The sequence below is a fragment of the Psittacula echo genome (assembly GCF_963264785.1).
Source record: "Psittacula echo genome assembly, chromosome: 4".
Taxonomy (NCBI): Eukaryota; Metazoa; Chordata; class Aves; order Psittaciformes; family Psittacidae; genus Psittacula; species Psittacula echo.
This window is the reverse complement of record NC_137738.1, coordinates 75268010-75412188: the sequence shown is the minus strand read 5'-3', so window position 1 is coordinate 75412188 and position 144179 is coordinate 75268010. Positions and strand designations below refer to the sequence as shown.

Genomic DNA, 144179 nt, shown 5'->3' with positions numbered 1-144179 from the left:
CAGCAAGATAAGAAGGAGCTGGAATTTACTGAGTTGCTAAATTGAGGACTGTTGGAAAACTTTGAAGGTCAGGTTCTCACACCTGTGCTTAACCAATTATATGTTAGTTGTTAAAGGCCTCACAGATATGTACCCAATCACAATGTGCCAAGTTAGTGAAAACAACTTTAAGAAATAGTATATAAAGAGTTAGTTTTCTAGAATAAATGGCTTTGTCTGACCACATTGATCTCCGACTGAGTCCATTCCGCGACAAAAGGGTCTAGAGAGCAAGTCTTATGAGGAGTAACTGAGGGAACTGGGGTTGTTTAGTCTGAAGAAAAAGAGGACCAGAGGGGATCTTACCACTCTCTAAAACTACCTGAAAGGAGGATCGAGCAAGGTGGGTGTCAGTCTCTTCTCCTGTGTAACAGCTGATAGGACAAGAGGAAACAGCACAAAAACAACTTCATGAGAACAAGGGGAAAATGGTGCCTCAAAGGCTTTCGAAAGACATTGCCACAGAGCTTAAGTGAGAAGTTACAAAGCTGCCAGGTAAAGGCAGGCCAGAGCCTTGCAAATGGAAGACCCTAAGCATTGCAAAAGCTAAGGGACAGTGCAACACCACTTATCTCGCATACTGGAGTACTTGTGGTGCTCTACTACTTTTTGAAAAATGAAAGCTGAATCTAACTTCAAAAGCCGAATCTAACTTCGAAAGCCGATTTTGTAAAGCTACTGTCTAACCAAGGGAATGATAGTGCATAATAGCAGAGCGGCTTCTCTACAAGACCTTAACTGTGTCCTTTGCTTTTCTGGTACAGGATTTGTCAACTGAGGACATGATTTATGTAAAATGTATCTGTAATTAAAGGTCCACATTGACCAGTCTTTGGCAGCTCCTCAGTCTAAAGATGTTCAAAGCACATCTGATGTTCCTCTGGTTGCCCTGAATATCCTGTAAGTACTTGAGGCACATACTTGAGAAATGCTGGATTCAGTAGCAGCTCTCCAGGAAAGAGCTGGAAGTTTTGGTAGTTCCTAAGCTGAAAGGATCAACTATGCTCTGTTGTTGAAGAAAATAAACCAATCCCATTCAGATGGAGAAACAGGAACCTTATCTGCAAAAGACATAAAAAATAAATCCTTTTCATATGCTTAGGATGACAAGAGTTTAACTGGAATATTTTGTCCAGTTTAAAGTGTTGCACTTCGAGAAACCTGTGGATCAATTAAGGAGAGTCCAGATGAGAACAGAGGAAGTCTAGAAAAGGATAACCTGCAGAGAAAAATAATTGTGCCATACACAAGAGACCAGATAGAAATAAGGCCCTTTCTTCAGAACAATTTATGTTCATCTGCTTGTCCTACCTATAAAAGTCCTAAAGTTGCCCAGGGCAGGCTGCTTATTTTAAAATGTTTCCACAATGGACTGGGTTCCTAAATACTTTAGAACAAATTATAGGATGTAAGAATTCAGCTTACTTTCTTACTTTATGCTCTTCCTAGTAAAATCTAGTAATCCCTAGTTACATCTGACTTTAAAAATTACAATATCCTTCAGCTTCTGCTCTAGATTAAAGGATGATGACCTCAAGAATCAATCTTCCACTGATGCTCTGTTTCTTTGTAAATAGAATAATTTGCCAACTCCTACATTTGCATTCATTGACAAGTGAAGAAGATGTCACTGTTCAAATATGTTGTTGCTTATTGCTTGGCTTTTGATGGCTTTATCAATAGCCAGTTAGCATGTGAGTTTTTTCCAGTTATATTGTTCTCATCAAAGCGGTAAGAAATAGCCATAGTGCTCAGCATAGATGCTGAGCTTATGGAAGCCACAATAATGTGGTTTGGTTTTTTTTTTTTTACTCCTGGAATCTTATTTAGGGAGGATTTTGGATATTTTTCCAAGGTCAGTAGGTCTGTGTGAATACAGAGGGAAGAAAGAGGCGTTTCTAAACATATTGTTTCCCAAAAATGCCTCCAAGCTAGTAGGTGCTCCAAAATCTCCAGACTGTTGCAATATCAAAACTTTTATTCTAGGCTTTAAATACATTGTCAGCCTGATCCCACATAATATATGGGCACTAATTACATAGATTTCAAATCAGGGGATTCATTTGATCACAGGCATTTCTAGGTTAGGTAAGCATCTTGCATGACTGAGACTCCATGTCTCAGATTGTTTTACATTGAGCTCTCAGATTGTTTTACATTGAGCTCTTACTGGAGCAGGCACGCTGCAGAATGAATTACACCTCACTGCATCTTTGAGAGGTTATTATCCTGATTAATGAAGTGTTTAACTACACCACAAATTCTCATCCCTAACACTATTCCCATGTATGCTATACAGTCTTTCTTCCATTTCCTAAGTTTCAATTCTACCTGTATAAGAACATGAGCTATAGATTTAATTTGTGTGAACAGTTTCTATTATGGTCAGAATAATTATAAAGAAAAATCCTTCCATGAGTGGCTATTCAGAACATACAGTGAATCTGAATATAAACCTAAAGGTATGTGAAGTTCAATTTTTGACTGAAATGTCAATGAAAATTTATGGGGTTGGAAAAAGGAGGAAAAAGCTAAGTGCTACAAAATATCACAAACGCACCACAATTAAAAAGAAAAAACCTCTAGGATATTTCACTTCTTTTGTGATCTAAGCTGATGATAGAGAAGTTTGTAAGGAAAATATCTTTTAACAATTCAGTTCCTAGGAAAAGTACAGTATCTTACCTGTCTGTAAGCCAAAAATTCAGAGTAGGTTTCACCTTAACCAAGGTATTAATGTAGTTCTGTCTTTGTAGAATTTTTATTTATCAAGTGGGAAATAATACTGTTGTGGATAGTAGTAATTTTGGCAGTGTAAGCAGCTATTTGGGAAATGGTAAAAATTATCCTAAAAGCTAACAACTAAAAAATTTTTCAACAGCCATTCTGGTCTGAAGTCTGTATTCAGCTTTTCTAGTCTCTGCTAATCACCCCACTAGTCTTTCTTGCTTTACACTCAGCCAAGCACACCCAAAAAATCTCATGTTAAAAGGAGATTAAACGAATTCAAGGATAGCAGATCCATGAACATGTATTTTTGGACTATAAATTGTTCTCAAGAGTAGGAAGTGGTTGTTTCTTTACTCTTCTGTATGGTATTCAGCATTTTGTAGCTGATTAAAACTCATTCAAATAAAATTTTCCTTTAATTGCACAGTTAAATAACTTGCAGACCTCCCTATAATTACATGAGTTCACTTCTGTCTTACCTCAAGTCCCATTATTTCAGACACCAGGTCTTGACAAATCTTAAGAAAGGAGAAGCATTGACTTAATATACAGATGGAAAGCCAAAGCCTGGAGATATTGCATGACTTGCTCAAAGTTACTCAGGAAGCAGTAGAGGAGCTAAATTAGTACTAGATCTCTTGGGTCTGGAACCACAGCCACAGCATTGCCTTCCCTCATCTCACCACTTCTATTTAAGCCAAAGCTTCCTATATTAATCTTCTACAATTACATTCCTGGGGAAACCCAAGGGAATCTATCTTTTTTGGGCCTTCCTTCTGTGTGTAGGCATGCGGGCAGACGAGTGGGCAGGCTGCAGATGCCGTACATCTGACTGGGTAAGACTGTGCGGTTGCCAGAGAGCAAGGCTGCCAAGCCGCTCCCTACGGACAAGGGTCAGAGCTTGCACGTATCTAGTGAATGTCCAAATGAGGATGTTAACAGACAAACTTCTGTAGCAAGAGGAATGTGTTTTGGCTCTTCCTTAAGCCACCACGATGACTCGTCATGGTAAACCAAACTTGGAAAAGGGCAGAAACACTGGACACATGTGAAAATACAGTTTTATCCAAAAGAGTGTTTTCCAGATTTCCTATGAGGTCAATGCAATGTTTTCTTGCTTTGAACAATATTGCTCCTAACAATACAGGCATTATTTGAACAATACAGATGCAGACTGAACAATTGCTCTTAACAATGCAAGCAATTAAGCTTGTCAGTTGGAGAGGTTAGCAGAGTGAATGAAAGTGGAAAACTGCCATTTCTGACTATTTGCTTTGAAGTGAAATGAGGTGCCAAAAGAAGTACTCCCAAAAGCATAATTTTCAACCAGGAACCCCAAGACCCTTCTGTAAGGAAAGAAGCGGCTGAGTAACCTGAAATGCAACGAATAGGTCACTGGAGAATAATATCTCCTATCTTTATTTGAAGAGATGACCATCTGGGGAAAGCAGCTTCCCAACAATCTCAGAACTTCAGGCCTTTGTGAAGGAACTGTACAAACTTCAGAGGGACCCTGAGTCTACACAGAGAAGGGGTTAACTAACCACCCTTGCAGGAGATACAGGGAACCACCTCTTTCTCTGATACAGGGACTTGAACTTTTTTCCCTGCTCACATGGTGCTTTCAAGTCCACTATTTTTCCATGCCAGGGCACATCCTGTGAGATATATTAGCTATTGACTAACTGTATGTCATATATTCTTTGTGCCTAATCCTAGATCATATAGCTAATTGCAAGTCCAGATAATGTGCCATTAGGTGCAAAAACAGTACTCATAGTAAATGTAATAGCTCCAATGTACCTTATGGTTTGCAAAGAAACCTGGAAAATCTGAGCCAGGACAGGGAGACCCATTTATCAATTCTTCTCTCGTGACTGCCTGTCTATTGAGCTTATGGATCTTCATCGGGTAATTCTCAGAACTAGATTACACATTTCCAAAGGGCACACAGCTTTCACTTAGATTTTAATTGTGACAGCTTACACAGCCTTAGTTACGGCGTTTTAATAGTTACCACACAGTCAACAGCATCACCTGTGTTTTTTGGTTTTCATTTCCAACTGCTGAACCTTTTGTGTTCTTTTTTAAGCTGCTTTTTTTTGTTTGTTTGTTTTTTTAAGAAAAAAAAGCAAATGAAAGTTATCTGTCCATGGATAAATCTGGGGAAGTATTTCAACAAGTGCTGGGACATGAACATATGTTAGTTACTGAATGATACTGGGATCTGCTTCTAAGTTTCAATCTACATAATTACGAAAACAGCAGTGTTGGGTAGTGATAACATGGCAGTTTATGTAGATTTATGTTGCTTTTGAGGTGAACATTAGTTCAGAAACTCAGGGAGACAAGATTACTTTTTAAAAGTAGAATGCAAAGTACCGTGCAGATATGCAGATGGAGAACCATAGCTCAGGACAGTCAAACTTTATCTTTCACTGCCTTGTGAAAACCACATCCTGTGATAATATTGTATTTGAACAATAACAGTGCTTTTACAAGCATTCCTTAGCTCATCGGCTCAAAGCTTTTGTTAATGATCTGTTGTTAGTCATAAGAGGTTATTTCAGTGTACGTATATGCACATACAGATTTGTATAAAAAAAATAGTGTGCATGTGAGTGTACATATATTTCTGTGTAGAGATAGAACATGATAGCTTTTTAAGACATAAGACTGTAAGTTTAATTTAAAAGATGTCTATCCAATTCCACAAAGCCCCAAAACACCTCAAGGGGCCTGTTTCATACCTGTTTACATTAAACAGAAACACATCTCACCTGCTAGATTTACACATCACTTTTATCTCATCTTTCCCAAAGAACTTTTCTCTATTTGCCACATCCTGCTTAAATAGGTTTTAAATCCATGTTAAATCCATCTCCCTTTCCCACAGAAATGATCACTTTTCTGTCCTGCATGGGGCCCAGGATGGGTTACACACCTCATGCCCTGGCACTGGAGAATTGTCTTGGGCTCACGGAATAGGCCCAATTGTCACTATTGATCTCTGCTGATTATTTGCTTTGCAGTGATGCTTCTTATGTGCCAGTCATGGTGCAGGACTGCACAATCACAAAATGGAAAATTGATCCAATTTGTGTAGAAGAGACAATAGTTCTGCACAGATGAACATTACTTAATCTGATTGATAGGCAACTCTTTCAACGTATCACCAATTAGTGTTGAGTCTCTCACATACTCTCAAAAAGGCATATGCTAAAATGTGTGTATTTGTTGCATTTATTTATGTGTATGAGGAGGTTCCTCTCATTAGAAGAGCAAATTGGGAAAATGCATGAAGATGCTTCTCAGAAATTTGTAATAGGAGTACTTTGATAATTTTTACTGTATTTTTTAGAACTGACTCTGGCAATAAATGTAATGGATGATAGAATGATTGTTGTGGTTTAAGCCCAGCCAGCAACCCAGAACCACGCAGCCACTCACTCACTCCCTCCTTTCCTCCCCCCACTCCCAGAGGGATGGGGAGGAGAATCAAAAGAATGTAACTCCCAAGGGGTTGAGATAAGAACAGTCCAGTAACTAAGGTATAACACAAACCACTGCTGCTTCCACCAATAATAATGATGATAAGAGAAACAACAAGGGAAGAGAACACAACCGCTCACCACCTGTTGACTGATACCCAGCCCAACTCCAACAGTGATCTAGCCCTTCCAAGTGACTGCCCTCAGTTTTACATCCTGGGCATGACGTGCTGTGGTATGGAATACCTCTTTGTCTAGTTGGGGTCAGGTGTCCTGTCTCTGCTTCCTCCTGGCTTCCCCTCCTCCCTGGCAGAGCATGAGACTCAGAAAGTCCTTGGTCAGAGCAAACATTACTGACCAGCAACTGAAAACATCGGTGTTACCAGCTCTGTTCCCAGGCTGAAAGTCAAAAACACAGCACTGCACCAGCTACTAAGAAGGAGAAAAATGACTGCTACTGCTGAACCCAGGACAATGATACAACTGCATCTTAGTGCAATTAGGGATGAAAAGGTAAATAACACTTGAAGAAGCATTCTAAACTAAAAGCCAGTGTATTTGACATGCCATTTTTAAGTCAGATGCTAAAATACTGTGGTATGCTTATACGAAGGCAAGCTGAAACCATAAAGGAAGAAATCTAACCCTTTTGTTTACTCCATGAACTACCCTGAATAATGTCTCTGTATGTCTTAAATTTCTGTTAAGAAAAAGGCTTAGTCAGTGGATCCTTTCTTCCAACTCTCGTGACTTCCCAGCTACACATTCTCCCCCTAAGGGCTAACAGGCTTTGCCTGTAGGCAGTTTAGAGATGAGAGGTAGCAGAAGCTGAGGAGGAGAGACTGCTGCGCCTTTCTACTCAGAAGGACACCAGGAAATTGCTTAGTTGCACCTGGGGAAGCAGTTCCTCAAAAATGTTTACCCCATCTGAAGAGTTGGAGGATGTCTGTAGCAGACGGGACTGCCAAAAATACAGTGGGGAAAACAGTGGAGTGAATGGAGCCTAGGCTGACGGCTGAACCCTGGCTCACCCCCTGCAGAGAGGCAGTCTTGTTGCAAGCAAAGGAGGAACCTCTGATGAGGTCTTACAAACCAGTGCAACAAACTTCAAAGTAGCCCCATGGAAGTCATAGGCTGCAGCAGTCAGCAGAATTAACCAATCTTTAAAAAGTACTAATGTGCTACCCAAAGCAGAATTTTGAATACACAAAAGTAAGCCTCAGGGTCCTTACTCAGTGCTCTCAATTGAGGCTTTTATTAAAAAATGGGGAGTAAAAAACCCAGAACCCTGCACTATGCTTTGTCTTGACTCTTAAAATCTAAAAGTAGCCATAAGGTTGTGTTTGATATGATCCAAATTTGCCAAGAATAGCAGCCCTATCTTCTCCTTCATTTTTAGGTAGCAAAAAAAGAGGCACCACAGGAAACTATCAAATAGTAAGCACCTGCCCTGCATGCATTAGCGTTCTGGCATATACAATAAAATGGTGCCAAAACAGAGATGTGCTAACCTTAGAATTGCTGGTTTTGGTACACACATCCTAGTAGAACTCATTATGACTGGTTGGTCCTGACAGTGCTTCCAGTTACTGGCAAGAACAAAGGGCAGTGGAAATCCTTAAATTGCCTACATGACAGATTAAACAGTCTGGTTTCGCAGTAGCATTGAGAAATGTTCTTTGCTTGAGATCACAAGGCTGATCAAATAAGCAGGATTCTGCTTGCATCATATCATCATTAAATACATACTGTGGTATTGACAAAAACCAGACATTCAAAGATTGCCTACATTTCCTTCAGGCAATCCACTCCAGATGTTGTCAAGTGACTTCTAGCAGTGCCCTGCTTGGAAATAAGGACTAACTGGATGATCCCTGCAAGGGCCCCAACTCATTCCAACATAAAAAATGTCACAAGGACAATATACAATAATTATTTCCATTTTAAACATATTTTAAGGTACATGATTTCAGGAACTAAGAAACATAGCTGGGAAAGCCCCGGCAGTGATGACATGATTTGATCAGAACAATAATATGATGTATAGCAGGAAAGAATTACTGAAAATGTTGCCATGCACAAAAATCTTCGCTTCTACTGGCTAATTGCATCTTTCTTGTTGGCATATCTCCAGAAAGCTTCGAAAAATATTCAGTTAGGTTTAAAAAAGATACATTTTGAATTATACTTCTGTAACTGAAATGTTTTGGAAGTGGTATGTCTAGAACAGGAAATTCAAAATCTGAGTATTGTTTAATAATCCTGTTTAGGACAGATTTTTGCAAGGAATTTATAGTCCACATTTACTTAAATGTAGATTTAGGAGCCAAATGCCCTTTATTTCAAAATATCATTGTGATTTTAGGGAATTCCAATTGCAAAAACATGAACAATTACATGCCTGGTCATAGTAAAATAAAAGCCTTCCCAAGGCTTGGGGGTGGTTTAAACTAATGCTCCAGACCTCCTTGTCTTCCTTCTGTTTAGGTACTCCCACAATTAGTACCTATGGGGCATAAATGTATTAAGGATTGGATAATGCTGCATATAATGAGGAAAAATGGTTTTTTCCCCAAATGGGCATCTATTTGTCTGTGGCTTCTGCCAGTGAAGAAGTGGAAGGGCAGCTCATGGCAAGAGGAGGTGCTGGTACTTATGGAGAAACCAAATGAAGTGAGATAACTACTGACAGGAGTAAGTCAGTGTGTGCCTTTTCTCTGTCCCATACTCAGTGCCTCATGCATCAGCTGCACTGTTCTCTTTTCTCCCCACACTCAACTCTGGCTAAAACAAACACTTCTTTCACAAAAGCTAGAAAACAGGAGTGCAGCGATCAGATAAATTAGGAACTTCCTCCACTGTTTAAAGCTGTGGAGAAATTCAGGTTAGATCCACACAGAAAAGGAAAAGGGGAAAAAGCAATAGCCCCAACAAGAAAATCTGTTGTGGGGAATAGAATCAAGTCAGGAGGTGTACCAAGACATGTGCGAGAAAGGTAAAATAGGACAGCCTTATCATGAAGCAGGTTTTTTTCTGTAGATCCAATGGCAGAACACACAGAGCACAGGACCAGGAAAACCACAGCGGGGGATACAAGCAAGTCTGATATTTTCTCCCAGGAATGCCAACATGTGCCAGGCCTAGCTCCACCATCTGTTTAACCAAGGTCACATATAGAAGGCTGCATCCTCAACATCCATGTCACAAGGCTCCTCTGTCTCTACAGGTTTGATATCTGCCCTGGACAGTGGAAGCAAAGCCCACTTTGATCTGATGATTCTGTAAAAAGGGAGTCACCCTCCAGCAATAAACTCTTCTCAGTGAGAAGGTAAAGGAACCCTGCTAAGGGACTATAGCATGAGTCTGAGGGAAGATCATGATGGGCTGCAGAATGGGTTGGGTTAGAACCTAGCTGACCTCTGCATAGAGGTTTTGGCCCATCCTGATTCCCAGGAGAAGCTCTAAGTTGCACATGCTGCTCCAGCTAGTCACTGTCCAATGAAGGTCTTCTATCTCTTTGTATGACACATGGGAAAAAAATCCTGACCCCAGGGGATTGCTTTGACTAGAAGTCAATGTCCAAGGCTGAGAACACAAGGCTGGGTTTGACTCCAAAATATTGAAAACTATGCCTGTTATGCAGGAAGACTCAAACTACTCCCATATTTCCAGACATTAATTTGTACAGACTCCATCTACCTGGACCGTGTAGTTGTGCCAACTGGCTTAGAGTATACAGGCACAACCTGATCATGGGCAACAGCCTTTCTGATTAAGGGAGAAGAGTAGTTTTTCTACTTCTATTCTCACAGAACTTATGGTGTCCTAAAGTGACTCTGAAAAGGGCACAAACTCCTGTTTCCTGCTTTTTCTGCATACTAAAAAGGTCTCCTACTGCTCAGCCCAGTGCAACTGAGCTTGTTTTGAACTATGGCTTTAAAGCTGATTTAAGATTTATGTGGTTAGTGTTTATATTTGGGAAAAAAGTTGTTTCTCACCCCCACATTCATTCTATGCTCACATATATTCCAAATAATCCATAAAAGGTCTGCAATATAATCATTACACTGGTCAAATATGAAAGGCAGTCTTGCTAAATTTTACTCACCCACACTGCCTATGTGAGTCACCTTTTATTTTAAACAGTAAGTAAAGCACTGTTTGTCTGTTGTTGTCACCACTGATGGAAGAAGGTTTAAATAGATTTTCTGTCACAAAAAGGCATATTCTCCTTCAGTGCTACTTTTCTGATGGCATTTTTGCAAGTCTGAAGTCAAAGTGTTTCATTCTGATCCTATTTCATTGGGTTTTGTCAAAATCGGTGTGCTTGTAGACATGAAGAACACCCAGAGCAAATATGAAACCTCATAATTTAACTGCAATTCTATTTTTTAGGATTTAATGAGATAGCTGGCTACCTTTCTGGAGAATTCTCCATTGCTTCTCCAAATAGTGAATAATTATCAAGTGATATAAATGAATAATTATCAAAGAGTTTGTGGTGTGTCCAACTGCTGACACATGATGTCTAGCACTTTCCTCAGCAGCAATGGACACACTGGAAACAGTCTGAGCATAAAACTCTTCTGTCATAACATGGAAAGTGCAGTAAAGCTGACGATTGTTTCTGTATTCCTGAAGCTGAGATTGATAAATCAGGTCAGATTATAGGACTCCCATTGCAGAAAGTAATTGTTAATCATTTTCAGGGCATTTATAAGCAAAGCACAACAGGTTTTGCATCTTCTCACTCCTGTTCATTATAGACACTACACCTCTTGGCAATAAGTTACAGATGCTGAATGCAGTTTACACTGTGCCATTGATTATGTTCACCTGGAGTTGCAAAGGAATCCTCCTCAGGACTACTCATAGAGAACTATTTTCAAGTATAGTAAACAGCTGTTCTCTAGACCACCATTTTTCAAGAAAAGATCAACAAATTCTTGTTTTGGTTATTTTTTTATTCAATGATTTCAGCAGGCCTTTTTTATTTGTGTGTGTAATTTTTCCCTGCAAATATTTTACCAATAATCTAGTTTGCTCCAGTGACTGGAACTCTTCAGTTTATTTTTTTGTTTGCTTGGTTGGTTGGTTTGGTTTTAGGTTGGTTTGGTTTTGTTTTTTTTTTCTTAAGGGGAAGATAAGGTAATTCAAATTCAAAGCACTCATTATCTCTCAAGTATTGGATGTACAATCATCATAGAATCATAGCATCATAGAATAGTTAGGGTTGGAAATGACCTTAAGATCATCTTGTTCCAACCCATGCTAACCTTTTAGTGTAGTATGACATTGTGTTGCATTCAAACTAATTGTTTCAATAGCTCACTCAGTGTATACAGAAATCTATCCTGTGTGGTTTTGCTGTTACCTCAGTACCTGCATACTTTGTAGTCTTCACTATATTTATCATAATATATATATTCATTAAGCCTAATCCCTACAGTGGCAGACATTGTACCCTCTAATCCCTTCCTAAATCACTCTTTGGCTACTGACTTTGCCAGGATCGGAATGCTCCCATAAGTTTCCCCTACCTACACTTACCTATCTTCATCTCAAAAGTCAATGCTTCTGTAGGTTTATATCAGAGGTCTGGTTCGGGAAGTCACTATACCCTTAATTTGCAGCCCAACTATATTTGTGACCATTTTCAGAATGACTCTTTCCCTTTGCTAAGATTTACCAGTTTGTGCCTAATATACTTCTAACTAAAAAGTTTTTGTTACTTTTTAATAACTGAGGAAACTCAGCACTCTGGAGGAATGCAGCAGGTTTGGTAATGGCATCTTTATTTTTGTCTGTGTGACTTGGATTTGAAAAAGCTGAAGCTTTGAACTCTGGCCTGTTCTCTGCGTTTCCTGGTAACTACAACAGACATGGACCATTTGTGAACAGCTCAGACCTTTGGACGCCACTTACGTACACAAGACTTGATCCAAAATCCAGTGCACTGAATGGAAAGACTTCTGGTTGACTTCCATTCTCTCCGGACCACAAATACTTCATGGGTCTAGAACATACATGCTGTCTTTTACTGCTTTTTCTCCACGTAGTAGCACACATATACTGTCTCTGCAAATCTTTTCCAATTAATGGTCCAAAATAAAGACCCAAGTGCTTTAGCACAAAGCTTCCTTCTTCATAGCAAACTTCCAAAGAAGCATAGACAGTCACTGTGAGACACCACACCCCAAACTACAAATGAATAAGCAGCAAATGTTCAGTAAATATAACACAGTATCTATAATGTGCAGCAAAACAAACAGAAAAGCTTTGAAGCGCAATTCCCGCTATGAAGATATTCGTATAAATGCTGAGCCTTTTATGAAACTTTGAAGCAATCACAATAGCCAGGGAAATAATTATGACAATTATGTGGGACTTAAACCCCCAGGTTTTTTGATTGTGTGTATATTTATATATATTTATATAAGTTACTTATGCCAATCTGTAGTGGGAGTCATTGATTGTTTTCACTGACAAAAATTCTTGTTAAATTGCCAAAATCGCAAAATAATCATGGGATGTTTCATTAAATATAATAATTGAACTGAGCTGTTATAAGAATGGGAAAACTTGGCAGACTGCAAACTTTTGGCTCTTTGCACAGCCTGTGAGCAAAAAGAGATTTTCCCTGAGAGTTGTTAGGAAAGGATCTCAATGTGTTTGACAGCAAAGAGAACACAGAAACTTCTGTGCCTGGAGGAGCTCAACTAGCACCTTTTGGAGAGTGGCAGTCCTGGGGCTTCTTCGCCACACACGGGCTAATTTGCATTAGTACGGTGTTAGTGCTGTGAACACATCAGTGGCATAAGTTAAAATTAGAGGGTTTAATAGTAATAGAACAGCTTATCCAGACATAATGTCCACATAGCACTCCAGGACACCAGGATCATAGGGGATGAACCCCCTTCCTTGCGTGCCTATGTGGACACTTGGCAGCCCTGGGAGCCAGCCACTGGATGGGCAGCTGCTTGTACCATTTCGCCCCATTATTGCTCCCCGCTGAGAAAGACCTGGCTGTCACTGCAGGAATTGGGCATGAGGCTCAGGCCATGTCAGCAATTACTCAGAGCCAGGGTGAGTCTCTCAGTTAGTCAGCCTAGGTAAGACAAAAACTGAGCAGATCCTACTGTGAAACAATCATCTCTGTGAGTGCGCGCTAGTTCTTTAGGTTTGCGATGTGCTGTTCCCACCAGCATGGCATTGCTTTGGTTATGCTTGACTTGGCCAAGCTCTGGCTAACTTTACCATGCTTCACAAACAGCTTGTATCCCACATTTATTTCCACAGTATTAAAGTGTATGTCTTTCAGCAACACAGGTCATAACATAGATGTGATTTACTACAGTGCCTTTGTGCAAATAAGGCCAAGGCATTCTTCAAGCAGGCTCAGAGACACAAATTCACCTCACCTAACCAGATTAGGGAAAAGATACAGTGAGGAGTAACAGCTGAGCTGCAAATCAGTATCCACACATGTCAAAATCCTCCCTTGGTAAGAATGGTCTAAGTCCTCCAGCCCAAGGTGGTGTCATGAAAATGATCTATTTACTGTGTCCTTGCTCTAATGAGGGTGCTACTGGGTTTGAAGGTAGGGCAACGTCTTTCAGTTCATGAATTTCCAAAACCTGTGATCTAAAGTAACACCACAAAATAACATTTTTTAAAAGATACAAATTTGTGATCGAAGTGTTCATCATAAATCTGAACACACCCAAAACAAAGTTTCTGAGCTCTTCAAGGATGCAAAAATAAGAACAGGATAGGAAAATGTAAGAATCAACCTGGTTTCCCAGTTCTAGTTACACCATTGAGCAATCCAGGCCACTGACCAATCCAGAGCAATACTGGATGAGTGCCAAGGAGGATTATGATATCATGACAGAAAGGTTAAGATGACAAATAAAAGATCAAAAGAGAAGATGTCAATAGATATAAAAGATAATTATTGTTTTTCTTTCAGAAGTATTTCTTGGGAACCAAACACTGCAAGAACAGAGTGTACTGCGCAAACAAAAGCAATGGGAAAACCCAGTAAGTTCACTTTCAATCACATCAACAAACTTGTCTCTAGGCATGACATCACAGCCCATAAAAGCCTTCAGTGCTAGGCTTTCATTCTGCTTTAAGAGCATCACGAGCATTAATTTTAGACTTGGCATGTTGAATAACCCCAGGGGGAAAAATGAAAACAAGTGATCAAGACTTTCCTCTATTCATCCAAGGTCTGAAGGCGGTGTTTCCCACCAGCTGACACAACATATTTCAGCCTTGTTCCTGAAGAGCAGCATAGCTAGAAAGAACGATGGGGCACGGATAGTCCTCCTGGCAGCGATGGGAACTGCTAGCTTATCTTCTAAATGATCAGATCCTCTTTTTGTCATTACATTTTTGTCATACATTGAATGCAGCAGAACCAAGGGGGTCCATTTAGATAAAGACATATAATTCATCCCTCCCTGAAGCTTTGTGGCTGTGTTTCTGATAAATCCTGGCAATAAACCAAGTTCTGATTGGAAGGCCTGAACCTACTTCTCCAGAAAGAACAATTCAGAGATAATGTCAAAATAGTATGCTGTATCTGAACAATAATTGCTACAGTGACAAACCACTGAAAGATAGCTGTCCATGATCTTCCCTGGATCATTGCCATTAGGAAGATACTACTCTAACAAACACCTCTTCTAACGGCTAAGAAGGTTTCCCCTTAGGTCAGTCACTGGTGTTCCAGTTAGCCCTGGGGTCCATGCCCAAAGCTTTCACTGGGTGGCAGCTAGTGATTAATTTAAAGGCAGAGCATTTCAGCCACAGAGGGGGTTGATCCTCCATTGCTTTTAGTCCCTTATGATGAGGGAGGAGAACACAATGTGTCAGAAAGAACTGACTTCGTTATTGCCTCACTTTTTTAATCTAAAAAAAGAAGTCTTGCAGAAATCTTGCCCCCCATGCTGACTAGAGTCTCTTATTTTACAAGGTGCCATGAAAATGTTAAGAGCAGGAACTGAATGAGCACAGTCAAAAATCAAATGTTTTATGACCTCCCCATTCCATTGCCCTTCATCTGTTCTAGGATGGCTCTTTCCCTAAAAGCTTTTCAGTAGGATTAAATGCCTTAATTTTCAATTCTATACACGAACCAAATGACTGTTCTGATCCAAATTCAGAGCTGCCTGAAAGCAGCTCAAAACCAGTTTTTCAAACCATGGCAGAACCTGTCCCCTGAGACAAAGCACATAGTTCTGGTGTGTGTGGGATCAGAGCTATGAAGTGCCATATGACCTGGGATGGGGAATTATGCTGGCCCTGGAATACCACTATGTCATAGAGGACCCAGCAGAGATGCTCAGAAGCCACCTCTGCACACATCAGGCTCCCATCCTCTTCCAAAACTGCAGTCACTACTTAGTGCTTTGTCATTTGTTTACATTAAAATGTTGACCTCTCTAAGGGTTCATTTCTGAAAATAAGCCTTTATTTTAAATGCTTTGACAGTGACTGCATGAATTTACATGACTCATGTCACAGTGCTTGGAAACTTGCTATGTTAATGATGGATACTCAACATTTCTTTGAGATAAGTTTGCAGTGGGAGCTGCGGGGGAAGGCTAGACTGGGAAGACCTCAAAATCTGAGGAGATCATAAAACACTGTTAAGAACATGTGCATGCTTTATCTCAACAAATATTTTTACAGCATGAGAAATTGCGCCAGAAATTCAAATTAAATTCATTTTATTATACTTGCCCAAGTGTTTTGCATGCAGGTATGATCCACTTTGCATTGCAGGAATTAAGAACCAATTGCTGAATAACAGAACAACAGAACTGTTGAGGCTGGAAGACGACGTCTGGAGGTCATCTTGTTCAATCTTCCTGTTCAGTCAGGGCCACTTGGAGCTAGTTGCCCAAGCTTATATCCAAAGAGTTTCTGAATGTATCTCCAAGGATGTATCTCCAAGGATGGAGACTGCATAGCCTCTCAGGACAACCTGTACCAGTGCTCAGTCACTCTAACAGTGAAAAAGATTTTTCCTGATGCTCAGACAAAGTCTCCTGTGTTTCAGTTTGTGCCCAGTGCCTCTGGTCCTGATACCGCTACTGGATACCACTGAGTGATCTTTTCTCTCCTCATCAGGCATATATACATATTGACGAGATCTGTCCTGAGCCTTCTCTTCCCCAGGCTAACAGTCCCAACTCTCTCAGCCTCCTCTCACAAGAGAGAGGCTCCTGTAATATCTTGGTCACCTAGTGGCCCTCCAGTGGACTTTCCCCAGTCTGTGCGTATCTGTCTTATAGTCAAGAGCCAAGATCCAGACACAGTATTCCAGGTGTGGCCTCACCTCCCTCACCCTACTGGCAACACTCTTTCCAGTGCAGCCCAGGATACCATTAGCCTTTGCTGCTGACTCATGTTCAACTTGATGTCCACCAGGATACCCAGCTCCTTTTCTGCAGAGCTTCTTTCTATTTGAGTGGCCCCAGCATGTACTGGTGCATGAGGTTGTTCCTCTCCAGGACTTCACTTCTTCTTGAACTTCATCAGTTTCCTGTCAGCCCATTTCTTCAGCCTCTTGCAGTCCCTGTGAATGGCAGCACAGCCCTCTGGTGTATCAGCCACTCCTCTCAGTTTTGCATCAGCAGCAAACTTGCAAGGAGTACACTGCCCCATCGTCCAGGCCGTTAATGAAGATATTGAACAGGATTGACCCATTATTGACCCTTGGGGTACACCACTGCTACCTCCAACTAGACTTTGCATCACTCACTGATCACAATTCTTTGGACTCAGACATTCAGCCAGTTTTTCAGTCCACATCACTGTCTCCTTATCTGTACACCATCAACTTCTCCATGTCAAAAGCCTTCCTGAAGTCCAGATAGACAACAGCTATCACTTTCCCTTAACCTTAGCCAAGACACTTAACAGTTTTTTCGCTGAGTTTTCTCTGACACTAACCTCTATATTCATGTTCATTGAAGCAAGACAATGAGTTCTTACATGCTAGGCATTCTTGAAAAGAGAACCATTTCATTTAGATTAAGGCTACATAATCACTTCAAGAGAGGCACACATAAACCGTCCCTGCATTTGAAAATGGGTTTTTACAAGCCACCTCCAACTTAGAACCTAAGTAGATATGCTAGTTTTTGAACATTGGCAAAAATTGCGTCCTTTCAGCAGACCTAGCTAGCCATGACTGCAGGGCTAACCAGCTTACTTTAAAAAGCTGTTTAAAATCTAGACCCACAGTATAACTAGACTCAGTGCCGAAACAGAAGCTGAACTTTCTGGGAAGAAAAACTAAACTCAGGGAACGGAGACCTATTGAAAATTGTAGAATAGTTAGGGTTGGAAAGAACCTTAAGATCATCTAGTTCCAATTCCCCTGCCAGGGGCAGGGACTCCTCACACTAGACCATGTTGCCACCCAAGGCTCTGTCCAACCTGGCCTTGAACACTGCCATAATTCATGAAATTCCATACTGATCCATTTCCAAAGAGTTTATTAAAGGCAAAACCCAATTGGTTTGGAAGGAACCAGTTCTTCCTCTAATGGAATTTCCACCAGACTGGGATGTGGCTTTTCCCACAGTACAATGCACAATGCTGCCAAAGTTATAGGATAACCATAGTCTAACGTGATGTGCCAAAACCTACATAATAAGAAAGTGAGAAAAGTTGGTTATAAATTTTGACTGCCAAAGCTGAATTTAGACATATGTGTAATTTTGCAGCATTTTGTGTAGCTGGTGATCCCGTGGAAAGAATAACAACAAAATCAGATGTAGCAGATAAAGCTGGGTGAACTTTAAACTGGAACAAAATGTCATACACTGTTAGTATTTCGGTAAGAACTTCCCAGCTGTTGTATCTGGAGCCATTCTTGAAGCTGCAAAAGATTAAGTGTATGAAATATGTATCACATCAAATGATGAGAGTGAATATGCATCTTATGAATCACAAAAGACATTTTTTCATCACGTATCTCGTATTCACTCTGTTTACACAGAATTAGAAAAGAAAGAAAAGGAAAGAAGACATTCAACATGGGAAATACAAGCTATTCTGATCTTTTGGGGTTCTGAAAGCACAGTTGACCACATAGTACAGTATCTAAGTATCCCAGAAGCATTATTTCATATTGAAAAATATTTTCATGTAATTTTTGGTGTTATAAGTTACCATAAAACCAACGTGTTATGTTCTCACTTACATACATTTGTGAGGCATTACAATACTTACAGAAAGACTGATAATGACTGTTAGCAGCTAACAAAAATTACGGAGATTTGACTTTTCTGAGCATTTTTGGGTAAGATCTATACCTTGATCTGAAATGAAACTGTTCCTGCACATGCCCATACAGATATTTTTTCCTCTCTATCATCTCTAACTTCAGATTGAAGCTTACCACATTTTATGAGACTATTTTAGAAGTACTTCTAAGAAGGGATACATCATGTGTTTTCTCCTGAGAGATCATGATTTCTTTATTTACTCTAATATGCAAGGTGGATCCATTAAAATGTACAATATTGCCATGCAGAAAATAGGAAACACTGCTTTTTTATATCTAGTCATGTATGGATATAACATTACCCATTCAGCTTTGAATAAGAGACAGAATGATTCATAACACGAAAAGATAATTTTTAAGTTAGGGCAGAAATTTATAAGTTTAAGTATGAATAATGCAGTTAGACTGAAGTTGAGACATATTGCAAATGGACTGAGTCAGTCACACACCTGAATCAATTCTGTCATGAGGGATTGTTGAAGAAAACTTTTATTTCAGGAAATCTATAATATTACTTCAGACATAGCCAATACTCAGCTGAAAGTTTATTGTCTATGTCTCCTTTTAATGTCTTTCCATCTAGAGTTAATTCTGAGGAGAGCTGCCTAAAATATCTATTTATAAATAACTGGCTGTAGCTCTTATTCATTATTCTACATTTCTAGTTACTATTTCTATATACTGGTGCATAAAGCAGGATACAGCAATCATTATTCACATTTCTGAAAGTATGAATTTTGAAGAAACACACCAATCACCTCCTCTTTCAAATGACTGTATTTTTAGAATATGTAGAAATTTTATCTATCTGTACATCTTCTGCCAGAAAGGGATGATGAGTGTGTTTATTTAAAAGTATGTCTCTTACTTTCTGTTTTTATATTTCTGTAGATCATCAGCTATGATATTCATCATTTTTTCCCCAGTCGACCTGAATGAATCACGTAAATAGCATTCCCTTAAAGACAACCATGAAGTTTTGTGCATAGAACTGTGGGTTTTCTTAAATTTTACATCTTTTCCTGTGTCTGTAATCCAGGTATTATATGTATAATATCTTAATGTACAGTATCTTAATTTATTCCACTTCTCTGTTTTCAGCAGGGCCCTCATTGTCTTTATTTAGTGACAACACTACCTTTATTACATTTTTTCAGTAAGGCCATGCTGCATTGAGTCATCTTGCAGTGTCAACAGCCATTGCCCCTCACAGCACACCTCCAGCCTTAGGAGGAACAGCCCAGATATTCCTAGTAAGGGACACATTTGTACAATTTTACCATCCAGCCTGGTGAAGGAGTAGCCCTGACGATAACCATTAAAACATGCTTTTGTTCAAGAGCAGTGGTGGTCCTCATGAAAATGAGCAAATTACCTTCATTTCTGGAATTGCTACAAGTAAGTGGAGTCTGAATGAGGACACCTACTATGCAAGAGCTTCTTACAACATTCCCTATCAAAGGTAGAACAGCAAGTTCTACTTCTCCATTCTCTTTTCCTTGTCAATAAAAAGTAAGCTTTCTTCCATCCTTGAAAACTAGCCTTTCCTCACAGCCTACTCTAGGAGAAAATGCAGCCACCAAACTACACCAGCTGGTGACTGCAATTGGGTGTTCCCCTGTGCACTTTCCCCTTTGCTCTGTCACATTTGATCTTCACTTTAGTTCCTAATTCTGAACCTTTTGGGTTCACAAATGTGCCAGTCCAGCTCAGTAAGAGAATGGTTAGAAATCTGTTGGACCAGGTGCTGAGAATCACAGCTTGATATCCTCTCCATGATATCATTTACCTGAGCAAAAAGTTAGGAACTTTCTCCTACCTCAGCTGGAGGAAGAGGTTGTGTTTTGAAGGAATTAAATAAAGACAATGTCCAGGCAAGATGGATATGACCTTTACAGAATATCTTTCTTTTTTGCCTTATCATTGTGGCTCGCTGATAAAGCTCTCACTGCTCTGGTTATAGCTCAGTGTTTGGGCCTGTGCTAATTAATCTATTACATTGAGGAAACTGTTGGGAATCTCAATGATGCTGTTTTCCACTTCCTGATTTTCTAATAACCTCTAATATTCCAGATTCAGGAAGAAACGGAAACAAGCTGTGACCCTGTGGTAATACATATTTCTTGTGCAAGATGGTGTCTCTACCCAATTTTCTTGACCTATGCATGGAAAATTACATTGGGCCATCACTGTTCTGTATCATGAAACACTTTAATTTCACACTATTGTCTAAAGTAAAGCTTTTCATCTCTACTCTACATTCAAAAGTTTTTCTCTTCAAATTTCTGAAAGCCTCACCCATTTCACTGGCAAATTTCTTGGCTCATTTTTGGGGAAGCGAGTGCTGTAGAGGGAAAACATACCTGTGAGACATGCCTTTGAGAAATGGGACAGACAGATGAAATGTTTGGTGCTGTTTTGACTTTTGTTGCTGCCGAAAAGAGATCTGCTAGTGAGATTGAGAAATATAACCTCAGGATACCACCTTGGAGGATGCACTTACTGGGATTTTACTGCCTACAGGAGTTTTCTGTCAGATATACTGTACACAAGGGCATTGCCAAATAAGAGCAGAGAGTGTTCATGGTGTTCTGAAGAACTGCCAAAAAACCCCAAGTTTGCAGATCATCCTTTTTTTGATGTTATGCTGACATTTATCACATCAATAGAGTTTCTAGAACTAAAAACTTAAAACGTGTACAAAAAAAACACTTGTTTTGTTTCTTGCAATTAGATAGAAGACAGATTTGAGTTAAAAACATGCCTTGAATCATCTCCCTTGGTAATTGATATATGTAGCTACATATAAGAATCATAGAATCATAGAATGGTTTGTGTTGGAAGTGACCTTAAAATCATCTAATTCCAATCCCCTTACCATGGCCAGGGATACCTTCCAGAAGACCAGGTTGCTCAAAGCCCTGCCCAACCTGGCCTTGATCACTTCCAGGGTGAAGGAGAAAATAATAAAATCTACACAAAAGACTTCCTGCTTCTTAATCTATTACAACAGTAGGATAAAAGTAGGAACAAAGGTAACAGTTAAGAAAGATACAGGGAGACTTGAAAAGACCAATACTTCTACAAGTGCAAAAAATAGGAACCCTAAAATTCTGTTTCTATACCACTACATTCAAAACTTCAGTTTTGGGTGCAAGACAGGCAGTAGCAAAATGCAAGTCACATGGAGTGCATGATCCAGGAATCCTGGGAACTTTAATAACCTTTAATTTGTATATTGCCATCAAAATAAAAAGAAAACAAGCTTTTGGAATAGCAGGAGGGCAAAGGAAGTTGAAGGCAGCAGAGAGACCCCTCCTTGTCAGACTTTTCTTTGCCAGGCTAAAGAACCCCAACTCTTGCAATTGCCAGGTGATCCAGCCCCCAGACCACCTTGGTGTTGTTCAATTGAACTTGCTTCAACATATCCTTGTTCTTATCTCCTGGGAGCCTACAGCTGCACAGGCAGGAGGGCTGAATAGAGGGAAATAGCACATAAGCAGGAAAGGGGGCATAGAAGAAGGGAAAGAAGATTGTGCAGGGCATGACACCATGGCGTAACATAAAGAGAAAACTGGTACTGTACAGTGTACAGTAATTTTAATTATTTTTTTCTGTTCATTATCATAAACAGAGCCTGAAGCTGCAAACATTAAATAATGTGTTGCAATTTTCCAGCGATAGTTGCTATGAAACGTAAACAGCATGCCATTATAACTGATAAACATCTCACATTTGCTTCAGTTTGGCAGCTGTAAAACCAGTATTGCTCAAGGTATTTATCAGTTTTATATACTTCTGCTTATCCCAGAAAGGAATATTTTTTTCATGATCAATACCGGAGTTCTGGCAACTTTATTTTTCTCAGAGACCTATAATTCTGGGGAAGTTTATGACAGAAATCTCTGGATAGGTGCCCTCTAATGGAAAAAAACACAGCTTTTGTGTTCTCCTTTCTGGTATTTCCTGAGTATCTGAAGCTTTTCTACTTTAATTATAGTTAAAGGAAGAAAATCCATCTCCTAATATTTTTAACCGAAGAACTTTTCAGGGATAACATGCTATGAAAATGAGAGACAAAAAATCATCTTATTTCTTCTCTTGTATTTTTATTGTTTTGTTCAATATTTAATATTATACAAATAATCTTGGTAGTGACTTGAAAGATAACTCGAGACTGGTTAGAGTGGTTGTTATTACAGGTATACTGTGTTTTGAAACTAAGAGATCAATAAGTGCCTCAAAGTGAGCATCCAGAAATGTCATGATCCCAAAACTTGTAGCAACTCTTGAAAATCCGGTGATTAGCTTGCTCCAGTGAGGGATAAGTATGGGTTGCACAAAGAAAAGATACAGTGGTCATGAACTAAACCATCAAGACATCTTGGACTGTTTATACAGGAATAAAAGACAGTAGAAGTCAAACTGGGCTTTAACCCATTCTGAAAGAACAGTTCAGAAACAAACAGTGGTTTTCAAGGATGAAGAAATTCAGAATAATGCTGGCCCAGAAATGAAACTGGAGCAGCATCCAGGTGACAGCTTCAAATGGTCTTGCTCCATTTCCTCATCCAAAAGCAAGTATCTTATTGTTAAGTGCTTTCGACATCTCTAAGCTTACAGAACAGATTTGCCAAATGAAATCAACATTATAAATTCAGCCTTGCTAAATTCAGTGGCAAAACAGCTGATCCTACAAGAGGCGGGATTTCGGTTTGTATTTCAGAATCACTCTCTGAGGTGCAATTTGTCACAATTAGCTCAATGATCTCACGCATGACAAAAGAACAAACACAATGAGATGGAAACATATTAAACAAACAGCACAGAAAAATAACTCAGTGAAAAGACAACTGAGCAGTTCCTTTCAGAGGCTAACAGTGTATCAGCACTAAAATCACTGTTGGAGTCTATTCTATTTAGCTGAATGTCATCTAAGAAATGTTCAGATGTGGAGAAGCCTTTGAGAAAATTTCCTTTCATTCACACCTCTTTTTCCAGAGCCTGACAGTGATGGCTGCACATCTTTTAACTAGCTGGTCAAGGCAAAAGTTTGAGGTCTTCTGCAGAATACTGAAAGAAGTAAAGCCTTTGTTAGAAGCTGTGTTTTCTTGACAGCTGTAAGGTGGTCTGATCTTTTCAACTTTGAAGACCAGAAATACTACCTTCATGTCAGTATGTTCAATGAGCTAAAGTAAAATCATACAAAAGGTATTCATTCTTATATTAAAAAGATGACGTGGAAATAATTAATGTTTTCACAATGCAGTATCTTCCAAAAATATTTTCCCATTTGTAACTTTAGCCTGAGTTGCTGTCAAAAATATCAACATGTTATTTCATTTATTAAGGGCAGTGGACAACCTCAAGGACTACATGACTTCTTTAATGTGTTATGCAGGGTGGAATTTATTTTGGAAACTTGCTATTATGAATTATTGCCTTCAAGATCTATATAGATTGATCAAGTTACCACTAATACACCTTTTTTACTTTTCTTTTTATACAAAAGGGACCTTCATGGGAACAAAGATCAACTGCATATGCTGTTGGTTGAAACTCTTAATGTCTAGCAAAATCAGTCACTGTGCCTTTACTTTCTTTTACAAGTATCTCTGTGCAGTCAGTGCTACAGCATTGAGAAGACTGTTGCAAAACCATGACAGAAAGAAAATTCAGGGAGACACTCTTTACATGCCTTCCTCCACTCCATTTTTGCCTATTATTGCACAGAGATCTCAGCCATGATGCACTACCATGATATTTAGCCTCATAAATGGGAACACTGTCTGGGTGTTTGTGCAATTTTCCTATCCATACAAACAGGAATGCAAAGAACTTGCTCTCTGAGCAAATATTTGTGGGACGCACAAAGACTGTCTTCATTAAGTTCCTCTCTGCAATGCTCCATCCTAATTTCAAACAAGCAGCAGCCCTTTCCCACCTGCTTGTTCATATCCACAGTTTTTGCCAAAAGGACAGAAAGCATATACAATTAAAACCGAGCTTTTAAACATTTTCCTTCTTTAAAACTGCCAGACTATGTAAACTGCTCAGTTGTGCATGAGATACTCAGGAACCCAAACGTGTTTGAATTTGCATTTCTCCAGGATTTGCTCAGCTCAGCTTTGCAATAGCTTTCCCAGAAGTGTCATCAGCACCCACATCTCTTCAAGAGTCATTTATCTGAGAATTCCTGGAAATAAGTTGTTCTTCCGTGTTGGTCTCCATCAGTAAATACTTGTTTATATGCTGTCCAAACATTTCAAGCATCTTTTCCATATTTTGGATGAGCCAGTGAAACTCTTTTTGACTTCTAAATGCACTATCAAAAGAAGCCTCACTGTCAAACACCACGGCACAGGTGAAGGGAGTGTTAACCAGGCTTCGGGATTATGGGAATACTTTTATGAAATACATCTATCTCAAGTTCAGAGATGGGCACGACTCATACAGCAGCATCTCTGTTAAGATTTATACTAATAAAGAACATAAAGAAGGTGAGGCATGGTTGGCAGGCATTGGGTGTATTTGGGGAAGAAATAGAAAAATAATTTGAAATGAATGTTTTAAATAAAGTAAAAATTTCTGTTTGGAGGAACAGAAGGGAAGCTTTTTTAAGAATATATGGGTATCTGATTAAGCTTGCCTTGGGGACAAAATGGCAGAAAAAAACAGGTGGGAGATCAATGCAAAACATCATTTTTATATACAATTCAGAAAAAAAACCTTTTTAATCACTTCTCCAGATTTTTAGCAGCATCTTTATTTCTGCCAGACACATACATTTCTTTATTACACATGAAGCTGCAGGACATAGTTTTGATACTTAACTCTCTGAAATTAGAACAAAACATAGAGAATAAACGGCTTTAATTCTCTCTTAAATGTTCCTCAGTTCGGAAATTATTCTCTTACAGTCTAAAAGGCATATGGCTGTAATCAGAATCACTCTTTGAAATGCCATTTGTTTGGATTTCATTTCCCTGATGACCAGTCAGGCAGCAATATGGAGTTGTTGTATAATTTCCATTTTTGGTCACTAAAATGTGTCATATAGCTTCCAGTGCAGGGTTAAATTCAATGATCAGGAAGCCAGCCTGCACGTCTAGCTTCCCTTCTGTGACAGATGTCTTGCAGATCTTAAGAAACAGCATTCCAGCTTTCACAATGAAGTCAAAAGGCTTTGCTCCAGCTCTTATGGTGAAAGCCATTTCTACTTTTCTGACAGACCTTGGTTAAGATACCATGGATAGGAAAGATCACCACCAGTCCACTCTCTCCTCCTCAATTAGAAGTCATTCTTCTGGCCCACTGTAGTTTTATCGATTTTTCCAAACCATCCTCGCCACCCTCTCTAAGTAAGATATGTCACAGCCATCACCGGGATCAAATCTTGAGCAGACACAGATGACCTCCTGAGCAGACAGTAGCCAGCTCACATACGGTCCCAGCAGGATGGAGCTCAGCAAACACCAGACGCCCACTTCCTCAAGCAAGCTCTTTGTTTATCCTGGACTCAGCGCTGCCATGGCTGCAATGCTCACAGTATACAAGGAATTAAAAGCTTGTGTAGCTTTAGGTACCCACTCCAGGTCAATAGTTCCTCAGGCGGAAAGTCTGTTTTTCTGCAACAGCCATCCATCCAAAACAAAAAAACAAGAAAGCAACTGCAGCTCAGAGCCCCTCTGTCACTTCCTTCACCAAATGCCTTGCAGACTGAGTTTGTTGTCGTATTCATACCTCAAACAGAGGAAGCCTTTCCTGCTTTCGTCCACCCATCTCTAGACACCAAGCTCAAGTACCTATTGTAAGACTATTCCCATTCTAGTGGATTTTGTCACCTGACATTTCCAAGTGATTAAGCAATACTGACAGAATACACACACATCAGTCTCACATGCCTTTCAAAAAAATGAACAGACATATAAATTTTCAGTAGTTTTATTGAAAAATGCCTCCTCCATTTCAGAAATAAATAATATAAGGCAGTGAAATTCACAATTTGCAGTTAAAATATAAAAGCAGCAATTCTATATCCATAGTCTTGCAAACAATTTCCAACTGCTTTTGATAACTAAGAAACATTGTATTCTGAAAAAAAAAAAAAAATCCATACTAAATATACAACATAAACATGCAATTCCATCTCTGCAGGATTGACTGCAATTTGGCATAAATGTTACTGTGTCTACAACAAGGAGATTTCAGGCATTATTAAACTGTATCCAGTTGATACAATGATTTCAGCTACTTAATGTTTGTGGTGTTTAAAAGAGATGTATAAGAGCAGTACATGCCCTGAAAAGTATAAATAAGCATAGAAAAAAATGAAAATTATATTGGAAGGAGAGAGAATTTTCTGTGTCTTTCTTTTTAACTAGATAATGCGGATCTGTGACCTGACTGAACTGCAACCATGCATTTGAAAAACAATGTAGAGCTATAGCAGACAGTCCTTAGAAAATTTGCAGCAGCTCTGTGGTTATTTTTGTTTTGGTTTTTCTGTTTTCTTTTTTTTTATTTATTCATTTGTTTTTACATTATTTTAATGAAAAGGCAGCACTGGGATAACTGAATGCACATATTAACCTGTAGGCAGCCATTATAAGCAGAAGCATTTTACAAGCATTTCCAGAGCGATATGAAGTCTCCAGGTACACACGTTGCTATCCCCACATAAGCAAGATACTAAACAGGGGTGTGTCTGATATGAAAGACCAGAAAGCTATATTGCAAAAGAAATTATGCACTCTCCCTGTGAGCATCTGCAAATGCAAGAATAGCAAAACCAAAAACCACCAACCAAAAAAACCAAAACAAGACACAGATCTTTTATGGGTTTGTTTGTGCTTTTCTTGACAGTGATCTTTTCCAGCGCATGTGTTCAGGGTATTCTGGTGAATGCATTTCAACTCCATAGTCCTCATACTCGTCCTCTCTCCTGTCTGATTCCATAGGTACTACAAATGGTTCACCTTCAGGTTGATAGGGTCCACTTTCAGGCACGTATGGTTCTGGTTGAAAATAGTTGTCCGATTGAACATAATAGTTATCGCATATCTTTGAATCCACAAATACAATGAAGGTTAGTTTGCCTACATAATATTAGTCCAATCTTACTTCCGTATAATAAATATATAAATTAATAGTTCATCGGGGTATTTTTCACTTTTGTTCATTAATAGTTTTTGGCAGTAAAAAGATAAAATTTTAAAAGGTTTTGTATTTATAATACACAAAACATTGCAGAAAGAGTCTTAAATTACGCAAGGGACCAATTATTGTAGAACTATGAAAAAAAAAGAAAAACACAAAGCAAATCAAATTAAAATATTATTTTACAGCTACTTCAGTAAATACAAGCACTGGAGTTTATTTTAAACTGTGTAATTAGTAGAAGACATGAAGCAGGTAAAATGAACAGGTGGGTTTGGCATATACTAATTTTCTCTGAGAATGGGAAAGTAAGTGTAGACATAACTATCACCAGCGGCAATATACAGTACATGTCATTTTCTCGTGCTGTTCCTCGTAACAAATCGAGTTACAGCTGGTGCTTCAGGAACACCAAAAACTACAGCAAAACAGAAGAAAAATAATTATAAAACTTTGGTATTTATAACTGCAGTTACAGAATCCAACAAGATTACATATGAAAAAAAGGCACATGCCCCGATTCTGACATGTTGGTAGCAAGCAACAGACGGGTAGATTTCATAAGTTGTCAAAGGTGTTATTCCAGCATATAGCAAGCAGCAGCAGGCTTTTATGCAAAAGCATCATGTAGAGTTGTTAACAGATTTTAGTGGATACAGTCCCATACAAATCATTTACAAGCCACAATTAGTTTACTATTTACACAAGTCATTTCTCATTTCCCAGGTTAAGTCTATCTCTTTTAATGGCATTACCTTTGCTGGTTAGTAGTTTTATAAGCCTCCTTCACCACTGAGGCTTTTGATGGTCTGGGTCTTTTTTAAAAAAAAAGAAAGACTGTATATTTTACTATTGAAATGCAACAGGCTTAATGAATTGACATCACTGTCCTTTATCTCATTCACAAGTTGTGTTAGTAAAAAGAATCTCCCCATTCTATGAGGCCAGCATGGTTCAAAAAAACCATATCCGAGGTGAAATATCCATACGGACTCATTTTCTAATAAGCACGTGCGCAAACATCTCAGAAACAGGATTTTCACGTATTCAAACTGTAAGCAGCACTGGCGACTTAGAAAATGTGTTAGCCGAAACCTGAAACAGGTCAAAGATGATGTTAGTCTTTTAAAAAGTCCATCTGATGTGCAAAAACATACTTTCTTCCAATTAAATACATAACAGTTAAGTCATAGGCATATATTTATATATGTATACATAGCTGTTTACTAGAAAACACTGATGAATCACAGCTAGGATTTTCTTTCTTTTTCATTTAAATAAGAATTTTGTGTGAGATCTGTGCAACCACCTGGCTCTTTAACCAGGAGCACTGAGACTGCAAGTGTATACATATATATATATATATGATTTTAATTTTTTTCTTTTCATGGGTACATGCACAATATGCTACAGCAAAACATATCCAATAGTAGTATCACGTACACTAATTTTGAGATGTTGCAATGCATACATATTAATTTGTTAACAATACTGTGGTCCTGCAGGATCCCCATGTTAAAATATAATAGCATCTTTCCAGCCAGAAATTGTCAGCAGCTGTGACCCTTTATTTTGATTCTAGAAGCAGCCTACTGTTTTGAGCTACATCGCAAAGGGGAAGGCTGATATTACTCAGGGCTAATCGGAGACTCCATGGTGCTTAACTTGGTAGAAATTGTAGGACAGTGGTGGTTTTCGGTTGTCTACGCTGTATAAATGAATGCATTTTATTTGTGGAAAAATTTTATTTCAGGTATTAATTTTGCATAAATAATCCTGACATTCCTCAAAAAGAGACACATGGAAATTGCCAACCATAGCATTCTTTTTATTTTTCAAGAGAACATGGAGAATTCAACCTTGTTCTGAAGACGATTGGAAGGGGTGGGGATGAAGGGGAAAAAAGAAGAAGAAGAAAATGGTCACTTAAATCCTATGAGCAATATTATCAACCACTAACCATCAATGTTTAAAAAAAAAATACTAAAATGTCTAGTTACCACTTCCTATTTAAAGCAAACCACACATAAAATCAAGTAAATCAAAGTCCAAATGACTGCTTTATATACCTGCACATTACAATGAGGCAGGCCTGCTCATTGCAACCATTTTCTCCTGATTCAGTAAGTCCACACTAGCAGGACTGTCACATGTAAAGCAGCTCAATATGGACAGTCACATCTGTGAAGGCTATTTAAAGCACGTGAAGTTGTTCATAACCTACCTGGGAATCCTTGGCCATTGTAAGGGATGCTAGCACACTGGGATGAATCACAATATCCTGGTGGTCCTGGAGGACCTCGAATACCCGCATTTCCAGGACGACCTGGTGGCCCTGGTGGCCCTCGTGATCCTGTGGAGCCTGGTGGACCAGTTCTAGATTCTCCTTGTGGACCTAATTTTAGAATCGAAAGGTTGCAAGGTTGTTCTCTTTAAGAGCTAGATTGACAAAACAGCTAACATTACTGCTGTCTAGACTACACAGACTAGGTTATGTCTTTGGTGAGAAAAAACTTGCACTCTGCTGCTATATGGGGGTCAACAGAAAGAAAAACAAAAGAAAACTAGAAATATGACTCATCATTAGTTGTTTCCCTGTGTGTGGCTTATTTAAGGATTTATTCACAGAAACTGATTTAGTAAGGTTTGAGCCAAGTAAGAAACATCAATGAATGCTCCGGTTTATTTCTGCTCCATGTAAGATATGGAGATCTCAAGAGAAACTACTAGATTAGACGAGCACACTGGATTGCAATTAAAATAGAGGAGTACATTAATACTGCTGCCCTGTGGCCCCAGGATAGATGAGGTAATGTTTTTTTTGGAACCAATCTTATTATGGTTAGCAGAAAAAGTAAAGCTCCAAGTAACTGGGGCTACAATTTGCTGCAAGCGTCTTATGGGTCCTGTAACGAAAAACCATTTTAGCCTAGTAAACTGCAAGCAGAAACAAATGATGCAGCTGATTTCTGCCAAGGCATCAGTGAACAATATCACATGATACAAAGACCAAAACCAGTGTTCAAATCATCTGACTCTGTCATCTTATAACTCTGCATGTGGCAGTATTTTCTAGTCAGGGGCAACTTGTAGTTCTGTAATCACATATTAACCTATGAAAAATTGAACTAGATACTTCAAAAGTATCATCTGATAACATTTATGAAAATATCCATCAAATATTTGGACAATCTAATTCCAGGAAATACATTTTCCCACAAGGAAGCATGCCAGATGAATAAATTACATGACAAACACCTATTAGCCACATCCAAAAATCTTTCTTTCTTTTTTCCCAGTAAACTCTAATACATGTCAAAAGCATGTATGTTCACCATATGTAGTCTAGTTCCCTATGAAGAAATTTTGTCTTTTTCTCCTACTTTTCTGTAATCTGACAAACAAAGAATATTTACCAGGTGGCCCTGGCAAACCTCGTGGTCCTTGAGATCCAGTCCCTCTTTCACCTTTCTCTCCAGGAATTCCTACAGAATAAAAAAAAAACCCAAGGACAAACAATTAAAAAAAGCAATTTAAAAAAAAAAACAAAACAAACCAACAAACCCCAAAGGAAGGAAGCCACATCGACAACTACTTCTTCTTGCTCTCTCATTGATATTAATATTTAGTTCCCTTTACTTAATGCAACAAGGCTGGACAAACCTTATTTTTTACAGATGTCCAAATGTGCATTTGGGAAAATAATTTGGATTTAAATATATTAACCTAAAAATAAAGTAGGATGCAGAGGTAATTCAGTGTGAACAAAGTTTCTCAGACCTAGAAAAGTCTTTGAGATACTTAAAAAACCACAGAACATTATTATTTTAAGCTACAAATAGGAAGGTATTTTCAAGCTTGCAAACTTTTGCTACAAAGGATGCTTTATACTTTCTTAGAAACAGTTATGATGAAATAAGTTTAAGAAAGCAGAATTCATAAATTCATTCTTCCTTGATTTTTTTTTCTAGTCTGTTTTAAAGACTATATTAAAATACATGCTAGGTAACACAGCACTGACTTCATGCTACAGTAGAGTAGCTGGAATAAGCGAAGGCCACAACATAGTACAATCCAGACACTGCATGTCATTGCAGTGATCCAAGGTAGCCATAAAATAGGTTTACCCATATGCCAAAACTCAGTTCAGAGTTGCTTCCCTCCTTCAGAGTGCTGTAAAGAGCCAAGGATATAGACCTAATTCTTTCAGCTCCTACTTTTTCTTCTTGGTAATGACTCATTTTCTCTCTTTAATCAGAGTTCTTTTCTGCAAAGAGTTGTGTTACTCCAAACAGCCTTTCAAGATGTAGCTGATAAGTGGCAGAAGAGTTCTGAGAACATTCACTTTCTTGAGATATCCTGTTGAAGCAGCCAAAATGCTATACCACCTTGTGTTTTATGAAACATGAGCAAGGGAGAGACAGAGGAAAGCACTGATGTAATTAACCTTGTCCTCCAGAACATCAGTGTCCCTCATGCAATCCAACTGACCTAACAGGCTACTGCTAAGTGTGGGCTTCCACATCTGACATGGTAAATGGATGAGACTGCTCCTCTGGCAGCCTCTGCACTATGTCCACTGTGAAATATACAGCTGCCTTGGAATCTACCCACCTCTTTCACCGGGTGGTCCTTGGACCCCAGGAGGTCCTGGGAATCCTGGTCTTCCTCCAGGTCCAGGCTCTCCTCTAGTCCCAGCAGCTCCTGGGGGACCAGGTGGTCCTGGTGGCCCTGGCTGGTTACGGTTTGAATAATAATCATTCGGGATTTGATTCAGCATTTGATTGAACCTGCTCATTTGACCTTCAAAAGGAAAGTAAAATGGTTCAATAAGCACTGTGAAATGAGTGAAAGTTTTTATCATAGTGGGAAGAAGTAACAATTAATCTCTCTTCATTAAACTCTATCCTTGTCTCCATTCAATAAATTAGTGGTGAACTAGTAGAGATGAATTAGGTAGACATAATGTGAATGTCTGATAAGAAGTTACGACATAAATGGAGGACGGATGGAAGAAAGGAAAGGGACTTCTGGAAGCCAGTAACATTAATAAAAAATACTTTTAAAGCAATTAAAGTCACAAAATAAGCATTTGTTTACAATACGCTTGCTCTTAGAGTTCTAATTAAAGGTTATTTTTACTCTGAAGAACAGAAAGGACTTGTTACACTTCTAAAAGCTAAGCACCACATTTCTATGTACTTTCATATCTCTGAAGCTACAACACAGTATAAATTATTCAGGTAAGAGACAGCAGCATACAGTCTATAAGGTCGCTTTCTTAAGCATGTAGGATGTATAGGTTTGTACCTATATACCTTCTGCATATAGACAAATTTCATTTCCAAAGAAAGGTGTCTGAATAAAAGCAACAGCATTGTGAAATAATAAAGAAAAAAGCCCTTAATGGGTGGCCTTATCTACCCCGTTAGTGTAATATGCCATTACACGTTAGTATATCCCTGAAAAGATGAGCTGAATACGAAAAAAATAAGGCTGGAATGTTAAAAAAAGAGATGCTAAAAGATCTCAGATATGTCCTTATTCATAAGTCTAAATAATGTATTTTTCTCCCTCTGTGCTCACTAACAGACATGTTTTAAATAGTAGCCATAACAGACATATAAAAAGAACATACTGTCCTCCTCCCTGTGCACAAGCACTCTTAATGATCAAAAAGGTGTATCTGTTTACCTGAGACAGAACTTACCCTTATTATAGAAATAATATTAAGAACAATTTATGGCCACATTTGTCTCTGTCCTTTTTGGAAGATGTACTGATAGCAAAAGCACTGCCTCAGGGACAGAGAAAGACTGTAGAGAATACCTCCATGGGCTGCAGAGCTGCACTGTGTGGCAGTAGAGGACTGAAAATCAATCTGGAGTGCTTCTCCAAATAAATATGATTTTTACTTGCTTAGCACATCTGATACTGTGCACAGTATTTACCCAACACTCATCTGTGTTTTCCTGTTAGGAGTGAGTATCCTTTTTCTCCCCGATCCATTCCTTCTGAAGATAAGACATGTTTAATGAGAAAATGTATGCTGACTTTATACAAAGATGAAGTAATTTTGGACCAGACTGACAAAAGGAAGGTCACCTTCCTTGTACAGAACATTAGACTTTCATGTATATTTCCACAGGTCGCAGATTAGTTCAGGATCACACTAGACATCTTGATCTGGCAAAGATTTAGCACTACATTGTTTTCCACCAAATCATTGGCATCAGACAGCTATCAGATCACTCACGCTCTTGTTATGCGCTGTGGCCAGTATCCCTCACCTTGCATTTAAAACACTGGTTTCTGTTTTTACAAAGTAGTAAATTACTAGGTTGAGAAACAAAGCAAGCAACACGGTTTACCATTTATCAGTTGTTCACAAACTTGTCTTGCAACTGCTCGCATCATGTTCTGAGAAGCGATGTCACCCTAAATAATCAAAACCAAAACAAGTGTTTTATTAGTAAGCATCTATGCTTCTAAAGATATCATTTTTAATTAAAAAATCTGACAAAATCTGACTTTAAAGAAGACTTACCCTGTCACCTTTTTCTCCCTTCATTCCAGGTGCACCCTAAAATAAATACAGTAAAAATAAAGCAACTGAAGGATTATATTATTCCACCCCACCTATAAGTTTGAGATATGCAACTCTAGAGCACACTTTGGCTTCTTCAGGAAAACAGACCTCGGCCTCCTTGAACTTTAGATTTCAAAGATGCCAAAGCAGGTGCCAGAAAAGACTGGACAAGCAGTGATCTTTTGTGCATGAACAAATACACTGACAGATGCAGAAGAAAAAGATCTGAAGGAAATATTCAAACAGGGGACAAAGGAACTGACATATTCTGATACTGGAACCACACTGGCAATTTGAAAGTTGAATTTTCAGCGTTACATTCCTGTAAATGGTGAATGGTCTTGTATGAGTTATATATGACTGTTTAATTTTGAGTCTTAAGTTAACTTATTAAAGAAGGTAAGTTAGGAAGAATAACATATGTCTATGAAGGGTAGCTGTCTCCTTGAACCCACAAGAAACAGACCCTGTGTTAAGAGATGGCACATAAGATGGAGGCTCCATTAAGTACTTATTCTATTCATAACAACAACTTTCCTGCAAATTTTCAACCATTTCTAGTCTTACAAAAGTCTCATAGAAGTCTTAGCTTAAGCTGCTTTATAATTATTGACAACTGCCCAGCGCTAACTTTTGTCTAACAGCAATTCCCATTTGCCTTTGAATGCTCTAGTGGTTGTGAGTTTTTTGATTTTCAAGAATACTACCTAAGAAGTGAAGCAGAAGGACTGATTCTAATTTTTATATATTTATGCATTTATGACTAGAAAAACATCAGGTATACTGTAAAGACGTTTTTAAATGCTGAACTGGAGATAGCATGCACAATCTACTCTGCATACAAAATTCTGTGTGTGCATCTGTCATACAACATTTTGAGATTTTAGCCTTATGTTTGCATTACACTGCTAGCAAAATAAAACACTGAGAAAGAGGAAACCGTACTTTCCAAATAAAATGCAATTACAATGCTTGTTATGATAGATTTTTAAAGTTTTTCAAAATAGAAATGATCTCAGAAGGATGTTTATAATTACTTTGGTCTATTTGACATGATTTTGGCCACAGTAGAAATTGCCAATGCCCATTTAAAATAAGCAGAAGATTAGAATCACAATCATGTGACCCTTTGAAAAATTTGAAAATCTGCAGTATTTTAAAGCTATTTTTTAATTTTGACATCAAAATAAAAAAAAAAACAAACACAAAAAAAACCCACCAAAAAAAAAAAAAAAAAAAAAAACAGAAAAACAAACAAACAAACAAAAAGAAACAAAACCAAACAAAAAACAAAACAACCAAACAAAACCAAACCCCTATATTTACTGCAAAACTTGCTTAGGAAACCATCACAAATAGCATTCCAATGCTCTTGAACACTCGCTGAGACAAATGCCATGTGTGCTAAATTCCAGGACAGTACAAACAAAACTTTGGCCATAACTATGGCTCCTGAAGTGGCCACTGTGAGTTTTACAGGTGACCAGTGAATGCAGAGTTAGGCCACAGATGAGTACTAAAAATCTGTTGTAAATTCACCTGCCAGCAATGTGTCTAAAGAGCACAGGATCTTTGCTATTTAACAAAAAGGGGCTAGCATGAGTTCAAATGGATTTTCACGTGTAGCCTAAATTACTATTTGAACTCTAAGGCATATTTCAGAGGTGAAAGACCAGTATGGGCATCTGCTGTCCTGCACTGCTTTCCACATACTAACACATACATCATAAGTATTACTGCTTTTTTACATGGTGGTACTTCTTTAAGGAGGATTTCTGTTTATCACCATTGGCAAAGCAAAGGCTAAGTGTGGGCTGCAGCTGTTTTTCATAACATTCCTACAGTACCCACAATTTATTTCAACAACACAAGACAACAAATCATTCCACTGAGGTCACAAAAGATACAATTTGAATGCAGTGGCACTGTTTCATAGACTTCTATCGAGGTCTGGAGCAAACAAATTCCTATGGAGTATGTTAGGGTGTGAACCCAGTATGCTCTCTGAGCTTCTTTCCAGCACTGTTGCATACCCCATGACATGCAACAGAAAATATGAGGCAGCTTATCCATCACTGAGTTAAGTAGTTGGCATACAGTACATTTGCATCACATGTAACAGATCTTTCATGCAAAATTAATTGTACAGACCCAAATGAAAGATTTAAAATGATGATGCCATAAGTGTGCCACTGGAATAAATTATGCCACCAAACAATTACTAATATGTACACAATATATCCATCAAAATTACAAATATTCTTTCCTTTCTGAGTACATATTTACAATACCTGCTTATCGTATTTTCATTTTTTTCTAAGGCTTTCATAGTACAACCTCATGTTGTTTTGACAGGAAGCAAATCATACAGTATGTCTTCTTGTTTACACTAGGTAAGTGCCAGCATTAGAAATCAGGTTTCTGGCCTACTATCCTGGCAATATTCTAATAATTACTTAAAATGCCATGTTACAATGAATTCACTTGCTAGCACATCCACACAGCAGAACTACAGAGAAAAGAGAAAAAAATAAGCAAACTTAAAATGTTCAAATCCTAGATAGTGTTTCTAGAAATGTTTTTGCTGACTAGCCCAGTTCTTCAGACTATCTTCAGTCAAAAGTGATGTTGGTAAAACAGGAAAGTGCTCTGGTAATAAAAGCACAACACTGCTCAAAAGTATTGCCAACAAAGGTCCCCAAACTACAAAAATGCTAAGGCCATTCTTTAATTATAATATGAAAATTGTAATAATAATAATAAAATATATGATATACAGTCAATTTTACAATTAATTGAAATCAAATGAGCCTCATTCTTCAATTTATGACCTTGCAAAGATGTATTTAGCTTTATGACTGGAAATCTATAGGTTATTCCAATCTAATTTTAAAATTTGAAGATTAGAGGCTATTTTAACAACAAAGTTAATTTTCCACCACCTGGGTATTTTAGAAATATGATTTACAAAAAAAAAAATTATAACTGCAACTACTGAATTACTATTTGCATCTTCCTCCCACTTGGTTATAATTATTCTTAAGTTTCAGTTTATTTCCTTTTAATAGACAAAAAAGTGCAACTTAGCCAGCTGCTTGCCAGCACTCTGAGAAGCAGCAGCTGCTGCTGACATTCTGTTTTGTTGATATCCTGCAATGAGGGAGTCACTTGAGGTCAGTGTGAGGAAAAGCTAGTTTATGCTGCATGTGGGATTTTTCTGAGCTGTGGGATGAGGGCTGGGGATGCAGCAAAGTTCTATGGCTGAAGGAGGACAAAACAAAGGAAGTTTTGCTATTTTTACTTTAAAAGATAATGCACTCAATTGTTTTCCCCAAAAAGAATATTTGCTCCGCACAAGAACCACCAGTTCGCTGCTCCCAAAGCAGCGTCTTTTTGAAACTTCATCTAGGATGTCTGGATGGATGGATGCAAGGTCAATAAACACATGGTAGCAGAGAACAGAAAATGCCCAAAACCCAATTCAGCTACCAACAAACATCTCCCTTATGTGCTCAGGACTACTCTTTAAAGGTTTTCATATTGAATTTGGTCCTGGAGGCATCAGTCTAATAGCACCTTATATAGAAAACATAAATGCCTTGCACTATGTCCTGGGGATTTTCTCAGTCAACAAAGTCAGACCCTGTTATCACAGAGTCTGTTTTAGAAACAAGACATTTGTACCTTAGGATGACTTAGTCTGTCTACTCATCCACTGCCATTTTCACTCTCACACCTATAAAACAGCAGTACTGGAATTTTCATCTCCGATAGGTTTGTATTTCCTATTACATTCATTCACAGAAAACATACCCATTTCTTCTCGAGCCAATATCCTCTTCTAGCTTAATGACTTTTTCTTACCCTTGCCGGTTGTTACCCTACGAAATGTGTGCAGACTACTACCAAACTCTCACTCTCTGAACAGAGAGAACAGATATTTTAGCCTTCTCTAGAATAGTCAGTGCTCAATTCTCAATAGATTACTGACTCATTTGTATTCTTACTGTTCCTTTTCCAGTCATTTTGTTATTACACTGAAAAAAATGACCTAAGTTTCTCTTGGAAGTACTTATAAGCAGATTAAAAAGTCGAATTTCCTATTTCCATGAAAATTCAGCTAGCAATTCAAGTATCAACTTGTTCTAGTCTAAGTACGCACTGAGGTAGAGGAATGTTTGCAGCCACATTTGTGGTGTGGTTTGCCTCAGCTTAGCACATTAGTGGTACTCAACACATCAGGAAAGAGCTCCCGTTGACTGCAGTCAGTGGGAATGTTTTCACAACACCAAGGCTTGTCATAATTTGCATAACTGTTCATCTTTTGCCTCGGGTGTAACATTCCTTGCTTTGCAGGGCTCCTTTACCTGAAATGTGCTGCAATGTACCAGCAATACAGACTGTTCAGGTAGAAGAAAAAATGGTAGGATCTGGTCAAAAATTCTTATTCCTTGTATTTATCAGAGGCAAGCAAAACCTTATTATCCTTCTCCGGGACAGGCAGGCCTGAACCATGACACTGCAAGTTACATTTGGCTATCAGGCTGCACCTTTGGCAATTCTAATGCTGGACACAAAGGAAAGCGTTGAAATTCTGTTCACCAGGAATCCGATAAAACATCTGTGCAAGGTGCAAGCCAGAATTCCTGCCGGGATCTGTTCTAAAAACATAAGAAATGGTAAGCATGATGCACAGTGTCCCATTACAAGAAAGTGCAACATCGGCGGGGTGGGTAGTGTAGGTAGGGTGGGGAGAATGTATTTCTAACTGAAAGGAACTCTTGAGATTAGAGCGTAGGAGAACTTACAACTTACACATGGTGCTTGGGCAGGAGTTGACTGCTTTTGCTTTGCAAAAGCACTGAAACTGGGCTTACAGCCAAATTTCCTTCTATGCACATTATTTACCTACAGAAGATCTTCACTGCTGAACTCGGTCAGCTATCCAGTGTCCCAGGTGGAGGAAAACTTGGATATACCTGGTAGTTGGAAGCTCACTTGTGAACAAATTGCAGCACCTTGTGCACCGGCTATCTATCAAGCATCTGACCTGGCAGGAATATCACATTAACAATGTATGTCTAAAGCCAGGAAAGCTTCAGTGCTTTCTTAAGACTCTGTGTCCTCTACTGCAAAGAGAAATGGGATTTATAGGCTGGCAAACGCAGACTGAATTCAATGCGTGTATGAGAAAATGATCCAGCTTCCAGGTGCTCCTGGGAACTTCCACTTCGTAACCATCAAGTTGCACAGCCTACTACATATTCTTCCAAATTATCCAGCTGTTGTATACACAATGACATTGAAACAGGATGGAAAATTCTGACTGATTGCCAGACATTAAGTAGAAGTAATGAATTACTTCTCATTTCAATTGCTGTCTCCACTCCTGAGTCAAACATAATTTCTCAGAGATCCTATAAATGAATCAGTTAAAATTTCTCCTGAAACTGTTGGTGGGAGGCAACACCTCCTGTTCTTTCTCCCTATTCAGGATGTACTTTAAAAGTCTGAACTGACCTCACAGAAACAACCATCAAATAATTTTGCAATTATATTGTAAAAGGCACAAAAAATTTGCAAACCAGAAATTATTATGTAATATTATCAAAGATCGTCCACCTTCAGCAGTGTACCCCTCTTTTACTACACATACACACGCACAAATATAAAGACTTTCCAGTCATTTTGCTGACCTAGTTCTTCGTGCTCATGCAGTGTAGGAATATATGTTTTGGCACATGATAGTCTATGATCTTTTTAGTGGAAACCAGAGACCACAATTTCCAGCCTCAGCTATTAAACTCAGCAAAATGGCATACAGTAAAAATAAAATTGTTTGAAAAAAACAGGCTTGCGGTCTTAAGTCAGCTCCACTGTATTAACCACTGTCATAAGTGCAAGACAAGTATTTAAAGCAAGAAGAAGTCTCATATTCATCAAAAAAATGTAATTTTAAATTTGATACTGTAAGTGTATCATTATCTTACTGGTGTCCCACGATCTCCTGGTTTTCCTGGTTTTCCACTTGGGCCAGCAACTCCTGGAACTCCTGGGGCACCCTACAGTGGACAACATGTAAAATGAATTTTGTATATCCACAACTGCCTAAGTGCTAATAAGAAATGTGTTACAGTATTGAGTGCAAAGCAATACTGAAAATGGGTCCTATCAGTCTTGGGTTTTTTTCTATTAGGTACACATCAGGCTTGAAAATTTTCCTTCATAAAAAAATACTTTTTTTCTTCATGGAAATGTGTCCTTTTACATCACACTTTAGATTAACAGGCATTTCTGAATCTAAAGATTCAGAGTTTCTACATGTTTTTGGGATCACTCTTACTGACAGATTCCTAATGGAGTACAAGACAGCTTGGCCTTCTAACTTCATCTAGCAGATCTGTGATCCATGTAAAAGTCCACAACAAGAAATGTATAAAATTCATTCTAGTGATATGTATCTAGTGATATTCTAGATATATAAATATGAAGAAATGAAAGACTAGTGTTAGGTTATGTGATAAAAGCTTATCTGAACACGTACAAAGGAGAACAAGAAAGACAGTTGTGGGAGAGCAGGGGGAGCCCATATAATATCATGTTTGAAAGACTCCTGTCTATAATTTATATACACACCAGTTATATTTAATACCTGGCGTAAATGTGTGCTCTGTGCGTTTGCTTACAAGGAACACATCTTCCATCTTGCTACTGGTTGGACCTGACAACATGGAGCTGGCAGCAACTTGCCTATCTCAGGCTGTCCCATCCAGCATGAGGTTTTCTCGTAACAACCAGCATGTTTTCTAACATGGTCCCACAAAACACAATGAAGTAGATTTTCAAGCAAAAACTAATCCTCAAATATTCTTGTCAAGAAAAACTTGCATGAACAGGGTTTGGTTTTGTTTTTCTTATGAGAATACAAGTAATAAGCTGATCAGTTTTAGCAAATCTAGCTATGCATTTAAAGATCATGGCTAAAGTACCAGGTTAACTGGTTCTTCCCTTATTTACATTGGAAGAGGTCAGTTTCAAAACCACTCTTACGAATGTTTGTGAATACATGCTTTATGCAGCTGTTTGCTCACCTTTTACTAAGAGTTTCCCAGATTTACTTAGGATATTAAAAAAAGGATCCATTTCATATTTGACAGAAACTGAATGTTAATGTGGTTCTCTCTCGGATTAGTTCTCTTAGTGCATAGTATATCAAAGACAAAATTATATTCACCGCTGGTCCTGGTGGGCCTCTGGGACCTGTAGGACCATCTTTTCCTGTGAAACCCTGTTCAAAAACAAAACCATGGTTAGCGATTTATTTAAGACTGTAGCCTGATTAAAATGGCCTTTAAGATTATGTAACTGCAACACTCCTGTAACTGCAACACTCCTGGTTACTACTAGCATGTATTTTCAAACCTATCCATAATGTTATTTATAAAAATAACAATCACAACTAAAGCTGTAGAAGGCTATGGAAGAGAGCTTCAGCCAATTCACAAGATGTTCAGCAGCTGTTGACTAACTGAATATAGAATGAGTCTCTCTCAACATTTTTAAGAAAAGGAATCATTGCTCTGTCCAGAGAAGATCTCTCATTTTGCTGTTCTCTCACTCATAGATTAGCTGGAAAATCTGAGGTTTCTACTTAAATGAAGAACAACCTCCCTCTCAGATACTTCCCCTGCAAGAATAGATGCTGAGAAATCCCATTTCAATAACTAAACATAGCATACACATATTAACACTGGTGGTCCATGGTCCACTAATGACCCACTAATCCAATGGTATGCTTTTTTGGCAAGCAGCTACCACATAGTGGTCTGTTTTCATTCCCAGCTGTTAAATGTCACGAGAAGATAACTATAAATGTGTATCATCTTGGCTACTAATTTTGACTGTAAAGGTAAGTCATTGCTTCAGTCATCTCAAAGGTGATATGCCACTGTGAAGACAGAAGAGATTTGCACAGTTGACCTGAAATTAGAAGAAAGGGATTGCAACACCTCCACAATTAAATATGTCTGTGCATGCCTCATTATGAAGGCATTTCAGAATTCCTCATTCAAAAGAAAGTTCTTAGCTCCAGATAGCCAAAAGTTAAGAAGCAAACATCACCTTCACAATAAGAATGCCACAGCCAGATTCTTCACAGATATGATATCTCCCAGACATTGAGAAAAGCAGAATTTCAAAGGGATTCTGTGCAGCAGCAACAGTATGTGGAAGACAGCAAGGCTAAGTACCTCAGCAGAGCTCTGCTCAGTGGACATAGTGCTCTGTGGGAGCAGACATCTAAGAACCCAGTCAGGAGAGTAAGCATTGCAATTCTTATAGTACATATCTGACTAGCCTATGGCTATCTGGGAAGGTTTTCACTCCTAGATTTTTGCAGTCCTTCCACTTTTACCTCTCAAACTAGATACTGATAAAAGGACTCCTTTTGAAAAAGCATCTGAAAACAGATATGACAAAGAAAGAGGGGTGGGGGAGGGCAATGGACCAAAACAAATTAAAAAAAAAAAAAAAAAAAAAAAAAAAAAAAAAAAAAGACAAACACCACCAAAATCATTACTTGGTCTTTTCAGAGTTAAAAGTTAAAATGAAGAAATCTTACCCTTTCTCCTGGAGGTCCCATTGGTCCAGGTGGACCAGGTAAACCTGGGGTTCCCTAGAGGGTAAAAGAATGATAAACTGCATCCACAACAGAACAAACATCACTGCTATGCTAATCATTCCATTATATATGCACATATTTAAATATTAACTGTCTTTAATTAAATGTTTTTTTGCATTTACAAAAATAAAACAAACCTTTAGGAGAAACCATTTATTTCATATACATGATACAAGTCTTCACCCTCACTCTACTTTTTACTTCCATTTCTTCATCAGCCCATAATTCAACTTCAAAAACAATTTTCAGTACTGTTCACATAAAACAGGTGTATCTGCTTTACTGCCTTTACAAGCATGACTTACAGATGTCATCTAATCCTTTAACACTTGGTGCTAAAGCATAGCTGCAGTCACCGATCAGAATGCATCCAAAGAAACAAAAATTAGACTCTTCCTTTATTATTCTTCCCTTTCCCCCCCTCCCATTGTCCTATTTTTTTAACATTCTGCTGCTTTATTGTGCATATTCTAAATTCTCTGTTTCTCTTCCTTCTAGCTCCTGGGTAAAGAATAACCCCTAAAATTAAATAGGTAGGCTACATTAGAGAACATCTAAGGATAATTTCATTCAGCACTGTGTAGGATCAGATTATTGTAGGAACTGGATATTGAACAGTCTTGTATCATGTTCTCATGTTCTTCCCCCTTTTCTGTCTAATTTCACTGTACGCTAAAATGTAGCACTGCTTTCTACGGGACATTACTACTCAGGGTTATAAGGACTAATAAAACAGGTAAAGAATACAAGGCCCTTGGTCTACAACGTACCTTATCTGATATATAAAACTAAATCCACACGACCATTTAAGTATCTCCCATGTAGTATTTCTATCCCCAGTAAAATCAAGTATAATAAAGTAACCAAGGAATATTAGTTATGTCACCACATGCAGTTCAATGACCTTAGATTATCCACATCTGACTATTTCTTCTTCTCAAAACAGAATCTTAGTTTACAATATAGAAACCTGCAAGTAAATGAAATTTAATATTGTTTTCTTCTTTCAGAAGGCATATAATTAATATCCTAAGACAATTTGACTTCCTAAAGTGGAAAGCAATTAGACAACATTGCTGAAGAGGGGTTCAGGAAAGGTTCTGCAACCTTTATATTAGGAAGACATTCAAATGCAGGTGATCAGAAGTTGAGGGACCTTCCTGGGAGTTATCAGTGTACTTTACCTAATCCAAAGGCTTGTCTCTGTACATTCACTACTGCCCAGGTGGGTATTTGGCTTGATTCAGTACAGCTGTTCTTTCACTCCTGCTGTTTTGAATGGTTTACTATTTCCTACATTTCACATTCCTAAGTATAAGATAATTGTGTTTCCAAAACTATTGCTTAGGAAGGTATGAGAAGAGTCCCCGATTTCTAGTGATGTCAAAGACAGCTGTCCAGCAGCCAACCTGCATCAGGAATACCATGAAACGACATTATCTTGTCTAAGTGTCTACTTACAGATCGCCCTGGTAGTCCAGGCTGGCCAGCATCACCTTTCATTCCTTGACGACCCTATAATTTTCATAAATTATTGTTAGAGATTCTACAGTAGATCAGCAGAATAATTAATTTGTGTAATTGTTGTGGTTTAAGCGTAGGCCATAAATTAGAACCATGTAGACTACTTCCCTCCCCCCCCCCCTTTCTTCCCTCCAGGAGCGGAGGATATTGAACACAAAATATTTATGCAAGATACTTAAATTAAGGAATCCATAAGCCAAATCTGTGTTATGGAATAAGTCAAGATACATATACCTCTTAAAAGAAGCAATACTGATCTTCTTGCAAATATTTGCAAATGCATTTGATAAGGAAGTGACATGTCTTCTCAGTAAGAGAAACTGATATCAATTTCTTTACAGGCAGGAAAGCAGGAAGGGGTTACATGTTTTCTCTCAAACTCCTTTACCTTTCTCTACTGATGAATAGAGCCATCTACACTCATCAAAGTTAAAGGCCTGGAATTTTTAAAGTATCGCTATTTTTCTCTAGCTCATGGTCTAAAAGGCATTACACACTCCCAGGACAGAAACTGAAAGAGCACATAATGAAGCAATGCATTACCTTTCTCAACTAGCTTGTGTTCCACATACCCTAAAGCCCTGTAGTATAAATGTATGGTCTGAAATCACATGAGCTAAATTTGACAATACAATCTTCATTTTTCACAGTGGCTTGTATGATGATCCAACATTAATAATTGTTGATGACACACAAATAATTAAATAATTTGTAAACACAGCCTGCCAATGTGAAGTACAATTTATACGAAAAATGAAATTACAAGACTCAAAAGTGGTGCTCTAATTGTAAACTAATGAGAAGTTCCACCAATGTTGCTATTTTCATTCTTCTGAGGTTTCAAACTGAATATGACAAATACATGTATTTACTATTGTGTTCTGCCATGTGTTCTCAGTGTTGTTTCCAGGCTAAAGTCAAAAACAGCACTGCACCAGCTACTAAGAAGGAGAAAAATGACTGCTACCGCTGAATCCAGGACAGTTGTGTTCCACATGTAAAAGGAATGTGTTTGGCCTTTTTTGCTGTTTGGCACCTCTAGGTCATCTTGAAGTTTCTCCTCACAGTATATAACAAAAAATAAAAATCATCTACACTGGTTAACAAAATCTGTCTACTTAGTCATTACAAAACAGAAGATGCACCTAATCTCTATCTTAAAGCACATTTTGTTTTCTGTTTCCCAAATTACTTTACATACTGAGAAGGTAACCTGGTTTAAAATGTAAAATGAGACAGCATGCAATCGGACACTAATTCTATTTTTTTTCCATAAACTTTATATTTTAATCAAAAACTTCATCAAAAAAGTTCCTGATTATATTAAATTCCAAGCTAAACAGGAAACATCAAAATTATATTCCTGCTTTTGGGATTATTACTTATTAAAATATGGCAAAAGCAGTCAATACATTCAGAATGTAGACAAAGGGTTACCTATGCTATCTGCTATAAAAACCAGAATCTGGGGAAACTTCATCAGTGTTAATAAAGTTGCTCTGGCTTTGAAGGTACATACATGAAATCGGAAGTAGCCTCTCACTAAAACATGCATGCTGTTGCCAAGAAAGCCCCCTAGGAACAAAGGCCTGTTTTGTATGTCTAGATCTAGGTACCCATTGCCTCTCTGAACTTTCAGCTACTGATTTGAGCACCGAAAATAAAAGTTAGACATGTAAACCTCTGAGAAAATTTTCAGAGTAATATTGTGTGCTTAATTGTCCTTCACCATAGTCTTATAGTCAAAAATCCTAGAATTTGAAGGACTAGCAAAACTACAGAAAAGCTGTGAGACTGAAAATGGAGTAGCACAATGCACATTAGAATACAATGTACATTAGAACGCTGTCCCTTCATGGGCATACCACAAGCACATGTAACAATCAGAATAGAAAACGCATCTGCATTGAAAGATACCTGCCTCATAATACTACTGCATTGCAGGCAAAAATAAATGTCAGGGCAAAGCTGCCACTCTCTTCCAAGACTGCCATTCCCCATGGACAGCTCTGACTCCACACACATTACCAGCCACACTCAGAATGGCCACTCACCGGTTCACCTGGGATAGATAGCCCATTGGGGCCCTGTGGACCTGGGGGACCCTGAGGGCCAGGAGGACCCGTCTCACCACGAGGACCAGGCGGCCCCTTGAAGCAGAAAATTAAAGCAAGATTGTAAATGACGACCCCTGCTTAGATCTGTAACTGCAAAATCCTTAGGGTTAGACACTTAAGGTAAATCAGAAGCCTGGAGATACATATAAAACTTCAGAACAACTGTGGAAACACTTGTTCAAGTGGCATATCCTCTCGTAAGCTATTCCCTGATTCATGTTGGCAGCCTCAGGCCAAAACACACCTTCTGGCAGCATTTAATTAGAAGTATACCTGTCCCCTCTGTACAGAAGAAAGGACAACAATCCTGCAGGGTGTTTATTAACACCCTGATGCATGTACTGTAGTTTGCCGATGTGCAGTCAGTGCTTTCAAGGCTGCATATAAGCATAGACTGTGTATATATAGTCTCAACAGGTAGGCTGCACATAAAAAACATACAGACATATTTCCAAATAAACTTTTAATTTCCATTCTTAGCCCAGCATAGAATTAAACATACAAAGTTTCATGCAGGTAAGCATGTAGCAACATTATAGATGCATTCCAGAAAGATACTTACAGATGATCCAGCCAAACCCCTTTCACCTCTGGGACCTTTAGCACCTGGGCCACCCTAAATATTGAATATTTGGAAAGAAAAATTATTCCATTCAGGGAAAGCAAGGGTACATCATACCAGTGTGCATTTTGAATCTTCTTTATCAAACACTTATATGAAAGCCTAAAGTTTTGAAGTGCATAGATCACACTACTAACAAGAATACTAGGACAGAAAATGCACCAGAAACTCAGTTAAACCACATCAGCTTCAACCTTGCCAATTTAGCCCATGAAAAATTATTGTAATTTTTGTATCTGCAGATATAAACTTCTCCAATTTATATTTATCAAAATCTCTGGACACCTCTCTAGTAGACTGGCAGACAACTTAACTGGACTTCAGATTCCCCATGTAGCATTTTTGACAGCTTCAAAGTAGAAGTACTACTGGGGTGAGTATAATTCCTTTATATTCCTACTGGTAGGAGGATATCCAACCCACAGATTGCTATCTCTCCACATAAAAAAAAGAGTAACTAATTTATTTTCCTGACTGAGTAAAGAATCTTTCCTTGGAGTGAAATCCTGATTCTATATTTAGGAAAAATATTTGCAGAGTCCATTAAAAATATCTTGTACATGAAGTGAAAGACAGCTGAGATTGGGCCAGATTCTTTCGACCTATCAAACAATGAGTAGCTTTTTGTAGTGACTTTTTTGGTAGTGATTACATTGGAAATATGGGAAAAGGATTATTACACAAATAAGTAGAGGTGGTAGGAGATGCCCAGCTGTGGTTTAAACCAAGATGAAAGGGGAACAGATTACAATGATGTTATGGACACGTTGATCTCTCTGACTGACCTTTGTTTCACAAAACAACTTCCATAAATCTAAAAATGAGAAAATGTGACCATTGCAAATAGTTACTTACAGCTGGTCCAGGGGGTCCTGGAGGTCCCACACTGTCTTGAGTACAGGTACAAGCATTTGGAAGAGCTGGGCATTTTGCTTCATCTCTCTGAAAATATGATCACAACTGTTACTGTCATTTTAAAGACAAGTACTAGATGGCAGCATACTTTTCTAAAACAGTAACAGCAAGATTTTCTATTATCGTGTTTTCAAGTAAAATACACAGCTAAACAGTGGTTTCCAAAAGTTTTTACAGGACCTTCCATATTTTTAGCCAATTTTCTTTGTGAGCTATACATGACACTAACAACATAGACACAGGTAAAATCAAATTCATATGCAGTTTCCATAGTTCTAATATTTATATCCATTACACAATCAGCTTGCAATGACAAAGAATAAACTAGTTACTTTTGAATGTTACTCTAAGAACAGATTAAATAAAAAAAAATAATAATACAGCTATTCCATTCATAATACCTAAGATCTTAAATATCATTGGAATACAAAATATAACTGACATTTTTTCCATCATTCCTAAGCGACTCAGCTCTAGCACATTATAACATCTCCCTCAGGCACAAAACTTTGAAATCCAGTGTTGTTCACTGGCTGCTCCAACAACTGTGGTTTAGACCTGTTGTCTATAACATGAGATATAATACCAGGGTAATACTAATATTGTCAAATTTGTTATTAATAATGATTTTCTGAATAGCTGCTGGTTCATTTATACTTACCATAGAAGGAAGATCACAACATCTGTCTCTGCTAGTCCAAACTGGACTACATACAATGTCAAAATTCTGGATTTCTAACTGTAAAAGAAAGGCAGACACTTGAAAAACATTAAAGATGTTATTTATGAAATCTAGTGGCATTATCATTAAAAATTACTCCAAAACTAGCTTATTTTTATGTAGTTTACGTTATTCAGACATTCACTTCTTTTTTTGACACTGCCAAAAAAATGGTTTAAAATTAAAAAAATTTATAAATACATAAAAATTTATAAAATAAATAAAAAAAATTTTAACCAAGCTTACATAAGGTTACAAGAACTTCAAGCACTGATGATTGCTCTTGTTCTGGGCTAAATATGTGACTAAAGACATATTCTGCAATACTGAATGAATATTACCGATGAACTTGTGCGTCATCTGAGTTCCTGTGTACTTCAAAATGAAATCTGGCTGAAAAATTTTTGGACCAGCTCTAAGAACTGAAGTCCTTGGGTCATGTATTAATTCAAATTCATTTATGGAACTTTCCATTGAGATTACCGAAGAAAAGTTCTGCTAAAAGGCTGAATTTGGGACCTAGGTAGACTGTACAGTAAAAATGTTCTTTTTTTCACCCCAAGAGCTACAATCCTGTAGTTTGATACATGCAACCAAACATTTGATGGTGAGCACCAAGAGTCTTCTTCTGGTGTTTGGGTTTGCACACATTGGTTAGATTGCAGATTTAAATCTTCTAATATGAAGCCCAGGTGATAGCATTGATAGTATAGTTACTCCGTTTCCATTAAGATAATTGATGTGTCCTTCATAGCAGCAACCACTTTTTCATTATAGGCTTATAGATCATAAAGCCAGTGTGGATTACTCTGATCACTTAGATGAAGACACACCACAGGTCTTGACAGAAATAAAATCTGTTCATTGGAGAATGTCTTTTAGGGAAACAAAACAATATTCATTTAAAGATTTCCAACGACAGGGAATCCACAGTAAATGGTTCCAAAGACTAAATGCTCTCCCTACCAGAAAAAAAACCATTTCTGCTCTTGTTTGGATTTACCTGACTGCAACTTTCAGCTATTAGATTTTTATTCTTGCAATTCTGCTAGAATAAGAAGGTATCAAACCCAAACTCCTCAGCTAAGTAGATTGGGTCTTGAAGTACAGACACTTAAAAGCTGTTAGTGCAATACCAGTTTCTTAGCAATCCTAAATCTTTAATAACTTTCCTCAGAAAATTTCAAGGGTTTGCATTAACGAATGGATTAATATTCATTGCTCACTGTTGCTGATCTCCGGTCGCCTTTTAGAAGTTTCCCAAGTATTTCGTAGCCATCATTTGTGATGTTCCCAGCCTCCTTAATTGGTTTTTCCAGTATTTCACTGCAGTCAATATAAATCTTAACATTTGATGAAGTTACAACAATATGGACCTGAAAAGAAGTTTAATGCAATATTTAGAAAAGGCACATAGGCATATTTGCTTTAATACTTTAATGTAATTTCACTGTTTAGGTAATAGTTTTAAATTTTCTTCCTAGCAATCCTGCTATACTTTCAAATGGTGGAAAAAATTGGACACAAGGAAACGCTATGACGTTAGTAATCTCTTTAAAATTTGTTGGTCAATAAGATGTATATAGAAGTACAGCTAAGAAATATTATTTAATAGTTGAACTGCAATGATCTATTTCATTGCTCTAAGATGGCACAAAAGTGAAAAATAAAAAGAATTTTTGAGAGGAAATGAATATAAGCTCTTCTTGCCCTTTTCTGATGGCTAAGACCACACAAGAGGTTTATGAGTCTGTGACTGCCAGCAGGCTAATAGATTGTCTGTAGTTCAGAGGGTAGATTTAGATCCAAGGATCCAGCGTTCAGTTTCCACAGATGACTCAATCAGAGGCATTAGCTGCATTGAGATACAGAAAGTGAACAGAGAAGCCTGCAGAGAAAAAGACAAACTCATGGAAGAAGCAAGAGAGAAATTTCCATGAGAAAACTGGCTACAAAAACATATGCCAAAATAAGGAGAAACAGGGAAAAAAAGGAAAAGATTCATTATTGGAAAAAAGGGAAACTTAGAAGGGAGAAAAGAATGACTGTAGTAAAGTGAGAGTATGTTTACCAAGAGAATTAAGTGCTTGGGGAAAACACAGTAAACATTTAAACAGAAGAATAAAGAAAACTGAAGAAAAGTTTACTATTCCAAAAATTTATAGTACAGATGGCAAACGCTATGCAAGTGAATTTCCTACATTTCTATGAAAACAAAACACATTCAGGAGTCTCCAAGAAAGAAACAAGGATTGGACATTTTTAAAAATCTAATATGCAGTTGATGGAATAATATCTTAAGGCTATAGAAGGATTTCAGTGGCTTTATATACCTTACATACTGCATATACTTTATGTACAATATTATAACATCTATTTAATTGTTAAAATATCAATACAGTAAGATAAGCAGTAAAGAATCCTTGAAGTATGTATTCATGTTTTAAAGCTTCCATTATCATACCACATAACCCTTTAGAAACATATTGCTATTTGATGACTGCTTAAAAAACTTGGCATGAAGTTGAAATAGAGATTGCCTTAAATGTCCTGAGTCAACAAGTGCCTCAACAATCTCCTGAGAATTTGTTCTTTTTTTCCATATTAAATATTTTCCCATGCAGAATTGTCTCTAAGGCATCAGCATAGTTTATCTAACAGTTTATCTGACACTCTTTAAACGTTATGTGCTTTAGGTAATTGGAATTAAGACTTTTGAAACTGTCCTCACTTTTGTCATCCGAAATTCAGTTGGCATCACAGTTTAATTCTCAGTGCTGTGTATACAAGTGGGTTTTTAATTAGCATTCCCAACAGTGTTTCTAGACCAAATTAAAAAATAATGAAAATATAACTGTGTCCAAAGTATAATTTGGTATTACCTACCAAACTTTCCACAAAATAAAATAAGTACCATGTCAGAACTTCAAATTCATTATCATTTATACATCATATACTCAGTCATTTGATCATATGATTAAATTTTACAGATTAACTAATGTATCAAGCAGTTTAAACTCATCACATAAATAATTTACTAATTCTGCAAGGTATCTAACATGCAATTCCTTCTACTGGACTGTATTTAAATTAAGTAAATGACATCTGTGTAGCAAACGTATTTTCATTTGCAGACATAACTTAGGAGACATGAATCTACATCCAGTGCTGAATTAGAACATCAATTTGGAAACATTCAAACAGCAGTGACTGTCAAGCATTACATATCCATCCAAAGAAGAAGCAATCCCAGCAACCAAAAATAAGCAGAGCTTCCCTAAGTCATTGACTCAGCCAGCTAACTGCTGATTTAACAGCAGCTCTGAATTCCAGCTTGAATCTCATGGTCCAGGTACAAATCTAATAGAAGTAGGCATCTAGTTTTTACTGTAGAAAAAACACCTCTGTATTCAATTCTGCTATAGTTTTTTTTGAAAACAAAATCTTAACAGAAACATTCTCTTCAATTCGGAACATACCAACATAAAGTATCAATTCTGACCATTTTCAGTGCCAGAAGGCACTGAGGTTTTAAGGAAGAAAACATACTTCAATCTTTCTTGCTGGACCCCTTCTAAGATAAGGTTTTATGGTGTTCTGGTCTACTGCAAAATGAATGACATCAATAAGCTAAGCAGACTACTATCCCATATGTACATTAGCAGAAAGACATACACTCATTATCAAATTTCCTGTAACTAACTACTATAAAACTGCAATCTAAAAGGAACTCTAGCATGGTAAGAATAAGAATGTATAAGTTGCCTGTCTCTCCAAAACATTCAGTTATAAATGTAACAACTGTCTCAGGCAGTCAGGATTTTTCCTATGGGATTTGCCAGATTCAGCAGCTTTCACCATAGCTATGCTACACAAAGTGTTCAAGTATGCCAAAGTAAATTTCCCTGCACAGTTAGGTGTAGTTAACTGTGCTTCACTGAATGAGCCAGTAAGTCATCAAATGAAAACCACAAAAATGTGTGATATTTTTGAAAAACATATTCACGCATTCTAAAGATTTGTCATTTCTTTGAAACTGGATGGTAGGAGAAATTGCAAAAATTACCTCTTACTTTCCTTCCTTCACCCAACTGAACCTACTGCTATCCTTTATTTTAGGAGCTAATCAACATGGCTGATACATAGGGCTTTGTCAGCTGTGAGTTGTGAGTTGTGGAATCCCATGGTGGTATCATTAACAACCTGACTCATATAGCACTCAGTAATCATTCCAGAGAGAATCCAGAGTCAGCTCAGTTACATGGCGAAAAGTCCCAAATACAGATCTTTAAATAAAGGCTACTCCTGTTACTTCAGATGCCATCAACACCTTAACTTTTGATTCCTTCCTGGGAAGAAAAATTAAAAAATAAAGAAGGGGAATGACACACTGCACTAAATAACATATATTTTTGCTTAGGAAATAGTCTCACAAGCAAAAATTCATAGTTCCACACCTTTAAGATAATTTGCAAATGGCTGTTACTGCTGTACATCATTTGTCATTTTAGGATTGCTTTCTGTTCATATATATTTAACTACTAAAATAATACAAAATTCTGGATTTTATTTCCCAGCTGTTTTTCCACCAGCAAGTGTAATTAAACAGTTATACATAACTGGTAGTATTGCGAGGGTTGCAGGTTGTTCCCCATTTGCTCTGATAAATGAGCAGTGCTTCACTGTAAGTGCTGTCAGACAATTCTGCTCAGCTCTATCACATTTAGAGGAACTACAAGAAAAAAATTAATGTAATGTCTATGAAATTAGCAGCAGATACTTAAACCAGACTGTTGGCAGTACGGCGTATAGAAAGCTTCACACCAGTGACTTGAAGAAGGGAAGTCTCAGCTCACACTGAATGAGGCATGCTACATGCTGTTCTGTGTCTTCCTTCTTGGTGATGACTCAGCTTTTATACCAAAACAATATCTATGCTAGAGTTTACTGACAGTTTTTTCTCATGCCAGTAGATTAACACATTTCCTTCAAATTCAGTTTTCTTACTCAGATATAAAAAAAGGGGGGGGAGGCAAAAAGCCAAATGCCAAGGACAAAATAGAAGCTGCCTAAAGCAGATACAATCCAAACCTACTCATAAGTATCAAAGTCAGTGACATAAACATTTCTTCATATATGCAAAAACAATTAGCCATTAAATAAATTCTAAACAAGAATAATTGCATATAATAAAGTAATTTGGGAAATTATCCTCTGTCAAATTCTGAGGAAACCAATAGCTTTTATAATACTGTGTGATTTTTGTAGTCATCTGTGTTTTTAACAGATGAAGTCACAATAGCTGGCACCAGCTATCCTTCCTGCTTTCAGCCTAGCAGAGTCAGGTTGACAATGAGGCCCCTAGTACCAGGAAGCTGACAGAGGCAACCTCTTATCAGTATCCTCGAAGGAATGCTCATAGTGACTAGTCATGAAGGAGAGAGTATCATAAAGAAAACAAATGTTATACTCTAGCCATATTTAGTCATCAGAAGAAAACTAAACTAAACAAAAGGGAGATAAATGAAAAGAATGCGCATAAATGAGAATGTGCATTTCAGCTGACCAAAAATGTTGCAACTGCAACTCACTTTATCTTAAATATACATACTTAACACAGCAAGAAAATCTGTTTAAATTGTGTTTTAGATATATATGTAGCCTGAGTCAAACACTTCCTGATAACTAGAGATAAGGAAGGCTGGTAGGATCAAATTTTTATAATTAGGTGCACAAAATGAGAAAAGCAAACACAAAACTATCACAATTGAAGGCAGATGCAGTAATGTGAGGATTTTACTAGCCATTTTACCAATTCAAAAAACGTGAGCTTCATTCTAAATCACAAAGAGATTACACAATCTTTTATGGGCTCTTTCCCATGATGGTTGTTTCGTCGTTAATGTTACTTTGTAATATTTTAGGCCCAGTGAATTTAAGCCAGAAATACACCAATACACATTCATATATACAAAACATCCATATACATGTAAGATGTTTTTTTAACCATATGAATATTATTCAATGTGCTATTCATCTCCAAAAATTGGTTCCCTGCCTTTATAAGTCAACAGCTATGTACTTTCTGTGGCTGCATTTTCCTCTTCTCTTAATGATTTCAAACTACAACACTACCCTCCAATCTTTTCTCACCACAGATTTCTTTCCTGTTCTTTCCAGTTTATCTTTTATTCTTTCTCTTTCATGTCTCAGGAATCAGGCTATGATGTCTTGTTCTGGTATATGCCCCCACTTTCACAACCTTGACAAACCTCTTAATTGGTTCAAAGAAGAGCTGTAACTTCAGAGATCTTGTTTTTTACATGATCTGTAAGTCTCTATGTCAATTTACAGTACTGTATAAGACCAGTCACTGGCAGTGGCTTCTGCTTGTTTGTCTTTTGTTTCACTTTAGAAAGCAAAATTCATAATTTCAATCCTTTACCTTATGGAAACTTCCATAAAAGATTTTCTTTACTTCCTCATTATCAAAAGTTACAGTTTGAACCTCCCCACTTGTATCCTTGTTAAAGAATGACAGGACTTTGCTGGCAGCTGCAATGAATGAAAACAAAATAAATTTCATTTCACATGTACTACTGAAACCACCATCCTAAGATACACTTATAGATAAAACGTAGCATACCATTCAATTGGGTAAACAAGGGTTACAGGTGGTCTTAATGACCCATAAGAACATAGATGTATTTTCTTAGGTTTTAGAGGTAATACCAAAGTTGAAAGGTAGCTTAGGTGAATTATTCTTAGTCAAAAATAAAAAAAGTAATTGATGCACAAAGTAAGAACAAAAATCTCTTAAAACTTTAAGTTAAAAAAAAAAAAAATTAAAAAAAAAAATCCTTTTACCTTGTAAGAATGCTTTGGGTTTGAAAATATTTTAGAAGAATGCATGCAAAGTCATGTAAAGTATTAATTCTATATGCAATAAACATAATCATCCTTACGATCAAGCACAACTCCAACTTGTGGTTTGTAATCTCTGTCTGTAATCTGCCAAATTGCAAAAGGCTCATTAGGGGATTCAGGCAGAAGACGGAATAACAGAATGATAGTATACGCCGGTGGCAATCCCTCTGGGTGAATCTCCCTGTTAAGACAATATGGAGATATTTTGTCACATGGAAACATAAGGAAAAGAAGATCTTCATAATTTTCTCTTTTTCAAAGAAAAGACATGAGAGTAACAGAGAAACCACAGTGTTTAATGGAACTAAGCATTTTAACTACTCTCTCAAAAGAAAGAGTACTTTGTGATAAAAACCACCACATTATTTCTTAAGATGAACTCACAGCCTGTCTTCAGCTGGTCTAGGCACCATAGTTATGAAGGAAACCAGAATATGACCAAGAACTTGTATTCTTGTGGCAAGATTCTGTATGAACTACACATATTTAAAATTCCTTCATGATAAGTAAAGAAAAACCTACTGCTGCATTGCTCTGGCCTGTTTTCGACAGGCAACAGAAAACAGCACATAACTACTGCTCCCCTTGAGGCACAGATACAGTGAAGGAGTTATTTACTGTATTTTCTGCAATTGGTGATGTATTTGGATTCTGCATCAGTGGCAGACCTTTAGATTTGTGATGTTCAGACTGTAAGACATTAAAAAAGCAGAAAGCCAAAAGAAAATAGAAACATGCATTAAATGGCCTCCAGCATTTTCTGAAGGGGAAGGGAGGGAATGCAGGAAGAGGACTGTAGGAAAGGAGGTAGCTTATGCTTCTCCTTAACTACTATAATGGAACTAAGAAGGCAATTTGGCCTCATGAACATAAACACAGAAACCTCAAAATGGAGAAAGAAGCTTCTCTGTATTTTACGCAAAGCTTATGTACCCATACAATTATGGACACTGCAGTAATAACCACATAGTCAACACCACACAGCACAGTGCAAGAATGAAAATACTGAAGTAGATATAACGACACTATTTATAAGTTGCATACCAAGTTATTTCAGATACGGAAACAACTATGGCATCAGGATCAGGATGCTTTTATTACTTTGCTGACTCAGTCCAAAGTGAGTTTTATTTTCTAGAATATGATGAAAAATAAGTGCCCAGAATAGGCTGGTAAGCCTTCTCCACGTCTTACAGCAGACAACAGACTATGTATCACAACATTCTAAAAAAAAATAATAAATAAATAGGAAGTCTGTCTCTTTATTGTTATTTTATCATCTTTCTTACCCTGCTAAATGCAAGGTTTATCTTAATCATAAAATCATAGAATAGTTAGGGTTGGAAAGGACCTTAAGATCATCTAGTTCCAACCCCACTGCCATGGGCAGGGACACCTCACACTAAACCATGCCACCCAAGGCCTCATCCAACCTGGCCTTGAACACCGCCAGGGATGGAGCATTCACAGCCTTCCTGGGCAACCCATTGCAGTGCCTCACCACCCTCTCAGTAAAGAATTTCTTCTTTATATCCAATCTAAACTTCCCCTGTTTAAGTTTGAACCCATTACCCCTTGTCCTGTCACTACAGTCCCTGATGAATAGTCCATCCTCAGCATCCTTGTAGGCCCCCTTCAGATACTGGAAGGCTGCTATGAGGTCTCCACGCAGCCTTCTCTTCTCCAGGCTGAACAGCCCCAACTTTCTCAGCCTCTCTTCATACGGGAGGTGCTCCAGTCCCCTGATCATCCTCGTGGCCCTCCTCTGCACTTGTTCCAACAGTTCCATGTCCTTTTTATGTTGAGGACACCAGAACTGCACACAATACTCCAAGTGAGCTCTCACGAGAGCAGAGTAGGGGGGCAGGATCACCTCCTTTGACCTGCTGGTCACCCTCCTCTTGATGCAGCCCAGGATACGGTTGGCTTTCTGGGCTGCGAGCGCACACTGAAGCCGGCTCATGTTCATTTTCTCATCGACCAACACCCCCAAGTCCTTCTCTGCAGGGCTGCTCTGAATCTCTTCTCTGCCCAACCTGTAGCTGTGCCTGGGATTGCTCCAACCCAGGTGTAGGACCCTGCACTTGGCATGGTTAAACTTCATAAGGTTGTCATCAGCCACGTCACAAGCATGTCGAGGTCCCTCTGGATGGCATCCCTTCCCTCCGGGGTTGCAAAAATGGGATTATCTTTACTTCTCTAGGTCATAAAAATCCAGGGTGTCAGAGACCTATCACTCCCACAGCTATAATGGCATGTCAGTGGACTCAGAAAGTCCACAAGTCCTCCACCTTTAAAGTTGTGAGCTGAGAAGGCTGGCAAAAATAAGTTATTTCTTCATATACTTCAGCTCCCTTGTCTGTGATCTGATCTTTACCCAGTCTTGCAGAACTGCAGATTTCAAAAGTTTGTATGAAAAGAAGATTAAATTTTCTCAAATTTTATAGGAATAATGGGCTATCTTTAGGCATCTCCTCCAACTCAGATTGACTTTTTTTGAAAATTACTCAAATAGATGGAAGAGGAGCAAATGCAAAAAGAAAAGGAGAGAGGTACTGCTCCCCTCTTAATAAAACTGTGCTTTTTGGGGTTTTGTGAAAAAAATGTTGGCAAGAATGACCATATATTTATTACCTCTCCATAACCAAGCTCTAAGACCGCAGGCCCTTGAAAACTCCACTTCCTTAGCCAAATACGGCAACTCAAGTAGAGGAGAAACTACCCAAATGGCATCAATGTGCTACCTACTGCAGTATGGTGGTGCTTCTGCAAAAAGTGGTGCTTATCCCTCCATACTGAAACCATTTCCCTCCAGGAGCACTAAGCTCTTTCTTTGTATGATGGAAGCTGGTGTTCAACTGCCTGAGGACAAACTATGGATTATATGCAACTTAAATGGTTGAGAAGCATAATATCAAAAGAGAAAAACAAGCAACTGGATTAATAGTGAACAGATCACAACTGAAGAAATAGGTTAGCATTTAATGAGAACAATGACATGTTCTTTGGAGTATTTTTCTTGGAGCTCAGAAAAAAGAACATCAAATAAATGCAACTTCCATAACATCATACTAACGCTGTCATCTATAAACTCTGTTAATCCTTCCTCACCTGTTTGCCTTAAATATGAGTCTTTCAAGTTTACCTACCGTATTGGCTGGCTGACAAAGGCATTTTTGTGGAGTCTATATGCTACATAGCTTGGGAAAGAGCCCGATTCCAGTGATACGCCTTGTACAGACGCAAAATGCTTCTCTGTTAGATTATATGATTCCAGCATCTTGAAACCTTTAAATCCAAAGAGAAAATGAAAAATATAAACACTGTAGAGCTGGAAAAGACACAAATGAACCTACACCAAAATATTAGACAGTTACTTACCAGGTGAAGTGTATCCCTCCAAGTAAATGAGAGGACAAGCTAAAAGACATGGAAAAATATATAATTAAAGACTATAAAACCTAACAGGATATGAACGTATATATACTTCATAAAGTTTTATTACCAAAATCTCTGTGCTATTATGCATTATCAGCCAACATTTTACATTTGTCATACTGTGTTCTGCTCTATGTACTCTTAAAATCTTTACTCGTTACTTTTAATATGATATTTCTACTATTCTATGGAATAAATATTTTAAGATCTAATTCATAAGAAGAAAGGAGCACAATGACACAGTCTTTCCATTAATATTTAAAGCATGAGTCAGGCTGTATAATAGATGTCAGATTCACAAGGAAAAACTGCAGATTTATATGGCTGTTCGGGAGCCAGCAGTTGAGGCATTATGCAGTTGCACATGACAGGCCTGAGAATTTCTCATTTTTGCCATAGAAGGATTTGACTTGAGTAAACAACTGAACTTTATTTAGATAATTTTAAAACAGCATCACACACTATAGCTGCACCTCTTTAGCACCCCTAGACTGTGCAGGGGACCCACGCTGGTGCATTCTGTTCCTGAAGGACTGCACCCCGTGGAATGGACCCACGCTGTAGCTGTTCATGAAGAACTGCAGCATGGGAGAAGAACTCACATTGGAGAAGTTCATGGAGAACTGCCTCCCATGAGAGGGACCTCACACTGGAGCAGAGGAAGGGTGTGAGGAGTTTTCCCCTGAGGAGGGAGGAGGGACAGAAACAACATGCAATGAATTGACTACAATCCCAGTTCCCTGGGGAACTGGGAAACTGAGAGCTACTCATGGGGAGGAGGAAGGGAAATTGGGAGCAAAGATAAGCCCAGGAAAAAAGGGAGGGGTGGAGGAAGTTGTTTTTAAGATTTGGTTTTATTTCTCATTACCCTACTCTGATTTGATTAGTAATAAATGAAAAATTTAATTCCCCAAATCAAGTCTGTTTTGCCCATAACAATAATTGGTGAAAAATCTCTCCCTGTCATTATCTCTACACATGAGCCTTTCATTATATTTTTCTCCCCTGTCTAATTGAGGGGTTAGTGATAGGGCGGCTTTGGTGGGCATCTGGCACCCGGCCAGGGTAAGCCCACCGCACAACTGTGGCAGTATATAAGGCTAATAGCAATATATTAATTTGGGAAAGGGAAAATAGTGTCTTCTACTCACTTGAGGTAGCTGTCTCACACACAAAGGTGACAAGGTTATCTTGAATCTTTTCAAAGGCATCAAAGTCATCAACAATAAATACATGGCGCTCACTGGGCTTGCTGGCAATCTTGGCCAGCTCATTGTAATCTACATCAGCCACACCAACCACAAAGATACTGAAGCCTGTAAAAATAACACTTGTTACTTGAAATGTAGTAAATATACATTGCCATTTTTCAGGTCAGTATTTCACAACCCATCTCTATCATTGATTACTCTACCTACTCTTTTATCTGACCTTCATTATGAGCATACATTCTGAAGATCCTTTCACCCTATCTAAGCCCAGGAGGGATTAAACTAATTTTTGAATCTTTCTTTCAAAATTTTCTCCTAATTCTTTCATTGGTTTTTATTGGGCATTATCCAATCTCACACAGCCTTGGCTACATAGTCCCCTCACTTTCATACAAAATGTACAGTCTTCTCAATTCTACAGTTTCTTAAATCTGTCCTGTGTGCAAAATGTCTGTGCTATTAGTTATCCAGTTGTCGGTCTGTTGCCATCTCCTGCATGCTTCTCAATTTCTTTCACTTTTTTAGGGTGGTATTTATCTCACAATTTTTTACTTCCCAAGTTAATAACAAGTCTAAGCTGGTTGTCTAGTTTTCCTCTACAATCAACAGACAGACACGGGCAAATTCAGAATGCAATTCATCTTACCTCCCTAAGATGATAACTTCAAGATAGAAGAAGCCATAGTCTGCAGATGCCTGTCTGTTGCTCTCTTCACTAGCCATAAAAAGACTCTACATTATGACTTTAGATTAGACATTTAGTTATGAGATGGCTTAAGTCAAATGATAAGAACCCAGACCCTAGAATTTAGTCATATCACTAGGTGTATGAGCATAATCTCCTTCTTTGTCAGGGTAATTTTCCTTAAATTAGCATCTTCTTGACTTCTGTATCAAGTTTTTGTTTCCTGCTAGTTTGTAGCTTTCACAGAATTCTGTTGCTGACTCATTTCTTCCTTTCTCTTCTCCCACCTAAGTCTCCATGCAATAATTTGACCCTTCTGCCATATCAGAAAGCAAGGAAGGAAAAAAAAAACCACCCTCATTGAACAATTCAGCACTATATAGAATAAAATCTACAAAATTTCACTGACATTGCACAGACATTGGAAATGCTACTTGGAGGCTGAAAGCAGAATTCACATTTATTGCAAATTAGAAAGCTATCTTTATTTAAGTTTTCAGTATTTCAGAAATATCATAATTATTTCTCTGTAGCAAATTCTGGTAAAGCTTTGGCTGAAATACTCCACCCAGCTTTTGCATTTAAGATGCAAAGAAACCAAAGCAAGTAGAGAGGAGAGCAAAAATGATAAGAGGTTGAGAAAACATGATCAACAGCAGGTTGAAGGAAATGGATTTGTTTAGTCTAGAAAAAAGACAGAAACAGGAAATTACAACAGGCTTCAAATATGAAGGCCCATTATAGTGGAAAGTGATCAGTCGCTTTCCTGGTTAACCACGTAAATTAAAAGAAGACAATAGCTTCATTAGCCTGAACAAACACTTAAGTGAAACATGAGGCAAAGCTTTCCAACTATTAGGCTAGTTAAGTACTGAAGCAGATTATTCAGGGAGACTGTAGAGGTTTTTATGAATAGGGTAGCCAAATATCTTTAGAAAACCTCTAGACAGAGCTGATTCCTTCAGATCATAGAGGCAGAGATGATGACTACTGATAGTTTACATGCCTGTGATTTCTGTAAGGAAGTACATAATTTCCTTACTCAGGGAACAGAACTCCAGGTGGATCAGGCACTGATATGCAGAACTGATGGGTGCAGGGACAGGAATAGATTAGACTCACATAAGCCACATTCAGCAAATCTGAAGAAGAAGTGCAGCGTTTCTCAGCTCAAAAGTCAATGAAGGAGTCAGTTCAGACCCAGCTCCACCAAAAACACATACTTTGAATGGAGATCCACTGGTTTATGCCAGGTAAAACATAAAGCTCAAAAAGCCAGGCCTATTACATCAAAAGCAGTAAAATGGAGCACAGTTCGCAATGATCCTGGAGGTCCACACAGCAAGGAGAGAACAAAATAACCAAAATTCACATATATGAAACAATATGCATGGGAATTACTTGAAAGCTTTGGGAAGCCGCATCCTTCCCCAGACAGAAGGCTAGAGAAAGAAAAAGTAAGTCTGGCCCAGAGACTCTAAATCTTTTAAGTAATTTTGCATTTTTCCCAAATACTCAGAATATGTTTTTGAGTCCATAAATTATGAGTAAAGGATTCCCAGATAACTGAAGCACCACTTATAATTTCATTGCTAAACACATAAGGAACTGAAACAGCCAGGTAGTGTGAATTGCTTACCAGAGTGCTGTATGACTGTTGCTGCTTTCCTCACCTCATCCTGGGACCGGCCATCTGTGACAACAACAAGTACCTTGGGAACACCTCTCCTCATGCCACTCTCCCAAGTCAAAACCTTTTCTTTGATAAATGTTAGGGCTTTGCCTGCAAAGCACACAATGAACAAGGAGTCAGCCATATTATCCACAAGAAAGAATTATTCTGAAAAGGCAAGAGCCACATAGCAAAAACAGAACATAAAAACCTGATTGTTCAGCCATGCAATATTAGGATAATGAGGCAGTTTCTGAAAATATTTCATGTTAAAGAAATATGATTACCGCTCAGAATTACCTGTCCTTGTGTTTCCTCCTCTGTACTGAATATTTTGAAGAGCTCCCAGGGCCTGGGCCTTGTCATCAAATGTATTCAGTTTAAATTCAGATTTTGCCTCATCACTGTACTGCACAAATGAAACCTGAAATGGAAAACATTACAGTGCTGTCTCATACCTCCATGTTCAGACCAACAGCCTCAAATTTAAATATTTATTGTGGTATATTAGTAAGCATTAAATAATTGAATTTTTTTTTCATATATGTATGATTATGCATACACAGACATATCTACATACACTGATATCATCCCAGAAATATGCACACAACACTTCTTTCTTTCTTTCTCTTTCAGAGTATGAAATGTGATGTGATCTTAAATAGATACAATTGAATTATTCCTATTATTGTGATGCAGTATATTATTATATATATTATATATAAGTATATAGCCTATTCTCTGCTTCTGAGCAGACATACAATACCTACAAACCCTCTTCCAGGTTTGTTTAGGAAATAAAAAAATAATTCGGCAATAGAATGTCAATAAAGTTGGATATATTCTAAATTGTATATTCTCTTGCCTTAAATACTGAAATACCATCACTGAATGTTTATGCTGAAATTATCTGTTTAGTGGACCCATGTTATCTATCTTTAGGATGAGATGAACAGACTTCTACAAATGCCTCTCCTGAACAGCTTCTGCCTGCTTAGTGGGGTTCTAGGCAGCTCCGTAAAACAAGGCTTATGGCATGCCAGCTGGACTCTATATATACAAGACTTCTTTCTTGCACTGAGAAATTAAAATGTAACCCTCACTCAACAGTCAGACTAATCCCAAAACAGATTTCTGATATGAAACAGAAAAAACCTAGACAGTGTTCTAGTTGTTGATACCCTATATAAAAAAAATATACAAAATTAACCATACATGGGCCATATATCTACCCAGTTTCTCTGCCTGGAGGATTCACACACACTACAACTTTTGTCTTTCAGAATAGTAACCTCTCAGGATAGACTGGATTCCCTTTGCATTTACAAAATGACCAACACATTTCAGAAATAATTATACATGCATACACGTACACGTGTCATACAATAATCTAATACAAAGAAAAAATGACAGCATTCTGAAAGAAAGGAAAATCACATGCAACTTTAGCAATTCAGCTTCATCTTCAGCTTCTCTCCAAAATTTACCCAATGAAAATAACAAACCTACCTGGATTCCAGCAGGATTAATCAAGTCAAAGGCTCCTACTGTATTAAAAACAAATTTCACTACTTTGTTGAAGTTATCATCACCAATACTCCAGGAAGCATCAGTCAAGAATACTATGTCTGCTTTGGCACCTCTGCATACTGAAAGACCAAGAAAAGGAACACTTAAAACACATCAATCATATCACTGTGAAATAAAGCACATTGCTTCAAAATTTGAAAATTCAAGAATAATAAATATTCAGCAAACTTCCCTTCCCATGCAGCCAACATGGCAGATGGCTAATGCTCAGTACAAAAACAGTTATTAAAATTTTTCAAAGAAAAGTTCAAGAAGTGAGAAAGAGCTCAAGAATCAAATTTCAATGTTTTAAATTACTTTTTTTTTTTTCCTGACCAGCTAACATAAAACATAAATTGTCCTTTGAGGGCAGACAGACTCACAGACTTGCTGCAGAGCTATAGGTTATCGTGCATTTTTCCCCTAAATGTATGCACTTTGCTGTTCTAAACCAGAAAATGTTGAAGTCTAGTAAAGCTCAAGAGCAAACAGATGGCATTAGGAAACCACTGTCAGACTTCATTTTCCTAAAATGCTGAGCTAGTTTTAAATCTATTTAAATTTATGAAAAATAGAATTAAACTCTTAAGCAGCGGAGCAACTACATACAAATAATGAGTAATTCTGCAAACAAACATACCATCCCGAGCTGGAGGAATTGTAGGAGGTGGAGGAGGTGTAGGTGGTGGAGTTGGTGCCTCTGTAGGTTTGAGGACTGAAACGAAACATTTTTTTTATTTCACATAAATTATTTATTTCAAGGAAAAGCTCTAGATTATGTAATATATTGCAATACAGAAAGATTCTAATATTTTCTCATTAATCTAGCCAATGTATCATTGGCAAAGAAAAATTTTATGTAAAGAATAGTGAGAGTATTGCTATTGTTAAAACAAAGGTATATGATTTCATTGTAACAGGAACACTTTTACATGAGCTGAGTATCACAGTATCACAGTATGCTAGAGATTGGAAGGGACCTCAAAAGATCATCTAGTCCAATCCCCCTGCCAGAGCAGGAACACCTAGATGAGGTTACACAGGAATGTGTCCAGGCGGGTTTTGAATGTCTCCAGAGAAGGAGACTCCACAACCCCCCTGGGCAGCCTGTTCCAGTGTTCTGTCACCCTCACTGAGAAGAAGTTTCTTCTCAAGTTTAAGTGGAACCTCTTGTGTTCCAGTTTGTACCCATTACCCCTTGTCCTATCATTGTTTGCCATTGAGAAGAGCCTGGCTCCATCCTCATGGCACTCCCCCTTCATATATTTATATACACTAATAAGGTCTCCCCGCAGTCTCCTCTTCTCCAAACTACAGAGACCCAGCTCCCTCAGTGTTTCCTCATAAGGGAGATGCTCCACTCCCTTAATCACCTTAGTTGCCCTGCGCTGGACTCTCTCCAGCAGGTCCCTGTCCTTCTTGAACTGAGGGGCCCAGAACTGGACACAATATTCCAGATGCGGTCTCACCAGGGCAGAGTACAGGGGAAGGAGGACCGCTCTCGACCTACTGACCACCCCCCTTCTAATACACCCCAGGATGCCATTGGCCTTCCTGGCCACAAGGGCACAGTGCTGGCTCATGGTCATCCTGCCATCCACTAGGACCCCCAGGTCCCTCTCCCCTACACTACTCTCTAATAGGTCGTTCCCCAACCTGTACTGGTACATGGGGTTGCTCCTGCCCAGATGCAGGACTCTACACTTTCCCTTGTTATATTTCATCAAGTTATTCCCTGCCCAACTCTCCAGCCTGTCCAGGTCTCGCTGGATGGCAGCACAGCCTTCTGGCGTGTCAGCCACTCCTCCCAGCTTAGTGTCATCAGCAAACTTGCTGATAGTACGCTCAATTCCCTCATCTAAATCATTGATGAATATATTAAATAATACTGGTCCCAGTACTGACCCTTGAGGCACTCCACAAGATACAGGCCTCCAACTAGACTCCGTCCCATAGACTACAACTCTCTGGCTTCTCTCCTTCAGCCAGTTCACAGTCCACCTCACTACCTGATCATCCAGACCACACTTCCTCAGTTTAGCTATGAGGATGCTGTGGCAGACTGTGTCAAATGTTTTGCTGAAGTCAAGGTAGACCACATCCACCGCTCTGCCATCATCCCTCCACCGTGTTATTTCCTCATAAAAGGCTATGAGGTTGGTCAAGTATGACTTCCCCTTGGTAAAACCATGTTGACTGCCCCTCATAACCCTCTTATCCTTGATATGCCTTAAGATGGCACCAAGGATAAGGTGTTCCATTACTTTCCCAGGGATGGAGGTGAGGCTGACCGGTCTATAGTTACCCGGGTCCTCCTTCTTGCCCTTTTTGAAGACTGGAGTGACATTTGCTTTCCTCCAGTCCTCAGGCACCTCTCCCGTTTCCCAAGACTTGGTAAAGATGATGGAGAGTGGTCTAGCAATGACTTCTGCCAGTTCCCTCAGCACACTATGTACTATGTAACACTGTACTATGATAATGCATCTCCATTTTTCATCCAAGTGCTAGGAAACACTTGGTTTGAAAAAGAGCATAGAATTTTCCTTTCCCTCATAAAGTCCAGTTGACATTACATTGACAGAAACAGGAAAGATAACTTAAAAAAAGGTATTGAAAGCCATTTAGGAGCAAGACAACTTCTACAGACGAAACAAGTTCTACAGTCAAAACTGAAGGTTCACAGCATATCTACCCGTATGCTCCCTCATAGAGACTGGAGGTCCCTCGAGGTTAGGAGTCTGAACAAAGATGGTAGCATTGTATTCTGTGTCTGGCGAGAGGCCAGTAAAACAATAGCTCGTTTCTGATCCACGTACTGTGATTTCCTGTCCTCTAGAACCTGTCAAAAAAAGCCCAATGGAAAGAAAGTTAGAAACCACTATTTCCGTTTTAATATGTGCACACATAAGTGTAAAAATTAGAGACTTTGTTAAAGGAGGTTGGAGCGGATGCGACAAGTCTTATTCTTGTCCTGTAACAGCCTTTCTAGACCAACATTGCAGTGTACTTGTGAAACCCAGATAACTAGCAGATTCCCAGTAACGAAAGATAACTTGACAATAAGCAGCACTCCCTCTTTGCAGAGCTTTCACCACTCTAGAAAAACAGGTTATGTTCAGAGATTTAAAGCTCAACCAGATGTATGATGGCTTCTGGTGGGTGCTTGCCACCATCTCAAATAAATGGTGTTGTCACTGAGATAAGACAATTATGTTTCTGTAAAATGCAAAAAACTAAATGCACTTACCATCAGCTGGGTTTAACTTCAGTCTGTAGGAAGTTGCTGACCGATGGGGTGACCATCGGATACAGAAAGTATCCCAACCCACTTTGTAACTTGTTAGGTCACTGACATTCAAATATACTGTGAACAGAGAAACAAATTATTTTCTGGAAAACAGTATGTAATGGATGAAGTACATAGAAATGAAAACTATATTAGCAGTTCTGGTCTAGAACTTGATCTTTTTTAAATACTCATAGAAGGAAAGAGCAGTTCTAGCCAAATCTCTTCATTTTCTTTTATGCCCCAGAGATCACATCCTAGCTATTTACAAAGGCCCCAAGTCTGATACCTTTCCCATATTGGGTAACAACCCATTTTATGAGTTTTCATATGAAGTCGAGTTCTTTATAAAATAAGAAACTTCTAAAAATGAGAATCTGACACATATATATGGCAGTAAGAAAAGAATGTACCAAGTCAACAAAACTCAGGATGCTTAATTCATCTTAACTGAAGAATTTTTTAAAAGTTTCTTAGCTGAGGCCATCAACAAAATCATCTTCTGAAAAGCTGAAGTTTCAGTCACTGGACATTTCTGTGAGATAAAAGCAGAATGGCAAAAAGCCTAGACCTGCTTAGCATGGTTAGATTTTGTAGTTCCCTGGAGACAGTTAAAGATTGACTCCAGCTATAGCTGAATAAAATTTTAGAAAGCAGACTAGAAAATTTTATATCAGCGAGTCGTTATTTAAGATTTTATTTCCACTGCTGTTCCCATGTCTACATCATAGACAAATGACATATTCTTCACGAGAGGATATTCAGGCTTTCTAACAACCAACCGTAAAAATCCTCTCTTAATCAACATTATCTAAGAGCAATATATGTATCTACCATGACGACAACAAAATTATTTTTACTTACATGTAGTGCCTTGATCTGTCAAAGGTATACTCATTCCAGAATCATACTGGGCATAAACATTCACATCATAAGTAGTACTGGGAGACAGATTATGCAAGGTGTAGGAAGTCACTTCTCCCACAAAAACCTCCATGGGCTCATTTGAACCTTGAATTGAAAGGATGCATTAAGGAAGTACAGAGATGGAGAAACATTCATGATTAGGTGAACTACAGAACTATCTGCCATCTTTTACATGTCATTAACTCCTAATCTCATTTTTTTCTGGAATAAAACATAGTAATTTCTTAAATTGTAGCATATTAGACTGTTGCAAACAGAACATACACATAGCTTTACAGGCTATTGTGCAATGTTTGCGTTTGATTTAACTTACAGAAAGGAATGCATATTGTTGTACTGACACATAAAAACAGATTCTGAAGGACTTCAGTACCTAAATTCCTAAATGTCCAATGCTCATCTCACAGACACCAGTTCATACACTCAGAAAGAGAGGAGATATTAAAGAGATAAAAACCAAGTCTGGTCCAGAATTTTATCTAGTCACCACATTATATTTTAAACATACAATTTCATCTCTGCAATTGAATGTATGAAACACTGTTTGATAGCTTGTGCTTCGTATAAAATACTGATAATAAGACTTAAGCTTCCATCAAAATCAGTAAGCAAAGAAAAGCAAGAAATCCTTTAACACAAACATTTCATGATATGTATGATTTCTATTCAGATCACCCATTAGCCACTCACTGTTCTGAAAGTGATATGTTTGGAATGAACAGGCTTTCTTACCCACAGGTTTGTATACAATTTTATAGCCAAGAACAGGGGATGGTGAAGGATCCCAGGAAACTCTGAATCGTGTATACCATTCATCAGTTATATACATATTTTGAGGAGGAAGCAGGCCAACTAAAAAGAAAGAAAACCGCTCTAATTAGACTAGTGACTGTTTTTCAACCTCTACAAGCTTACATTGTAACTCTATTTAAATCTATTTTATCTCAGGTAATAATCACATCAAAGACATAGTTAACATAATGAAACCTTAACAATGTTGAAGTGCTCAAGGAATATGTGTCTCAAATGAAAAAAAATAATATACCATATTAAAACTAATTACCAGTTCTGCCATTTCCAGTCAGTTGTCCCCCATCTCCATCTTCATACACAGCCACAACAGTAATTTTATATGGTGTATCTGATTGTAGTGGTTGTAGTATCACATTATTTCTTATCCCAGGAACTGTTGTCTAGAACACAAAAGAAACAGAGGTAAACAAACTCACAGTCCTGTAACTGTTCAATAATGACAGCTACTAGAACCAAAAATCTGGTTTGACTCTTGATGCACTTTTTTTTATGTCCACTGTAGCTAAAGTCATTCAGGATATTTTAAGGGTTATAGCCTATAAACAATTATATTTATTACTTTAAATTATAAAACACTGGGGTTAGCAAAAAAGATAAATCAAATTGACTCTTAAGCCCCTGCCCTCACATCAGACGGAGATGCTGCAGTTCGTCACCAAGATTTCATGTTCCCTCATAGAAAAGAAAAAGTCATGATGATGTGCTTGGAGATAGAAAAGACAGAAAAAAAATCCTAAAATGACAATGGCAGTCAAAAGTCTCCCATCATGCTACTCATGAGCTTCGTTTCTACCTTTTCATTACCTTCATCTTAGGATATAATTTTCTTGGCAGACACAAGTTAGTCTGAGAAGGAAGCTCTAAATATTTTTGTATGTAAAAACACGCCTATTTATGCTTCCTTCAATCTCCCCAGCTTCTTGGTGCAGCCATGCACTAGTGCTCTTTTTTAATAAAAACACAGGCATAATACAAAAAGAGATACTGCTCCATAAAGTGGCCATAAAGCACTGAAACTATGGAAAGTAACTCAAGATGTCTATCTGAAAAGCATGTCCCAGTCAACATTTTCCATTATTACTTGATAAAAATTGTTGAGACTTGCTGTTTTTATGAAATGCTAAACATTTTCTGCAAAAAAGATATATGTGTTGAAAAATATGTGTGTCCTGATTAACAGATCCAGCAGGGAGTTTTCAAATTATGATTTTTTAGCATGCCTTATGCAATAACATATAAGCAGTAATAGCATTTTAATAGCTCCATACACATTACATTTTGGCTGGTGGCAGTCAGCAGGAATTCTTCTATTGACCTCTATAGGTTCTGAGTTTGACTTTGCTATAAACACTCAGAGAATTTTATAAGCTTCAGATTTATTTATGCTATCATTAAGCTGCAGGAAATTAAGCACATTTACAATTCATACTGAACCTGACAAAAGCAAGTTAGATGCTGAATCAACATTGCCATTGCTTTCTTATTAAGCTCCACCCACTCTCTTCAGTTTATAAAAAGCAGGCTTGTGTTTATTCTGTATCTTAGCACACTGACTTCTTAACTAGTAGAGCATGAATAGATGGCTATTCACTGTAGCACAATGTTTGAGCTAAATGTCAGAAAGTAAGCTCTGCTCAGAATCTTCTGATTAATGTGTGACTCTTATTCACATTACTTTACACACAAGTTGGTTCATTAAAACATATATATTCTGCAACTTTGTGGAAAAACAAACAAAGAAAACCCCCAAAAACTGATGGATAAACCAACCAGTGTTTCATACAAAGAGCTTCTCAGCATTGACAACAGTGACCAAATAACCTACAGAGCATACAAACTGGACCACAAGTAGAACAGGTAACATTGTTTTTCTGTAGCTTAAAGAATCAACAGAGAACCTCTTGGTGCTCACTAAAGAATTACAGAACTTACATATTCATCAATAGGGTCTCCCACAGTGGGCGAATAAATGATTCTGTACTGCTGGACTGGCCCATCAGCATGGTCCCATTGAACAGAAAGGCTGTTTGTGGTCTCATCGAACACTCTCACATTCCTTGGACCGCTGCGAGGCACTAAAGAAATAAAATATGGAAGGCTGTATGAAGTATGATTCTTCCAGTTCAGTGTCACCCTCAGTGATTCAAATGCTGCCTTGAAACCAAAGCTAAGGGCCCTCCCTGAAACCCCAAATAAACACATACAGGTAAATTTAGTCAATGATAATACAGAAGTGCCTGAAGTTTTGAACAGAAATAGGATCTTAACTGGAAGAATTGGAGCAGTATGGAAAGGAGACAACATCTGAGGGATGCACAAACTAAGCATCTACATCATCTACATACATTCTGCTTCTCAGACTCATGCAAACACACGTATAACTATAGCTTGTCACAGGTTTTAGGTGAATGTGGGGATTTAACAGAAAAAGCACAGAAGTAGCAAAAGAGGGGTGACCTATTATTGCCACAGACAGCTCATTTACATGTTATTTCTAGAATGAATTTTAAAGATGCAAAGCATAAGACAACTAAGATCCCACAAGCTAAATTTTAGCAAGGAAGTTTTGGTGTTTAGGCATCTCCAGCAAAAACCAAACATTCGGGGAAGGCTGACATATATAATTATCATGTAAGACACAGAAAATAAAGCACATTCTTTTCTGTTGACAGCAAATTCGACCCATCTTAATGTGCCTTTTTTTTTTTAAAGACAAACTGCTCTTTGCCTATAATCACATTTCATGCAACAGATTTTACACTCAAACATTCAAATTAAGCTTATTTCACAAGTGAAAATGACATTGACGATTATGCAAGTACAATAGCTGCCAGCCAACATAGCAAAAGACCACTTCCATGGAGGCTTATAATTGCTTCAGCCATAACTCAAATGCATTGATCTCAGAGTTGCACTGAACAGCTCACACTGTTTGTGATTTTAACCAATTTTATAAATTCTTCACACACAAATTTTGACATATATTTCACAAAGCAACTACTGACTGCCTCTTACATGTTCTTCCCTGTGCTTGGCTTGGATTTCCTTCTCCATCTGCATACAGAGCTATAACATTTATTGAGTAAGCAGTGTCAGGAGTCAAGCGCTCTAGCATCACATCACGAGTGTTGCCTGGTACCACAATCTAAAACAGAAACAAAAAACACCTATATAAAATAGGTTTCATTTTATACAATGTCTTGTTAGAATTAGCAGTTTGAATGAAATATAGAAAAATTGGGAACAGGACCATGCTGCACATTTTCCAAGAAAAATAATACAGGCTTAAAATAACCAAATAATATTGATAAAAATTCAAGAGCAGGTGCAAAAAAAAAACCCCAAAAAAACCCCAAACCCACGAATCCATAAGGCACTCTCATTCTGCAAATGGAGTTTTTATTTTTTACATTTTACATTAAAATGGTTCAGAAAAAAACCAACATTCAGGAACAGAAAACAAAAAAGATAAAAATGACATTTTCTAACAGGTACTAATAGACAGATTCCCACTTATGTGTGAAGTAATATGCAGTTTGACTATTATGATCTGGACTAAACAGACAGTTTAGTTGTAAAATCACATAAAAAATGGTGTCTGGAGTCATAATTAAACATTTACTAATAAATATTTGTTGCTTTCTTCTCTCTTCGTAAGGTAAAAAAAAAAAAAAGTTTTATTTTAACTGATCTTTACCTGGTAGTCTTATTTCTTATTTCTTTTATTTCATCAAATTAAACATCTATTTACAATGGACTAACTTCCTGTAGACAAAGCGTTTTCAGCAGGGACACTCCTGGGCACACAGTTGACCTGAGCTTATTACTATTATTCTACACCCATTGAAGGAAGCAATATCCGCTGCACACTTTTAAGGAATAACATAAAAAACAAATTACTCACAGATTCTGATGGCCTTGGCCCAGATAGTGGAGTGTAATTAATTCTGTACTGCTGTACTGGACCTGGGGCAGGTTCCCATCGGACATTCATGCTGTTTGGTGTGGGATTGTAAACTTGAATGTTTCTTGGTGTTCCTCTCTCCACTAGATCAAGGATAATTTAAATTAAGTTTCAGAGACTTGCTTTCTTTAGTTCTAGTTCCACTTGAATTTACAACAGTGCTCAAAGGAGCAAAAAAAGGGAATCAGCCCAAGATAAACATATTACTTTTGTTACCCCAAAATCTACAAATCTTACAGTCTTGGTGATTAGTCTTTACAAACACTCCTGCCAGCCAGCAAAGTACGTATGTTTACACTGCAAATTGAAGGTATAATCATAACACTTTGTAACCCTATTGCTGACCAGGCAGCTATGAAAAGTATCCATAAACTACACATTTTATGTCATGCTGACTTTAGGAGCAGAAGCTCCCTTAAAAATTTTAAGCACGTGGTATGGACGTTACTATGGATTAGCACCAGTATTTTCCATTTGTTCACCAGTATTGCTACTGGCACTACAATTAAAATTTTACTATTTCACTAAAACTGTAAGTTTGCTGCACAAGGTAAGAGCTGAGCTTGCCCAAGATAAATGGACTGAAAGCCTCCACACAAATAAAAGCACAGAAAGTGGAGTAAGTTACAGAGCTGCAACCATACCCAAGCAGGTAAACAGTTTCTTGCATTTATGTTTTAGCTTTGAGAAAAAAAAATTGATGCAAAATCGATTTCTAATTATCTGAGCCACTCACACAAAAAATCCTTACATTTTCTTGAAAACTATGATTTTACTTACAAGTTCTTCCAGTCTCAGAGACACGTCCACCATCCCCCTCTGGGAAAACTGGAACCACAGTTACAGTGTAAGGTGTGTTGGGTTCAAGAGTCCTTAGAATTACATAGTTTGTGTTTCCTGGTACTGTGGTCTACAATTTTAAAAAGAAAGGTAGAGTAATGACATTACATAAATATGCAAAAAGTTTAGGCTTGTTTGTATCTCACTTACTCCTCCACCACATCTCATTTCTAGACTGGATGTACTAAAAAATTCACAAACCCTGAAGCATAAAGCGATATGGTTCATGGTATCTTCTGGAATTACCTTTCAAGAAAGTTCTGTCTTGGACTTAACAAAAATGATTGTTAAATTCTATGCTTCCCCCATACAATCCCTGAAGAGCTATCTTCACTCTGGGGTCCTGATCCTGGTTCTACTAATAACAGAATCTGCAGTGATCTCTTTAATGACTACTATTTAGCAGCTTAGAGGCATTAAAAGGTCACTTTCTAAATAAAAAAATAAACATTACATAAACACTAAAACTAACGACAAGAAGTAATGAGCAGCTCATGTTACAAAGTAAAACTCCACAGCATTTAAGAATATTTATCATTGGTAGCTCTCTAGATGTTATCGAAAGACTGGTAATTCATGTACTCCTCATTTCACAGGCACATGCAATAGCACAGACATGGGAAAAAAACACAAGGAGGAAGGAGTAATATTTTTACAGTCTGAAGCACGGATTCACATGTTCAAGATTGTTTTAGCTCCCTAGCAATTATATAATTTTAGGAGATTAGAATAAAACACCTATGTGGATTTTTCTGCTTTCACATGTATCATCCCAGCTGACTGCCTACAGTCACATGTCATCTGAGCAGTGAAAATGGGTATAAATGAGGTCTGCTAACTTTATAGCCTTTTGTATACCCTGAAGTCAGCTTTACATTCACATGCACTGCCCTAAGAATAAACAAACAAAAAATTTTGTGTGGTATTAAATCCCTGTGCTAAGAACTAATCACTGAAGGTCTACTATAAAATCAAACATCCCTAATACATATGGGGAGTAACTGACTTTCATGAAGATGCTCTCCGTTTTCTCTGAGGTATCTATGAATAGAAAAAAAGCCAGTGCCTAATCAACAAGACCCACTTCACCCAGCAGCATTTCTCCACCTACACCGTGAGCTGCAAATTATCTGAGATAGTGAAATCTACACAAAGTCTTTACCATTTCTTCTGCACCTCCAGCTGTAGGTCTATAAAACACCTTATACTGGCGAGGACTTCCTTCTGCATGATCCCATCGAATGTTCAGAGTACTAGTGGTTGGGTCATAAATTAGCAAGCTCTTCACAGTAGTGAGAGGTTCTGAAATAGGTTAATGAGCTGTCAGAAATGTTGAACCACATGCTTAATAGTTCATGTTAAATATTATCAGAACAAACCACGACACCCATCCAACAGCATAAGGAATGCTAAATGTAGTAAGAAAAAATTCTTTTTGAACACTATTTTAGAATTACACAATGACTTTATTAGGAATGTTTGGTTCCTTCCTCACCAAACACATTGCTATGTCTGACTTTGTATTGCAGGCTCAAAAGTAAACTAAGTACAAATGAACCAATAAACTTATAGTTAAATAATTAATTAATTAAAAATAGTGAATTGGTTTTATGCCTGAAGTGCCTCTGGTAGCAAATCCCTCAATGCTTGCTATAGCATGATCAAAACAACACTATTAATGTAAAATGGTGGAGTCTCAAAGTGTATACTGTAAAGCTTCTGAACTGGAGGTGCTGACAGGAAAATAGTAAGCTTATAATTAGCAACACACATATGAGAGTTACCTGCCTTCAGATGCTTTAAAGATGTTTACTAAATTGTGGCACAAAACAAACAGATTAAGATGAGGAATAAGTTCCATAGTAGCAGTAGAGTTTCTCTCAGTCCTAAAAGCTCAGTGCCCAGTCTAAGGTGGCTGCCCAGGGTTTCTCTACAGCCAGCAGACTTACAGGCCTTCTTACTTTAGATACTTGAAACTCACCAAAGGACAAATGACAGCTACATATGGGATGAATTTCACCACAATATTTTTTGTCAGCCAATTAGAAAAGTAATAAATCAATATTGTTTCACACCTAATACGAAAATTCCAAGAAGTTACTTACTGGTTCTGCCTCGTCCTGTCATTCGTCCCCCTTCCCCATCTGCATACATTGATGACACAGTAATAGCATAGGGTGTGTCAGGCTGCAGCTTCTGTATCACCACACTGTTCTGCCGCCCTCCAACCACAGTCTGCAGTAAAACAAAATGAAAGAATTATAATCCCTTTTATTCTGCCCCTTTTCTGCTTAATGTTATAGTGAAAAATGTAAACATTTGATGCGGAGTGGAAAACCCTATGATATATGCTGCATGCTCTTGTGACTGACAGTGACAGTAGACACTGAACAATAATAATATTTAGTACATATTCATCTTAGCAAGTTTAGACAGTCCAGTGACACAAAGCCAGTATTCTTTAAGACCTCCAAACTTGCATATAACCACAATTATGTATCAACTGCTAGATCTGCACAAATAAAAAACTTTTCTAAATTCTACCTTAAATATTTCAGTGGGGACATCGCTACTGCCTTCCTAGTAACTGCAGTTTAATCGAATATCACAGTAACGAAAAAAGCAGACATGGAATTACTCTCATATGACCAAGAATTATTTGTAGACTGACATTAAAAAGTCATGAACAGAGCACGAGTGTTCTGTGTGCTCTCCTTAAAAACGACTTCCACTTCTGGACTCTATCCTGTTGTGAATAAAGTCTATTAATTCTATTCTTTGCACAAAGTTCAACAGAATGATGGTAATTCTTTTTTTACTCCATTACCAGTAATTCATTACAGATAGTTAACCTTACTGCTGTTCCTCATTCTTCTAGTGATTTCTCACTAAACTTGCATTTAACTATTCAATTCATTCAACAGTTCAACAACCTCAACTGAAACGCATGTTGTTCAGAAGAGAGTAAAAATGGATGTGAAACTGATTCTAAAGTAAACATTCCTAGATGCGCTTCTGAACACGTGTGATCTCCAATTACTGGAATAAGCTAAATGAGTGTGGTTCTCATCTGAGACTGCTTTTCTAAGTCATTTGGCAGTAACCATAATAGCCTCTCACTGCAGAACAGGGCATTTTTAAGTAGCACACATTTCTGATAAACAGGCTGACTGAATTACTATTCCCAGGCTGTGTTGCATAGGCCAGTAGTCAACACAGCTCTTGCTGACGACACAAGGAAAGCTGGCTGATCATAAAGTACTGGCTCTCGCTGTCATCACAGCTGCTTAATCAAAAGACACTAAAAATACCTCAAACACTTATGTTTTGCATGGATTCATTTTTGCAACTGCTGCTTCTGGGTGGTTATTCTGTCCCTACTGTGGTCCACAGTATGTTCCATGGCAAAATCCCTCTGATAGCACACGAACCACACTATGAAAACAGAAAATTCTGGATAATGGAAGTAGCCATGGTAGTTCATATTGTTGTGATAATTATATATCTGTGACTTCTAGCCTCACGTGCTGTTCGACTTGTTCCTCAACACATTTTAACTTTATTCTAGTTATATCTATAGATCCTTTGATTTTCAGGGAAAAAAAGTTGTATCCAAAGTTATTATTCCTCCATAAAAAGCATTCAATATTGGATTTGAAAGTAGAGAAAGAAAAAGATGGGAATATATACCTATTCACTATAAATTTTAATCTTCATCTGAAAGGTGATTAATATATACACCATTGTACTTTGAAAATAAGTTAATTTTAATGGGTTACTTTACAGAACTATCATTTCAGGTTGAGTAACTGAAGCTCTCCACAATTAGTTACCGACTGTTCGGGGCCATCCCCACTGATAGGCTGGTAAAGGATTCTGTATCTCTGCACTCGACCACTAGCAGGATCCCACTTCACAGTCAAACTGTGTGAAGTTGCATTATACACCTGAAGGTTTCGTGGGCCACTCTTTGGGGCTGAGAAAAACAATAAAGAAAAGAACAAATACGTAATTCAAGCAAAAAGCAGGGACAAACACTTCATTCATACTTTCAAGACTGCACGAATGTCTCAGCAAGAGCAAAATGTATTAAGTACAAGACAACAACAACTGTAATGTTTATAAAGTAATAAACATGTTGTAACCTAGTGTTTAGTATTTGTACAAAAACACAATAACATTTACTAAATGATATCAGATTTTCAATGTCAACATCCATCACAGTTTAGAGAAAGGTACTAAAACCATACCTGGAAATTCAGATTCTTACCTTGTGTGGTGATAGGTACCAAAGGTACTAGAAAAAAATAAAAAGTGTTTTCAGGATTCTTGTATGTGTATGCCTTCTGATTTAATAACTATGAATAACAACATGCAGAAACATTTCATTTACTTACATGTTCGTTCACTGCCAATGAGGTCATCACTTTCTGATTCATCAGGATAAATGGCAGTAACAGAGATATCATATAATGTATCTGGATTCAGATTTTCAAAGACCAAACTGTTGTCATCTCCATTTAAAATAGTCTTGTGGAGAAATTAAAATAAATAAATAAATAAATAAAACCCAAACAAACCAAGACACAAAAACAGAGAGTGGGATATAACCGAGTAATTTTTTTACACAGTAACATCACTGCACGTCTGTAACTATGTGTTCTACACTTCCTCACTCAATTTCCATTGAGCTCAACAGGAGAGCTTGCAAGTTATAGACTACTTATTAAATACATTTCTGATTTTAAAAATATACCCTTTGAGAGACTGCCCACAAAATCTTACAATGACTGACTATTCTTACCTCATGTTTTTCCGATCTTCCATAGGGTCCCCAGGTTATTCTATATAAAGATACATCTGGAGCTCCATGATCCCAAGTTCCTCTGAAACTATTTGTGGTTATATCTGTGATTCTGAGATTGACAGGTGCTGGCACAGGCTCTATTATGAGAAAAGGAAAAGTATTTCAGAAAATGTAACTACAAAATAGACACAGTTGAACCACAGAAACACTCAGACAGACAAAGAATTTAGATTATGCAGAAGATTTATCTCTCAGTTACCATACTTCTAATGACTACAACAAAATCCTGTAGTATAACTCACCCCACCTACAATAAGTCCTTCGTAAGTTCACATCGCTAGGTCATCACCTGATAAAACAGATGTAGCTCTAGTAACCTCAGTAGAGGATAAATGTCTCATGCCTAGTCACAACAACTGCAGTCCTAGCTCTTACATTTTGGAGTTAGGAGTGATTATAAACTCACACACACAGAGGTCAAGCTCCTACATGAGTTTTTTCCAGATCTTAAAATTCTTTATATAAGCCAACTGAGTCACGATTGAATTACACCCCTTATTTAGAAAGAATTCATAGGGGTTAACTGCAGGTTAAGGAAGCTAAATTTTATAGTCAACAGGAAGAAATGAGTAAATACGTTTAACCAGAGAATTAAACAAAAATTAATTTCTTTTTCCTTACACACACATTCACACAAACCCGCAGCCATAAAAGAAAGGCTAGAATAAATGCAAGCAAATAAACCATCACAAACATTTTTTAACACACCAGGCTACAAAATTATAAACTGGATAAAAATTAAAAAAAAAAAGAAAAAGAAAGAGAAATAGAGAGAGCATCTGCATGTTTTTTCTCCTTTTTTTTCCACACCAGAGTGAGAGGCATTGATAAGATAACATTGCTCATTTCTACTCTAGCTCTTCTAGTTAGCTATCTTCCTAAATCATACTCCTAGATCAAGATGAGGACTTTCCTGATAACAGCTTTTTCCCTTCAGTCTGTCACTTCCCTTGTAGGGGGATTGGCTCTTACCATTTATGCAACACCATTTTCTTGCCTGTATTTGTTGAGATTACTCAAATGCTGTCTTTATCATTCTATAAAAGCACAGACTGGTTTAGCATTCTATGGTACAAAAAAATCCTTTCAGTCAGAAGCAAAATAATTTCTGTCTAATGCTCTAGCATATGCTCCATCTTCCTACTCACTTTCCTAGATTCCTGCATAGACTTGCTAAACCTTTCCTCTGCCCTCATATTTTCTTACTAATTCTACCCCTACACTCCTCCTTTAGCCTCTAAACAGAAGTAATTTTGCTTCAGTTGCTGGTCTGTCACCTCTCTGCAGACTGCAAGCTCAGTGTTTACTGCAGTAAGATCCTGAACTCATCTAAGATTCCCTGGGATTGATATATTGCAAATAATGCTACAGATGCAAGTAAACTATTTGTCAGACAGATTAAATTATAGTTCCACGTAAACTCAGTAATATATTACAACACACACAACTTAAATAGAACATAAGGCAAAAATAACCACAAGAAAAATTAATAGGAAAACTTACGAGTGACAGCTTCTGCGTTTATCGGTAGGGATTCCCCTTCATCGTACACAGCAACAACTTTTATACTATACAGTGTTTGGGAGGAAAGGTCAGAGAGAGTAGTGCTGGTTTTCAGTCTGTCAATTTCCACCTAAGAATAAAAACAGCAACTTAAGAATTGTAAATTGCTCTATTTCTTACTCCGCGTTTGTCAGAAATTCCTGTCCTGAAAAACAGAAAAGTATTCTGCACTAAATTTTGGCATTAACCCCTAAATTTACACCTGAATAATGAGTGCTACCTACCTACTCCCTTGCAAAGCATATTGTCTCAAATATTAGTACAACTTGCGGATCTTTCACTGCTTCATTCCTTTGGAAATGAGGACACAGACTGCATCTCTAGAAAATTCCCATTCCCTTACAAAAGCACATTTAGTCTTCCAAGAGCTAGCAGTGCAATTATGGAAAGCTTGCAATACTCAAAGACATCTCTAACAATGCTCACACATATTCAGACAGTGGGTGAAAGAGGCTAATATACCTTTATTCCATAATCCTGTCTTCCCACTTGTAAACTGTTCTTAGAGCTTGGCAAGATAACACCTAAGTGTTAAGCAAGTGTTAAGCTCTTGCCAAAGAGTAGCAATGCCTATTTATCAAAGCACAGAAAAATTCTCGAGCTTGAGGAATTTTCCTCTCTGAAGGAAGGAAAAGAGGGGAGTACCAAAAGAATCTCTCTCATACTTATTTAGTTTCCAGTTTACCCTTTACCTGACTGCAGTCATCATGAACTGATATTCTTTATTCTTGATGGTAGATTATAATACTAATTTTGCTATTATCTTAGTAACCTAGCTCCTCAAAATAAAATCATCTTCTAGTACTTTCAGAAACATTCCTGCCATTTACCTCCTTCACATCAGCTTCATCAGCTATTTTGTATCTTAGGATGTATTTTCGAACTTTCCCTGGGGCAGGATCCCAAAGGATATTCATACTGCTGTGAGTAACATCCTGAATTGTTAAGCCTCTGGGTCCAGGTAAAGGTACTGTAAAAATAATTAGTAAGTGAAAATGCTATTCAAGGCAGAGGTATAGGTTTCTCACAGAAGGAAATACATTCTTTTCACGCATTTCATTGAAATGGAGGCAATGACTTTATGGGAAGTTCAATGCTCTGGTCACTATATAAGCCCACTGTCCCAGCAATTAGCATAATAGCTATATACTATGATAGCTTCACCTTTGTAAATTATACACACAATACTTTGAGAAGTATCAGTGATTAAGATCATAACTTTTGGTGACAACAGCCACTTTTTATGTATAGTTGAGGGTTCAACATTTTTTAAGAACATACGAATAAACAGACTGCATGCATTTGGCCCAGAATTATGCCTCTTACAGTAAAAAATGTCTAAGGAAAAGTATAAAAATAAGTCATGTTTAAATCAATTTTTCTTGATATGACATGTTTTCTTATAAATTTCTATACTTAAGAGAATGTCTGAATTTGGGAATAAGGCTTTTAAGTTAATGCAAGAAAAATTTAGACGTTTAAAAACACTATAACCTCAAGATTTGAAAGCCAAATTCCTTCAGTATTCAAGGAGAAAACTCTTTTGTTCCTCTTTTAATAGTTGGTCTTTTTTTCATTGAAATTGACATTAAGATCTTTTGGAAATGTATGAGTACTAGAAAAATGCATGAAACATGGAAAAGATGATCTTCTAAACAAAACAGAATATAATAAAACCTGTTGTATGAAATAAGATCAAAAGTAAATGTTGCTGAAGCACTAACAAAGCAAAAATCAAGATGCCCATACATGTCACTTCCTGGGTGGTGAGCGGGTCACTGGTCATATCACCAAACAATACATAAGCTGTTAAAGTGTACTCAGTATTGGGGATGAGATCTACCAGCTGCACCTCATTGACTGATGGTCCAACACGCATCTGCACATGAAAAGTAACACACCATGTTTAAAAACTGAAGAAAGCAATGGCAGAAATGCAAGCAATGATTTAACTGCACAGGAATTTTGTTTGTGAGATTCACAGTACATTTACAGCTTCCTGACTGATGTCACTGTATAAAATATCCCAGTAAGTTCATAGTGCTTCAAGAAGTACATGCCAGTCTCTCTTGACTACAATGGTAGATCAAGAAAATCTTCAGTTTCTCTTAATTTATTTTTGGTAAAGTGCAGGAAGTAATGACAAATTCTCTCACCTCTTTTTCTGTGGTTGGGACTGTGGCATTCGCAGGTTCATATGTTAACAAATAACCAGTAGCCCCATTGAGAGGTTCCCATCTCACTCGCATGGAAGTTGATCCAATATCATAAACATTCAAGTTTCTAACTGAAGAGATTGGCACTGTCAAATAAAACACATATATTAATTTATTTCCTTCAGCTTTTTCACTTTTCATATTTCACATCAAAGATAGCACCACTGAGAATATTGCACATGGGTATTGGGGTGCTTTGTGGGTAACAGAAAGTGATCTGCAGGTAGTGGTATTTTAAGTGGTGCTTAGTTTAAGAATGAGGTAATGGTCATCATATTTTGAATGTGCCAAAGGTTTGCTATACACACAGTTAAAACTATCTTACAGGACTACACTGGAACACTTGAATATTCTAAAAAGCAATATTAACTCATATGAATGCTCTAATATGAAACAACATGGCTGTTTTGGGATCTGTGCTTCTAAAAGGGTTTTTGTACTTTTTTCTTGTTTTATGTATTTCTCAAATCATTACACATAAAAATGCCACAGAATTCATAAAAATCATGTACATACTTTAAGGGTTTATGACAAGCCTAGTACAAAACAATCAAAGAAGTGAAATGAACACCTAACATTCAATATTCTTAGAGGCAGAAAAGTCACTCTATGATGCATTCAGCATAAATATACCTAAATTCAATCACGTAGACAGCTAACAGAAACATGACTAAGATCTGTCTTGTAGAAAAGATAAAATTATGTTGAACTGCCTTTTTGTTAATTATATAAAATTAGAATGAATTTTTATAGTATTTTGGCTCCTAGTAGCAGGAATTAATTATCTAGCATAAAAATTAAGGAGTACACATTTATATATGGTCAGATTTCATGTCCGCTGCTCTAACCAGGTACAGTAGTGCTTTATGAGTCTGGAAAGAAGCTGGGACAAATGTGTTTTACTACATTGCAGTTTCACTTTGCTAAAGTTTTCCAGCCAAGATCTCAACAACCAGTGAAACATAACACAATCTGCTCATTCAAATTAGAAATTTTGTTTCCTCTAAGAAGAAAGCTCACAGTTCTACTGGACAGTTCCCCAGATGCCAAACTGGCTGTTAACATGCTATACAAGTTCTATTTCTAACTTACAAGTTGTTTCAGTGCCGATTAGAGGTTCACTGCTTTCATCTTCTACCACAGAAAACACGTTAACAACATATTCTGTTTCAGGTTTCAGATCTTTCAGAACTGTCGTGGTTTCCATCCTACTTACATAAAACTACATCAAAGAGAAGCAATGTTAACCACTGTACAACAAATGAACTTGTAATCTTATCTCTAAGATAAAAAAAAAAAAATTATTTGTGAAACTCTTCAGAAATCGTTGGTATGGAACTAAAAATAAGTATGGTCTTAATCTATGTATTTTGGCAGACAAACACTTGTTCTCAACAGAGCTGGATATAGCTAGCAGCACTCATTGTGCATCCTGCTTTTACACATGGTTCACACTTTTGTATTACTCAGCAACACACATAAAGTGACAGGGATACATGTTACATCTTTGGAAAGAAGTTTTAAACCTCTAGGACAATCTAGATGGTTACAGCACATGGCAGTAGCAACACTTTGCAGAACATAAAAGCCAGCATACAAGCTGTAAAGTCATTGTGCAGTGGAATGGCTGCTCTAACCTTAATCAAACCCCAGATCCTGAGATCATAATTTACTAAGACTAATTTACTGTGTCAAATCTGAGTTAAGATTTAAAAGCCACATTCAGAGACTGGAAATTCAGAGTTAGGTACACAGAGGCACCTAACTTCAGTCTTCTAAACACTGTTCTGGCTAGTTAAAGTGAGTGATGAGCAGTTCAGATTGCCTGAACCAGGGCTGCTGGTTATCGGCTCTCAACATACAGAAGTAATGACCACAGGATGAGTTTGACCCTGTGCATTAAGCAGTTTGGAGGATATGCTTAGGCACAGATTCCAAGTGTCATCATATAATATTAAGCAAAGCACTAGCTTAATGTATCACTCACTGGTTTTGGGGGTTTTTTTACTAACAAGAAAATGTACTAAAAGGATGGTAAGCCTACATGAGTATGCTCAGAAAACTTCTGATACAGGCTTATTTAAACCAGTATATGACAGTGGGATATGAACAGAAAGGAACTGCTAGGAATACCAGTCAACTATTTTTAAGAAATACATCTTTCTCCTGAATTCAAGACTTTAAAACAATCAAAGTAATCTTTATGCTTCTACTTTTTGTAATTTTGAGTATCATTTATGAGTCTTGATATTCTTGACCTTGGGAGCCTTCTTTCATTTACTGTTACACCATACACAGCACGAACTTCAGAATGACATTACTGTATTGTGAAGGTCCGAGGTTATCATGGGCAATGTCAGAAACATATAGTACTAACCCGCTGAGGGCTACCTCCAGAGGTAGGGTAATATTCAACTCTGTATCTGTCAACACTCTCAGGAGGTGGACTCCATCTCAGTCTGAAAGAACGAGGTGTCACTTCTGAAATAACTAGGTTAGAGGGAGGTGGCAAATCACCTACAAGTGGAAGCAAATTTCAAAATTATTAATTTATCTTATATCAAAATAAAAACTCTAGACAAAAAATGCTTAGGGAAAAAACTCTTCAGGTACTTGCTTATGTTTCTGTTTCCTCAGGAATTCTTAAAGCAACTGTGTGAAGACAGCTCACATCACACTCAAGACAGGATAAGCTCCCTACCATTCCTACTCTATCTTCAACACCAGTGTTTCACTGGACAACCGTCAGCTAGCATTACTGTTTTTCTATGCTTAGATTTGAGTTTGGGCTGTCAGACATTAATACTGGAAAAGAGCAGGGCTGCCGAAACTTTCCTTACTGGAGAAGTATCATTGAAGAATCTGCAACAATGAGCAAAAAAGTGACACACTGAGCAACATACTTCCTGACTCTGGGAGAAAAGAAGGCACATCCAGCCATGTCGTGCTGTGTTAGGTATAATACAGTCATTGTTGAAAAGAAAGAAAGAACCCCTGCAGGGTAGTCCAGGTGGTCTGCCTAACTTCCTCACACCAGCAGCTGAAAAAACAGCCCAAGGCTACACAGTGTTCCCAGTAAGTAATAAAAAGGAATTTGCAGTGCAAGCACATAAATGGAAAAAGGATGAATTAGACTGAAAAAGTGATGTACCTGGACCTTTCACACTATTACACAGATTCGTGGTTACATCATCAACAATGTTAGCCAGGAAGGAGAAATCTGCAACATTGTAAGCATGGATGTCATCTGGATCTGTTGCAATCTGCTTCAATTCATTTTCATCTGCATTTTTAATACCTTACAGAGAAGACATGAAAACAAAACTTGTTATAAATTCTGGCCATGAAGCATAATGCTACGAATGTAAGCCCCTAAACACATTCTTTGAATACCTTTTTAGGTACTTATGTATGTAGCCACTTCTCTGTGCATTTAGCAGATGGGCAGGAGGGGGCTGGTGCACGCCACCTCTTCACTTACCAATTGCATAAAGTTCCACCCCTTCATCTCTGAGTCTTCTTGAAGGGGTAACTACATCATCTTGTGATTTGCCATCAGTGATGAGAACACCAATTTTGCGAGCTCTGGGCCTTAAGCCTGCGTCTTGTTTGAAGTTGTTTTTTAAGATGAAATCCAAGGCCATTCCTAGCATGATACAAAGAAGGCAACCATCATTATAAATTATTTCCATATGCTACTCATGGTAAAGGAGAGTATTTCATCCTGGTGATTTCACTCCAACATCATCATTCCACAATTTACTTCCTTCTAGAGGCACTTGGAATCTAATTGCAGGCTATCATCTAGACTTACCAGCAACTGATACTATTTCAGCCATGTCAGAGTCTCTAATATCTGACTTTTTATGTATCACCCTCCTATTTGATCTCCTCTAGCCTCCCTTCTAGGTCCTCACCTTGTCTTCATCCCAACCCTGACATGGAACTTCCTTTTCTTGTTCTCATATGCAGAGAGATAATTGGACATTACCCAAGCTGTCCTCCATCAAATTTCTCCAGACTTTCACTGAGTTTATATGTCTCTGCTATGCCTGTTCTTTTCCAAACATACTGAACTGTAAGGCCCTTTCATCATGGACAAATTTAAACTCATTGAACAATACTGGGGTCATCTATTAGAATTATTTTTATTGGAGCTTAAGGAAAATCCTGGCAGTATGACATACCTGTTAGAGTATTGCCTCCTTTGTATGGTAAATTGGCTACAGCCTCTAACAAAGCCTGTTTGGTTCGGTAAGCATTAAGATTCCATTCTGTTCTGGGATCTCCACTATACTGTGCAAGACCTGGTAAAAAAGCCATTATCGCTCAGTTATTATGTGGCTGTGCAGCAGTTACACCTCATTTTCCCTTCAACATAGGAGGACTTACCAATCTGTACTTTGTCAGGACCAATATCAAAAACTTCAACAATACGAGCAATGAAGTTCCTGATAGTTTTAAAATTTGGCCGCCCGATACTCCATGAGCCATCCACCAGCAGCACAATATCAGCTTCTGCTCTGGTTCTACATTCTAAACCTGCCATGTTAACCAGAAAAATATAACCTTAGTATGACAGCTTTCAACCAGAAAAATATATCCTTAGCAAGATAACTTTCTTTCTTTATCCTTTTATATGACATATGTCATGAGTTAGCTTCCAAAGTAGCTCTAGTTTTATTCACTGGCACTCTGTCAAGTATGACCTATTTCTGAACATTATTCATACTAGTCACTAGTTCCATGGCAAAAACTGCATAAATTTCTTCATGTATGTTTCCTTTTATAAATAAGCCTTTGCAAATGCTAGGGCCAGTCTTCTTCTCTTTTGTCCTGTCATTATCTGTTTTGGTCTTTAAAGATGGTTGATAACTTGATTTAAGAAGTTTTGTAAAAGATTACTAAACTGACTACTGCTATGGCGGTGGCCATTATCAAACTATCAGGTTTACAGTACTTTAGACTGTCATGGATAGCTAAACTTTCAACTATGTAATACAGGATTTAATGGCATATATTACAACCACTTTCAAATAAATAACATTTCTGAATTTTCAGGGGAAAAAGACATGGTAATACAAGTGGTATAGAAGTTTGTACATACAGGAAAGAAAGAACACAATTTAGGCAAGATACACAAACACAAACACAAGTCAAAAGATAAAGAGGGGACAAGAACAAACATTTATATAAAGCTGCAATGTTCTGAAAAGGTAGGAAGTTGTTCCAGATATCTTCAGTTTACAATTTACAGAATAAAATACACATCATATTGTTTTCATCACAAGGAAAATCATAAAAAAATTATACAAAACAGAAAGGCACAGTAATTTTATCCATAGCCATTTGCAAAAATAAAAAATAAATCCTTGCTCTCTCTTTTTTCCTGTAGATTGTGTTACCAGCTGCAAATTTTCTGGCTTCCTGCCATCAGAGCTTCTGGTCTTTATATGGAAGAAATCCCATTGAGAAAAATCAGCCACACTCATCACAGTTGAAAGATATTGTGATTTCATATATGTTCCACATAATTGATCCAACACTGTAGACTCATGAATATAACTATTCCATGTACCTGGGAGTTAAAAGTATGATCCTCTTCTGCATAGAAAATATAGATCTAGTCTTTAGTCAGGAAAATAAATTCAGTTGGGAGTATGGTTTAAGTAAAATCATGTTAGTACAAAATCTTGCATGCATAACTTTAATATGGCAGTTACAGTTAGCTTCATGTACAATATAAAAGTTAAACTATTTTGACTTTTATTTTTCTTCCAACTACCATAGTTCCCCAAATGGAAAATTCCAGCAAAGGCACCAGACCTAGAGTGATTTTTTTTCCTCTATCAATAAATAATATGCTATTACATTTACAGGCTCAGATATAAAATTCATTTTTCACATTAACCATGACTCAAATCCATGCATTAGTAAACCTAATTAGCTTAAAGACTATATCAGTAAAGACAGATACGACAGCTGTCATAATAAAAACTAACAAACCACTCTAGGTACAATTATTTTTCTGCCAGACTTGTTACAACTTTACTCTAAAGTCACTGATGGCCTGTTATGTAGTTTTTCTCAATTTTACCCTCTTGTTTAAGACAGAAAGAGGCAGTAATCAAATAAAAAGTTTCTAAAAATTTTGCGAGTAACATTACATGAGGTATTTTTTACACAGTTGGAAAAAGGCACCAGAGTGGTTAAGTGAAAAGAATAGAGGAAACTGTCAGAAACGTTTTTCTTTATTTAACTCTGAAAGGCCTTTATAGTTAGGTTATTTCTCCACACCAAATTCTCTCTGATGGTTATGCAAACCTTGAAAGGGCAGAAAAGTCTTTATTTCTGCATGTATACTTGGCTATTAAAAAGCAAAGATCTGATTCTTTATGCTTTTCATGAAGGACTACTGAGCCCTGAAATTCTCCTTATCCAGTATCAACTGAGAGTATGGTGAACACAACTATGAGTATGCAAAGGCCCATTAACCACTCCAAGACAGCTGCAATCAAAACTATAACCGGAAGGTTTAGCTATGCCAGGAGAAGCTCCCAAACAGATAGCAGAGAGCACCCAGCAATTGTATTTCTGACCCAAATCTCCTCCTGCTATAGTAAGAAAAAAAAAAAAATCCAAAATCACAAACAAATTACTCACTGACAGTTATGTTGAATATAAACATAAATAATATACAATAATACTGGGACATTCCCAACTATCATAGATCTTTGTTCATGACACCTTAGTCTTAAAAGGAAGAGTCACCATATAAGGACAAGCAAACACTACAGATATGCTTAAAATTCCTTCTTCTACTCCTCTGAACACCCCTGTAGGTTAGCCATGCTCCCTGTTCAAGAATTTGACCTTATGTGATTTAACACAGATGTGTATGGCTTGAAAATGCAATGCAGATGGCTTTGAGTAATCAGCAAAGCATGGGTTGTCTGAGTTATCGTCTGTGCAAGATCATCCAAAGGGTGTGAAGCACTAGAATCATGAACTGGGACATACTTAATGGTCATTTTAGACCAGGGATTATGTCATCAGGGTAGGGAGTACACTGAATCCTGTAAATAAATATTTATGTACATTAGAAATACGATAAGGAAATGCTGGTCTTTCTTCAATCATGTTTACCTCTAGATAAGAATGGCTCCGAAGTAGTATCTGAAAGGGTGGTCATCTCTTGTCCAACCAGGGGGCTGCTCTCTCCTCCTTCAAACATTCCAAAAACATTTACCTTATAGGTAGTTCCTGCCCTGCAACAATTAAACAAATGTACTGTAACTAAAATGACTTGGCTAGCTAAACACTGACACTTCACTTCTGAAATCCTCACATTAAAAAGTCCCCCATGGAAAAGAAGGTGCTAAAATGTGAAGCCCAAAGACTACCTTTTCCACAAAACAGTGAAGTTTTGACAATATAAAAGCTGATTCTAGATTCTACACTTAAATTTATAGCCTTCTTCTTTCACGTAATTTAAGACTTAAAGCTCAGGAGCAATGCATCTCAACACAGGAAAAACTACCTAGAGCATGGATAAGCAAGAAGCTCCTGGACAAACTCAAATACAAAAAGGATGCCTACAGAGGGTGAAAAGGGTAGCCTGGGAGGAATACAGAGAAATTTTCTGAGTAGCCAGGGATCAGGTTAGGAAAGCTGAAGTTTGGCCAGAGACATCAAAGGCAACAACAAAAGCTTCTCCAGAAGACAAAAAAGCTAGGGAAAATGTAGGTGCTCTCTGGAACGAAACGAGAGATCCAGTTACTCGGGATACGAAGAAGGCTGAGGTACTCAACAAAATTTTTGTATTAGTCTTCACCAACAAGTGGTCCAGCAACACTGCCCAAGTCACAGAAGGCAAAGGCAAGGACTGGGAGAATAAAGAACCACCTGCTGTAGGAGAAAATCAGGTTTGAGACCATCTAAGGAACTTAAAGGTGCACAAGTCCACGGGACCTGATAAGATGTATCTGAAAGTCCTGAGCTAATAAGCAGATGAAGTGGCCAAGCCACTATTTATCCCGTTTGAGAAGTCATGGCAGGCCAGTAAAATTTCCATTGATTGATAAAGGGGAAAAATAATCCCCATTTAAAAAAAAAGTAAGACACAGAGAACTACTGACCAGTCAGTCTCATCTCAGTGCCCAGCAAGATCACAGAGCAGATCCTCCTGGAAACAATGCTCAGGCACATGGAAAATAAGGGGGTGAATGGTGACAGCCAACATGGTTTCACTAAGGACAAATCATGCCTGACAAATATGGTGGCCTTCTAGAACCAAGTTACAGCATTGACGGATAAGGGAAAAGCAACTGACATCATCTACCTGGACTTGCGCAAAGCCTCTGACACTGTCCACGCAACATCCTTGTCTCTAAACTGGAGAGGAATGGATCTGATGAATAGACCACTCAGTGGATAAGAAATTAGCTGGATGGTTTAATGCAGAGAGTTGAAGTAAATGGCTCAATATCCAAGTAGAAACCAGTGATGACTGGTGTTCCTCAAAGGTCAATATGTGGACTGCCACTGTTTAACATCTTTGGCAGCAACATGAACAGTGGGATTGAGTGTACCCTCAGTAAGTTTTCTGAAACACCAAGCTGCATGATGCAACTGATACACTGGAGGAAAGGGATGACATCCTGGGGGGCCTTGACAGGCTTGAGAGGTGTGCCTGTGTAAACCTCATGAAGTTCAACCAGGCCAAGTGCAAGGTCCTGTGTCCGGGTCATGGCAATCCCAAGCACAGATACAGGCTGGCCAGAGACTGGACTGACAGCAGCCCTGAAGAGAAAGACTCGGTAATGTTGGTTGATCAGTTCAACATGAGCTGGCAGTGTGTGCTCGCAGCCCAGAAAGCTGACTGTTCTGGGCTACATCAAAAGAAACATGACCATAAGGCCAAAGAAGGTGATTCTCCCCCTCTACTCTGCTTTCATGAGACCTCACCTGGAGTACTGCGCTCAGCTCTGGGGCTCCTAGCACAAGGAGGACATGGACTCGTAGCAAGTCCATAGGAGGGACACAAAGATAATCAAAGGGCTGGAGCACCTCTCCTTTGAAGACAGGCTTAGAGAGTTGGTGCTGCTTAGCCTGGAGAAGTCTCTAAGGAGGCCTTATAGTAGCCTTCCAGTACCTAAATGGGGGCTATAAGAGAGCTGGAGAAGGAGTTTTTATAAGGGCATGTAGTGACAGGACAAGAGGGAATGGCTTTAAACTGAAAGAGGGGAGATTAAGATTAGATGTAAGGAAGAAATTCTTTTCCTGTGAGGGTGGTGAGGCACTAGCACAGGTTGCCCAGAAAAGCTTTGGCTGCTCCATCCCTGGCAGTGTTCAAGGCCAGGCTGGATGGTGCTTCGAGCAGCTTGGTCTAGTGGAAGGCATCCCTGCCTATGGCAGGGGGCTTGGAACTAGGATGATTCCAACCCAAGCCATCCTATAATACTAAGACTTTTAATGGTCCAATTTCTAATATATTTAGTATATTTGCATAACAGATTTTGGCATGGTCTGAAGCCTACTTTATAAATCCAGGCCTGATTTATCTGAGAAAATGGATCAAGAACTAAATTAAGGGAGTTTTTTAACAAACAAGGAAATTGGGAGGAAACTTGAGAAAACCCAACTTTTTCCAATATCCCATTAGGTTTCTCATATGCAAAATGCAGAGTACAGGCTCTGCCCCTTCAGTTCCTGTCAGAACACCACAAGTGATGTGAATGAATAATCTTAGAAAGAGCCCTGCCAGGTGCTTTTCAGAGACTGCATAACAAGATCCTCATAGCTTATTGACAAAATTAATTTCTTTCTTAATTTTGCCAGGTGTTTCAATACCAGATCATGATTAAACAAAACTCCAAAATAAAGTTATGAACGAAAAAATAAAAGACATTAATTATTATCCATACCTAAGCTCCTCCAATACGACTGTGCTGTCATATGGCCCCACTATTAATTCTCCAAGACTCCCATTGTCTTCTGTAGGGTGGAAAGTTACTTTGTACCCCTTCACTCGCCCAGGAGCTGGCTCCCATGTTACTCGGAAGCTTGACATAGTTGAATCAGAAGTTCTCAGATTTCGAGGTGGCTTAAAGGGTGAGGCTGCAAGGATGGGAAAAAAGGGTTTAAATCACGTTTGTTTACAGAAAAAAAAAATCAACAGTATGCTCTTATGTAAAAATCCATATGAAAATCCAGTATTAATGGCAGTCCTAAACTCTTTGTACCTTTCCTTTGACGTAAAGTCAAGCATCAAGAGGTAAAAGGTAAGATTTACTTCACTTAATTTCATCTATCTAACCAATAGGTATGAGAGCTAGGTTTGTTATTAAGGCTCCCTCCACAGTCAACAGACTGAGGGATAGATAGCGATTCATCTCACCTATCTTAAACATCCATCTGATCTTCAGCAAGTGTTGAGAACGGGTGGACTAACCACTGTCAGTCTTTCTCTCTATTAATTATGCAGCAACTAGATGAGCAGCTTAAGTTAGCCCTCTCTCTTTTATATGGCAGCAAATAGATGAGGCATATGGACCAAAAGAGAGAAATGGAAGCAGCTTCCCCTCAAACTAACACTGGAAAAAATAGAATTCACTGCAGGCAAAAATCACACCCAGACAGTACTCAGTTGCCAATATCACTTCTCAAGCTGATTCTTCTTCAGAGCTCTTGAGTCCCAAAGATCAGAGTATGGAGAGAGTGGAAGCAAGGACCCTTTCATACAAAAGGTCCTGCCAACAGTCCTGTCTCTTTACAGGCTCAGGGCCTGGCACCTCAAGCAACTTCACCAACCACAGATATGGCAGTATGTCAAAAAATAATTCTTCAGAGGAGTGCAGTCAAACAGCTTGAGTTTTTTAGGTCAAGAGCAGCTTCCTCTGAAGACTAACAGCTACCCAGTGCAGGTCAGTCCTCATAGACAAAGCCTGCTGCAAGCTTCTGTGTCACTTTTGCTTTGTATAAATCTAAAGTGCAGTTGTGGAAAATGCTGCAGCAGTATAATCTTAAGTATAAGTTGCAAAAATGGGAATTAGAGTAAACAGAAAGTCACCACTACCATTTATTTCGGTGTGAAAAAGTGGAGGGAAAAACAAAAAACAGGTTTTTGTACCGTTTTGCCAATGTCATTGTCTAGCTATAGCTGAAAGATCATAAATGTCCATAGATTGTGAATTCCCTGGAATTCCCATTCCCACTCCCACTCACAAGGAAAAGTACAGCCTCTCTGTCTCACCTCCTGTGATACTCCTCCCTGAATTATCATGACAGCTTGAACTAACAAGATTACTTAGGCTCCACTTTCTTCCAAATTGTGATTACCACAATTATTTACACTGAAAGCACAGAGGCATATCCCATATCAAGATGAACAAAAAATCAAAAGCAGCTGGATGATCTGAGATTTATCTGGTTGATTTGATCTGGATACCAAGAGAACATTTCCTTACAAAAATAAAGACCAGCATCAGACACATACTAAAGGCAGAGCAGAAAATTAGTTTTGCTTTTACCACAAAAGTTCCCTCACCAGGACTTAATAAATATTTTAGAGCTTCAGCTTCTGAGAGAAAAGAGCTTGTCCAGTAGACCATAGTCTCTGAGGTCAAGCTTCCAATTATGACTCTTCAAAATCACCTACTCCCCTTTTTTATTAATTCGGCTTTTCCACAAAAAATAAGGTGACCAAAGAAGACAAATCTAAGTAATAAGATGCTGGGTAGCTATTTAATCAATGCCCACAACCAAAAGGCAAATTGTGAAGCAACTGACAACACTTCATTTAGTCTATATAAGGTCTTCCTCTCAGACCTCTCAGAACACCTTGTTTTGACTTCTGATGACAGTTTTTCAAAACAAGTCCAGTATTTTCAATGATATTTTACACCATACTTACATTCCTAATATCAACAGCAAGAACCTGTGCTCAGGCTATGACATAGTGAAGTTCTGAACAATTCAAACTGTCTTCTTAACATCTGACATATTTTTTAGTTTGCCCATTCATTCATGATCTTGGCAGACTCCACCATACATTTCTAAGTATCATGATAATTAATTTTAGGCACAAAACTTTACTTATAAAATCCTGTACACACTTGTGATACATACCTGTTGTTCCTTCTGCTTTTCTCGATTTTCCTTGTCCAAAATCATAAATTGGGACAACACTGAGGTCATATGTAGTCCGCGGCTTAAGTCGCTTTAATATTATGCTTGTAGCAGGAGCATTTACTCTTCCAAACATTTGTCTTCCTCCGCCGCGTGGTCGGTAGTACACACGATATGACAAGACTTTCCCAGGTGAAGGCTGCCATCTAACTCTCATTGTATTTTCTGTTTCGTTGTCTACTGTCACAGTCCTGGCATTTTGTGACACTTTTCAGTGTAAAAATATGGATAAATGTTTACTTTGTCACATAAAGATGTATTTAAATGCATGCCTACAACATTCATTCTGCTGTATTAAAAAAAATAAAATTGCCCTTTTCAAAATTACAGTATTTGATTGTGGGGAATCTCACAGGCCACTGTCAAATTATTTTTTTCAATTGTAATAGACTAAACAAACACAAGCATACTTTCTACTATGACACAGCGTAACTGGAAGTTTTATTTAGTCACACTCTTCAATAATCAATTAATGGATTCAGCACTCTCAAATGAAAGTGATAAACTATAAAGCCACTGCTTTTTTATGAACACACTGTCCTGTAGAGTTAAGATTGTCTAACTTTCGCATTTACAGATCTTATAAGGCACTGGTAAATACCTAAACTGCTGGGTGTTGGGCTCCATAAAAACTATCTTCCAAACAGTGGTGAGTGACTTTCCAAATGCTTGGAAAATCACTCACCACTATGCACATGGACTAATAAAGCATTTTCTCTACAAATTGCAGCATTCAGCTTCTAAGAGATATTTTCCAGACTGTAAAAATTCTACAAATGCTCTGAAACGAACTGAAAGGTATGTAATGCTGGCTGTCAGTCAGAATAAGCCATCTAGGTTTTGGCAAAACAGAACCTTCTTGGCATGCCAGAATCAGTCAATGTTTCATCACATGGTAAGGTAGATTTTGCAGGCTACAGTATCGTCTCCCAGTCCTAGCAGGTGACAGTTTCTGTGTTTATACCAGAAAGATGCGATGTTAGTCTCAGGTCTGGGTCTATTGATAGGCCTGACAGCAGGTTCCCTGGACAGCACACTGAGAGAAGTAACAAATGATCTGGCTAAGCTGCCTACTTAACCAGGAGAAGGCAGGACAGCTATTGCTGCTGTTCATGAAGAAAGAAGGAATATGTGGGACAGCAGTCTGCTTTGACTCTGGGGAGTCACCCCTTACCAATGGCAGCAAACACCACTCTTGTGAGAACTTAAGAACAACTGGGCCAGGGAAAAAGGTTAATGTAGTTCAGCAGTCTGTCTCCAACAGTAGTCAAAACAGATGCTTAAGAAAGAGTACAAGAACATGTAAACACACAATGCTTCCCAAGAGCACTTCCTCAGGCTTTATATTCATATGGCCCCTTTAGACAAACAACAGAAACATGAAGGCTGACACAGGGCATCCCTTCATTCATTCTGGCTTCTCTACTTGCCAGTTCTTGCTATAAGGCCGCAAGCTATGCCTGCCCTCTCAGTGTTTTTTACTTTGCCTACACTGCAGGAGAGGCTTGAGCCTGCTTTGACTAACACTACTTGATGTTCAGCAAATAAGAAAAATGATCTCAGGACAGGTAAGTAACAAACATTAAAATCACTCAGTAAGCGATCACTCAGTTTAAGGACTGTGAAGGTTGGAAAGGGCAATAATTTGGAATGGAAATTCATTGATTCTGTGGGATTTACCCCATCTTTTCTTCTTTCTCTATTCATAGCATTTCTTCCACCTGACTTCCAGCAGTTATACAAAACCTGTGAAAGTCTGGCTTTAGAGTAATTTGCAGACAAAATCATATCTTAAGGTGGAAGTAACTCTTGCTGAATCCAAATCTACGTGACATAGGAGAGATTTTCCTTTTATTTAATGGTCAAACAAAAAAAGCCAGAATGGACTGATCTGATGTGGCATTTTGGTTTGTGGGGAAATTTCAGGAAAAAAAAAAAAAAAAGGTGAAGAAAAATAAGTTCCATTTGCTTTAAAATATCATAATTTCATCAAAAACAGAATGTTACAATAGTGGCAATGGTGCACTACACTCACCATCAGTAAAAGCCTCTCCTTCTACTGGGTCTCCTTCTCCACTGCTGTAGGTTGCATATACTGAAATCCTGTATTTAGTCTCCGGCTCCAAGCCTTCTAGCATGGCATCCACTGTATTTCCAGGCACTCTCTTCTCTCCCATTGTATCATCATAAAGCGATTTCCACACTATCCTATAATTGTTAACTGCTCCTGGAGCTGGTGTCCATGATAACCCAACTGTAGTGTCAGTTATGTCTGTTGTAACCAAATTACGTGGTGAACCACGCTCTACAAGAAAGAAAAGAGCAAATTGTTTTTAATGCAAACAGCAAAAGTTAGCAAAGTACAAATGGAAAAGTAAAAATCATCATAAGAGTAAAAGCAAACATTTTCCATCAATATTAGTTTCAACCACATACATTTGTAGTTCCAAGAGGAAATTGATGGATTTTTCAACAAAATGCTTAAAGCTAACTTTAAACTATGAATGATCCTCTCTCTTACTATGTAAGATACTTGGCAGTTATGCTTTAGCATATGCAAAATAAAAATGGCATTAATCAAATACTTGGAATTAAGCAAGTGCTTAGATGTGCTCTGTGGCTTATTTAGGTAGGCTTTGACTCTTAAATAAAAAAAATTATTTCATTCATTCCTCTTCATGTGTGTAACTTTTTTCGGGGTGGGAAGGTGGTAAATAAAGGAGACTGTTACCTGAGTCAAACAGTCCTTTCTCTGATGACTTTATTTTCTGATTTAATAGTACTAGTCTTATCTTCCAGACTATCACCAGATCTATCAGCTATTTCATTTTATGTTTATAACTTATTTGTAGTGTGTTTACTTCATGCTGCACTTACAGTACTGGCCTGGGCTCAGCAATAGCAGTCATTTTTTCCTTCTTAGTAGCTGGTGCAGTGCTGCAGTTTTGACTTTCAGCCTGAGAAAAATGCTGATAACACCAATGTTTTAAGTTGTTGCTCAGTAATGTTTACTCTGACCAAGGACTTTCTGAGTCTCATGCTCTGCCAGGGAGGAGGGGAAGCCGGGAGGAAGCAGAGACAGGACACATGATCCAAACTAGCCAAAGAGGTATTCCATACCACATCACGTCATGCCCAGTATATGAACTAGGGCAGTTACTTGGAAGGGCTAGATCACTGCTTGGTCGGGCTAGGTATCGGTCAGCGGGTGGTGAGCGGTTGTGTTCTCTTCCCTTGTTATTTCCCTTATCATCATTATTATTGGTGGCAGCAGTAGTGATTTGTGTTATACCTTAGTTACTGGACTGTTCTTATCTCAACCCGTGGGAATTACATGCTTTTGATTCTCCTCCCCATCCCTCTGGGAGTGGGGGGAGGAAGGCAGGGAGTGAGCAAGTGGCTGCATGGTTCTGGGTTGCCAGCTCGGCTTAAACCCCACGACAAGTATAAAACACTCTCCATCTTTCCACTCATAAGACTTGTACCTCTTTCCTCCTTGTAGTTTGTCCCAGCCAGCTTGGAACAAAGGAGACAACTCATTAGTCTGTGAAATACAGCTGACAGCTGTATGCATGAGTCTCACCTAACACATCGGAGTAATTCCACTGCTTAAAAATGGAGCTCATTGGTCTGAGGAGGCACAGTGAAAAGAGTGCTTCTGTTTAATGTTTAACATACATTTATAACATATGTTCAATTTTGCTATTGCAGTGGCTGACTTTGATGGCAGGAAAGGAGCGCTGACTGGTGAGTTTATTGCAACGGCCTCACTGCAGCAAAATCTGCAAAAGGGATCTATGAAACCACATCCACATATACACAGAAGTACTTGATTCCTTGGTGTTTATTCTCGGTGGTCTTTCTCCCTGTACAGACATTCTTGAGAGACTGCTTAGCAAGAGGTCTTAAACACCTGAGGTGGCCTCATGGCATCACGATTAAGCTTCAGTGCACTGATAAAAATATCCTATAACCCTATATTATACCACAGAAGCCACGGGACCAGATTCAAAATCTCTGAACACAAAGAAATTCACTACCTATCCAATTTCCACTGCTTAGACTCATTGCAAGAACAGACCTCACTGTTCTGAGAAGCCTGAAGCAGTTTCAGTCCTAGACTGAGCAACAAGTTGCCCTACGTCATATACTGTGCTGTCACTTTTCGTATTCGTCTTTCACTTCCACTGCAAATATGCAACATTTCCAAACATAATGCCACTGGAGCAAACAGGGCTACCTGTAAAAAGCTTTATTTTGCAATTATTTCATTGCCAGCACAACTTCATTAAAACTGAGCCAATGAATCCCACTTGGTTTAATGGTGAATGGAAATTAATATCAACCTATCTTAAAACAGTGCTTACAGTATAATAAAAATTCAATACCTACAGAGATTACAGAATCAGAAGGTACCTCTCCAATCACAAAGCTGACTCTTAAATATATCCAATAGGGCATGTAATATAATTCCTTTGAGCATGTAATATAATTCCTTTGTGTTGTGGGGTTTTTCTAATTTTAATTCACAGTCTTGGGACATCCCATCATGTTTTTCTGCAGGCAATTCTTTTTTCATCCTAACTCCGCATCAGTTCTTACAATTTTACTCTTCAAACCAGCTTCTAGCTTCACAATATAAATCACCACAAATTATGTCCTCTTCAAAAAATGTTTAAGATACAGAGGGTTTGGTAAAGTTTACTTGGTTTTCATTTCACAACAACAGTCGTTGCATAGAGTGAAAAAGTTATAGTAAAAAAGCTTGATTCAACTCATGCTTCATGAAGTCCCACTGAATTCAGTGACTGCACCAAATGAAAGTCAAGGCAGAATCTAAACTCCAAAGACTGATTTTCCTGGAAGCCTGAAAAAAAGATTCGCCTTCAGAAGTAAATTACACCAATTTTTCTGTCTGCCCTTAAGCTTCTACTCCAAAACCTTGGCTTTTTCATGCAATTAAAAAAAAAAAAAAAAAAAAAAAATTTAAGGCAATCCAAATGGAAAAAATATGGAAAACCTAACTTGATAGAATGCACAGATGTCTCACAATAAAAACCTTTCTTTCCATATTTTAATGTAATACAAATATACAAGTCACTTTATTTTGGCTACTTTAAAACATGGCTCTGCCACAACATGATTTCAGCATTAAAGTATCTGCTACCACAGCACAATTTTTGCAAGTCTACTTCTGGACTTTACAGCTCATGATATATGTTGGAAACACTGCAAAAATAATTGTGCATTTAAAACCGTTATTGATTAAGTCATTATTGAGGTCATTAAATAACAGAAGAAAATAATTTGCTTGGAATGGGCTGTAATGAATACCATTTACTGTTGGTTCTGAAAGAAATAATCTTTGGAACTAAATGTCTTTTTTATAAGGCAAGGTAAGAGAGGGAAAAGCGACTGGGATTCCTACCAAACCACTAGAACTAAATGGAAAATTTTTACTTCAAATAGTTGGAAACTGCTGACAAGACAACTTACCTAGTAAGAGAAATCAGACTTTTTATATGTTTCACTGCAACTGAGAACATTTCTTTAACATAACACACTAACTTGATTTGCACCTTGTATGTGAGGTGGAAGTTCACTGACAGCTTTTTTCTGCTTCACTGAATCTCTCACAACTTCTTTGGTATTAGGAGAACACCTGTGTTTAAGATGCAGTCCAACTGTAAGTCTTAATTTCTTAGGATTCCATTAAATATTATCTAAGCTGCTACACTCACAGTCAAGGAACATATCTGTGCTCCACAATAACACTGGTATCATGTACTCTAGAAAACATAAAATTAGACCTACGAGATATTTTCCCTTGGATTAAAACCAAAATACCTAGTTACCTTGCTTCCATTTCACAAAAAAAGAAAAAAGAAAAAAAAAAAGAAAAAAAAAAGAAAAGAAAAAATCCAGAACTGTGACCACTAAGCAGTCATTCTGTTCTTTGGTCCATGTGTTCAGAAATGCTTGTTGAACATTTGCCTACTTGCTTAAACAGAATTGATAAGGAGCAGAGAAGGACAATGCATACTGTAAGAAAGAAAAGTGCTGGCTGGCTGGCTCACAAGTGGTTATCAAAAGACTCCTGTTTTTGCTGACTTGAAATGGAAGCTAAAGTACACTCATTATTTCATACTGCCTCCAAGCCATCAGCAAGTGAGGAAGCAGTTGGTTTCCGAAAATTATCCCCTAACAGGCATTAGGTCCTATGGTGTTCTGGAGCACCAAACCAGCTGGTGTAAACACAGCTGTAAGCCATGGTGAGTACGTATACAGTAAAACAAAGTGCTTGCGTGGACAGGTCAAACCCTTGCCTAGACAAGCATGCCAGCCACCAGTTTCAGGCTATCAGATTCTCTAAGCAGTCTTTAGCTCAGTGCTGGTCTGCCACAGTCCCCTGAACCTCTACTATCACTCAGTGCAGAAGCACTCTCAAAAATTAACTTAGTAACTTTCAGTCAGGTGCTTTTACACCCAGTTCTAGACTTCTGCAATGCCCAGTTTCCACGTTAGGTTTTTTCACTATAGTATGCCAGAGACACACTATAATATTAAAGCAGTTTCCCTTTGTTCACTTGCCTCACTTCCCATAGCTCTCCAGCAATCGCTGTTGTTACTGAACACTGTGAATCAGCTAAAATTAAAATGTTAACAGTCATAAAAATGAAATGGCGTTATTCAAATGGCCTTTCCCCTCAGAAACATTTACGCAACTTCAGATGATTGCAGTGGGAGTTGTACATGCCGTTTGGACCCAAAGTTTAAACAGTTTCCTGTATGTGCTCTTAAAACCAGCTTTCAAAAATAACCTGAAGCAGTAAATTTCACATACAGCCATGTTTCATTTCAGCTAAACATTGGATTGATGTAAACCAGCATCTGAAAAGGTCAGAATCAACTATATAAGTGAGCCTTCTCTTGCAGAGGCATATACTTGATTCCTGCCTTGTTTACATTAGGAATATCCCATTAAGTAGGCAGGCTAGGTCGCTGCAGCCAATGAAAAGTGCACCCACCAGATGAGATGGTCGCAGGATCGCTTTAATGATCAGACTCTCCTCAACATTGCAGAAGGCAGGCACTTTGGTCAGCTGATACCCTTCCCTCCGAACCACAAAGTAGAGGGTTATTCCTAGAGTAAAAGCCCTCAGGCACATAGAAGGGATGGTGCAGGGGAGAGTCAAGGTTTTGCTACACAAAGGGAATGCTCACTTGACAGTTTTAGAAAAAGTTTCTTGCTCTTCTCTACTGGGAATGCAGAAAGGTGAGAAGATACACACCAGGAAAGTTCTGACCCAAAACAAAGGTACTCTGGCCAGAGCACTTCTGAGTCCCTGCTCTAGGATAAAGCCAACAGGAATTCATACTCAGTCCTTTTAGCATTTTATCTACCTTTTCCAACACTTAAACAGTTAATGCTAATCTCAACTGTCTAGAAATATCTTTTTATTATTCATTCAAACTTCCCCTGTGGTTTGTTTGTTGGGTTTGTTAGGTTTTTCTTTTCCTGATATATATTTTGTTTCCTGTATAAAAGTAAGAAAATTTTCCACAGATTAACAGAAGACAATTTCAAATGTCAGATTCAAAAATCTTGGAATGTATAATATTAGAAATGCATGAAACAGCATTAAATCTCATGAGGACACACTGGGTCTTTGTTTCCATCAGGACGGAAGCAGGACTATGTAGTCTGAACATTATGTAAAGTCCCTGTGATATGCTAAAAACATCATTGTAACAAAATGTCACTTGAATTTGTACAATGATGTCTGTAGGAGGTCATTCATTTCTAAAGCATTCTTATGGTACCATAGAAACAGCAAAACGAAATAATTTCTTTTCCAAATAACTGCTATTTTCTGACAAAAAGGAGGGCCTCTCCCCAAATATAAGCTCTAAGAAATGTATGCAACAGAAAATAACTTGAAACTGAAAAGTGACCTAGTGATGACAAGTTTTTGTACTATACTGATTTAGTACAGCCCAGTTCTCACAGCACATACAGGTACTTATCAAACAGGATGGCAGGACTAGGCCCTATATCACTGAAACATAAAGGTTCTCTTTCTAAAGTGAAAGCTACTGTGATGAAACTAGGTCTCAAACTTATCTCCTGAACTTAATACACCACACCTCTTGTTGTTTATTCTAAAGCTTACAAAGATAAGAATAAAATGGGTTGATATATCTGATTATCTAGACTAGCAGTCTCATTTATTTCAAAAGAACTACATCCATTTACACCAACAGCATTTCTAGCTTAGGAACTTCACTGATGTAAGTGGAAATGCTTTGAAATTTCTCAGCACAAGCAAGACATGAATCTGAACACAATTCTTTCCAGAAAAAAAAGAAAAAAAGACTTTTTTTTTCTAAATTCCTATGAAATTTGTATTACAAATGTAATGACTCCCCCGCTTAGAGTCAGTGACTGAAATATTGTTTGTTCTGAAAAATATATAGCTGCCAGCAAAAGGACACTCATAAAATAGATCTGCAGCTTTTAAACTTTTCAAACATTCATTAGGATTAAATGTTTGTGTAGATTGCTTAATCTAGCAATGATTTTTTTTCTGTAAAACAACTGCAGATTATGAAAGTGAATCTATTTAGCAGCTAATGTACAGTATGTTCTTTTCATCTGACAGCATGCCTTTGGGCAGCAAACCAAATTCTTGCCAGACTTAAAACCACCTCTCTTATTAAAAAATAGATTAGAAAAACAGTAGCTCTCGCAAACCACTTGTCTGTTGCATTTACATTCACTGCCCTTACCATGTTTGTCATTGTTAGTTTTGGTGTACGATGACTTGGGTAAAATCATATGATTCTCCCAAAAAAATGAAGGCAAAATGGGGGGTTTGGGATGTTTGGGAATAAGAGGAAGACTTTTTCCTAAGGCATTCCTGTGGACATTTCTTGCTTATTCTTCAATTTGTATTTATTATATATCATCAAATCTGTATTTATTACGTATCATCAAATAAAACTCAGTGCTAATTTGTTTAGTTCCTCCAGTTGTCACAAGCCTTGCTCTACCACATGGCAAATGGCAGCCTGCACTGCCTTATTTTAGTTTAGCAGTTTCAGTGACACTGAGTGAGCTGACAGGAATCACAGCCAACTAAATACGTCTGAGGAAAATTTTTCCATGGCACTTTTATAGAAGGGCTCCAACCAAAGCTGCCTGGTGATGGATCACCATGCACTTTTGAAAGTGAGAAGATAAAGTGGAGAGTTTTCTACAGCACATATTTTGTATGTGCAGTTGTGTTTAATGCACTATGAAATATAAAGCTCCAGAACTTTCACCTTCGGATGGTACTTCATAACTGCAGAAAAAATCAGCCAGTGACTGAAAAAGGCTGTATAAAAGATCAGAGCATTATACATTTCCTAAAATATAGATTACTGAAAAAGGAAAACATACTCCTGCATCAAAGGGGCAAAAACATTGTTTCCCTTTTTCCAATTCAAAAACACAGAAAAGAAATAACCTATTCTCTTGGAGTAACAATTACCAGTATGGTATGGAAATTTTCTGATTACTCATTTGCTAAACTCTCTATACTGTGTTGTCCATGAACAGTTCCTAAAATTCTGATCCTCTGGCATGTGTTTTATCTTTGAGCTGGGCCAGATAGCTATGCAAACAGCTTATAGAAGAGATTATGCAGTTACTTGGGGGAATGTTTTTTCTCTCTGTTTTATGCAGTGAATCAATAAGGGCATGCATATACTTAGCAAAAAGAAAAACAAATGAAGAAGCAGAGATTAGCCAGCTGGTAAATGATACCAGGTACACAGAATGATTACTGGCTGGGTTTGTGTGGATTAATCTTCCCAAGTATCCTGAAACAAACAAGCCACTTCAAAACACTGAAAAAAAATGCCTTGCAGAGCAAAGCACAGGAAGAGAAGGAACTTCCAATAGAAATTTGTAACTACTAAAAATACTTTGGAGATAACATACGTAACTGAAGGACCTTCAATCCATGCCTGGGCAGACATCTTCTTGCAAATCATGTTTGAGCAGTCTGAAAAATTATCAGTTTTTCTCTCTCTACTGAAGGCTACCCTTGCAACTGAATACAGTACCAGCCCATATGAGTTCTCCTACTACATGTACAGCAAAACAAATCATTACTGAAGGCAGTAAGAATGTTTGTCTACACCCTCAGTCTCAGGGGACCATTTAGTGATTCAGTAAAATTCCATTAACATCTGAGACCTTGGATTTTTCATTTCCTGCCACTTGACTATACAATAGCTGGAGAAGCTACTGTATCCAGCTCCTCTTTTCTCACTTTCCTACTGGTGCTGAAATGTTCGCTGCACCTAAACTGACTTTCCTTAGATGATGTTATCAATACCATAAACCAACAACTGTCACATTTTGAAAGGCAATCTTAAGCCTAGCTCTTGATAATGATAATGAACTGAAGTGGCCAGCAACTATGGCATCACTGACTGAGTAGGTTTGGTGAGAAATCATATGGTGAAGACATCAAGTAAGCCCCACTGGGATTCCTCATAGAGGAAAATACTTAAGTGCTCAGTACTTCAGTGCTGTTGGCAATGAAAAACACACACTGCACTATTTTGTTTCTCAGACACCATGGCTCATGGAAAAACTAACTGAAATACTTAACACTTCTTTATGCTTCCTTTTACAGCTTTTTTGTCATTACTGTTGATAAGTTTATTTCTCCAGGAGTTAAGATCTGTCCCATTCCCAGCCTCGGTCAGACAAGTTATGTCACTCAAGTATTCACTTCACTGACCTGTGTAAATTTTCAGGCAAGACCAACTGTATTTATTTTAGCTTCACAGGCAGCACAACTTCTCTTTTCAAGTAAACTCTATACTAAGCTCTGAAGTTTGAATGTTGGCTTTCAGTTCCAAAATTGCAACACTTTTACTCTTAATTGTCTGGTTTTCCTCAAAGTTTTTGTCTTTTTATCCTTCAATGGGGTAAGAGAGTACCATACAGTAAAATGTCTTATACGTACTTTAACAGATATTCTGAGAACCCTTCGTACCATTAGTCAGAGAGTCTTTTAAAATATGTATGGACTATGTTCAAAGAGTTTTGGTCTAATTTAAGTATTTTTATTACCCCACGAAACTGCTATATGCTGATTGCTAAAATACACAGTGGATGTTCCATGAGAAAACATCATGATTTATGCCCCTGCTGTCATGCAAACAGAACTTTGTATTCTAGTCTTTACCTTTGATCACCCAGTAACGACTGACATCTGTATATACTCTTACTAACATTTTATCTAACCAAGAAAAATTTAATAGACAGCTTCAATACAAAGAGTAATGTTTTCTGGAGTGTACCCTGACAGGATTTTCAAATCCAGCTGAATCTTCAAAGTGTATGCATTTGAGACAAAAAGCTGTACCTGCCAAAATGGTGAAAGTAATTTTTAATTTGATTTTCTCCCAACTCAGGAACTGTATAAAAAGTAATTCAGTTAAGTGACAGGATGTTTATTTATTCATATTGATCCCAAGACAAAATCTGTCCCAGAATTTTTTACATAAGGTTTTAGTTCAATTGCTTAGAGTAAAACCTCCTATAGGAATGCTTCTGTGTCCTTTTTAATGCAACATCCATTTTAAACTCCATCTGGTTGCATATAAACCCATTCCTGAGCTATAATCAACTATCCTTTTAAATTCTTTGACTCTTAAACCAATTTTCCACTGCAGAAAGACCAAATCAGAATCAGAGCCCTCCTAGGGAGGAGGAGGTGGAGTACGGAAAGGACAAATAGTCTCTATCTGAGACTGAATTCTGATTTTCTGATGACTGTATTCTCGATTCTGCTGTATTTCATTCACTGCTCTCTCCATTTAGAATGTGTATTAACTGAAGCTCTAGGCAACACCTTAGAAGACTTTTCTATTGCTCAAGTTTTATGATAGGCTAAAAAGCTAAGCTTATTTTATGAATTTGCAACACACCTGATCACTCCAGAGCTCCATATTAGTAAAGGTTCTCTTCGGTTTACTACAAAGATAATCAGTTAAAATCTTTCCACCAAATGTAAACAGTTAACTTAGTCAACCCTTCAGTAAAATTTGAGGCATCTCCCTAAGGAAGTGGACAACTCAGTCTGTTTAACAGAGAGACAGACGCCTCTCAAGATTTGCAAAGGAAGACCAAGGCATTCATCTCTCCGCTGACAGAGAAAAAAAATGGGGTATTAGGCTCCTCTGTCTACTTGGCATCTATTCTGTTCTTATCTGAGAGTGAAATTTGTATTTCTGGATGTACAGGTTTAACAGAAAGAGTAAAGGAGACTCTCACCCAGCATACACTACAGCTTTGTGAATCCACTGCGATGTGGAGATGTGAACTCAAACTCTCCCAGACAATAAGGGCTACAGCTACATCCCTCCTCTTCCCTTCAAAAATGTGTTAGCTTAGTTAGAATACCACACAAAAGGAAGTGGCAGCATTCCCACCAACAGGGAAGTTCATTAAGTCATTATCACCTCTGGCCTTTCTAGAGGATATGGGAAGAATTCAGCTATCTGTTCTCCTTTACTTGGATTTCAGCAGGGTTATGGGCAGGTGACAGGTTCTTTTCTCTTATAAAAGAGGCATTTTGGATCTTGCATGGGTAGTGAAAGTGAGGGAGTTAGGGAACTTTCAACATAAATCACAAGGTGCCCGATTCTCTGATGGTTGCACCTTGTCTCAGTGCCAAGTCAGTAAATTGGATAGTCATCTGACACTTGGGTAGTGAGCCAGGCAGGAGGTTGGTGCCTAGCTCTCAGTTGGTCCTTCTATAGTCAATGAACAGAGAAATGCTTCGTTGAATTAAAAATGAGACCTCAGGTGGAGTACCTGCCTTCCAGAAGTATATGTCTTCCTTCATCAATCACTGAAGAATCCTAGAGAGTCCATGCTGCAAACCGCAGTGTTCAAATAAGTGCCTAAATATTAGTGGGATGAATTCAGCATATTGGTGAATCATTGGAACTAATTTTTTGTTTGTTTGTTTGTTTTTCCAGGTTCCTATTTAAAATAGATTTTCTGGTTTGTTTTCTAACCTCTGTCATAAACAAAAAGTTAAACTGGAGAAACTGAGGGCCAAGTATATCCCTACTTTAACTCCATTAGCATCAATGAACGAGATTCAATTCCATGTAATTAATCTGAAAGATGTTTTCAAGTGCCTTGCCCACACAGCTGCAGTGCCAGACTTCTGCAATACATACCTGTCCAGCACAGACCACAGTCACACTTCCTTTCAAGGCCTAGAAGGCAGCTTTCCCTATCCTCTGACGTTTAACAGAGGACACAGAGAATGCTCACAGAGAAGTCTGGGAAATTCTCTGCCTGAAGGCAGAGAGCAACCTCCCCTCTTTATGAGAGAGTCTTTGGCTCCAATTTACACTTTTGCTAGCATTCTATTAATGCTCACCTCCAGGTTATTACTCCCATTAATTAAAAGCAGGATATGATTCATTATTCCTATGACTAGACTAGATGTTGCTTCTCTAATGAAAATATGGTCCCTGAACACCGTCCAGTTTCAGTTCAGTACAAACCCCGCAAATTTTCAAATGGATGAGATACTTTAACCCCGCTAATTAATCCTGTTACATTAAGAACAATCTGCCACTAAAATTGAGTAAGGTTGAGAGGTATAAGACAAAGATATTTCAGTAAGGCTGGTATGGAAGTACAGTCAGTTTTTTGGTACTTCTGACAATACTTTTTTCAAGACTCCCAGAGTCCCCTCCACAACCAGTGATTTGACTCCACTGTTTTCTCTAATGGACAGTAAGTTTGGAAAATCCCTGTAAAGTAGAAGAATGTCTGTGTGCCTATTTTTCATTCACATATTTACTTCTACAGAAAACTCAGGAAGACAGTATGCTTTAAGAGACCTTAAATATTAGTCAAATAAATGAATGACTGTACAGAAATAGTAAATAATTACCTTCAAGTGTTTCTCCCTCTCCGGAAAGGGCCTCTCCTGCTCCAGATGCATACAAGGCAGACACAGTCAATGCATACCTAGTGGCTTCATCTAAGCCTTTCAGCACTTTAGAGGTAGTGTCACCTTTCACAGTCACTTCCTTAGTTTCACCTCCTGAGACTGGAGTGTACGTTATAAAGTACTGCTGCACTTTGCCAGGAGCAGCACCCCAAGACAGTTTCATTGTTGATGTTGTAGCATCAGAAACTCTCAAATTTCTTGGATTTCCTCGGACTGCACATGTCAAAAGATGTTGAAAACAAGTTGAAGCAAGCTTCATCTAGTGGTTTGTTTTTTAGGTTAACATAGCTTATTGCTGAAAAAAATTATTCCTGAATAGCCTGCACTAACTCTGCTACTGTAATCAGGATTTTATAATTCTATCCCCACAATCCTCAGGCAAAAATGCCCAGTAAAGTCTTTTTTCTCCTATTTTTTCTGTTAAAACAGACTCAGTCCTGGAACACTTATACATACTAGCACCTGAATATATGTTCAACTTCAGCACACCAAGGTCCGTGCTGAAGTCACTGTCTGCACAATCAAGTCACAGATCACCAGTGAAATGTGAAATTAACACATTATGGTTTCCTACAAGGTTCTTTTTGATGATAGTTTTTCTGTTTTCTAATATTTAAAATCGCATTGAAGTTTCACCAGTGATCAGGACATTTCTACTGTCTCCGTACTTTTTGTATTTTGTTTAATAAAGCATAATACCTGTTAAAGGATCATACATTTTCATACAAGTTAAGGTCACAGTGATAAGTTTACTACATTAAATGTTTCATTTATTCCTTGTTAGCCATTCAGAACAAAGTGCAAACAAGGTCTTTTGCTGAAAAGAAGTGTAATTTATATAATTGATAATATGAAGAATCACAAGGACAATTAATTAAACATACAGGTAGATTCTTCACCAGCTAGGTGCTGCAGGTTCAATGGACTATATTTTAAAATTAAATATTGCAATTTTGGTAAATTATATTGCCTTAAATTACATCTCAACTAGGCTTGAGTAATTTTGTAATTCCCTGTTCATATGGGATAGTACATATGGCCAATATGGGTTATTTTATTCTCAGTATGAATATGTCAAATGCAGGGAGTTCTTCTCAAGCTTGCTACATTAACAGCATTGGTTATGTACCTTCATCAGTTTTTGCATATCCGTTCAGAGAATTCCCAGGCCCAGACTGATATTCAGGAATAACAGATACTTCATATCTTGTATCCTGGATCAAGTTCTGCAGAACAGTTGATTGTTCATTTGCTGAGACAGTCACTTGTTTCCTTTCTTCTCCCGTAAGTGGTCTATATGCAAGCCTGTACCGTAGGACATTTCCTGGCGCTGGAGTCCAGCCAACTACAAAGCTATCAGTAGTTTCATCTGTTATCCTTAAGTTTCGAGGAGCACCTTTAACTACAAAAAAATATAAACATATCATTTGTAAATATTTGCTTTTAATCAAGTAGTATCTGAAATAAAATCAGTCCAATAATTCTGTTAGCTTATCCACTTTATCAAAACAACAGTTTATATTACCATCCCATTGTTTTAGTCATTTCTGAAAATTTATGGGCCAGAGTTACAATCAGCAGTGTAACAAAACTGTCCCCAAAAGTACATTAATCTCAGTTTATACAGGCACTTCTGAAACTTAAGATAGCCTGGCTGTGTTTAGTGGTAACAGTCGAACTGACTGTGTGGGACACTTGGGAATAACTAGTAGGGAAATATATAACACAACAAAATATACAGGTTTCTCTGCTGTGGCCATTTGCTTCTGCATGACCTTCGTTTGCAGAGAGCTGACTACACACAGACAGCTCTCTGATTTTAAAGAAATGACCAAAGGAAATGCAACAGGGAAAAAAACCCCAAAATATCCAAACACAAAAGCAATTCTGTTGCTTTAAATTAAATTCTCACAACAAAAATTATATTCATTGCAATATAAATTGCATCTAGTGTTTAAAAAAGGCTTCTGATTTTAATTACAAACTCAAAGACAAAAAATAGCTTGTTATCCCAGAAATTAAGAAAAAAGGGTAGTGAATCATTTAATCTAGTCTGCTCCTTGACAAAAGATACAGCAGCTCAGGTCATTTCATATGAACTCAGTGGCCACACCAAAGAATAACTTGACCCTTCCAACATCCATTAAGATCTAATGCACTGCAAGTTGCCTATCAGTATGTTGCATTGTCATTTAGGCTTTGGGGTTTTGTTGTTTACTATCTAAATTATAATTCAACTAGAACATTATATGCCAAAAGGATTGCTCTTCCATGTTAAATTACATGCCTGTTAAGAAAGGAGCAATTATTAGTCATAGTTTTAAATAATCAAACTTGTTTTCTACTCATGAGAAACACAATACCAAATTTCAAATTCTTTAAAAGCTTGAAACCAAAATTAGTTACAAACAAAACTGTCTGGCCCAAATTGTTAGCTAGATCTGCACAGACCACCGCTGATGTTTACATGATTGCAAAAGAACTCTTCTCAGACATATTGAGACCTCATCAGATCAAGATGCTGACAATTATTTAAGGCATAATCAGTTACAACATGGGAACACTGATTATTTTTATTAAAGCTATTCCTTCTCCTGTCCCTTATATTCAAAAGCTACATTTTGTATCAGCCAAGATTTTGTTTTCCTAAGGGAAAGTTATGTGTGGCCAAAACATTCTGACTAGTACAGTCATGGAAACATGCACACCAACAGTGAAACCTGTATCTTCCAAATTTAACATCCAAACTAAGCTATTTTATAAGCATGTATTTCTATCAGTCCTAAAATGAAAGAGCAATTAACAAATTTCCCTGCTGTTTCTTTTGCTCCCTTGGAACCATTTACATCACCAAAGGTCACAAATGACAGCATGGAATAATGAAAAAGAGTGGATCAATATTTTAAAAAGCACGATTTAGACTAGACTGAGTATTGTTCTTCTTTAAATGAGTGAAAATGCACCACGGCAACTCTACCAAGAAAAGGTACTGCTACCATTACATTTACAGCCTACCACTTACATTTACAGCCATTAATCACATAAACTCTCAGTGACATCAATGGAAGTTTTGAATCAGTAAGAGTTACAGGATCAGACCCATGAAGTTCTGATGAGAAATAGCTGACCAAAAACTCAGCCCCCTTTTATCCTATGGTATGTAAAACAGAATTTCTATTAATATAAGTTAGGCGTAGACATGGCAAATTTCATAGGTACGTGCTTGACTTTAAATGTATTAAAGTGAGCGTACATTCGTGCATCAGAATCATAACTATTAAATAGAACAGAATAAAGTTGGAAAGGACCTACAATCATCTAGTCCAATTTAAGTGTACATTAAGACTGATACATGACAATGAATATATTATTGACAACATACCAGTTGAAAATAGGCCACTACAGAGAAACACAGGATCCATCCAACTTTCAGGGAAAATAAAATCTAATCTTAAAAAATTAAAGTGGGCCTATTATTGGAATTTTATATCTTTACTAAATGCATTGAGAGACAATTATGTTTATTCTCATCCCACATACCAGTACAGCTCCTCAGGCTTAGCTGGCTGTTCCACATACACCCATTCTCTCAATTAAGCAAATTCTCATTTGAACATATGACTCTTTCATGTCTGAGAATGACGGGAAGCCTACCTTCTAAGGTGGTTTCCTCTCCATCCAAGGGAGGGCCGTCACCATCTTCATATTCAGAAATCACACTGACTGCATAAGTAGTTTCAGGTAGCAAGTTTGTGAGAACTGAGCTAGTACTTGAAGCTGGTACTGAAACAATAAATTCTTCTCCACCAACTGCTACTTTATATTTAATGAGATAGGACAAAACCTCAGATCCAGCTGGAGACCAGCTCACTTTGAAACTGTCAGATGTTACATCAGAAAAGACCATATTCTTCGCAGGTACATAAGCTGTATGGAAATAAAAATGCACAGATGAGGCATACTTGCTACAATATTTTTAACACAAAATCTCTAAAATAAATTTAAAATGTCCCTCAATAATATGATTTATTCTTATTGAACAGATATTTTGTTGCACATGCAACTGTATTTGTTTTCTATACTTGCTTATAGCCATCAAATGTCATTATGATCCTTTTTAGGTTATCTCACATCATACAACATGAGTAAAGGCACCAACTCAGTGATTTCTTGATAAAATGAGAACAGTCCATCTAAAAAAATGTACTTATGAAAACTTAAGTCAGAATCTGATGATCAACTTGGGTTCCCTATGTCCCATGAACAGCAGTAACATTATACCCTCAACAGGAACTTAGAATCCTTAGGGGTTTTTCAGATCTAGATTAGAAATAGGACAAAATAAATCCCGGTATTTTTTTCAGGAATGGAGTCAAAGGGGAAACAAGGAACTTGACATGAGGCACAAACACAAACCTGACATCCTGGGCTTGTTTTGCTTGGCCTAGTCAGACTAACAGTGGGGATGTTAAGACTGCTTGAGCCCTCTAAAACAAAGGCTGCTTTGCTGGTTTGTTCCTCAAAGCTATCCTGAAACAAAAGGCTTATTTTTAAAGAGAGTGGGGTTTATCAATACTGGGGACTATTCAGTGTTATTGTTCTACTAAACGTAAGTAAGTACACCGAGGGTGCAAGTAATCATAAGTAACTTTAGCTGACCAAAAGCGAGTCATTTATAAATTTTGTAAATATTAAACACTACCCAAACTTGACAAATTTGGATGCATGTGAAGACCTTCATTTCAGCCTTTACAGTTAGATTGAGATTAACATCACCTAGCATCTGGTGTCTCAAATTGTCTTGTCTACACCCATTTCTGAGGACTTACCCAAAAACTTATCAAATCACCTCTGGCGGTGTTGGCATTGCTCCATTGCCTTTGAAATTCTAAAAGACAAGCTTACACTAGCTACCTCATTTTGGACAGCTATGAAGAACGGCCCTAGTTAGTAACTGTTTTACTCAAGACCCTGAATGTAAAAGCACAGCACACCCACTAAGGTCATTCCAGATGGACACACACTATAATAGTTTTCTAAGTACCCAGGAGGAGAGGGGGAAAAAAGGTATTTCTCCAATATTTTTTTCATCTCTCCTTTGCAATTAATTTCCTCCATTGCTTTTAATATATTGAAAATGAGAACCAAATCCCCAGTTATTAAAATTATCATTTGTATATGGAGAATTTAATCAATGGCAATTCTTTACATAACTATAAGCACAAAACATTGGTTCAGATCTTTTTTCACTGCATTTTCTACATTTGGCTAAGTAATAGTAGTTACTTACATTTTTTCCTTATAGCAGCCAGTTCCTGCTCAATCCGTAGGCAAACAGACTGCGTAAGTTCAAATGATATTCTTTGAAAAGCATCAAAATCTTCCACTGTGTAAACATGGGTTTCAGCAGGAGGTGATGCAATTGCTTCTAACTCTGTACGTACTGCATCCTTCACACCAACTGCAAATATTTCTACATCTGCATCCCTCAGCTTTATTGCAGGTTCTTTAAAAGCATCTGACGATTTTCCATCAGTAATAAGAATCATGACTCTTGGCACATTTGGTCTTGATCCTTTGCTGGTAACAAATACTTTCTCCCTCACATATGTCATCGCTTTGCCTGTGTTTGTAGATCCACCTCTATAGGGGAAGTTGTTAATAGCCTGAATTATGTCTTCCACTCTGTTGTATCTGTTCAAAGAAAACTCCATATGGGGATCTCTGCTGTACTGGACAAGACTTATCTGTACTTTTCGAGGTGATATCTCAAAGCTTTTAACTAACACTTCCAAAAAGGCTCTTACTTTAACAAAATTGGCGATACCAATGCTGTAGGAACCATCCACTAAAAACACAACATCAGCTTTTACATCCACACCACGTGAGCATTCTGCAAAGAAAAAGAATCACCACTATAAACACATATTCAATAGCCACAGCATTACATAGCTGGTCGCTTATAAAGAAAATAAACCATACTAAGTAAAGCTGGTTTTCATAAATAATAAAGATATGACATTAAAACAAGCATCAGAGGTACAAAAACGTTACTGTGTGAAAATAATGTAGTAGCTTCTTACTTACCCACTTGAACTTTTACTTGCTGCGTTTTTTCCATTATCGTTATTGGCTCACTGGGGGTCAGTCCTTTCATTGCATAAACATTAATTTGATATTCTGTGTCTGGAGAGAGATCTTTAACATTCAGAGCAGTAGTCTGAGGACCCACACTCAGTACATGTTGTTTTCCACCAGATATCATTGGAATGAACTGCAGCCGATAGCCAGTAATTTGGCTTGTTGATGGATCCCAAGTGATCCTAACAGATTTTGAGGAAATCTGAGTGGCCACCAGATTTGAAGGAGGCTCCACCACTGAAAGCAATCAAAATTAAACCCAAAATATTAATTACAATTATAAAAATATTTTCTTCTACATTTTTAGTTCTGGAATAAATGTAGTTATTTTTGCTTAATCTTTACTAAAAATGCCTTTATTTTCTATTTATATTTTTAATCATAACTAAACACAAGTGCATTGCAGGGCAGTCCAAATAAAAGTTTTTTCCCCTTTAGTACATTTTTCCATAGAAGTGATGCCTGTGATCAAATGGGCTGCATGAGACTTCTGATAACTGCACATCATTGTGTTGCCCTTGAAACTATGGAATAATGGAGTTATTCCAAATCTACTACATCATATTCTTCTCTCCTGTATTTAAATGCACAAAGCTGAGACCTGTTTTCCACACTTGCTAAATGAGGCAACGGATCAAACTCCAGAAAGCAAAGGAAGTAGAGATAGCAGTTTAAATGTGCATTAGAATAAACTGAGATTAATAAATACACTTTTATAAAAAATCTCACCTTCTTCTCCACTAACCAGTTCACCTAGTTGTTCATCAACACCAGAGCACACTTGCAAGATAATTTCATTCTGTATATCCGCAATTCCATCAAAATTAGCCACATTGAACACATGCTTCAGTGAAGGCTGAGATGCAATTAGCTTGAGTTCCTTTGCATCTGCTGCTTTGATTCCTAGAAGTTGCAATAGACAGGACTGTGTTAAGTGGCCACAAAATACAGACACCTGTGAATGTATTCATAAAGTACCAGAACATGCTGGAGTAAAGCTGAGTTCAGTTCTGTCTTCTGTCATTATCAATAATAAAACTACAAAATAATGATTAATGCAATGAGGTGACATAATATGCTTTTAAACTGAGAAAATAAAGTGGTATCTTCAATAAGGCCAAGGTTGAAATTATGCTTGCCAGTCATCTTATCTCCATATAGGAGTTACAGAATTACTATAAAATTAACACAACTGTTATTGTGCATGTCTTTAGGGCACGAATGACCAATTTCAAGGCATATACATGGAAAAAGTGGCATAGTGAACTTCTTGAAAAAGAGAATCTGTAAAACATATAACTTATTCTTCAGAAATGTTAATCTCTCAATCAGATCTAAATCAGATCTCAATCAGGAATGCTAATCTCTCAATAGGAAAACTCAACATACCCAAAGAAAAAATTTCAACTCCTATGTTGCGAAGCTCTCTTGCAGGAATTTCAACTTCATCTTGAGCTTTTCCATCCGTAATGACAATTGCTACTTTGGGAAAGCCTTTCCTTGCTCCAGCAGACTCAGTGAAGGTGTTTTGAACCAGGTAATCGATAGCCTCACCTAAAAACACCACCATAGGTTGTGCTTTACTAGGCTTGAATGAACCAGGATTTAAAGCAAATTTGGATTATAAAATGAAATACTCAATAAATATGTATGTGGGAAATCTGTACCTGTCATTGTGTTGCCACCTTTGTAAGGTATCCTTTTAATTGCATCAATAAGATCACTTCTTCTGAAATACTGATTTAAATTGAACTCTGTTCTTGTATCTGAACTGTACTGAACAACTCCAACTCTCGTCTTTTCTTCCCCAATGTCAAAAGCTGATACAAGGGCAACCATGAAGTCCAGAATATATCTGAAGTTATTTCTCCCTACACTCCATGAACCATCTACCAGGAAAACTAAATCTGTCATTGCACTTATGGAGCATTCTGGAACAGAAAAGAAAAAAAAATATCTTTGCAAATTAGCAATTGCATTCTGACAAATCAGTGAGAAATGTCTGACAGAAACATAGTAGGTAAAAGACAAACCAAACAGATTAATAGACTAACATTCTTATCTGGAATATTTTACCTGGGGAAGCATTAGTAACATAAGTGAACACCCATAAAAGCCTTCTACCTGCCATTACCAAAAGGGAACTGTCACCTAGATATTCAGTTTTGAGACACTTCTCAGGCTATTTCACAAGATCTGTTATTCCATGCCAGATGAAAACTCACCTACAAAAATTTTTGCAACACTTTGATGTTACAGGAACATTTCATTTTGTACCACTTCTGTTTTGTATCTTTTTCTCCCCATAAAAGCTGCACAGGTTCCTCTGCAATGTCTTTTATCCACAGCACAATGTCTTTTGTTAGTAGGACTAAGACATTCATAGATTTCCTTAGGTTAGTTGCATAAAATTCCTAGCTTCAGTATCAACTTTGCACCTTCGTCTTTCAAGGCAGCTATAAATTCCTTCCACCCCAGTCCCTTCCCAAGTTTTCTTAGCTCTGGACAATTTTACATGTTAATTTCATCGCCAGGTAACAGAGGAACACAGTTTAACTTTATAGTGCCCTAGAGCTAGACCTTATCTCTAAAGTGTTAGATGAGTTGAAAGACAAAACACCTTACTTTGTAATTGAGCCTCAACCTTCTTTTCCTCTGGTAGCCCTGGACCACCTGTCTGAACTGCACAAAGCACAACATAAAGAGAATTAATGGAGGAAATCAGGTTAAACTTGTAAACATCAAAGAAAAGCATGTAGGGAAATAGAGACACAAATCTGACAAGCCTCACAACATGAAAATATAAATGCAAGTCATGTATACATCACCTGTACTTACAGGTTTGACAACATAGCATTCAGGTCAACAAAAAATACAGAAAATGCAAAAAGAATTAAGAATCCTCTGAATTTGTACATCTCATACAGTAATTTCCTGAAAACTAACTGCAACATGCCTAGATGAAATACCAGTATTACCTCTCTCCAACACATAGAGGAACTCATCATAAGTAGTTCTCCCATGGTTGTTTGGGAAGCCTGGCATATGTGACAAAATGTGTCACAGATGATAGTCCGATGTGCTTAACGTTTTTAATTGAATTGGATTTATTTTATGCTTTATTTATTAAATATAAATTATTAAAAAATGAGTTCCATCTTTTACCACCATATAAATCTACTGAGTCACATTTTACTGTTTGATGAAAGTAGTTAGCCTTTTTTTATCTCACACACAGGAAGCCAGTTGGATTCATTTGTTACTGAGGTCAATAAGAGCCTTCCCCTTGACTTTAGCACACGCAGTTTATAGAAAGTAGGCTTAGCTCAAAAGAGCCAGTGGCCTCCCGCAAAGAATTCTGTCAGGTGGTCAGACATGATATATCCATGTTAGTCTCCTCTTATCACTTGCAAATTCCCTCTGCTTCTACTGGGAATTATTCTTAACTGAAAAAGGCTGTTCAGACAGCTACATCTGATCAGAGTTTAGGTATGTGGCAATTTTGTTGAGGAACTGGAACAAAGCCATATTTTGTGCATGACCGCTCCTTTATATTGCTTGGTATTACATGTACTTACTTGTCAGTTGGCCAAAAACAGGTAGACTCTCCTCTCTTTCATCATATGAAGCTATTGATACAACATACTCTATATCAGGTATGAGATCTGATAAGACAGTTTGGGTAGTGCTAGGTGAAAGAGTAAATTCTTTAGTAGGCCCATCTGCAATAAATATATAAAACAGTTAATGTAGCCTTTAAATCTAGTAATGTCAATGACAGTTGATCATTAGGAAAAAAAATGCAACAGAGAATAATCTCTCTAAAATCCAGTGATAATTTCAGAATGACGCACTTTCTTTTGTCCTGAATTACAAATTTTGAAACATGAAACTTCAAACTAATCTATTTTCAGTAGCGACCAAAATTACTGAAGTCTTTAATAAATTACAGGAAATTTGAAACTTAAAAAGCACATAAAAAATGTACTATTATCTAACAAGTCACGGTCCAGTTCTGATTCAAGATCACATTTACACTGATTATTTCTCAAAGCGAAATAGAATAATGGGTGTCTTACACAGAATTATCAGGAAGTTATATGATATCACTGCATCGTTACCTGACACATGCAATACTTCCCCCAGGAGAAGCATTTGAAAGAAGTACAATACAATTCTCTAGCTAAGGTAAAAGCATAGAAGAGTAGCAGAATGATAACTCTACCTTATTTTTGCTCCTCACAAAGGAAAGGCATCCAAAACTTACTACCTGCAGTCTCAAAGGGTAAACGCTATGATAAGAAAAACTCTAACTTGGAAAAATAATTGCTTCTTCCTGTATGCCCTTTGCTGTTACCCAGTCTTGATCAGAAACTTCACAAAGACATTAATAGCCACTAAGTTAGATGATAAGTGAAAATAAGCCCAAGTTTTCAAAAAATGTAATGACATAATAAAATTTTACAGAACTCACCATTTGTTGGAACCACAGTTATCCTGTAACCCACTATTGCATCTGGTGGCCTTTTCCATGACATTTGAACATTACGTTCATCTATAATTGTAAAATTCAAGTCTGATGGTGGATTAACTGCAAAAGATTTATACCAGGTGGATGTTTAACAGTTTGAACAAGCTTTGGCAAATGAATAAATAAAATAATCTTAGCAAAGCTTACTAAAATTGTCTTTGCATAAATTTGTTTCCAACAAATATAAAGATATGTTGTTGGAAAAAGAGTAAAATTAAAAGCTGACAAGATATGACAAAACATCAAAGAGTATACGCATTACAGAGGACAGCACAGAACATGTTTCTTGAGTTGCCAAGACATTCAAGAATGGCCAGCAAAATCAAGCACAATAGAAAACACATTTGGATACATGTACAATGAGTTCACAGATAATCACCACATATGCAAACATTTCACATAACAATTAAAGGAAATTTTTTTACATGCTGGGTGCAATCCGTACAAGCATGCCAAATTATAACCTGCTTACAATATCATGAGATCATTTAGGACATTGAGAACACAGTACTCTTCTTAATTAGACATCAAAGAATTGATCAGCTTTTTAATATACTCTCTGCATAGTTGTATTTCTTATCAATTTCACTGAATCTAGAAACTTGGCAGAGAAAAAAAGTATTTCTAAGAATACAGGAAAATATTACGCATTTAATATTCAGTAAAACAATTTCTATTAGGGTCTAGATCGAATATACATCTAAAATGTATATCAGTAATAACAATATACTGATGTGTCATTTTATTCCAAATATGGAGAGCTCCACCCCTGTGTTCCTAGAAGCCACTATACTTTGCATATGGCTGCAAAGGATTCAGGAACTAAGGGGATAATAAATGAGACTTGTATTGGTTGCAATTTGCTGAAATATTTGAGCTGATGTGAAAGTTCACAAAAATAAGATTCTACCTGTTTACACCAGACTGATGTACAATTTCAAAGGTGTAAACTGTTGTTTTCATGTTCCCTTTGCAGCAGGTGCACCCATACTAGTAGTGGCATTTTAACATAAAATGCCAGTATGGTTCCAAACAACACAATGGTTAATTATGAAAAGACAACATCAAAGTATATTTATGGACATTTATTTTACAGAATTTATAGAAAACAGCAAAAAGGGCACCAATGATCTGAACAAATGACTGCAAATAAAACTTGAAGGAGCTGATGACAGAAGTAACTAAACAGTAACAGAAAGAAACAGTTTTCATACGCTATTTTGCAGCACCATGCATATGTAAATGAAATGTTGATTATTATTTTTTTAGCTTCCTACGATGGACAAAAGCCTCCATGTACAAGGTTCATTACACAAAGACGTTTCATAAATATTTTATAATGATATTCTCTTTGTAAATTTGGCATGCTTATTCATGCAGTATTTTACTGACTCACTGTCAGTGCATGGCAGGTGTACTACATATTATTGTTTAAATAGGTCTACAAAGATTAGATTCAGCCATACTTTCCTTAACTACTTGTGAGACCATTTTGCAGGCATTTTTAATAGACAGATCTTCTCTGTTTCATGGAAGATCTCCATCATGTGCCAGATTTTGTTTCAGTTTTGAATATAAAGAGCAGATAAAGAAATAAATGCTAGAATGTATACTTATGAAAAGACACTGTCCAATTGCAATACGTAATACTGAGCTCAAAAAAACTGGCAACCAATTGTGTAGGCATCTTTTTTCCTTTTAATTTGCTGTCATTTCCAACCATAGGATAATATGGCTTTGTAATACTGATACAATAGATAAGCTAGTACTGAAGTAAATGTTATTTTTCCTATTGTCCATACACAGGCAGTGAGATTAGACCATTAACCTGCATGCATAATTTATTCATCATTCGGTTTATGAGTATCACAATGCTAGAGACAGCAGGACAGTTACCTAGTATGAAAATCATGCAACACATGTTAATAGTAAAATACACTTAGGTGATAAGAATATCATTATAAAATATTGTTTCAGCAGCAATGGCTCAGGACAAATTTAATGCAAAGGCAGAGACAACTGACCTGAGCATGCTTTTAAAAAAAATTCAGTACATGGAAAAAATAGTGCCACCAACCTTGTAAGTAAATTGGCATGTTGCAGCAGAGACTTTAGGCTTTAACTGCTGAAGGACAGCAGCAGCCCAACTTGTTGATATCCAAATGACCGATTCCAGATAAACTGAAAAAATTGACTGCGAGGAAAAGTCTTTAACATTTGATAGGAATTCAATCCATTTTATGAAAATTCAGATGTGGATCTTGGAACGTAACAGGAGAAGTACATTGATACAGAAGCGATGTATCCATTCATCCAGGTGTTCACAGCCTTTTAGAACAACGGCATTGCAGGGGACCTCAGAAAGTCCCCTCATCCATCCCACAGCCAAGATATGATCAGCCACCTCATGTCATTACTGACATGTTGACTCAGATCATTCTTAAAGAAATTACTCCACAGAAATTACTCCAATGCCTCACTGCCTTTCTCATCATAAAGTTATTCCCAACACCTAACCCCGGTCTTCTTCGCTGCAGTTTAAATGCATTCATTCTCAATCTGTGACTGACTTATGAAACTCAATCATTGAACACTTCTCCCTTTGAAATCCAGAAAGGAACTCTGCCTGAGTTAAAAAAAGCCAGTCTGGATCCAACGTCGTCAAAATGTCTTCCAGATGGCCTGTGAGCTTTTGATACTCAAACAACCTTGAGAACATCACATGGGTCAGATTTCACCCACATGAAACCAGCTGCGGGGTGAAGACCAAACCATGGTCATATGATTGAAAGCAGTAAGTCAATCTAAAGTACAGCAAAATGTTTAGATGATAAAAACCTTATTGCAATAATCAAATAGAGCAACTGTTACTGGACCATGTTAAAATTCTTCTTCCAGAATGGAATTCAACAAAGGAAAAATAATAAATCTGTAATACAGAATCAGACCAGACTTCTAGGAAGAAAATGCCCCTGGTTGTGGTGGAAGTTTGTCCCATTACAAGGACAAATCTTAAAATGCACCCTAAAAAGGCTTATGTGTGAGCGCAGCTTTACTCAAGCAAGCAGTCTTGATGTCTATTTGTGTAAGTGAAGTTGCACCTGTGCTTACAATGTATTGACACTGCTGAACAACCTGATCCTGCGTCCATCAAAATCCATGCCAAACCTCTCACTGACTTGTCAAGGTAGAGGACCATGATCGTAACATGTAATGGTGTTATAGTATTGCCTTCATACAGTGATTCCACTGCTGATGCAGAGAAATGTAGGGCTCCCCTACAGGTTTATAGCATATTAAAAAAGTATCTTGCTGTATGATAGTAATGTTTACACAGTGTCAATTTCCAGCACTCTTAGAACTATGGTAACTTCCTCAATTGGATATCCTATCTTATGCACCACAACAGCAAACAAAAAAATCAAACAAACAAAAAAATTCCAACATAATATACTTAATTCACTGCCGCTCCTGGTACTATATACATGTATAATAACAGTATCTTTTCTCAAACAGAAAATATAGAGCAAGGCATCTTCTTCATGCTATGTATGTCTTATACTAGCTTGTATGCAATACAAACCTAATCTACAGATTTTTACAGATAGCACAATGTGACTGCCAGAGGATCCCAATTAATATCTTCATAAGAGAAAGTAGAATATAATCAGAAGATCAAGCAATTTAAATATATAAGTCTATAAACAGACTTCAAAGTGGTGTAACTTGGAAGTAGCTACCATCAACAATCCCTGTGAAAAAAAAATCTGTAATTCCATCACTGGAAAAGACTCCCTATAATTAGCACATGAAATAATATGTTAGCCCATGTTAACATAACATACAGGACACAAAGCTACACAATAATCTCAGCCTTGCTCTCACTAAAATAAGCCCTGCTAAGGCTGCAAGAGGCCAAAAGTCCTCATATATATTATTTTCTTAATAAATAGCATGGATTTGACACAAGTAATTAGATCAAACCCCCAGCAAGCTCCTTTAAAGCCAATGTTACCAAACTGAATGGGGAAAAAGAATGATCTATTGCCCAGGTACTTAGTCAAGAACAGACTCTCAGCCTTGTTAGATATTCATTGCAATCACAACACAGCAGCATTGTCACCTGTATGTTTGCATTTTTTAATTTTATACATGTATATGAAATTTCTTCATATAGCTCATAAGTGTATTTTGAAAAAAACATTTAAATATATGTATTTCTAACTATATTAACTAAACACAACTGCATACATACACACAAACCACATGCATAAATATATACCAACTTTTAAGCATGCTTGTGCATGTATGTGTGTGCATATGTGTGTCTAAACATACACACGTGTAAACTTTGCTTCTAACTAGCAGCAGGAAAAACAAGGAGTTATAGTCACCCTCACGCATACACAGATTTTAATTTCACACATCAGTCTATGTGATTCTCTTCTTGGGAACTTGGAAATCAACAACTACTTTCTCAAAAGCTAGAAAACAGACATCAAAAGGTAACAAAATGATGGTCCCAAAGCGAATGGGTAGCTAACTTCAAAAGTTTCAGCTATCCTGGATCATCTCTAAACCATGCAGTTAATGAAAATTCATGTACTCAACACAAGCTCTGTTACATGAGAATGTTTTTCTCATTTAACAATGAGAAGCTTTGTTACATTGAAAAGCCAGCACCTTCACAGCCTCAGTGAGGTCATACAGAACCAACGATTTCCTCATTCCTTTCCTGCGCCTTTTAAAATCCTATTATTGGGAAATGCAAGGTACTATACAAGCCACGACATCATCACAGCATTACCTTGAGATTATAACTAACAGGCTATTCACATACTAATCTACCTGGCTTAACTATGACTAAAATAATGAAAAGAAATCTTATCTAGTGAAAGGACATAGATTTTCCCCTGGCTTTTGTGAACACAGATGGAAAATGAGAAGTTGTGAGTGTTCCATCCTTGGTGGTGTTCAAGGCCAGGTTGGATGAGGCCTTGGGTGACATGGTTTAGTGTGAGGTGTCCTTGCCCATGGCAGGGGGGTTGGAACTAGATGATCTTAAGGTCCTTTCCAACCCTAACTGTTCTATGATTCTATGAAAATATAACGTGACAGAAAGAAAACTTGACATGAGGACACACAGGGAATGCACTGGAATATTGTGGTGTAGGACTAAAAAGGCAAAAACCACTTTAAACACAGCATAAAATATAGCATCGTACACAAGAAGTTTAAGCTGAGAGATGTCAGAAGGATTGCAAAATAAAACAAGAATTTCACTGTAAAAGAGCAAAAATGCTGAGCATGAAAACAGATTTGCTTCCCTGTGGGCAGGGTAAGTAAACAGCTTCCCCAGTGAAATGCCATGAATGCATTTAGGCTATATGTTGTTTTTACACCCTCTACTGCTACAGTGATTGTCCAGCTAGAAACCCCTGTGGTTGCTGTGTCTGTGTAAAAAGCTCTGACATCATTACTGTAGCTCATTGCCTTGCCAACAGCAACAGAGCACAGCTCTCATGAAGTACTCACAGAGCAGCTGTGATGCTGATGAAGAAACAGTTTCATCCTGGAAGATTTAGGAATCTATGAACAGCAGTAGCGGATAAACACCAGATCTACTCCCAGGATAGACTGAAAAATGAAAGCTGAAGGAAGACAGAAAAATAGAACTAACATTTTCCTTCCCTCTGCTTTCACTCCTTCTTCCCACCCTATATCAACAATCTTTACCACATCAAAAGGCCCTCTGCCTTATCTCCTCTCACTTTTTCATCCCACCAAATGTCTGCCCACACCTTAGGGAAAGAAAATTCAAACTGCATCTCTTGTGAACACCATAGGGAAAGTCAAAGGAACAAAACAAAACGAGACAGAGAAGTGGAGGGGGGCCAGAGGGTGGGGGGGGAGAGGAAGAGAAAACTGACTGGTGGGATAGAGATTTGCTATAATGTAATCTGAAAGCTGGAAAAATAGACTAAAGGACAAATGTCCACAGAAGAAAGTCAGTTCAGCAGACATCATTTAAGCTGGAATGGTGAGAGAACTAAACTAAATAAAATACAACATGCAACTTACAAGTTGATGTAAAATTGAAGTACAAAATTAAAACTGCAGGTGAATGACCAGTATACTGCAAACAAAAAAAACACACTGCAAAAAAAGCTTTACAAAAGCAATTTCCACCAGAGTAAGTCTTAACGTAATCCTAGCTTTGAATTTCCATTTTCAGCACCACTATTCCTCACTGCACTTCCTGATCAAGACGACATTTTTCTGTTCTTACTTCAAGACTCTGAAGCTGGAAGAAGTTTCTCATGAAAAACTGATCACTGTGGACTAGATATTTTACTTAATACACAGTTCTGAATGCAGAGTAATGCAGGCCCTATCCAGGAGTGCTCTACAACTCACAAGATCAGTTTTGTTTACCAATGGCACATCTTTCAGCCTGAGAGCTAAAGCTTGGCCATCTTGTCTGGCAATGCATCTATTTTTGCCATTATTAAATAACAGTGCGCTTCTCCAAATACATTTTGCAGTTTCATTAACAGTACTCAAGCTATGACTGGTTTAGTCAACACTATAGCTAAATAAAACACCTTCACTTACATTTTGAAATAACCTACTCCACACACATAATCCCTGGTGCAGAACAACAGCAACATTACTCCAGTTCAGAGCGAGCTCTCTGCTAACATGGGGAAATACATGCAAATACATCCACTCCCTTCCTCCATCAAAACTGTCCATTGCTTTCTTTGCTTTCTCTGCTTTCTCTGCTTTCTCTGGCATGGCAGTCCTGCAAATGCAACTCTGAAATGACTTCAAATGACCTTTTTTGGTTCCTCAGCCAACAATAACGCAGCTCAAGAGGGAGGCAGCATGCTGATTCTCTCCTAGGGTGACCAGATGTTGCACTGCTGGCAGAAATGTCATCTTTTTCCAGAAAGCCAGTGTACTTTACATCTGCATGCCCCAAGCAAGTACCACTGTTAGGGGAGCAAATGCCCCAGAGACATCTCTGACACACCATGCTTTTAGAAGCCATCAGCCAAAGTGACCAAGTCCAGACACAGGAGCTTGACGCAGAGAATTTGTTCTGGTTCAATACAGAAAGAGAAGGAAGGGGAAAAAAAATTATCAGTTGGCTGGCTTCTGGGTTTTTTCCAGTAAATCCCAGGGAGTTCACAGCCAGCGATTTGGTTCACCCTATGATGGTCATGTCCCGAAGGTCAGGCAAGTCATTTCAGCACAGGATGTTCAGTATCTGTATTTCTCCTGGCAGCCACTGCTGGCAGAAACACTGCTACTATGACCAAAGCCATGCAGCTCACACAAATGGTGACTGGGGAGGTTGCCACCACACATGCTGTTAATCCACTGGGAAGGCAAATGCACCAGGGCCAGGCCATTTTGAGCCACGCAGTAGTGAGTGTAGTGTCCATGATGGGTCTCCCCAGACCCATGATGGGTCTTTGCAGCCGGAGGCAGGACACTGCCATGGGCTGACAAAGACCTCAACCTCCACAGACTTGGCCAGGGCTCTGAAAAGAGGAAGAGGAGGAGGAAGAAGAGAAGAAAGGCCTCGTTGGGCATGACAGCACCACATACATGCCAAAGCCTTGAGGCCCCGACTGCTACAGCAAGGCCTGGCCCAGGTACAGCTACCCTGCAGTGGTGTCCAGGCCATATGCCATGGTGGTGGCAGTTCCCCTAATCAAAACCAACATGGAGGCCAAACCACCCCAAGGGAGGGTCCAGCCACCCCAGGGCTCAGTGGGGGGTCGCCCTGCCAAGCTGGGGCGGCTGGTGAGCCAGCAGGGCAGGGGCAGGGGCAGGGGTTCCATCCAGGACAAAACACACAGGCGCAGAGAGCCAGACTCTGTTGGAGTATTTTATTTCAAAGCTGTGGGTTGTTGGGTGGTGGGTTTTCCATTTCCTCTCTCCACATAACTAAATGAGACTACAGCACAGAGCCTGGCCATTCTCTATCCGTCATAGGGGCAGGACCGCAGGCCCTGGCCATGCCAGGCTGTCCACTGGCAGTGGGCTCCTCGGGCACTGCACCAAGACAGCCCATGTCCTGTCTGTGAGGTGGTGTGGACAGCACACCAGAGAGACAGAGAGGGAGCTACCATCCGGCTGACTAGCCGGGAGAAACAGAGCACAGAAGGAGCTGGGCAAGGAAGAAGAGGCATTTCTCTGAAGGAGAGAAAGAGAGAACGTGAGGTAGTTACACTCAAAAACAGAGAGAGAGCCCGTAGCTCAAAGGCTGGGTGGGAGGTTTGCTGGTCAGCAGGGCACTGGGGGCAAGGCGGCAGGGAGGGGGGTTTACCTTCAGCCTCGATGGAGGAGAGGAGGGCGGCTGCACATAGAGCAGCGACTGCCGAGCAGAGCGCTGTCTTCATTTCTGCCCTTTCAGATCACAACAACATGAATGAATCTGCAGTGATAGGGGGGAGAAAGGAGAAGGAAATGATACGCATGGATTAGAGGATTGTGTGGGTGTATTCATGAGACATAAAAAAGACAAAACATGGATTTTGCTTTGTTCCTTTATCCCCAGCCCCACCCACGAGACCAGGTTGAAACCTCTAGACTTGAAAGCTGTTCAAGATGATGACAGATCTGCATGACTAACTGAAGAGTCTTGTCTCACAATAATGTGCCTTTTGTTGCTGAACCCTTTCCAATCTCAGTGAGCATACAGGGCTTTAACCTAGTTGGGGTTAATTTGATCAGGGAAGCGCAAGGAGGATCCATGCCTTTGCACAGGCAGGAGCCAGGAGGGAGCTCCATGACTTCATCGCTGACTGCAATGATAGCTAATTCCGAGGTCATTCCTGCCTTGGATCAACTAAATGTCTCCTTCAGCTGGAGATTTTATTCGGCTCCTTTTTCATAACTGTTGAAGCACTTAGTTAGCTGTGTTTTAGTGGTCTCAAGGCAGTTTGGAAACCGTAATAAAACTTTTTTTGAGGGGTTCTGCTCACGAATATGCTATTCATTTCTTGGTCTGAAATAGATTATACAGATGTGTGTGTAACACACAACTGAAACCTGACACATCTGTCTAGCCATGATGTTTCAACATCTGATAATTCATTTACGTGTCCTGAGAGAAAATAGATTTAAAATACACTATAAAAAGCAGGCAGGTGAAAGAGTCTTGCTGTCACTACAGGTTGTCTAGCAAAACAGGTGGGATTAGGTCAAATTAGTGGTTCCCAATTGCAAGTATCTCTACCTTCATAACTATACACTCTAGGTCACCTCAAATTACTCCCATATTACCCCAGTAAAACTTCCAGATTATTTCCTTGTCTAAGTAAAGGTTAATACGAACAGTCCTCATCGCATATGCATATAAGTGTTTATGAAGGCTGGGGTTTTCTATTGTGGAAAGTCAGGGAGGGGTAATTTATTTGAATAAAGTCCATAAATGCATCACATATCATAATTAGGCTGGAGGAAAGAGAATTCCAAAAGCAATTAAGCAACAGATTTTATCAGGAAGGTGCCAAGAGCGAAACAAGAGAAACAGACATAAATCATTAGTCCGCAGAAACAGCTGAAGGGGGAAATAATATCCTTCTGCCATCTAGAGAACTAACCAGCAGGCACATTTAGTGAGGAAGATGCTATGGAGATCCAAGAATTTCTCAGTTGCTGACACTGAACTTAACAGGTTTCTGCCGGGCAGCTGTATGTACTTGCCTGAGCCAAATGCCTGTGCTGCAGATAAAAATACCAAGAGCCTGAGGAAAAACTAAGCAATGGTTTCAGTCCAATGGCTTCCAGCAGCTAAACAGAAGAGTAATACTGATGTTAACAACTCCCTGACACTAACACAAGAAATACTATGGTTAGCATTAAATTATCCCGAAAGCTCCAAAATCATATCACTATTCAGTGTGGGAAACAGGCATCCCTGAGCTGCATTCTGCAGCAAGTTTAAGGATTGCCTAAACTCAACGTAAACTGACTTTTTTCATGGAAATGTCGTGTGGGCTTGGAGTGCCATCTTTTGATCCTTTTGAAGAGCAACAGAAATTAATCAGCTCACAAAGGCATCTAAAAGTTGACTACTGCTGCAGGTCTGCCATTTCCGATACATATTTTTCTGTCAAAATATAAAACATCTCAGCCAAAGCATTCATTTGCCCAACTAGAATCACTCTGTTTTCATCTCGCAAACTTAGGAGTGTGGAAGCCTGGACGTGACGGAGGGAAGGTCCTCTCTCTGGCTCAGCAGGGACACAAGCAGACTGTGTCAGGAGGAATGATCTCAATGATCTTTAGAGACCACTTCTAACCAAAAAAAATAATAACAAAAAAACCTCCAAACACAGCCTTTCACCAGTGGAAGACCAACCTCACACCAATTCAACCCACAAAAGCTTAGCCAAAGCATTTCCAAACCACACAGTGCACAACGCTTACCTCTTTCAAGAAGAAAAAGTAACATAAACGAAAACGACACGGGAAAAAGAAAACAAAAAAATACAACAACCTAAAAAACACTACCTATCAAAGGCACTAAAAAACCACCTTGGAAAGAGGAGAAAGCATCACCGGCAGCTGTAAACACAAGGAACGGAAGCGGGAGCTCCTGCCAAAGCCGCAGCAGTAGCGTGCCTGCACTGACACCAGGCTCCGCCTCGAGCTTCCCACCGGAGGGAGCCGCCGCGGCCGGGACACCGCCAGCGCCGGGCTCCCCCGTGCCCTGCCGGGGCCTTGATAGCCAGCAGCCCCTTGGGGCGCTCCGCTCTCCCCCTCTCCTCCACCTAGCCGGCCTCACGCCCGCAAGCCGGCGCTGGCATGCCCAGCCCGCACACGCAGAGATACACAGACGCTCTTTCCACCTTTCTGTGCCAGCCTTCAACCCGGCACTGCCAACCTCAGCCATAAAGCTTATAAGGAGGGGCTGTGTGCGTGGTGGGTACGTGCAGGCAGAGGGGGTCAGCCGAGGGGAGGGCAGCGGGTCCCCGCTCCTGCGCGGGCACAGACCTTCTGGGGCGGCTGCAGGGGGCCGGAGCCGGTGGCAGGGCAGCTCCTCCGGCGGTGCCTGCAGCAGCAGCAGCCGTCGGACCTGGATAAAGGGAGAAGAAAGGATGAAGCTCCGGAGGCACCTTGTGGAGGAAGCAGCAAGTAGCAGCGGCGACGAAGGAAGAGGAGAAGCAGCGGCAATAGCTGAGCACAGAGGAGGCGCCTGGATTACTGTAGCTCCCGATGCGAGGGGTCTGTCTGGGAAGACTTGCCTTCTCCAAGTGGGAAGAACCTCTTCTCAATCTGCTACTTAATAGAGGGCTGTTCCCAACTCTCAATTTACCCTCGTAAGCGGTTACGAAACTGCAGGGAAGGTGGACTGCTGCCACCGGGTGATATATGCGCTGCTCTGCTCCAGCAAGGAAGGGGATCCACTTCTGGAAACTGGCGCATACCTCCGCGCATTCCTGCGGCATGAGGCGGGCGGCCGCCGCGGCAGCGCGCCCGGAGGCAGGGGCCCGGCCCGCCGCCCCCTCCCTTCTTCTCCCCCGCCACGGCTTCCCAAAGGCGGGGGACACGGGAGGGCAGTGGAAAAACTGAGTCTCTGGTTACGGCTTCGAGGGACGGCGGCGCGGAAGGTGTCCCCGAGCGGGGGCTTCCACGCAGTCCCCGTTTTTCCCCCCTCGCCGACTCTCTCCCCGGGGCCATTCCCCGGGACAGCCGTGCAGCTAAGCGCGGGTAGCGCCGGTGCCGCAGCCGGCAGCCTTAGGGGCAAAAAGAACGTAGTCATTTTGACACCGTTCAGGTGTGTCTGGCATTCATCCTGTGCCTCCTACATAAGTTAAACCACCCCCCTTAGCTTACAGGTGTGTCGCTTCGAGCGCCTCAGGTAGCGGGGCGGTTGCGGCTCCCCGGGCCAGAGGAGACGGGGTGTAGGGCCCCCACAGCCTTCTCCCTTGCACCCTGCGGACAAACCAGCGCCCGTGGCCCCTGCCTGAAACCGTGTGCTTCCAAAAGAACCTGCACCCTCCAAAACCGGGCAGTCTGTTGGGCGACAGGCTCCCCGAGGGTTTCCCCTCGCTTGTGACCGGGAGCCTGCCCGCGGCGCCTGGCGCGGTCCGGCCTCTGCAGCGCGCCGTGCCCGACGATGACGCGACGGGACACACGGTCCCTTGCTCAGTCGCTCTGTCGGAGCCAGACAAGGCTTCCAGGGGCTCCGCGCCCTAAGGGTCTGCTCCCGCGCCCGTAAGGAACGGCATCCCCCGTAACGCTGTCAGAATAGGCTCCTCCGGGACCCCTTTGGGCTAAAGCACGGAGTGTCACAGTCCCCGCGGAGCGGGTCGGCACAGTCGGGATGCGGAGAAGAGCTGATCTTGGAGCGGGATGCAGGAGGAGCCACTGCTGTAGCTCACGGCTCCGTCGCCGGGCCATTCACGGTGCACGGGCGCCCCCCGGCGGCGGCGGAGGGCACTAGCTTCCGCCTGCCCGTCCGCCGCCGAAGCTTCCCCATGCCACTGCCGTTAGAAAGCAGTTTACGAGGGGAAGGGGCGGCAAGAAAAACAAAATCGGGAAAGCTGGGGAGGGGGCAACACCGGACAAACTCCCAGCCCCTGTTTGGAGAGGTCGGTAAGATTTCAGGGTCATGTTGGCCCCGTGTCACCTTCAAGCACAGACGTGAGTTGCAGAGCAATTAGGGCAAGTTTCAGCCTGGGTGGAAGTGCCAGATAGTGGGGATTAATAGTTTACCCGGGCGTTTTTTCACAGGATTGGGAGATTAAGGACATGTCAAGGGGAGGATTTGTCTCTCCTGAGCTGCATAAAGTTGTCTTCTTTTCTGTACCAAGCCAATCATCTGCAGGAGAACCCAAACGCTGGAAAGAAAGTATCTACCAGAAGCCATGCACTGGCATTTCCAGACACTTTGGAAGTGAGTCAGCTGCTCTCAGGGACATGCCACAGCTTCAGCTGTCTGGTATTGATAAAATGCACTTTCCAAAAGCAACATCTCATTCGCTGATAAACTTTCAAATACTCTTGACCTATTAACCCCCTTGCCCAGCTGTTGAGTTGGATTTTCTCTTTTGGCATTTCAGCATGAGGAATTTAATTTCTTCCTATCCAGATTTTATACATAAAAGCATTATTTCTAAGAAATAATACTTTTTTAAATTTCAATTTAATTTCCTGAATGAAACCACCAAGAACACCAGTATAAATGTGGTGTGAACAAGAGTTTCCGAAGAATGGACATAAGGGGTTACAATGAAATATCCTTCCATAGGAGCTTAATTAATGCAAATTAGGTGTTTTTATCACTTGTGCACTGCAAAGGTTTGGTTTTTTTTTTTTACAATGTACCATGGAGTTTTTCATCATAGGATATCTGAGATTCTATGTCAACAATTAAAATCAATTAATGTAAATAACAAAGGTAAAAGAAAATATGTATTATTCTATTTAAAAGATAAATCAGAACAATTATTTTTAAATCTTTAAATAATTTGCTACAAATCTACAACTGTACTTATATGAGCAGAGACTTTGAAACCAGTGGGTCTGTCAGGGGTGTGATAATCTCATAGGGCCTCCCTCACAGACTGAGGGCTGCTGAGGGGACCATCTCCCATTCCTCTCAGCTGACCAGCTACGCTTAATTTCCCTGCGTGAGTTAAGATTTAGAGCTGGCAAGAGCAAATAATGCATTGACTCCAAGGGCAGCAGGATTTCATTCTTGTCTTTAACTCTTTGTTCTAACTATTCTAACTGTATTTATCCTAAGGTCTTTTCCATGTAAAATACACCAGTGAATTGAATTTTGAGTGTGTCCTTCCATATGTCAACATAATTAAATGGGTTGTTTTCAATCAGCTCTGTTGCTATGTACATTCATAGTCTGAGTACATAGTATGTGATGCAGAAGGCATTTCTGAAATGCATAAACATTTACTAACACTCTCCTGTCTGCTTGTTTCTTAGACAAGTGTTAAACACATTAAGACCATGCACTCCAACTGTGCACTTTTCTTTGCTATCTAAGCTGAATAAATTGAAACAGTGACAAATTTAAGTACAAAAATCAAGATTTGATTTAATAGTTATGCTTGTAGTAATATTGGCCATTTCTGGTGTAGGTATATTAGTATTGTAGGTAACCTGGAATGTCTTAGAAATTTTGAGCTGGTTTTGGGTCTAGAGTAATTCCAGCTACTTTGTGTTTCTGGCATCTTTTTTTGTTTCCTCAGGCTGCATTGCCAGGAGAGAATAAAACAGGACGTTCTGCATTTCAGCACGGTAGACCTTGAATATCATTTCCATTGTCTTAGCACAGTCATTTAGGAGGCCCATTCATTCCTTACAACACAAAGGACAGTTTTGCAGTGCCTTTTATATATTCCCTATTAAATCAGTCATAAAGTTAATATTGCACAGTATTGTATCTGCATCCATAAAATGGAGGACAAAATACAGCAAATGGCTTCCTCCAGGCCCTGCCCTTCTCTAAGAGATTTCTAGTCAATGGCATGAGAGGAACTCAGTCTGGTGTTTATTTGTTTGGATAATTTCATTTCAGAGCTGGTATTCAGAGAGCAGTGCTAGTCTGACCTCTCATAATGAGGAATGGCTTCTTATATTAGCAGTGTTCAGAGAGGACTAGTCCTATCTGAAATCTACTCATTTAGTGGAACAACTATGGAAGCAGCGTCCCTGGAGAGTATTACAGCCATGAAATAATTATCTGCCTCACCAGGTGTGTTTTCCTTAGCAACTATTTATTTCTTTAATTTCTCTAACTGATTTTTCCCATCATGTAATGCTCTGAAAGTAAGAAATTATTGTGGCTCCAAATAAATAGAACCAGAAAAGCAAATAAATCATTAAAAAACAGAGGTATAAATAGAAAGGAACCAGCCCTTTAATATGATTTGGTCTTACAAAAGCCAGTTAATTTGTAGGCCTTCATTTTTTAAAGATATCAGATCTTTAGTACTAAAATTGGAAAAAAAAAATAGATGCAATGATTTTATAGTCCTTTCCGTATATACACACAAACATGGTTTATATCAAAACATTCCCAAATTAAGTCGCTTTGTTTCAAAGAAGCTGGTTCTTTATTTCACAACAGAATCTTGATCTATTTAGTAAGCATTCCCTAATGAAGCAAGTACAGATCTTGCTTGATTAAAGATGCCAAGAAAATAAATTAACTGAGAATAGTGACCCTGGATATTTGTCATGTATCACATTGTGTCTTAACACAACTCTTCCCATCAGAGCAATGGACTAGCCGCAGAGACTTGCAGATGCTGGTCTAAGCATTCTTCTCTCCATGTGGCTGAGGGGTCCCCAGTGAAAGAACACACACTGAGGAAACACATCATTTTAAAAAATCAAAACACTTTTAAAAGTCACTAGCTGCTACTTGCAGAACTTTATAACACTGTGTTCTCTGAGTACCTAATTGGATTCAACATATGATGAAAGGTTAATCGCCATGGGTTGCCCTACAGTTGGTAACCCTTCAACTATTTCAATGTAATTATTCCCTACAAAGAAGCACACAATATTAATCAGCAGCAAAGTTTGAAATGGTGGAGTGCCAAGCTCTGAATAGGAACATTTTGCTAACTTTTCTTGGTATTCCTATGTTGTAAAATATAAATATATATTATGACAGCAGGGTCTGTTTAGGTGGTAGGTAGGCTTATGGAGAAGATAAGCTTGTGCCTGAATCCAAAGGTGTTAAAGGTTCAAGTTGTGTTAGCTAATGAGTGACCTGGTCCCATTGTTGCAGACAGTGGAATAATAAATGATAATGGGGGAATCTTAATCAGGCCAACCCCTGATGCTGTCCTTCCCTCCCTCACTGGCACAAAAGGCATTGAGTATAGAGCATGCTGTGATTCGCTGACTGAGAAGAAGGTCAGAGGAAAGCAATGAAGCGGGAATAATCAGCTGCTGCTTTGCTTTCTCCCCATATACATCCTTCCAAGAAGGCTTAGAGGATGTAAAGGTCAGCCCCAAACTTCCTGTCAGTTCAGCAAGACAAACATTCAAAAGCTTAAACACTCTGACAAGTGAATCCAATACAAATGCACAGAACCATGGTAAATGAGGATGGAAGAGATCCTGAGAGGCCATTTAGTTCATCCCCCATTATTTAAAATACACCAGGGCTTCAAAGAGAAACCCTCAATACCATACTGAAGTACTAACAGCATACTTTGAGGAACTGTTTCCTAGTGGCTGACAACAGATAATAACTTGTTCTAGGTGAGCTGCATGTTGTCCATAGCTGGACTATGAGCACAGCAGTCAGAAAGAAGTTGGATTGACAGAGTAAAAGTCTATTCTGAAGTGAAAGAAAAAATTATTTAGGAAGAAAAACCTACACCAGGGAAGCCTGTATGTTTGGATAATTCCACAAAAATAGTCTCCGTTTAGCAAGGAAAATTAATTGTCTGCTTCACTGACATCTCTGCAAACTTTCTCCCTCGGAACAAAGAACCAGGACTGGGAGATTCCTTCCTACATGTGACTTCCAGACATACAGCCCCCACCAGTCTTGCTAAACATGTACTGCTGTTACAGTATGTCTGCGCTTGACATGTAATTCTTTGACCATTTCTAAACTTCAGGAGAGATGGACTCCATGATCATCATCTCTGTTCCCCCACCCTCCCAATCTCAGTGCCTTGGTATCCAGACTGTGACATTCACCACAGCTCTTACTTCTCCAAAAGAAAGGGCACAAGAGGCAAACTTAGGGCCAGGACATGGCCAGCAAATACACAGGGCCCAAGCGGATACTTCCATGCATGTCATCTATCACAGGTATTGATGGACACGTGGAAAGTTTGAGGTCTTGTGAAAAAAAGAGTCAGGCAAGAGCTTAGTTTGCAGGCATCAAGAGCACTGCCTAGGGATTACCTGTCAGAACACTTATGAACTCCACATGTGCTAACTTTAAAAAAAGAAATTTGTTTCTTTTGCACAAGTCGTGATTGGATAGTGACTGAAGAGAAAACACACAGAGCAAAACAATGCAGATTTAAACAGCATTTCTTAATGAAGCCTTGTGGCTGCTGCTTTCCAGTATGTTGAATGCTGATAGTTCCAAATACCAGAACATAAGATTTATTTGGATTATAAATAGATGTTGCCCTGTGCGTCAGTATCAGAAGCACTCTGTTGTGTAAACAGAAAACTATTGGGGGCTTTTTCTGCTCTTAAAAATTACTTGAAAGCTCCTACCCACTCTTTGCTGACAGCCTTTTTCACTTGTTGGAGTTCAGTGTCTCTCTTGTGTATCATCACCTCTACAGCCTGCAGAGAAGCTTCACAAGAAGCTGTTAAAATGCCTTTTTTCATATGCCCTTTTCTCTCCTCTCTTGGATGCTTTCCAGCTGGCCACACTACTCTGTTAGTTTTTAGCCACCCAGTTTATTGAACTTGTCTTGGTTTTGGCCTTGTCCTGATTTCCATTATAATATATATGCGTCTGGGGAAGCACAGTTGCTACTAACTCCAGTACTTCTTATTTGTTTTACAAAACAACAACAACAAAAAATTATATATATAAAAAAATCTGCCTAGAATTTTTAAACAAATATTTTTTAAAGCACAAAATTACACTCTCAGATACCCCCCAGGTTCTTTCCATCCTTTGTTATTCCATTTTCTAGAGTGCAAATGTTCAGCTGGTAAATCTGACCTGCTGCTCCTTTACCCTCTGCCCACTGCTCTTTGAAATGTATTTAGGTGATAACAAGCTGCTTAAGGCACATCACAACATGGGACTTTACTACACCATGATCTTCTTTCTCAGTTAAAACCAGCAGCAGCTGCAAGATGACGTCCCTTTCTTTATGCTAGGAGTAGTTGTTAGGACCTTATTTGCTAATAAGAACTATAGAATCTGCTTCTCGAACCTCCAGAGAAGCCGAGAAGTCAGGCAAGGGTTGTGCTTCTTGACATATGCCCCACCATCACAGCTTTACTGCTTGAGATCATCAGCTGCACCCATTACTTTGTCCTGCATGGCACCTCAGTTGGCATTTGGCTCTGGGTTATGATACACTTAGGTGCCTGCATATGAGCCCAGCATCTAAACTTCTGCATTGGCTGATGAAGATCTAGTTAATGAACTCAGCAGTGCCTGAGCAGTTTAGCTACCCACCATTAACAGGGCTTGGCTCAGCTGCTTTCACACTGGGCTCTAGAGCCATTTAAGCACCTTGTAGCACCTGAGACCTCTTGTGGAGCTGCCAGCTACCACTCAGGACCCATATACACACATCTTGAACTGTACTAGACCACTTAGGAAGCAGAAGTGGACCCAAAAGGACCCACTTAGGACCCAAAACCCAGTCCTGTTTTGGGTGCCATGGGCTCCCAGGTGCTATTACACAAGTGTGCAAGTCTCCTGAAGCTCCTCTGTTGTATTTGCCAGCCCCAAGCAAGTGCCTCAAATATAGCCTGAGATGGTGCTAGACACCTAAGTTTAGGCAAGTGGATTGAGCACTTTTACTTTTCAACTTGATATTTTTGTCAGCCAAGTCTCCTGCTGCTCTGTAGCCTGCTCATGTAAATACCTGTTTACTGGGAACCAGAATGAGACCAGCAAATGGGCCTGATGGTGATCAAAAGATGTTTAAATAGTAGTGATTTCCACTCTCCACCCATCTGCTTTTGGATCTCAGACCTGAACGGAGAGGTTAAGATTGTGACAGAGGTTCCTGCCTAACTCTGTAAAATACACTATATGCAGCTTTTACTGCCTAGCCATATAGTTGATGTCTCTCCTGTATGACTCCCAAGTTTTGTGTCTTCCTTTCAGAAACTGCATTTACACCCCATAACTAATTAAACAAGAGTAAACAAAAGTTGTGTCTCCCCTCTTATTTTCCCATTAATCTGGCCATATATTTGAGTATTATTTCCAGAAATAATAAAATCATTTCTTCTTGTTGTTGTTGTAAGATTTTTTCCTATGTTATGATTTTAGTAGAAGAGAATTTCTTGGTATTGCTCTTCTTAAAAAAAATCAGGCTATTTGTGTGAATGTCTGGGTATAGATTTTAGGATTCTAAGTTTAGGCTCTTATTTCTGAAAGTCCCAGCCAAAGGGAGAAGGTGTACTAACCTCCTGGTGCACTGCGCTCCAGCTCTGTGGCACAGTCATCCCAGTGCAACGCACCACACATGGCACATATTAGCAAATGCACTATATTTAGCAAAATGTGCCCTACTGGTCCTAAGAGACGACTGAATAAACCTTGATAACAAAGTTGGCCTGGCTCCTTTGGGACTTGTAACTACCCACTGAGCAATAGAGATCATTAAAATGTTTTAATTATATAATTCCCTTTTGCATAGTGTTATGGTAGATAAGATTGCATGTGTGTGACAGCCTTTCCATTATGAACTTCAGGTCCCAGGGCATTAGTCATCCAGAGTAAGTGCTCATGTGGAGATGAAACAATGTGGAACCAGTTAGATATTAAATAAACATACATAACTCAATTAAAAAACACATTTGTAGCTTAAAGGTCCTGATGGAATAACAAGTTCCTCATTGCACACCTATAGGAACAGGAGCTGCTCTTGGGAACAAACTGTCTCAACATGTGAGACAAACTCTGCCAGCACCAAATCTACCTCTTTCCCTTTTCTTCCCAAAAGCATTTCTGAGTATCTATGCATAATGTTACCATCACATTGATGACAGTGATTCCAGGGGATTTACATAGAAGTTCTTAGAGGAATATTAATTTGGGAGTAGGAACCTCCTGTGGTCTTTTCCATTGCAGTTCCTTCCCATGTTCTGGTATGTGTAAAGCTTAAATATTACCGGATCTTAGGACAGCATCCCTTTCCAATTTATTTCCGTGCCCACAGGACAGCATCTTGCTTTTCTGCAGCCAGCAAAGACTCACCAAGACAAGAGACAGACGTTTTCACTAATGAAAATACCAAAGCTAGTAACATAACAATAAAACAGTGAAACACTGGTGAGGGAGAGAAAAGATAGTTACATACACCACATAAACCAGACACAGGAAAAATCCTTATGTTTCAGAAAGTTCAGATTGGTGGATTAGGAACTCAAAGAAAGAAACACATTACCAAAGGAGAAATTAATTCCTCTTTGGCAGTGTTCTGTAGGACACAACAGGCTATACGCCATGGGAGTATTTTGTGAACTGACTACAGATACTGGTATTCCCCAAGGAACTAAAACTAGGACTGCCTGACTGGGAACTCAGTGGGATGACACACCTCTCTCAAGTACCTCCCAGTGCCCGAGAGTGAATCTGGCTTGCCACAACATTTATAAACAGGAATCAGGGCCATTTACTTTTTTTTTTTTTTTTTTTTTTTTTTTTTTGCAAGGACGTATCTTTCTGAGAAAATAGATACCAATGTGCTTTAGCTTCGCGTGTGTTTCAGGGAAGCCTGTGATCAGTTAGTCCAATAGAAAACCTGTGAATAATAAAAGCAACTCTTGAGAAATATTGAGACAAGACCAAAATATATCACATTCCATGTGTACTGCCCACCGAGTTCGAAGACTTGAATATTCACATTCAGTTAAAGTACAGTGCAGCCAAGGGTTTCTCCTCAGATTGCACTTCTGGACAAACCATTATTTTTACAGCAGAATTGACTGAGTACTGAAAAAATAAGTGGAAAGTCTCAGACAAGTCAGATCGGAGAAGGTGCTGTTATTGTTAAAAGGAACTTCTTAAAAAAATAATTGCACAAGCATGCACATGAAAAGAAACGTTCGTTTTGACTTACTCATCCCCTGACTACCTTATTTAGGGTCAAGTCAGGTTGATCAGATTGATTTTGTCTTTGAAAGTCTGAGTCACCCTAATAGCTATGAAGGTCAGCCTCCAGCATTTTGATGCATAACTGGATTGGGAAACCCCGGGTGATTAAGAAAGGGCTGCTTAATATGAAAGATGCAAAAACACCCTATCATCATACTTCCTCATAGCTCAGAGCACTGACAGCCAAGGTGAGAAAAGTGGTGCTTTTACTCTGAGATCTTGAAAAAGAAAGAAAAGAAAGTACAGGTAACATCATGCTCTTCGAGACCTCTCTGGTGTTTTCTTTTTACTTCTGAGAGTTTCTGAACTTTTCTCATGGTGTCTCTTAGGAAGCCGGTGCTATGATATTGTGTATTGTTAGTCCTCAGAGTTTTACTGGGGAAATGTTTATGAGCATCAGGTTAATTGAACCTACAATTATATTCAGCAGCCAAGAAAAAGTAGCCCAGGGCACAGTTTTAAGAGCAGATAGTTCTGAGCTACCTTCCAAAGGGACAAAGTAAACTATGGTCTGTACATCTGGAGTCTCAGAAGGGACTGTGTAACCTAGAACTGCAGTACTGAGGATTTAATCTTTATCTATTTAATCTGATTATTGTTTGAATAGTTATTTCTCTTACAGTAGCAAAAACAAGTTGCTGGGTTTTTTCCATTCTGCCAAAGCTGGCACATTACTAACCTTTGTTAACCTTCAAGCCATATAACTTTAAAAGCTTAAATAACGCAAAATAGGGGGGCTAGGGAAGTGGAAGAGATGGAGTACTCATTGCCTATCTAGCAGAAAATTCCCCCCCATGTTTTCGGGGTGAAAACAACCCAGCTCAGGAAGCCAGGACAGCATTCCTGTGTCCTCAGCTCCAGAAGGCTTTCCCATCCTTTAAAGCAAAATATAAAACCCTCATAGCTACCATTTCTAATAAAAGTAACTTAAAAATAAATTTTACATGAATCTGAAAATAAAAGTTTACAGGAAATGTCTTCTGGGGAAGATACCACGTGTATTGCCTAAAGACAAATCAGAAGTAGGACAGCAGTAAGGGAGCAATGTTGTATATCAGTATAATACCTAACTCCAGAAAATACTGATTCAAGGATGGTAATTGAGCAGTACAGTAGTAGAATCAGACAAGAAGAGCTCACAATTTGGGTGTGTTAACTGCTACCAGTCTATGATTTCATATCACTGACCATTTCAATTTTATTTTAATGTATCATTTCTTCACATTAGCAAGGAGTAATAGATGTTGCTTGTTTTATTTTCTGCTTCTTATAAAATGCCAGGAGGGAGACTGAAGATCTTCAGATACTTCCAAACACTTTATCTTAATTTTAGCCCTACGGAAGATGCATAGCCCTATTTCTGCATTTTCCTAAAGACAGTACAGGCAATTTAGACAGTTTACACCTTCTGGCAGACTGGGATGCGGGCATGCCTGCAACAAATTACACATATAGAGAGAACAGTTAGATGGGAATTTCCCTGCTAGCTTTGTAATGCAGTCCCAGAAAATAGTGTTGAGCAGCTGACTGTGGGTCTTGTTTGGTTTTGTCCTCCTACTGTTCCTGCAGCAGAAAAGATCCAGACGTGCTGGCAGACCCATGGCTTGCGTACGCCACCCAGTGAGCCCTCGGCGGCAGCACAGCAGTTTTTTGTCATTTGTTATTCATTTAAATAGCATTTAAATGCTTGCATTTACCCCACACGCCCTCCCGCCAGGGCTGCTGCCTACAGCACAGCTTTCGAGCCAGCACATTCCTGAGACAGCGGATTCTGAGATGCGGTTGATTGCGAGAACAGCGGCTGCACGTTCTGCTTCAGTTGCACACAGAAATGCATGTTTACCACCCAGCTCATCACAGGGTTTCTGTTATTTAAACAATTGTTCTTCTTTCAAGATTCTTCACCGTTCCTGCAGGTGGTAAAGGATGTGCGCTTTTAAGGATTTTGATCTTTCCTTACACTGCCTTCCAAATGCCCACCACTTGGTCCACATCTTGGTAGTAACCCTGGGCACATGGTAGCAGCTGAAGCCTTACCAGTGTCAGAGAGCAGACTGATTATTTTGCATGTTGTGAAGTACAGCTAGCTCACTGTGCTGTGAGGTTTCTCTTCCTTTTAGGCATTAATGTTCCTTCCCAGATAAACTGTATCCCATGTCCCAGACCTTCTTCTGGGACATCCATCCAGGCAGTTCTTACTCTTTCGGTCATGAAGCTGGCCAAACCCACCCGTGCAGAGAGTCTACCATCAGGGGTATACCCCCACTCTTCTTTTTTTTAAGATTCCTGATTCTCCTATAGAGTTCTGAGTACACTGGCCCTTCTCTTCCAGTTTGCCTCAAGTTTAACAAGCATAATCTGGTTCTCCAGGACAGCAATTGAAAGCTCTAAACAAATGTAACCCATAAAAGGCTTAAAATAGTGCTGTAGTGGGAACCTAGATTTTTGTGCTAATTTTCACATTTTGGAAAACCCACTATTTCCTTAAGAGAAACAAAAGGATTATTTTGATGTTCTCGGATTATTTTTAGAAGCTCTATTTGTCACAGAGTCAACACCAGACTTTCAGTGTAATAACCCACAAGTAGCAACTTGTGGAAGAAAGGCTACAAAAAGCACAATGGTGTTAGGAACATAAAACCTAACTAGGGATGCACAGCTAACACTGGTCCCCAGAGATGTCCTTCCACAGTAATTGCAATAGTCAAACTAGTAAGAGACATCCAGGTAGCTTACAATTCTCATATTCATCAACTTAAAAATACTTCCTAGAAGCAGTTATCATAGAGCAGGCATTTTCACCGACAGCATTAGCTGCTTCAGACATAAGGCTTGTTCCTAAGTACATGACAGCAGCTAATAGTTATTACTGGGTATCCCTGCCTAATTCTAGACCACAATTTTTTCTCCCCTGAAGACAATGATGGCTCTCCAGTTGTATTTGTGGCTGTTAGTATCACAGCAAGCTAATAAACACCCCCTCGTCACCGAAAGAAGACAACTTTGAAAAGGATCATGATCAAACCATTAGTGTTAACAGCCATTTGTTGTGTCTCTGCTGTCACAGTGAGCTGTCACAGTTCTGCTGGTGAACACTCCTCAACCAGGTTATTGTTAAGGTACATAACCTAACTTAAGGCACAGTTAAGATTGCAGCCAGAAAGCTTGGAATGACCCAGCAGTAATGACATTGGAGCAGAACTGACAGCAATCCCAGAAATCATAGTGTTTACTGAGCTTTAGAAGCAGCAGCTACCAACACCCTCACACAAAAGAGTAGCAGCAACCTAAAACTCAGCCAAGCCTACAGCTTTCGCCTCATTTTCTTTGAGAAGTCTTAACATAACACATTGAAAGATTCCTGCTTGCCCTTTAAGTTTGTAAAATTCATGGTCATTTAGGTGGAAGTAGGCAAATACAATTGTGGCTTCATCCAGGGCTGTGTTACACGAATGCCAACAGCCATCCTTTAAATACACGTTCCTGTGTCCCAGAGAAGCAAAGACACTCTTCAGAGAAAGGACAATGAAACCCTGGAGCAGGTTACACAAAGGCTCTAGAATCTCCG

At 38.5% G+C, this 144179-nt stretch overlaps 1 protein-coding gene across 1 annotated transcript; it reads right to left on the bottom strand.

The window, feature by feature from the left end:
• Positions 1 to 27405: 27405 nt before the first annotated feature.
• Positions 27406 to 128195, bottom strand: COL12A1 (collagen type XII alpha 1 chain; the record flags this gene model as incomplete). The annotated part of the gene is made up of 65 exons (XM_080615307.1): positions 27406 to 27587; positions 29954 to 30124; positions 31146 to 31214; positions 32344 to 32532; positions 34101 to 34167; positions 34277 to 34312; positions 40309 to 40380; positions 41553 to 41606; positions 42939 to 42992; positions 44460 to 44513; positions 46577 to 46672; positions 47202 to 47255; positions 48117 to 48203; positions 48838 to 48915; positions 50124 to 50273; positions 55343 to 55452; positions 55863 to 56005; positions 58974 to 59112; positions 59206 to 59244; positions 60414 to 60578; positions 62798 to 62941; positions 63131 to 63254; positions 64340 to 64479; positions 65040 to 65114; positions 67092 to 67238; positions 67647 to 67763; positions 68550 to 68696; positions 69345 to 69464; positions 69676 to 69805; positions 71358 to 71500; positions 72441 to 72570; positions 73330 to 73472; positions 74170 to 74299; positions 75392 to 75531; positions 76335 to 76464; positions 78063 to 78205; positions 78500 to 78526; positions 78627 to 78759; positions 79034 to 79173; positions 80600 to 80729; positions 81490 to 81629; positions 82409 to 82538; positions 82816 to 82961; positions 83968 to 84097; positions 85253 to 85392; positions 86027 to 86173; positions 86357 to 86521; positions 87063 to 87182; positions 87268 to 87417; positions 90022 to 90143; positions 92802 to 92994; positions 95005 to 95271; positions 97100 to 97369; positions 109050 to 109322; positions 110239 to 110511; positions 112764 to 113036; positions 114400 to 115002; positions 115197 to 115487; positions 115980 to 116153; positions 116640 to 116804; positions 116918 to 117181; positions 117876 to 117932; positions 118829 to 118972; positions 119725 to 119841; positions 128123 to 128195. The coding sequence occupies 65 exons, from the start codon at positions 128193 to 128195 to the stop codon at positions 27406 to 27408; spliced, it is 9369 nt and encodes a 3122-aa protein (XP_080471433.1).
• Positions 128196 to 144179: the final 15984 nt, after the last annotated feature.